This window comes from Natrix helvetica (genome assembly GCF_964273705.1).
Source record: "Natrix helvetica genome assembly, chromosome: 2".
Lineage (NCBI taxonomy): Eukaryota > Metazoa > Chordata > Lepidosauria > Squamata > Natricidae > Natrix > Natrix helvetica.
In genome coordinates, this window is record NC_138552.1 from 53,709,810 (window position 1) to 53,853,988 (window position 144,179).

General features: G+C 40.3%; 2 protein-coding genes across 6 annotated transcripts; both read right to left on the reverse strand.

Annotated features, from left to right (window-relative positions):
- Window positions 1-34,953: 34,953 nt before the first annotated feature.
- PGGT1B (protein geranylgeranyltransferase type I subunit beta) lies at window positions 34,954-68,480 on the reverse strand. 3 transcript variants are annotated; one of them, XM_081945876.1, is made up of 10 exons: window positions 68,257-68,480; window positions 64,025-64,143; window positions 59,317-59,384; window positions 51,581-51,732; window positions 49,474-49,606; window positions 45,457-45,502; window positions 44,770-44,954; window positions 41,081-41,189; window positions 36,698-36,779; window positions 35,448-35,588 (listed from the first exon to the last, which is right to left on the reverse strand). In XM_081945876.1, the coding sequence occupies exons 1-9, from the start codon at window positions 68,397-68,399 to the stop codon at window positions 36,730-36,732; spliced, it is 1,005 nt and encodes a 334-aa protein (XP_081802002.1). In that variant the 5' UTR covers window positions 68,400-68,480; the 3' UTR covers window positions 35,448-35,588; window positions 36,698-36,729. The 3 variants fall into 3 exon arrangements, with proteins under 3 accessions (XP_081802001.1, XP_081802003.1, XP_081802002.1); XM_081945875.1 differs by lacking the exon at window positions 36,698-36,779 and having other exon boundaries at window positions 34,954-35,588; window positions 68,257-68,475; XM_081945877.1 differs by lacking the exons at window positions 36,698-36,779; window positions 68,257-68,480 and adding an exon at window positions 67,460-67,621 and having other exon boundaries at window positions 34,954-35,588.
- A 1,512-nt stretch (window positions 68,481-69,992) lies between these two features.
- Window positions 69,993-88,475, reverse strand: CCDC112 (coiled-coil domain containing 112). Of its 3 annotated transcripts, none has more exons than XM_081942478.1 (10): window positions 88,404-88,475; window positions 85,368-85,480; window positions 84,057-84,178; window positions 83,237-83,326; window positions 81,879-81,954; window positions 79,673-80,054; window positions 73,220-73,633; window positions 71,376-71,471; window positions 70,458-70,576; window positions 69,993-70,318 (listed from the first exon to the last, which is right to left on the reverse strand). In XM_081942478.1, the coding sequence occupies exons 1-10, from the start codon at window positions 88,452-88,454 to the stop codon at window positions 70,288-70,290; spliced, it is 1,494 nt and encodes a 497-aa protein (XP_081798604.1). In that variant the 5' UTR covers window positions 88,455-88,475; the 3' UTR covers window positions 69,993-70,287. The 3 variants fall into 3 exon arrangements, with proteins under 3 accessions (XP_081798604.1, XP_081798603.1, XP_081798605.1); XM_081942477.1 differs by having other exon boundaries at window positions 70,458-70,579; XM_081942479.1 differs by having other exon boundaries at window positions 70,458-70,579; window positions 85,415-85,480; window positions 88,404-88,441.
- Between the last annotated feature and the right edge of the window lie 55,704 nt (window positions 88,476-144,179).

Here is a 144,179-nt window from a genome sequence, read left to right on the forward strand (position 1 = left end):
ACATATCGTACCATAATACATGGGAAAGTCCCATTCGGGAAAATTCCATTTAGGGTTAGAGTTAGCTCTGCATGAATTCGCAGAGTGAAACGAACATCCCCAATGAATAAGGAGCCTGTCATTGTGGTTAGAAGTGGGCACGTCTTTTGAGCAGGCCTCATGTACATTTCCTAGCAAAATACATGGGAAAGTCCCATGCAGGAAAATTTCACTTAGGGTTAGGGTTAGCTCTGCATGAATTCGCAAAGTGAAACGAACATCTCCATTGTATTCAGAGCCTGTCGGTATGGTTAGGAGTGGCCATGCGTTTTGAACTGGCCTCATGTATATTTCCTTGCAAAATACATGGGGAAGTCCCATTCGGGAAAATTCCACTTAGGGTTAGGGTTAGCTATGCATGAATTCACATAGTGAAACGAACATCGCCATTTGATTCAGAGCCTGTCGGTATAGTTAGGAGGGGCCATGCCTTTCGAACTGGACACATGTATATATCGTAGCATAATACATGGGAAAGTCCCATTCGGGAAAATTCCAGTTAGGGTTAGGGTTAGCTCTGCATGAATTTGCAGAGTGAAACGAACATCACCATTTTATTCGGAAACCATCATTGTGGTCAGAAGGGGGCCATGCCTTTTGAAATGGCCTCATGTACATTTCCTAGCAAAATACATGGGAAAGTCCCATTCGGGAAAATTCCACTTAGGGTTAAGGTTAGCTATGCATGAATTCACATAGTGAAACGAACATCGCCATTGGATTCAGAGTCTGTCGGTATGGTTAGGAGGGGCCATGCCTTTTGAACTGGACTCATGTACATTTCCTAGGAAAATACATGGGAAAGTCCCATTCGGGAAAATTCCACTTAGGGTTAGGGTTAGCTATGTATGAATTCACATAGTGAAACGAACATCGCCATTGGATTCAGAGCCTGTCGGTATGGTATGGAGGGGCCATGCCTTTCGAACTGGACACATGTATATATCGTAGCATAATACATGGAAAAGTCCCATTCGGCAAAATTCCAGTTAGGGTTAGGGTTAGCTCTGCATGAATTCGCAGAGTGAAACGAACATCGCCAATGGATTAGGAGCCTGTCATTGTGGTTAGAAGTGGGCACGTCTTTTGAGCAGGCCTCATGTACATTTTCTAGCAAATACATGGGAAAGTTCCATTCGGGGAAATTCCAGTTGGAGTTAGGGTTAGCTATGTATGAATTCACATAGTGAAACGAACATCGCCATTGGATTCGGAGCCTGTCGGTATGGTTAGGAGGGACCATGCCTTTTGAACTGGACTCATGGACATTTCGTAGCATAATACATGGGAAAGTCCCATTCGGGAAAATTCCACTTAGGGTTAGGGTTAGGTTTGCATGAATTCGCAAAGTGAAATGAACATCGCCATTGTATTCAGAGCCTGTCGGTATGGTTAGGGGGGACCATGCCTTTTGAGCAGGCCTCATGTACATTTCCTAGCAAATAAATGGGAAAGTTCCATTCGGGGAAATTCCACTGAGGGTTAGGGTTAGCTATGTATAAATTCACATAGTGAAATGAACATCGCCATTGGATTCAGAGCCTTTGGGTATGGGTAGGAGGGTCCATGCCTTTTGAACTGGACTCATGTACATTTCCTAGGAAAATAAATGGGAAAGTCCCATTCGGGAAAATTCCACTTAGGGTTAGGGTTAGCTCTGCATGAATTCCCAAAGTGAAACGAAAATCACCATTGTATTCGGAGCCTGTCGGTATGGTCAGAAGGGGGCCATGCCTCTTCAACCGGCTTCATGTATATTTCCTTGCAAAATACATGGGGAAGTCCCATGCAGGAAAATTTCACTTAGGGTTAGGGTTAGCTCTGCATGAATTCGCAAAGTGAAACGAACATCTCCATTGTATTCAGAGCCTGTCGGTATGGTTAGGAGTGGCCATGCGTTTTGAACTGGCCTCATGTATATTTCCTTGCAAAATACATGGGGAAGTCCCATTCGGGAAAATTCCACTTAGGGTTAGGTTTAGCTATGCATGAATTCACATAGTGAAACAAACATCGCCATTTGATTCAGACCCTGTCGGTATGGTTAGGAGGGGCCATGCTTTTCGAACTGGACACATGTATATATCGTAGCATAATACATGGGAAAGTCCCATTCGGGAAAATTCCACTTAGAGTTAGGGTTAGCTATGCATGAATTCACATAGTGAAACGAACATCGCCATTTGATTCAGAGCCTGTCGGTATAGTTAGGAGGGGCCATGCCTTTCGAACTGGACACATGTATATATCGTAGCATAATACATGGGAAAGTCCCATTCGGGAAAATTCCAGTTAGGGTTAGGGTTAGCTCTGCATGAATTTGCAGAGTGAAACGAACATCGCCATTTTATTCGGAAACCATCATTGTGGTCAGAAGGGGGCCATGCCTTTTGAAATGGCCTCATGTACATTTCCTAGCAAAATACATGGGAAAGTCCCATTCGGGAAAATTCCACTTAGGGTTAAGGTTAGCTATGCATGAATTCACATAGTGAAACGAACATCGCCATTGGATTCAGAGTCTGTCGGTATGGTTAGGAGGGGCCATGCCTTTTGAACTGGACTCATGTACATTTCCTAGGAAAATACATGGGAAAGTCCCATTCGGGAAAATTCCACTTAGGGTTAGGGTTAGCTCTGCATGAATTCGCAAAGTGAAATGAACATCACCATTGTATTCAGAGCGTGTCGGTATGGTTAGGAGGGACCATGCCTTTTGAACTGGACTCATGAACATTTCGTAGCATTATACATGGGAAAGTCCCATTCGGGGAAATTCCACTTAGGGTTAGGGTTAGCTATGTGTGAATTCACATAGTGAAACGAACATCGCCATTGGATTCAGAGCCTGTCGGTATGGTATGGAGGGGCCATGCCTTTCGAACTGGACACATGTATATATCGTAGCATAATACATGGAAAAGTCCCATTCGGCAAAATTCCAGTTAGGGTTAGGGTTAGCTCTGCATGAATTCGCAGAGTGAAACGAACATCGCCAATGGATTAGGAGCCTGTCATTGTGGTTAGAAGTGGGCACGTCTTTTGAGCAGGCCTCATGTACATTTTCTAGCAAATACATGGGAAAGTTCCATTCGGGGAAATTCCAGTTGGGGTTAGAGTTAGCTATGTATGAATTCACATAGTGAAACGAACATCGCCATTGGATTCGGAGCCTGTCGGTATGGTTAGGAGGGACCATGCCTTTTGAACTGGACTCATGGACATTTCGTAGCATAATACATGGGAAAGTCCCATTCGGGAAAATTCCAGTTAGGGTTAGGGTTAGCTCTTCATGAATTCGCAGAGTGAAACGAACATCACCATTGGATTCAGAACCTGTCGGTATGGTAAGGAGGGGCCATGCCTTTTGAACTGGACTCATGTATATATCGTAGAATAATACATGGGAAAGTCCCATTCGGGAAAATTCCATTTAGGGTTAGGGTTAGCTCTGCATGAATTCGCAGAGTGAAACGAACATCGCCAATGGATTAGAAGCCTGTCATTGTGGTTAGAAGTGGGCACGTCTTTTGAGCAGACTTAATGTACATTTCCTACCAAATACATGGGAAAGTCCCATTCGGGGAAATTCCAGTTAGGGTTAGGGTTAGCTATGCATGAATTCACATAGTGAAACGAACATTGCCATTGGATTCAGAGCCTGTCGGTATGGTCAGATGGGGGCCATGCCTTTTGAACCGGCCTCATGTACATTTCCTAGCAAAATACATGGCAAAGTCCCATTCGGGAAAATTCCACTTAGGGTTAGGGTTAACTCTGCATGAATTCACATAGTGAAATGAACATCGCCATTGGATTCTGTCGGTATGGTTAGGAGGGGCAATGCCTTTTGAACTGGACACATGTATATTTCGTAGTATAATACATGGGAAAGTCCCATTCGGGAAAATTCCAGTTAGGTTAGGGTTAGCTATGCTTGAATTCACATAGTGAAACGAACATCGCCATTGGATTCAGAGCCTGTCGGTATGGTTAGGAGGGGCCATGCCTTTCGAACAGGACACATGTACATATCGTAGCATAATACATGGGAAAGTCCCATTCGGGAAAATTCCATTTAGGGTTAGGGTTAGCTCTGCATGAATTCGCAGAGTGAAACGAACATCGCCAATGGATTAGGAGCCTGTCATTGTGGTTAGAAGTGGGCACGTCTTTTGAGCAGGCCTCCTGTATATTTCCTAGCAAATACAGGGGAACGTCCCATTCGGGGAAATTCCAGTTAGGGTTAGGGTTAGCTATGTATGAATTCACATAGTGAAACGAACATCGCCATTGGATTCAGAGCCTGTCGGTATGTGTAGGAGGGGCCATGCCTTTTGAACTGGCCTCATGTACATTTCCTAGGAAAATACATGGGAAAGTCACATTCGGGAAAATTCCACTTAGGGTTAGGGTTAGGTTTGCATGAATTCGCAAAGTGAAATGAACATCGCCATTGTATTCAGAGCCTGTCGGTATGGTTAGGGGGGACCATGCCTTTTGAGCAGGCCTCATGTACATTTCCTAGCAAATAAATGGGAAAGTCCCATTCGGGGAAATTCCACTGAGGGTTAGGGTTAGCTATGTATAAATTCACATAGTGAAATGAACATCACCATTGGATTCAGAGCCTTTGGGTATGGGTAGGAGGGTCCATGCCTTTTGAACTGGACTCATGTACATTTCCTAGGAAAATAAATGGGAAAGTCCCATTCGGGAAAATTCCACTTAGGGTTAGGGTTAGCTCTGCATGAATTCCCAAAGTGAAACGAAAATCACCATTGTATTCGGAGCCTGTCGGTATGGTCAGAAGGGGGCCATGCCTCTTCAACCGGCTTCATGTATATTTCCTTGCAAAATACATGGGGAAGTCCCATTCGGGAAAATTCCACTTAGGGTTAGGGTTAGCTATGCATGAATTTGCAGAGTGAAACGAACATCGCCATTTTATTCGGAAACCATCATTGTGGTCAGATGGGGGCCATTCCTTTTGAAACGGCCTCATGTACATTTCCTAGCAAAATACATGGCAAAGTCCCATTCGGGAAAATTCCACTTAGGGTTAGGGTTAGCTCTGCATGAATTCACATAGTGAAATGAACATCGCCATTGGATTCTGTCGGTATGGTTAGGAGGGGCAATGCCTTTTGAACTGGACACATGTATATTTCGTAGTATAATACATGGGAAAGTCCCATTCGGGAAAATTCCAGTTAGGTTAGGGTTAGCTATGCTTGAATTCACATAGTGAAACGAACATCGCCATTGGATTCAGAGCCTGTCGGTATGGTTAGGAGGGGCCATGCCTTTCGAACAGGACACATGTACATATCGTAGCATAATACATGGGAAAGTCCCATTCGGGAAAATTCCATTTAGGGTTAGGGTTAGCTCTGCATGAATTCGCAGAGTGAAACGAACATCCCCAATGAATAAGGAGCCTGTCATTGTGGTTAGAAGTGGGCACGTCTTTTGAGCAGGCCTCCTGTATATTTCCTAGCAAATACAGGGGAAAGTCCCATTCGGGGAAATTCCAGTTAGGGTTAGGGTTAGCTATGTATGAATTCACATAGTGAAACGAACATCGCCATTGGATTCAAAGCCTGTCGGTATGTGTAGGAGGGGCCATGCCTTTTGAACTGGCCTCATGTACATTTCCTAGGAAAATACATGGGAAAGTCACATTCGGGAAAATTCCACTTAGGGTTAGGGTTAGGTTTGCATGAATTCGCAAAGTGAAATGAACATCGCCATTGTATTCAGAGCCTGTCGGTATGGTTAGGGGGGACCATGCCTTTTGAGCAGGCCTCATGTACATTTCCTAGCAAATAAATGGGAAAGTCCCATTCGGGGAAATTCCACTGAGGGTTAGGGTTAGCTATGTATAAATTCACATAGTGAAATGAACATCGCCATTGGATTCAGAGCCTTTGGGTATGGGTAGGAGGGTCCATGCCTTTTGAACTGGACTCATGTACATTTCCTAGGAAAATAAATGGGAAAGTCCCATTCGGGAAAATTCCACTTAGGGTTAGGGTTAGCTCTGCATGAATTCCCAAAGTGAAACGAAAATCACCATTGTATTCGGAGCCTGTCGGTATGGTCAGAAGGGGGCCATGCCTCTTCAACCGGCTTCATGTATATTTCCTTGCAAAATACATGGGGAAGTCCCATTCGGGAAAATTCCACTTAGGGTTAGGGTTAGCTATGCATGAATTTGCAGAGTGAAACGAACATCGCCATTTTATTCGGAAACCATCATTGTGGTCAGATGGGGCCATGCCTTTTGAAACGGCCTCATGTACATTTCCTAGCAAAATACATGGCAAAGTCCCATTCGGGAAAATTCCACTTAGGGTTAGGGTTAGCTCTGCATGAATTCACATAGTGAAATGAACATCGCCATTGGATTCTGTCGGTATGGTTAGGAGGGGCAATGCCTTTTGAACTGGACACATGTATATTTCGTAGTATAATACATGGGAAAGTCCCATTCGGGAAAATTCCAGTTAGGTTAGGGTTAGCTATGCTTGAATTCACATAGTGAAACGAACATCCCCAATGAATAAGGAGCCTGTCATTGTGGTTAGAAGTGGGCACGTCTTTTGAGCAGGCCTCATGTACATTTCCTAGCAAAATACATGGGAAAGTCCCATGCAGGAAAATTTCACTTAGGGTTAGGGTTAGCTCTGCATGAATTCGCAAAGTGAAACGAACATCTCCATTGTATTCAGAGCCTGTCGGTATGGTTAGGAGTGGCCATGCGTTTTGAACTGGCCTCATGTATATTTCCTTGCAAAATACATGGGGAAGTCCCATTCGGGAAAATTCCACTTAGGGTTAGGTTTAGCTATGCATGAATTCACATAGTGAAACAAACATCGCCATTTGATTCAGACCCTGTCGGTATGGTTAGGAGGGGCCATGCTTTTCGATCTGGACACATGTATATATCGTAGCATAATACATGGGAAAGTCCCATTCGGGAAAATTCCACTTAGAGTTAGGGTTAGCTATGCATGAATTCACATAGTGAAACGAACATCGCCATTTGATTCAGAGCCTGTCGGTATAGTTAGGAGGGGCCATGCCTTTCGAACTGGACACATGTATATATCGTAGCATAATACATGGGAAAGTCCCATTCGGGAAAATTCCAGTTAGGGTTAGGGTTAGCTCTGCATGAATTTGCAGAGTGAAACGAACATCGCCATTTTATTCGGAAACCATCATTGTGGTCAGAAGGGGGCCATGCCTTTTGAAATGGCCTCATGTACATTTCCTAGCAAAATACATGGGAAAGTCCCATTCGGGAAAATTCCACTTAGGGTTAAGGTTAGCTCTGCATGAATTCGCAAAGTGAAATGAACATCACCATTGTATACAAAGCCTGTCGGTATGGTTAGGAGGGACCATGCCTTTTGAACTGGACTCATGAACATTTCGTAGCATTATACATGGGAAAGTCCCATTCGGGGAAATTCCACTTAGGGTTAGGGTTAGCTATGTATGTATTCACATAGTGAAACGAACATCGCCATTGGATTCAGAGCCTGTCGGTATGGTATGGAGGGGCCATGCCTTTCGAACTGGACACATGTATATATCGTAGCATAATACATGGAAAAGTCCCATTCGGCAAAATTCCAGTTAGGGTTAGGGTTAGCTCTGCATGAATTCGCAGAGTGAAACGAACATCGCCAATGGATTAGGAGCCTGTCATTGTGGTTAGAAGTGGGCACGTCTTTTGAGCAGGCCTCATGTACATTTTCTAGCAAATACATGGGAAAGTTCCATTCGGGGAAATTCCAGTTGGGGTTAGGGTTAGCTATGTATGAATTCACATAGTGAAACGAACATCGCCATTGGATTCGGAGCCTTTCGGTATGGTTAGGAGGGGCCATGCCTTTTGAACTGGACTCATGGACATTTCGTAGCATAATACATGGGAAAGTCCCATTCGGGAAAATTCCAGTTAGGGTTAGGGTTAGCTCTTCATGAATTCGCAGAGTGAAACGAACATCGCCATTGGATTCAGAACCTGTCGGTATGGTAAGGAGGGGCCATGCCTTTTGAACTGGACTCATGTATATATCGTAGCATAATACATGGGAAAGTCCCATTCGGGAAAATTCCATTTAGGGTTAGGGTTAGCTCTGCATGAATTCGCAGAGTGAAACGAACATCGCCAATGGATTAGGAGCCTGTCATTGTGGTTAGAAGTGGGCACGTCTTTTGAGCAGGCCTCATGTATATTTCCTAGCAAATACAGGGGAAAGTCCCATTCGGGGAAATTCCAGTTAGGGTTAGGGTTAGCTATGTATGAATTCACATAGTGAAACGAACATCGCCATTGGATTCAGAGCCTGTCGGTATGTGTAGGAGGGGCCATGCCTTTCGAACTGGACACATGTATATATCGTAGCATAATACATGGAAAAGTCCCATTCGGCAAAATTCCAGTTAGGGTTAGGGTTAGCTCTTCATGAATTCGCAGAGTGAAACGAACATCGCCATTGGATTCAGAACCTGTCGGTATGGTAAGGAGGGGCCATGCCTTTTGAACTGGACTCATGTATATATCGTAGCATAATACATGGGAAAGTCCCATTCGGGAAAATTCCATTTAGGGTTAGGGTTAGCTCTGCATGAATTCGCACAGTGAAACGAACATCGCCAATGGATTAGGAGCCTGTCATTGTGGTTAGAAGTGGGCACGTCTTTTGAGCAGGCCTCATGTATATTTCCCAGCAAATACAGGGGAAAGTCCCATTCGGGGAAATTCCAGTTAGGGTTAGGGTTAGCTATGTATGAATTCACATAGTGAAAAGAACATCGCCATTGGATTCAGAGCCTGTCGGTATGTGTAGGAGGGGCCATGCCTTTTGAACTGGCCTCATGTACATTTCCTAGGAAAATACATGGGAAAGTCACATTCGGGAAAATTCCACTTAGGGTTAGGGTTAGGTTTGCATGAATTCGCAGAGTGAAACGAACATCGCCAATGGATTTGGAGCCTGTCATTGTGGTTAGAAGTGGGCACGTCTTTTGAGCAGGCCTCATGTACATTTTCTAGCAAATACATGGGAAAGTTCCATTCGGGGAAATTCCAGTTGGGGTTAGGGTTAGCTATGTATGAATTCACATAGTGAAAGGAACATCGCCATTGGATTCGGAGCCTGTCGGTATGGTTAGGAGGGGCCATGCCTTTTGAACTGGACTCATGGACATTTCATAGCATAATACATGGGAAAGTCCCATTCGGGAAAATTCCATTTAGGGTTAGGGTTAGCTCTGCATGAATTCGCAGAGTGAAACGAACATCGCCAATGGATTAGGAGCCTGTCATTGTGGTTAGAAGTGGGCACGTCTTTTGAGCAGGCCTCATGTATATTTCCTAGCAAATACAGGGGAAAGTCCCATTCGGGGAAATTCCAGTTAGGGTTAGGGTTAGCTATGTATGAATTCACATAGTGAAACGAACATCGCCATTGGATTCAGAGCCTGTCGGTATGTGTAGGAGGGGCCATGCCTTTTGAACTGGCCTCATGTACATTTCCTAGGAAAATACATGGGAAAGTCACATTCGGGAAAATTCCACTTAGGGTTAGGGTTAGGTTTGCATGAATTCGCAAAGTGAAATGAACATCGCCATTGTATTCAGAGCCTGTCGGTATGGTTAGGAGGGACCATGCCTTTTGAACTGGACTCATGTACATTTCGTAGAATTATACATGGGAAAGTCCCATTCGGGGAAATTCCAGTTAGGGTGAGGGTTAGCTATGCTTGAATCCACATAGTGAAACGAAGATCGCCATTGGATTCAGAGCCTGTCGGTATCGTTAGGAGGGGCCATGCCTTTTGAACTGGACTCATGTACATTTCCTAGGAAAATACATGGGAAAGTCCCATTCAGGAAAATTCCACTTAGGGTTAGGGTTAGCTCTGCATGAATCCACATAGTGAAATGAACATCGCCATTGTATTCGGAGCCTGTCGGTATGGTTAGGATTGACCATGCCTTTAGAACTGGACTCAGGGACATTTCGTAGCATTATACATGGGAAAGTCACATTCGGGAAAATTCCACTTAGGGGTAGGGTAAGCTCTGCATGAAGTCGCAGAGTGAAACGAACATCGCCATTGTATTCGGAGCCTGTCGGTATGGTGAGAAGGGGGCCATGCCTCTTCAACCGGCTTCATGTATATTTCCTTGCAAAATACATGGGAAAGTCCCATTCAGGAAAATTCCACTTAGGGTTAGGGTTAGCTCCGCATGAATTCGTAGAGTGAAATGAAGATCGCCATTGGATTCAGAGCCTGTCGGTATGGTTAGGAGGGGCCATGCCTTTTGAACTGGACTCATGTACATATCGTAACATAATACATGGCAAAGTCCCACTCGGGAAAATTCCACTTAGAGTTAGGGTTAGCTCTGCATGAATTCGCAGAGTGAAACGAACATCGCCAATGGATGAGGAGCCCGTCATTGTGGTTAGATTGGGCACGTGTTTAGAGCCGGCCTCATTAACTTTTCCTAGCAAAATAAATGGGAAAGTCACATTCAGGAATATTCAACTTAGGGTTACTGTTAGCTCTGCATGAATTTGCAGAGTGAAACGAACATCGCCATTTTATTCGGAAACCATCATTGTGGTCAGAAGGGGGCCAGACAAACCCACTCTAATCACAATGATCTGCTCCTCATCCATTGGCGATGTTCGTTTCACTCTGCGAATTCATGCAGAGCTAACCCTAACTCTAAGTGGAATTTTCCCGAATGGTACTACGATATGTACATGAGTCGAGTTCAAAAGGCATGGCCCCTCCTAACCATACCGACAGGCTCTGAATCCAATGGCGATCTTCGTTTAACTCTGCGAATTTATGCAGAGCTAACCCTAACTCTAAGTGGAATTTTCCCGAATGGGAATTTCCCATGCATTTTGCTAGGAAATGTACATGAGGCCGTTTCAAAAGGCATGGCCCCCTTCTGACCACAATGACGGGCTCTTAATCCATTGGCGATGTTCATTTCACTCTACGAATTCATGCGGAGCTAACCCTAACCCTAAGTGAAATTTTCCCGAATGGGACTTTCCCATGTATTTTGCTAGGAAATGTACATAAAGCCGGTTGAAGAGGCATGGCCCCATTCTGACCATATCGACAGACTCCGAATACAATGGCGATGTTTGTTTCACTCTGCAAATTCATGCAGACCTAACCCTAACCCTAAGTGGAATTTTCCCGAATGGGACTTTCCCATGTGTTTTGCTAGGAAATGTACATGACGCCGTTCCAAACGGCCTGGTCCCCTTCTGACCACAATGACGGTTTCCGAATTAAATAGCGATGTTAGTTTCACTCTGGGAATTCATGCAGAGCTACCCTAAGTGGAATTTTCCCGAATTGGACTTTCCTATGTATTTTGCTTGGAAATGTACATGAGGCAATTTCAAATGGCATGGCCCCCTTGTGACCATACAGACAGGCTCCAAATACAATTTCCTAGCAAAATACATGGGAAAGTCCCATTCCGGAAAATTCCGCGTAGGGTTAGCTCTGCATGAATTCGCAGAGTGAAATGAAGATCGCCATTTTATTCAGAAACCGTCATTGTGGTCAGAAGGGGGCCATGCCTTTTGAAATGGCCACATGTACATTTACCAGCCAAATACATAGGAAAGTCCCAGTCGGGAAATTTCCACTTAGGGTTAGGGTTAGTTGTGCATGAATTCGCAGAGTGAAACGATGATCGCCATTGGATTCAGAGCCTGTCGGTATGGTTAGGAGGGGCTATAGCTTTTGAACTGGCCTCATGTACATTTCCTACCAAAATACATGGGAAAGTCCCATTCGGGAAAATTCCACTTAGGGTTAGTGTTAGCTGTACATGAATTCGCTGAGTGAAACGAAGATCGCTATTGAATTCAGAGCCTGTCGGTATGGTCAGAAGGGTGCCATGCCTTTTGAACTGGCCTCATGTACATTTCCTACCAAAGTACATGGGAAAGTCCCTTTCGGGAAAATTCCACTTAGGGTTAGGGTTAGCTATGCATGAATTCGCAGAGTGAAACGAACATCGTCGTTGTATTTGGAGCCTGTCGGTATGGTCAGAAGGGGGTCATGCCTTTTGAACCGGCCTCATGTACATTTCCTAGCAAAATACATGGGAAAGTCCCATTCGAGAAAATTCCACTGAGGGTTAGGGTTAGCTCTGCATTAATTCGCAGAGTGAAACGCAGATCACCATTGGATTCAGAGCTTGTCCGTATGGTTTGGAGGGGCCATGCCTTTTGAACCGGCCTCATGTACATTTCCTAGCAAAATACATGGGAAAGTCCCATTCGGGAAAATTCCACTTAGGGTTAGGGTTAGCTATGCATGAATTCGCAGAGTGAAACGAAGATCGCCATTGGATTCAGAGCTTGTTGGTATGTTTAGGAGGGGCCATGCTTTTTGAACCGGCCTCATGTACATATCGTAGCATAATACATGGGAAAGTCCCATTCGGGAAAATTCCACTTAGAGTTAGGGTTAGCTCTGCATGAATACGCAGAGTGAAACGAAGATCGCCATTGGATTCAGCGCCTGTCGGTAGGGTTAGGAGGGGCCATGCCTTTTGTACTGGACTCATGTACATATCGTAGCATAATACATGGGAAAGTCCCATTCGGGAAAATTCCACTTAGAGTTAGGGTTAGCTCCGCATGAATTCGCAGAGTGAAACGAACATCGCCATTGTATTCGGAGTCTGTCGATATGGTCAGAATGGGGCCATGCCTCTTCAACTGGCTTCATGTACATTTCCTAGCAAAATACATGGGAAAGTCCCATTCAGGAAAATTCCACTTAGGGTTAGGGTTAGCTCCGCCTGAATTCGTAGAGTGAAATGAAGATCGCCATTGGATTCAGAGCCTGTCGGTATGGTTAGGAGGGGCCATGCCTTTTGAACTGGACTCATGTACATATCGTAACATAATACATGGCAAAGTCCCACTCGGATAAATTCCACTTAGAGTTAGGGTTAGCTCTGCATGAATTCGCAGAGTGAAACGAACATCGCCAATGGATGAGGAGCCCGTCATTGTGGTTAGATTGGGCACGTGTTTAGAGCCGGCCTCATTAACTTTTCCTAGCAAAATAAATGGGAAAGTCACATTCAGGAATATTCAACTTAGGGTTACTGTTAGCTCTGCATGAATTTGCAGAGTGAAACGAACATCGCCATTTTATTCGGAAACCGTCATTGTGGTCAGAAGGGGGCCAGACAAACCCACTCTAACCACAATGATCTGCTCCTCATCCATTGGCGATGTTCGTTTCACTCTGTGAATTCATGCAGAGCTAACCCTAACTCTAAGAGGAATTTTCCCGAATGGGACTACGATATGTACATGAGTCGAGTTGAAAAGGCATGGCCCCTCCTAACCATACCGACAGGCTCTGAATCCAATGGCGATCTTCGTTTAACTCTGCGAATTCATGCAGAGCTAACCCTAACCCTAAGTGGAATTTACCCGAATGGGAATTTCCCATGTATTATGCTACGATCTGTACATGAGTCCAGTTCAAAAGGCATGGCCCCTCCTAACCATACCGACAGGCTCTGAATCAAGTGGCGATCTTCGTTTCACTATGTGAATTCATGCATAGCTAACCCTAACCCTAAGTTGAATTTTCCCGAATGGGACTTTCCCATGCATTTTGCTTGGAAATGTACATGAGGCCGTTTCAAAAGGCATGGCCCCCTTCTGACCACAATGACGGGCTCTTAATCCATTGGCGATGTTCATTTCACTCTCCGAATTCATGCGGAGCTAACCTTAACCCTAAGTGAAATTTTCCCGAATGGGACTTTCCCATGTATTTTGCTAGGAAATGTACATGAAGCCGGTTGAAGAGGCATGGCCCCATTCTGACCATATCGACAGACTCCGAATACAATGGCGATGTTTGTTTCACTCTGCAAATTTATGCAGACCTAACCCTAACCCTAAGTGGAATTTTCCCTAATGGGACTTTCCCATGTATTTTGCTAGGAAATGTACATGAGGCAATTTCAAAAGGCATGGACCCCTTGTGACCATACCGACAGGCTCCAAATACAATTTCCTAGCAAAATACATGGGAAAGTCCCATTCCGGAAAATTCCGCGTAGGGTTACCTCTGCATGAATTCGCAGAGTGAAATGAAGATCGCCATTTTATTCAGAAACCGTCATTGTGGTCAGAAGGGGGCCATGCCTTTTGAAATGGCCACATGTACATTTACCAGCCAAATACATAGGAAAGTCCCAGTCGGGAAATTTCCACTTAGGGTTAGGGTTAGTTGTGCATGAATTCGCAGAGTGAAATGATGATCGCCATTGGATTCAGAGCCTGTCGGTATGGTTAGGAGGGGCTATAGCTTTTGAACTGGCCTCATGTACATTTCCTACCAAAAGACATGGGAAAGTCCCATTCGGGAAAATTCCACTTAGGGTTAGTGTTAGCTCTACATGAATTCGCTGAGTGAAACGAAGATCGCTATTGGATTCAGAGCCTGTCGGTATGGTCAGAAGGGTGCCATGCCTTTTGAACTGGCCTCATGTACATTTCCTACCAAAGTACATGGGAAAGTCCCATTCGGGAAAATTCCACTTAGGGTGTCGGTTAGCTATGCATGAATTCGCAGAGTGAAACGAACATCGTCGTTGTATTCGGAGCCTGTCGATATGGTCAGAATGGGGCCATGCCTCTTCAACTGGCTTCATGTACATTTCCCAGCAAAATACATGGGAAAGTCCCATTCAGGAAAATTCCACTTAGGGTTAGGGTTAGCTATGCATGAATTCGCAGAGTGAAACGAACATCACCATTGTATTCGGAGCCTGTCGATATGGTCAGAAGGGGGTCATGCCTTTTGAACCGGCCTCATGTACATTTCCTAGCAAAATACATGGGAAAATCCCATTCGAGAAAATTCCACTGAGGGTTAGGGTTAGCTCTGCATTAATTTGCAGAGTGAAACGCAGATCACCATTGGATTCAGAGCTTGTCCGTATGGTTTGGAGGGGCCATGTCTTTTGAACCGGCCTCATGTACATTTCCAAGCAAAATACATGGGAAAGTCCCATTCGGGAAAATTCCACTTAGGGTTAGGGTTAGCTATGCATGAATTCGCAGAGTGAAACGAACATCATGGTTGTATTCGGAGGCTGTCGGTATGGTCAGAAGGGGGTCATGCCTTTTGAACCGGCCTCATGTACATTTCCTAGCGAAATACATGGGAAAGTCCCATTCGGGAAAATTCCACTGAGGGTTAGGGTTAGCTCTGCATTAATTCGCAGAGTGAAACGCAGATCACCATTGGATTCAGAGCTTGTCCGTATGGTTTGGAGGGGCCATGCCTTTTGAACCGGCCTCATGTACATTTCCTAGCAAAATACATGGGAAAGTCCCATTCGGGAAAATTCCACTTAGGATTAGGGTTAGCTCTGCATGAATTCTCAGAATGAAACGAAGATCGCTATTGGATTCAGAGCTTGTTGGTATGTTTAGGAGGCGCCATGCTTTTTGAACCGGCCTCATGTACATATCGTAGCATAATACATGGGAAAGTCCCATTCGTGAAATTTCCACTTAGAGTTAGGGTAAGCTCTGCATGAAGTCGCAGAGTGAAACGAACATCGCCATTGTATTCGGAGTCTGTCGATATGGTCAGAATGGGGCCATGCCTCTTCAACTGGCTTCATGTACATGTCCTAGCAAAATACATGGGAAAGTCCCATTCAGGAAAATTCCACTTAGGGTTAGGGTTAGCTCCGCATGAATTCGTAGAGTGAAATGAAGATCGCCATTGGATTCAGAGCCTGTCGGTATGGTTAGGAGGGGCCATGCCTTTTGAACTGGACTCATGTACATATCGTAACATAATACATGGCAAAGTCCCACTCGGGAAAATTCCACTTAGAGTTAGGGTTAGCTCTGCATGAATTCGCAAAGTGAAACGAACATCGCCAATGGATAAGGAGCCCGTCATTGTGGTTAGATTGGGCACGTGTTTAGAGCCGGCCTCATTAACTTTTCCTAGCAAAATAAATGGGAAAGTCACATTCAGGAATATTCAACTTAGGGTTACTGTTAGCTCTGCATGAATTTGCAGAGTGAAACGAACATCGCCATTTTATTCGGAAACCGTCATTGTGGTCAGAAGGAGGCCAGACAAACCCACTCTAATCACAATGATCTGCTCCTCATCCATTAGCGATGTTCGTTTCACTCTGCGAATTCATGGAGAGCTAACCCTAACTCTAAGTGGAATTTTCCCGAATGGTACTACGATATGTACATGAGTCGAGTTCAAAAGGCATGGCCCCTCCTAACCATACCGACAGGCTCTGAATCCAATGGCGATCTTCGTTTAACTCTGCGAATTCATGCAGAGCTAACCCTAACCCTAAGTGGAATTTTCCCGAATGGGAATTTCCCATGCATTTTGCTAGGAAATGTACATGAGGCCGTTTCAAAAGGCATGGCCCCCTTCTGACCACAATGACGGGCTCTTAATTCATTGGCGATGTTCATTTCACTCTACGAATTCATGCGGAGCTAACCCTAACCCTAAGTGAAATTTTCCCGAATGGGACTTTCCCATGTATTTTGCTAGGAAATGTACATAAAGCCGGTTGAAGAGGCATGGCCCCATTCTGACCATATCGACAGACTCCGAATACAATGGCGATGTTTGTTTCACTCTGCAAATTCATGCAGACCTAACCCTAACCCTAAGTGGAATTTTCCCGAATGGGACTTTCCCATGTATTTTGCTAGGAAATGTACATGACGCCGTTCCAAACGGCCTGGTCCCCTTCTGACCACAATGACGGTTTCCGAATTAAATAGCGATGTTAGTTTCACTCTGGGAATTCATGCAGAGCTACCCTAAGTGGAATTTTCCCGAATTGGACTTTCCTATGTATTTTGCTTGGAAATGTACATGAGGCAATTTCAAATGGCATGGCCCCCTTGTGACCATACAGACAGGCTCCAAATACAATTTCCTAGCAAAATACATGGGAAAGTCCCATTCCGGAAAATTCCGCGTAGGGTTAGCTCTGCATGAATTCGCAGAGTGAAATGAAGATCGCCATTTTATTCAGAAACCGTCATTGTGGTCAGAAGGGGGCCATGCCTTTTGAAATGGCCACATGTACATTTACCAGCCAAATACATAGGAAAGTCCCAGTCGGGAAATTTCCACTTAGGGTTAGGGTTAGTTGTGCATGAATTCGCAGAGTGAAACGATGATCGCCATTGGATTCAGAGCCTGTCGGTATGGTTAGGAGGGGCTATAGCTTTTGAACTGGCCTCATGTACATTTCCTACCAAAATACATGGGAAAGTCCCATTCGGGAAAATTCCACTTAGGGTTAGTGTTAGCTGTACATGAATTCGCTGAGTGAAACGAAGATCGCTATTGAATTCAGAGCCTGTCGGTATGGTCAGAAGGGTGCCATGCCTCTTCAACCGGCTTCATGTACATTTCCTAGCAAAATACATGGGAAAGTCCCATTCGGGAAAATTCCACTTAGGGTTAGGGTTAGCTCCGCCTGAATTCGTAGAGTGAAATGAAGATCGCCATTGGATTCAGAGCCTGTCGGTATGGTTAGGAGGGGCCATGCCTTTTGAACTGGACTCATGTACATATCGTAACATAATACATGGCAAAGTCCCACTCGGGAAAATTCCACTTAGAGTTAGGGTTAGCTCTGCATGAATTCGCAGAGTGAAACGAACATCGCCAATGGATGAGGAGCCCGTCATTGTGGTTAGATTGGGCACGTGTTTAGAGCCGGCCTCATTAACTTTTCCTAGCAAAATAAATGGGAAAGTCACATTCAGGAATATTCAACTTAGGGTTACTGTTAGCTCTGCATGAATTTGCAGAGTGAAACGAACATCGCCATTTTATTCGGAAACCGTCATTGTGGTCAGAAGGGGGCCAGACAAACCCACTCCAACCACAATGATCTGCTCCTCATCCATTGGCGATGTTCGTTTCACTCTGTGAATTCATGCAGAGCTAACCCTAACTCTAAGAGGAATTTTCCCGAATGGTACTACGATATGTACATGAGTCGAGTTCAAAAGGCATGGCCCCTCCTAACCATACCGACAGGCTCTGAATCCAATGGCGATCTTCGTTTCACTCTGCGAATTCATGCAGAGCTAACCCTAACCCTAAGTGGAATTTTCCCGAATGGGAATTTCCCATGTATTATGCTACGATCTGTACATGAGTCCAGTTCAAAAGGCATGGCCCCTCCTAACCATACCGACAGGCTCTGAATCAAGTGGCGATCTTCGTTTCGCTATGTGAATTCATGCATAGCTAACCCTAACCCTAAGTTCAATTTTCCCGAATGGGACTTTCCCATGCATTTTGCTAGGAAATGTACATGAGGCCGTTTCAAAAGGCATGGCTCCCTTCTGACCACAATGACGGGCTCTTAATCCATTGGCGATGTTCATTTCACTCTACGAATTCATGCGGAGCTAACCCTAACCCTAAGTGAAAATTTCCCGAATGGGACTTTCCCATGTATTTTGCTAGGAAATGTACATGAAGCCGGTTGAAGAGGCATGGCCCCATTCTGACCATATCGACAGACTCCGAATACAATGGCGATGTTCTTTTCACTCTGCAAATTCATGCAGACCTAACCCTAACCCTAAGTGGAATTTTCCCGAATGGGCTTTCCCATGTATTTTGCTAGGAAATGTACATGACGCCGTTCCAAACGGCCTGGTCCCCTTCTGACCACAATGACGGTTTCCGAATTAAATAGCGATGTTAGTTTCACTCTGGGAATTCATGCAGAGCTACCCTAAGTGGAATTTTCCCGAATTGGACTTTCCTATGTATTTTGCTTGGAAATGTACATGAGGCAATTTCAAAAGGCATGGCCCCCTTGTGACCATACCGACAGGCTCCAAATACAATTTCCTAGCAAAATACATGGGAAAGTCCCATTCCGGAAAATTCCGCGTAGGGTTAGCTCTGCATGAATTCGCAGAGTGAAATGAAGATCGCCATTTTATTCAGAAACCGTCATTGTGGTCAGAAGGGGGCCATGCCTTTTGAAATGGCCACATGTACATTTACCAGCCAAATACATAGGAAAGTCCCAGTCGGGAAATTTCCACTTAGGGTTAGGGTTAGTTGTGCATGAATTCGCAGAGTGAAACGACGATCGCCATTGGATTCAGAACCTGTCGGTATGGTTAGGAGGGGCTATAGCTTTTGAACTGGCCTCATGTACATTTCCTACCAAAATACATGGGAAAGTCCCATTCGGGAAAATTCCACTTAGGGTTAGTGTTAGCTCTACATGAATTCGCTGAGTGAAACGAAGATCGCTATTGGATTCAGAGCCTGTCGGTATGGTCAGAAGGGTGCCATGCTTTTGAACTGGCCTCATGTACATTTCCTACCAAAGTACATGGGAAAGTCCCATTTGGGAAAATTCCACTTAGGGTTAGGGTTAGCTATGCATGAATTCGCAGAGTGAAACAAACATCGTCGTTGTATTCGGAGCCTGTCGATATGGTCAGAATGGGGCCATGCCTCTTCAACTGGCTTCATGTACATTTCCCAGCAAAATACATGGGAAAGTCCCATTCAGGAAAATTCCACTTAGGGTTAGGGTTAGCTATGCATGAATTCGCAGAGTGAAACGAACATCGCCATTGTATTCGGAGCCTGTCGGTATGGTCAGAAGGGGGTCATGCCTTTTGAAACGGCCTCGTGTACATTTCCTAGCAAAATACATGGGAAAGTCCCATTCGAGAAAATTCCACTGAGGGTTAGGGTTAGCTCTGCATTAATTTGCAGAGTGAAACGCAGATCACCATTGGATTCAGAGCTTGTCCGTATGGTTTGGAGGGGCCATGCCTTTTGAACCGGCCTCATGTACATTTCCAAGCAAAATACATGGGAAAGTCCCATTCTGGAAAATTCCACTTAGGGTTAGGGTTAGCTCTGCCTAAATTCGCAGAGTGAAAGGAAGATCGCCATTGGATTCAGAGCTTGTTGGTATGTTTAGGAGGGGCCATGCCTTTTGAACCGGCCTCATGTACATTTCCTAGCATAATACATGGGAAAGTCCCATTCGGGAAAATTCAACTTAGAGTTAGGGTTAGCTCTGCATGAATTCGCAGAGTGAAACGAAGATCGCCATTGGATTCAGCTCCTGTCGGTATGGTTAGGAGGGGCCATGCCTTTTGAACTGGACTCATGTACATATCGTAGCATAATTCATGGCAAAGTCCCACTCGGGAAAATTCCACTTAGAGTTAGGGTTAGCTCTGCATGAATTCGCAGAGTGAAACGAACATTGCCAATGGATGAGGAGCCCCTCATTGTGGTTAGATTGGGCACGTGTTTTGAGCCGGCCTCATTTACTTTTCCTAGCAAAATTAGGGTTACTGTTAGCTCTGCATGAATTTGCAGAGTGAAACGAACATCTCCATTTTATTCGGAAACCGTCATTGTGGACAGAAGGGGGCCAGAAAAACCCACTCTAACCACAATGATCTGCTCCTCATCCATTGGCGATGTTCGTTTCACTGTGCAAATTCATGCAGAGCTAACCCCAACTCTAAGTGGAATTTTCCCGAATGTTACTACGATATGTACATGAGACCAGTTCAAAAGGCATAGTCCCTCCTAACCATACCAACAGGCTCTGATTCAAGTGGCGATCTTCGTTTCACTATGTGAATTCAAGCATAGCTAATCCTAACCCTAACTGGAATTTCCCCGAATGGGACTTTCCCATGTATAATGCTACGAAATGTACATGAGTCCAGTTCAAAAGGCATGGCCCCTCCTAACCATACCGACAGGCTCTGAATCCAATGGCGATCTTCGTTTCACTCTGCGACTTCATGCAGAGCTTACCCTAACTCTAAGTGGAATTTTCCCGAATGGGACTTTCCCATGTATTATGCTACGATCTGTACATGAGTCCAGTTCAAAAGGCATGGCCCCTCCTAACCATACCGACAGGCTCTGAATACTATGGCAATGTTTGTTTCACTCTGCGAATTCATGCAGAGCTAACCCTAACCCTAAGTGGAATTTTCCCGAATGGGACTTTCCCATGTATTTTGCTAGGAAATGTACATGAGGCCGTTTCAAAAGGCATGGCCCCCTTCTGACCACAATGACAGGCTCTTAATCCATTGGCGATGTTCATTTCAATCAACGAATTCATGCGGAGCTAACCCTAACCGTAAGTGGAATTTTCCCGAATGGGACTTTCCCATGTATTTTGCTAGGAAATGTACATGAAGCCGGTTGAAGAGGCATGGCCCCATTCTGACCATATCGACAGACTCCGAATACAATGGCGATGTTCGTTTCACTATGTGAATTCATGCATAGCTAACCCTAAGTGGAATTTTCCCGAATGGGACTTTCCCATATATTTTGCTAGGACATTGTACATAAGGCCAGCTCAAAAGCCGTGCACCCTTCTAACCAAAAAGACTACTCAGCTAACCCTGAGTGGAATTTTCCCGAATGGGACTTTCCCATTTATTTTGCTAGGAAATGTACATGAGGCCGTTTCAAAAGGCATGGCCCCCTTCTGACCACAATGACGGTTTCCGAATAAAATGGCGATGTTTGTTTCACTCTACAAATTCATGCAGAGCTAACCCTAACCCTATGTGGAATTTTCCCGAATGGGACTTTCCCATGTATTTTGCCACGAAATGTACATAAAGCTGGGTGAAAAGGCATGACCCCTGGTAACCATACCATAAGGCTCCGAATCCATTGGCAATCTTTGTTTCACTCTGCGAATTCATGCAGAGCTAACACTAACTCTAAGTGGAAATTTCCCGAATGGGACTTTCCCATGTATTATGCTACGAAATGTACATGAGTCCAGTTAAAAAGGCATGGCCCCTCCTAACCATACCGACAGGCTCTGAATCCAATGGCAATCTTCATTTCACTCTACGAATTCATGCGGAGCTAACCGTAACCCTAAGTGGAATTTTCCTGAATTGGACTTTCCCATGTATTTTGCTAGGAAATGTACATGAGTCCAGTTAAAAAGGCATGGCATCTCCTAACCATACCGACAGGCTCTGAATCCAATGGTGATCTTCATTTCACTATACGAATTCATGCAGAGCAAACCCTAACCCTAAGTGGAATTTTCCCGGATTGGACTTTTCCATGTATTTTTCTAGGAAATGTACATGAGGCCGTTTCAAAAGGCATGGCCCCATTCTGACCACAATGACGGTTTCTGAATAAAAAGGCGATGTTCGTTTCACTCTGCGAATTCATGCAGAGCTAACACTAACTCTAAGTGGAAATTTCCCGAATGGGACTTTCCCATGTATTATGCTACGAAATGTACATGAGTCCAGTTAAAAAGGCATGGCCCCTCCTAACCATACCGACAGGCTCTGAATCCAATGGCAATCTTCATTTCACTCTACGAATTCATGCGGAGCTAACCGTAACCCTAAGTGGAATTTTCCTGAATTGGACTTTCCCATGTATTTTGCTAGGAAATGTACATGAGTCCAGTTAAAAAGGCATGGCATCTCCTAACCATACCGACAGGCTCTGAATCCAATGGCGATCTTCATTTCACTCTACGAATTCATGAGGAGCTAACCCTAACCTTAAGTGGAATTTTCTCGAATGGGACTTTCCCATGTATTTTGCTAGGAAATGTACATGAAGCCGGTTGAAGAGGCATGTCCCCATTCTGACCATATTGACAGACTCCTAATACAATGGCGATGTTCGTTTCACTATGTGAATTCATGCATAGCTAACCCTAACTGGAATTTCCCCGAATGGGACTTTCCCATGTATAATGCTACGAAATGTACATGAGTCCAGTTCAAAAGGCATGGCCCCTCCTAACCATACCGACAGGCTCTGAATCCAATGGCGATCTTCGTTTCACTCTGCGACTTCATGCAGAGCTTACCCTAACTCTAAGTGGAATTTTCCCGAATGGGACTTTCCCATGTATTATGCTACGATCTGTACATGAGTCCAGTTCAAAAGGCATGGCCCCTCCTAACCATACCGACAGGATCTGAATACTATGGCGATGTTTGTTTCACTCTGCAAATTCATGCAGAGCTAACCCTAACCCTAAGTGGAATTTTCCCGAATGGGACTTTCCCATGTATTTTGCTAGGAAATGTACATGAGGCCGTTTCAAAAGGCATGGCCCCCTTCTGACCACAATGACAGGCTCTTAATCCATTGGCGATGTTCATTTCAATCAACGAATTCATGCGGAGCTAACCCTAACCCTAAGTGGAATTTTCCCGAATGGGACTTTCCCATGTATTTTGCTAGGAAATGTACATGAAGCCGGTTGAAGAGGCATGGCCCCATTCTGACCATATCGACAGACTCCGAATACAATGGCGATGTTCGTTTCACTATGTGAATTCATGCATAGCTAACCCTAAGTGGAATTTTCCCGAATGGGACTTTCCCATATATTTTGCTAGGACATTGTACATAAGGCCAGCTCAAAAGCCGTGCACCCTTCTAACCAAAAAGACTACTCAGCTAACCCTGAGTGGAATTTTCCCGAATGGGACTTTCCCATTTATTTTGCTAGGAAATGTACATGAGGCCGTTTCAAAAGGCATGGCCCCCTTCTGACCACAATGACGGTTTCCGAATAAAATGGCGATGTTTGTTTCACTCTACAAATTCATGCAGAGCTAACCCTAACCCTATGTGGAATTTTCCCGAATGGGACTTTCCCATGTATTTTGCCACGAAATGTACATAAAGCTGGGTGAAAAGGCATGACCCCTGGTAACCATACCATAAGGCTCCGAATCCATTGGCAATCTTTGTTTCACTCTGCGAATTCATGCAGAGCTAACACTAACTCTAAGTGGAAATTTCCCGAATGGGACTTTCCCATGTATTATGCTACGAAATGTACATGAGTCCAGTTAAAAAGGCATGGCCCCTCCTAACCATACCGACAGGCTCTGAATCCAATGGCAATCTTCATTTCACTCTACGAATTCATGCGGAGCTAACCGTAACCCTAAGTGGAATTTTCCCGAATTGGACTTTCCCATGTATTTTGCTAGGAAATGTACATGAGTCCAGTTAAAAAGGCATGGCATCTCCTAACCATACCGACAGGCTCTGAATCCAATGGTGATCTTCATTTCACTATACGAATTCATGCAGAGCAAACCCTAACCGTAAGTGGAATTTTCCCGGATTGGACTTTTCCATGTATTTTTCTAGGAAATGTACATGAGGCCGTTTCAAAAGGCATGGCCCCATTCTGACCACAATGACGGTTTCTGAATAAAAAGGCGATGTTCGTTTCACTCTGCGAATTCATGCAGAGCTAACCCTAACTCTAAGTGGAATTTTCCCGAATGGGACTTTCCCAGGTATTATGCTACGATATGTACATGAGTCCAGTTCAAAAGGCATGGCCCCTCCTAACCATACCAACAGGCTCTGAATCCAATGGCGATCTTCATTTCACTCTACGAATTCATGAGGAGCTAACCCTAACCTTAAGTGGAATTTTCTCGAATGGGACTTTCCCATGTATTTTGCTAGGAAATGTACATGAAGCCGGTTGAAGAGGCATGTCCCCATTCTGACCATATTGACAGACTCCTAATACAATGGCGATGTTCGTTTCACTATGTGAATTCATGCATAGCTAACCCTAAGTGGAATTTCCCCGAATGGGACTTTCCCATGTATAATGCTACGAAATGTACATGAGTCCAGTTCAAAAGGCATGGCCCCTCCTAACCATACCGACAGGCTCTGAATCCAATGGCGATCTTCGTTTCACTCTGCGACTTCATGCAGAGCTAACCCTAACTCTAAGTGGAATTTTCCCGAATGGGACTTTCCCAGGTATTATGCTACGATATGTACATGAGTCCAGTTCAAAAGGCATGGCCCCTCCTAACCATACCGATAGGCTCTGAATCCAATGGCGATCTTCATTTCACTCTACGAATTCATGCGGAGCTAACCATAACCCTAAGTGGAATTTTCCCGAATGGGACTTTCCCATGTATTTTGCTAGGACCTTGTAAATAAGGCTAGCTAAAAAGACGTGCCCCCTTCTAACCACAAAGACGGGGACCGAATACTATGGCAATGTTAATTTCTCTCTGCAAATTCATGCAGAGCTAACACTAAGTGGAAATTTCCCGAATGGGACTTTCCCATGAATTGTTCTACGAAATGTACATGAGGCCGGTTTAAAAGGCATGACCCCCTTCTGACCATAGCAACAGACTCCGAATACAATGGCGATGTTAGTTTCACTCTGCGAATTAATGCACAACTAACCCTAACCCTAAGTGGAAATTTCCCGACTGGGACTTTCCCATGTATTTGGCTAGGAAATGTACATGACGCCATTTCAAAAGGCATGGTCCCCTTCTTACCACAAGGATGGTTTCCGAATTAAATAGCGATGTTAGTTTCACTCTGGGAATTCATGCAGAGCTAACCCTAAGTGGAATTTTCCCGAATTGTACTTTCCCATGTATTTTGCTAGGAAATGTACATGAGGCCATTTCAAAAGGCATGGCCCCCTTTTGACCATTCCGATAGGCTCCAAATACAATTTCCTAGCAAAATACATGGGAAAGTCCCATTCCGGAAAATTCCTCGTAGGGTTAGGGTTAGCTCTGCATGAATTCGCAGAGTGAAATGAAGATCGCCATTTTATTCAGAAACCGTCATTGTTGTCAGAAGGGGGCCATGCCTTTTGAAACGGCCACATGTACATTTACCAGCCAAATACATATCAAAGTCCCAGTCGGGAAATTTCCACTTAGGGTTAGGGTTAGTTGTGCATGAATTCGCAGACTGAAACGACGATCACGATTGGATTCAGAGCATCTCGGTATGGTTATGAGGGGCTATACCTTTTGAACTGGCCTCATGTACATTTTCTAGCAAAATACATGGGAAAATCCCATTCGAGAAAATTCCACTGAGGGTTAGGGTTAGCTCTGCATGAGTTCGTAGAGTGAAACGCAGATCGCCATTGGATTCAGAGCTTGTCCGTATGGTTTGGAGGGGCCATGCCTTTTGAACCGGCCTCATGTACATTTCCTAGCCAAATACATGGGAAAGTCCTAGTCCGGAAATTTCCACTTAGGGTTAGGGTTAGTTGTGCATGAATGCGCAGAGTGAAACGAACATCGCCATTGGATTCAGAGCATCTCGGTATGGTTAGGAGGGGCTATACCTTTTGAACTGGCCTCATGTACATTTCCTACCAAAATACATGGGAAAGTCCCATTCGGGAAAATTCCACTTAGGGTTAGTGTTAGCTCTACATGAATTTGTTGAGTGAAACGAAGATCACCATTGGATTCAGAGCCTGTCGGTATGGTCAGAAGGGTGCCATGCCTTTTGAACTGGCCTCATGTACATTTCCTACCAAATACATGGGAAAGTCCCATTCGGGAAAATTCCACTTAGGGTTAGGGTTAGCTATGCATGAATTCGCAGAGTGAAACGAACATCGCCATTGTATTCGGAGCCTGTCGGTATGGTCAGAAGGGGGTCATGCCTTTTGAACCAGCCTCATGTACATTTCCTAGCAAAATATTTGGGAAAGTCCCATTCGGGAAAATTCCACTTAGGGTTAGGGTTAGCTATGCATGAATTCGCAGAGTGAAACGAACATCGCCATTGTATTCGGAGCCTGTCGGTATGGTTAGGAAGGGCCATGCCTTTTGAACTGGACTCATGTACATTTTCAAGCAAAATACATGGCTCTGAATCAAGTGGCGATCTTCGATCTTCATTTCACTCTGCGAATTCATGCAAAGCTAACCCAAACCCTAAGTGGAATTTTCCCAAATGGGACTTTCCCATGTATTTTGCTAGGAAATGTACATGAAGCAGGTTGAAGAGGCGTGGCCCCATTCTGACCATATCGACAGACTCCGAATACAATGGCGATGTTCGTTTCACTATGTGAATTCATGCATAGCTAACCCTATGTGGAATTTTCCAGAATGGGACTTTCCCATGTATTTTGCCACGAAATGTATATAAAGCCGGCTCAAAAGGCATGGCCACTCCTAACCATACCAACAGGCTCTGAATCCAATGACGATGTTCGTTTCACTATGGGAATTCATGCATAGCTAACCCTAACCCTAAGTGGAAGTTTCCCGAATGGGACTTTCCCATGTATTATGCTACGAAATGTACATGAGTCCAGTTAAAAAGGCATGGCCCCTCCTAACCATACCGACAGGCTCTGAATCCAATGGTGATCTTCATTTCACTCTAGAAATTCATGCGGAGCTAACCCTAACCCTAAGTGGAAGTTTCCCGAATGGGACTTTCCCATGTATTATGCTACGAAATGTACATGAGTCCAGTTAAAAAGGCATGGCCCCTCCTAACCATACCGACAGGCTCTGAATCCAATGGTGATCTTCATTTCACTCTAGAACTTCATGCGGAGCTAACCCTAACCCTAAGTGGAATTTTCCCGAATTGGACTTTCCCATGTATTTTGCTAGGAAATGTACATGAGTCCAGTTAAAAAGGCATGGCCTCTCCTAACCATACCGACAGGCTCTGAATCCAATGGCGATCTTCATTTCACTCTACGAATTCATGCGGAGCTAACCCTAACCCTAAGTGGAATTTTCCCGAATGGGACTTTCCCATGTATTTTGCTAGGAAATGTACATGAAGCCGGTTCAAAAGGCATGGCCCTTCCTAACCATACCGACAGGCTCTGAATCCAATGGCGACCTTCGTTTCACTCAGCGAATTCATGCAGAGCTAACCCTAACCCTACCTGGAATTTTCCCGAATGGGACTTTCCCATGTATTTTGCTAGGAAATGTACATGAAGCCGGTTCAAAAGGCATGGTCCCTCCTAACCATACCGACATGCTCTGATTCAAGTGGCGATCTTCGTTTCACTATGTGAATTCATGCATAGCTAACCCTAACCCTAAGTGGAATTTTCCTGAATCGGATTTTCCCATGTATTTTGCTAGGAAATGTACATAAGGCCGGCTCAAAAGACATGCCCCCTTCTAATCACAATGATGGGTACTGAATACATTGGCGATGTTCATTTCACTCTGCGAATTCATGCATAGCTAACCCGAACCCTAAGTAGAATTTTATTTCCCATGTATTTTGCTAGGAAATGTACATGAGGACGGTTCAATAAGGCATGGCCCCTCCTAACCATACCGACAGGCTCCGAATCCAATGGCTATCTTAGTTTCACTTTGCGAATTCATGCAGAGCTAACCCTAACCCTGAGTGGAATTTTCCCGAATGGGACTTTCCCTTTTATTTTGCTAGGAAATGTACATGTGGCCGGCTCAAAAGACATGCCCACTCTAACCACAATGACAGGATCCTAATCCATTGGCGATGTTCGTTTCACTGTGCGACTTCATGCAGAGCTTACCCTAACTCTAAGTGGAAATTTCCCGAATGGGACTTTCCCATGTATTATGCTACGAAATGTACATTAGTCCAGTTAAAAACGCATGGCCCCTCCTAACCATACCGACAGGCTCTGAATCCAATGGCGATCTTCATTTCACTCTACGAATTCATGCGGAGCTAACCCTAACCCTAAGTGGAATTTTCCCGAATTGGACTTTCCCATGTATTTTGCTAGGAAATGTACATGAGGCCGTTTCAAAAGGCATGGCCCCCTTCTGACCACAATGACAGTTTCCGAATAAAATGGCGATGTTCGTTTCACTCTGCAAATTCATGCAGAGCTAACCCTAACCCTATGTGGAATTTTCCAGAATGGGACTTTCCCATGTATTTTGCCACGATATGTACATAAAGCCGGCTCAAAAGGCATGGCCACTCCTAACCATACCAACAGGCTCTGAATCCATTGGCGATCTTCATTTCACTCTCCCAATTCATGCCGAGCTAACCCTAACCAGTGACTTGCGGTGAGGTTTATGACTGGTGAGGCACTGACACAGTGCTGGGTTTCAAATATTTTTAGATTTGTGGACCTCAACTCCCAGAATTCCACAGCCAGGCATGCTGAGTTCCAATTTAAAGCAACAGCATTTGTTTTTTTTCCTTTGCTCCCTTCTTTCTTTTTCTTTTTCTTCTCCTTCCCCTCCTTCCTCCCTCTCTCCCTTCCTCCCCCTCTCTCAAACACACACACACACACACACACACACACACAGAAGTTGGATTGGACTATCTCTCATACCCCTTCCCTCTCTCACTCACTCTCAAACAAACCCCCCCACACACAAAAGTTAGATTGGATATCTTTTCCAGTGGCTTGAAAGCAGCTCCTCTGCCACCCACCCCCCATTCCCCTGCTGCCTTTCCCAAACACCTCTACCATTGCAAATGCAGCCTGCTGTCTGGGTGGGAAATGCCTGGAACAAAATAAAGCCCACCCACCACCTCCTGCTGGCAGGCTGGGGTGAGAGGAGAGGCAGAGAAGCCAGAGGAGAGCCTAGCCTTCGAAAAGAAAGAGGCAGGGGGGAAGTGTGTGTACTACAGCATGGCTCTTTGCCTGGCTTCCTGCCTCCTCCTGTGGTCTCCTCAGTGCTCGCTTGTGCTCTCCCTCCCCAAGTGTAGTTTGATTGCAGGTGGAGCCACGTTGCCTTTTCAAACTTGTAATCAGTGAAGCTAGGCTAGATTTTTATATAGTTTTATCCAGCTGTGTGTGTGAGAGAGAAATGAATGGGGGCCTGGGGAGGAAGTCACTACACTTGGGGAGGGAGATCACCAGTAAGGTTAAGCAGAGTCATCCATGGTGAGGCAGCAACTAGCTCAGCTTTTTCCTTTTACTTTTTTTTTTCATGATGAGAGTGGTGAGGCTGTGCCTCACTTGCCTCACCTGACTGCACGTCACTGACCCTAACCCTAAGTGGAATTTTCCCGAATGGGACTTTCCCATGTATTTTGCTAGGAAATGTACATGAAGCCGGTTGAAGAGGCATGGCCCCATTCTGACCATATCGACAGACTCCGAATACAATGGCGATGTTCGTTTCACTATGTGAATTCATGCATAGCTAACCCTAAGTGGAATTTTCCCAAATGGGACTTTCCCATGTATTTTGCTAGGACATTGTACATAAGGCCAGCTAAAAAGACGTGCCCCCTTCTAACCACAAAGACGGGGACCGAATACTATGGCAATGTTAATTTCTCTCTGCAAATTCATGCAGAGCTAACCCTAATCCTGAGTGGAATTTTCCCGAATGGGACTTTCCCTTTTATTTTGCTAGGAAATGTACATGAGGCCGTTTCAAAAGGCATGGCCCCCTTCTGACCACAATGACGGTTTCCGAATAAAATGGCGATGTTTGTTTCACTCTACAAATTCATGCAGAGCTAACCCTAACCCTATGTGGAATTTTCCAGAATGGGACTTTCCCATGTATTTTGCCACGAAATGTATATAAAGCCAGCTAAAAAGGCATGGCCACTCCTAACCATACCGACAGGCTCTGAATCCAATGACGATGTTCGTTTCACTATGGGAATTCATGCATAGCTAACCCTAACCCTAAGTGGAAGTTTCCCGAATGGGACTTTCCCATGTATTATGCTACGAAATGTACATGAGTCCAGTTAAAAAGGCATGGCCCCTCCTAACCATACCGACAGGCTCTGAATCCAATGGTGATCTTCATTTCACTCTAGAAATTCATGCGGAGCTAACCCTAACCCTAAGTGGAATTTTCCCGAATTGGACTTTCCCATGTATTTTGCTAGGAAATGTACATGAGTCCAGTTAAAAAGGCATGGCCTCTCCTAACCATACCGACAGGCTCTGAATCCAATGGCGATCTTCATTTCACTCTACGAATTCATGCGGAGCTAACCCTAACCCTAAGTGGAATTTTCCCGAATGGGACTTTCCCATGTATTTTGCTAGGAAATGTACATGAAGCCGGTTCAAAAGGCATGGTCCCTCCTAACCATACCGACAGGCTCTGATTCAAGTGGCGATCTTCGTTTCACTATGTGAATTCATGCATAGCTAACCCTAACCTTAAGTGGAATTTTCCTGAATCGGATTTTCCCATGTATTTTGCTAGGAAATGTACATAAGGCCAGCTCAAAAGACATGCCCCCTTCTAATCACAATGATGGGTACTGAATACATTGGCGATGTTCATTTCACTCTGCAAATTCATGCATAGCTAACCCGAACCCTAAGTGGAATTTTATTTCCCATGTATTTTGCTAGGAAATGTACATGAGGACGGTTCAATAAGGCATGGCCCCTCCTAACCATACCGACAGGCTCCAAATCCAATGGCTATCTTAGTTTCACTTTGCGAATTCATGCAGAGCTAACCCTAACCCCAAGTGGAAAATTCCCAAATGGGACTTTCCCATGTATTTTGGCAGGAAATGTACATGAGGACTGTTCAATAAGGCATGGCCCCTCCTAACCATACCGACAGGCTCCGAATCCAATGGCTATCTTAGTTTCACTTTGCGAATTCATGCAGAGCTAACCCTAACCCTCAGTGGAATATTCCTGAATGTGACTTTCCCATTTATTTTGCTAGGAAATGTACATGAGGCCGGTTCAAAAGGCATGGCCCCTCCTAATCGCAATGCCAGGCTCTGAATCCAATGGCGATGTCCGTTTTTCACTGTGAATTCATGGAGAGCTAACCCTAACCCTAAGTGGAATTTTCCCGAATGGGATTTTCCCATGTATTTTGTCAGGAAATGTACAGAAGGCCAGCTCAAAAGGTGTGGCCCCTCCTAACAATACTGATGGGCTTCGAATCCAAAGGCGATGTCCGTTTTCCGCTGTGAATTCATGGAGAGCTTACCCTAACCCTAAGTGGAATTTTCCTGAATGAGATTTTCTCATGTATTTTGTCAGGAAATGTACATAAGGCTGGGTCAAAAGACGTGCCCCCTCCTAACCATTCCGTCCTCAGTGAACTGCAAAAAATAAGGAAAACAGAAACTTCATTTTAAAATGACTTAACTAGTTTAATCTAATTAAATATAATTCTTTTGAAAAACCAGTGAATTTTGATAAAGTTGAATGCACACTTCAGATAAAAGAAAATGGCTAAAGGACACAAGAATCTCCAATATGTCATTTATCGGCCCTGATAACAAAACAAAAAAGAATCATTTTTTCTCTTCTTCATGGTTGGAAGAAATTACATTTCTGATATTGAGGAGCACCTGATAGGAGCCAGAATTAGCTGATGTCCAGCTGCCACAGAACACTCTCTGGTTTTTCTTTTTCCCTTCTGTAGTGTGTAAAATGTACATTTTCACACAGATGTAACCTAACAAAAGTAGGACATTAATCACAACACTGAAAAAAAGCAAACAAACCTGTATCTACTATAAATGGTTGTGTGTTAAATTGACATGTTCTGATTATAATTTGCCAGATAAGATCAAAACTATAATGATATTGCTGTGATTGTTCAATTTTAGCTTAAGGGTCTTAAAGTTCAGAACTCGTGCAAAATAATTTGGTCTGCAAATATTCGCAATCTCAACCATTTACAATGGACTTGCAAATTTCACTAAGCCATATTTATTTACAGTACATCATTAAGTAGGCCATAGATCAGTAAACCTTATACTATGATTTATCAATCCTCCAATTTAGTTTTCATTTGTTACCACTGTAAACAAGGGATTTTTTAGAAGCAGCTTTTTGAGAAATACAATCCGAATTCCCCCCGTTCAGGCTTTCCACAGAGTATCAGTCAGTTTGACACTGTAGGGTATACTGTTTTATCAGTTTGGTCTAGTAATTAAGGGACCGGGATAGAAACCAGGAGACTTATGAATTCTAGTCCCATCTTAGTCACATAAAATGGCTGGGTGATCTTGGGTAAATCACTCTCTCAACTAACCCACCATCTGCTTTGTTATACAGAAAATATGAGAAGAAAGAAATATTAGGTGTTTGCTGCTTTGAGTTTATAAAATATAAATAAAAACTTAAAAGGTTTGCCAGGCAGTCCAAACAAATGGTGAATTGTATCTGTTGTTTAGATATTAACCAAGGTGCAAAAGGTAAAAAAGAATGACTTTTCACCCAGTTGCTTTTAGTTGTTAAGATAAGTTATCTATTTTATATACCTGATCTGTTCCTTCAGAGACAGAAAAATAATATGGCCTGCTGTCTTCACTGTTGTACAACTATGAAGTTTAAGTTTACAAAAGGAGGAAGTAGAATGCACTAAGTGAGAAACTGCTGAATAACGGCATTTTAATTTTTTTTTATCAGATTAGCAAAATATACCTTAACTATTAAACCTCAATTAAAACTGTAGAACTGTCATTTCAAATTCAACTTGTAAAAGCAAATTTATAAAGAGGACAAATATGAACTCTCGATGGGAGTTCAATGAGACTGTATAAGGGAATCTTTAATGAATTTACCTTTTAAGTCAAGGGATTGGTATAAAGTGAAAATAAACTGACAGGGCCTGTAAAGGACCTGCAACTGTTACTAATGTGAGTGGCGTGATTGCTTTCCTGCCTGAATATAGCCTAGAACCATGATGTTGAACCTATGGCATGGGTGCCACATGGAGCCCTTTCTGCAGGCATGGAAGCTGTCACCCAGCTCAGCTCCACTTTGCATGTGTGCGCGCTTCCCTCTGGCCAGCTGATTTTTGGGTCTCTGACGCACATGCGGGAGAGGTGCATGGATGCGTGAAGGTGCCAGGAGGGCACATGCATGCATGGGGGCAGTCCCAGGAGGCTTAAGAGAAGCCTGCTAGGCCCAAAACGGGCCACGGGAAATGCAGCATTCTCCCCCCCAGGCCCCATTTTTAGTCCCAGGAGGCTTCAGGGAGGCCTGCTAGGCCCAAAACGGGTCACAGGAGGGTCAGGCATGCATACGCAGGAGGGGAGGGCACGGGTGGTGGTGATCGTGCACGCATTGTATTATGTGCGTGGCCACGTATTCATGCATTTTTGCACGTGTACACGCTTCTGGCACGCAATGACAAAAAGGTTAGCCATCACTGGCCAAGAAAATTGTAGCAAAAACTTGAAGAAAAAAAAGGATAAGAGTAGTGAGTAGACTCATTCTAGTTCATAAGAGATAATGGTTTATGAAATCGAAGAAACAGCAGAAGGAGCTGCTAGAGGAAGCACTGTTCCAACAACGAGAATCAAGCAAAGAAGCAAGCTCAGCAGACAAGAGTGACAAGCAAAACCAAAATTCATAGTATACTTTGAACTGCTGAAATTAAACTAAGAGCTTCATAGAAGAAACTAGCACTGAACACCTTGAGAATTACAGGATTAGAGACCTGGGATGAAAATAATAAGTACAGGTAGTCCTCAATTTACAATCACAATGGAGCCCAAAATTTCTGTTGTTAAGTGAGATGTTAAGTGAGTTTTGCCGCATTGCTTTGCCACAGCTGTTAAGTAAATCACTGCTAATGTTACATTAGTAACACAATTGTTAAGTGAATCTGGTTTCCTCATTGCCTTTGCTTGTCAGGTCATAAAAGGTAATCACTGAAGCATCTGAATTTTGATCGCATGGTTATGGGGATGCTGCAGTGATTGTAACTGTGAAAAACAGTCATAATTCACATATTTCAGTGGTGTTAGAACTCTGGAGTCACTAAATGAATGGTTGCAAATTGAGGACTACCTGTAATTCAACAAAGACCAAGAGATACATTGGGAAACAAAAATCAAACACATCAATACCGTCTAAGGAGGAGATACCTGGATAGTTTAATTTAGGCTGCTGTACTTAATGGATGACTGGAATTGATGTCCCAAATAACCTCTTCAAACTGTATAATTCTAAATTAAGATGACCCCCCAAATAAATACAGTACATGATGAATAAAATAATTTTATTTTTTTACAAAGATTATACAATTGTTGTCTACCTTAAAGAACACCTTTTAGCAATTAAGATTTAATTTATAAGATACCATATGAAGTCCTTATTACATAAGTATCACTAATTTCAAGATATTTAGTATGAAAATATGTAAGGTCATTTTGAAGTTTCTTTATATCATAGTTTGCCATTGCACTGTTTAAAATAATAAAGTAGAATTCATTAACTCATCTCGCTTTGAAGATCTTTTTCTGAAACCAATCTTCTATCTTTGCATTTGTAAAGGCAAGCATTTAAAACAAAAAAAAGTCCAATTCCAGAAGCTGTCAAGTTGATGCCAGTATATGAATTTGATTCTATGATACCAGTACTTTAAAAGAGCACATCGGTTATACATGGCTTTGAACCTTGGGCTACAGTTATGCTACCAAGCTCAAATGGAGTCTCAGTCATGTGGCACTGTGCATTTCCTCTGAAGACTGAGAGTCCTGGGTTGCCCAGATCTGATGAAGGTTTTGAAGGCGTTCTGAAGTCCTTGTGCTTACATTCAGGGCAGGATGAACCTTTCGAATGCCAGACTCGCCCATTAAAGACAGGCCACAAATTCCAAAGTAGGCATGAAGAGCATCTAGAAAGGCAAACCAGAAATGAGTTTGTATGTGTGACAGATACATATATTATTCACACGTAGGCACACACAGTATAATACAATAACAATCTATTGTTTTCTAAACTAAGATCTTTTCACTGAAAGTAAATAACAAAGAAAGCCTAATTCTGACACACAACTATATATTTGCAGTGTATGTGGGTGGAGTGGGGGAATCATAGGCCAAGTTTAGAGAACACTGCATGAAGGTTTGTTTGTTTATATTCCACCTTTTGTTCAGCTCAAGATAGCTTATGTAGGATTCTCTCCTTCCATTTTTCTTATAAAAACCATAAACATACCAGTATGAGGTTGGTTGGACTGAATGACATGGCCCAAAATCACTCGGTGATTTTAGAAGAAAAAAGAACTCTAATAGGATGAGAAATTCAATGCCAAGTATTATGGCTGGATTTATCTCTCTCAAATAGCAACATATATATCCCATTATTAAAAGTTTGCAGAATGTCAGAGAAAAATAGTTTGTTTGACTACTGTTTTGGATTCACTACTGCAACATATGCTCTACAGCTTTTGAAGATATCATCTGGTCATGATACACCTGCACAGGTAGTCATAGACATGTCTCAATATGCCTGTGTAATATCTGCTTCATGAACTGCACTTGCTTCCAGCTGCAAGTCAAGGTGTTCGTCATTCCTAGAAAGCCCTACAAAGCATAGGGCCTAGTATTTGAGGGATAGCCTCTCTCTCATAACATCTATTGGACCTATTTAATCAGGCAGGATTGGCTTGCTTTGGATTCCTTTGATTAAACAATGCCATCTATCAGGACCCTGGCAGTTCACCTTTTAAGGACTAGCACCTGCCCTCCGGAATTAAGTTCCTCTGAGATCCTGATAGTAGCCATGCTGGTGGTGTTTGAAAGGGCCTTGAAGACCTGACTCTTCACCAAGGCCTTCAGCAAGGATGAAAAATCATGGTGGAGTCTAATAATTGCAAGTAGCAAAGTTTATATTGATAATAAAAGCTGAATTCAGCATTAGTGCCAGCATATGAATTCAATTAGAAATCTTCATGAAAGGAAAATCTGATCAGATGCCTAGATTGTATCCTGTACAACTTACATGATTATTCATGTGTTCTACCAATGGTATGGTTAAGTCACACAATCTTGCAGAAGAACTTGTAAATATACTTTCAAACTTTCTAAGAAATAAAAAAGCAGAGACACAATTGTCCAAGATAGTCAATGTTTAACATTCTGATGTTGATTCTCAACTATATGGACAAATATCAAACAATTTGATTTAAAGCCTCAAAACAATATTAAATCATCAAAATGTTTAGCAAATATTTTAGGGTGTATTCTCCCTGCCCCCCAGATTCTGCTCATAGTTCCATAGTTTTTCTTCAAAGCCAGGATGCAAAATGACATGATTCTAAGCAAATTCTATATCTGTACAAATACACCATGTCTTCCAAGCAAAGTTTGACTTCTAGTGACTTTATGAATATATCCCTTTAGTTTTCTTGGCAACAATATACAAGGGGTTTACCACTGGTTTCTCCTGGGATGTTAATTTTAACTTTCCAGTCTAGTCTAACCAGGTCCAACCCTGCTTAGCTTCCTAAGATTAGCCAATACATCACAGATCTTCACAGAACCTTGAGTTAGTACTAGAAAACTGCTGAATGCTGGCATAGAGATGTATGCATTGGAAGGGATCTTGTAGAGCTTTTCCTGTTTCCTGAGGAAAACTATTAAACCTTTCCAGACTATTGTCCATAGAACTGCCATTAGAAAATTTCTAGCAAGACCAGACTATTCTACTGCTTAACAGCCCTTACTGGAAATGTCTGTTAATATGTACCCTAAATTTCATTTCTTTTAATTTAGTGAATTGATCTATTATACTTTGAGTTTCAACACGGAATATCTCTGATGTTTCTTGCATGTGACACCCTTTAAGAGGAGGGTAGGCCTTAACATATGACCATTAGTTTAGTGCCCAAAGTTACAACAGCACTATAAAAAGTGACTTACAATTGGTTCTCGCAATTAAAACTGTCATAGCATCCTCACAGTCACGTAATCAAAATTTGTACATGTATTTATGACAGTTGCTGCATCCCAGGGTCATTTGATTGCCACTTGTGACCCTCCCAGCCAACTTTAGATAAGCAAAGTCAATGGGGGAAGCTGGATTCATGTAATGACCTGCATAATTCACTTAACAATCAGAGTGATTTGCTTCGCAAATGTGGCAAAAAGGTCTTAAAATCAGATGTGACTCAGTTACCAACTACCTTGCTTAGCAACAGAAACTCTGGTCCCAACTGTGGTCATAAGTCAAAAATTGTCTATACCCGTAGACTGCGATTGTATCTTCACTTCATTTTTTTTTCTGTTACAAGTTAAACATACCCAGGTCATTAAGATAGTCCTTAGAGGCATTGGTCTCTCCTCTGAACCTGTTCCAGCTGACCCATGTCCCTTTTGAAATGCATTGAACAACTGCAGCTTGATCAGTGCAGATTAATCCTACAATCTGGATGCAATGCCTCTGTTAATGAAGCCCAGAATTGCATGTGTGTGTGTGTGTGTGTGTGTTACACTGCTCCCTCATTTTTAACTTGTACCGTGTTTCCCCGAAAATATGACCTGTCCTCAAACTAACACCTTGCCACATTTTTTGTGTGGGAAAAAAATATAAGCCCACCCCCGAAAATAAGTTTCCTGGACACACACACACCCTGGCCAGCAGAGCACCGCTCACCGACCTAGTGGTATCCTGAAGGTGCCAAGCCGCGGGAGCCGGTGGCGAAAGGCGCTCACGTTGCTTGCCACCTTCAGGATACCGCTAGGTTGGGGAGTGGTGTTCTGCGTGACCGGAGGGGGGAGTTGCCGGGCGGCTGCTCCCTTGCGAGCGGCTCCCAAAGAGCTGGACACAGCCTCAGGGGCGAAGCAGCCATCAGGTGACTACGCTCACAAGCAGCCGCCCGGCAAACCCTCTCCAGCCGGGCAGAGCTCCATGCACTGACCTAGGGGGTATCCCTAAGGCGTCAAACCACGTGGTGCTCTGCCTGCCCCCCAGCTCCCGTGGCTTGGCACATTAGAGATATCCCCTAGGTCAGTGCATGGAGCTCTGCCCAGCTGGAGAAGGGGGTTGCACAAATGCCTGTTCCGCCCCCAGCAAGCATGCCTCCCACCCTCACCGTGCCCTGGCCCAGCTCTCCCTGAAGAGGCAGGGCGCCACTGCCGCCGCGCTCCGGGCATAACTTCTTCTCCGGCTTCCAAACTCCAAAACTCAGCTGCCAAGTCTTCCAATAGCGGCTGCTCTAGGAGTGCACTCTATGGTTGTGGGCTGGCTGCTGGAAGACTCTCTGTCTGGAAGACTCTGTGTCCAGCAGCCCACAACCATAGAGCACGGCTTGGCGCCTTAGGGATACTCCCTGGGTCAGTGAATGGCGCTCTGCCCGGCTGGAGAGGGGGTTTGCCAGACGGTTGCCCGTGAGCGTGGTCACCTCATGGCTGCTTCGCTCCTGAGGCTGTGCCCGGCTCTTTGGGAGCCAGTTCGCAAGGGAGCAGCTGTCCGGCAACCCCAAAACAATAAGCCCTCCCCCTATAATAAGCCCAAGGCCATATTTCGTGTGGCAAAAGAAAATAAGACCCTGTCTTATTTTCAGGAAAACACGGTAGGTATACTAGTACTTCTACATCCTTACATACACTGCCATCACATAAAGTGTCTGCATTTCTATACTTATGATCTGATTTTTTTCCCCTCAAAAGGAAAACCTTACGTTTGTCCCAACTGAACAGTTCCCCCACAAAATCTCCAAAGAGAACACAACAAAAGCTCCATTTGTTATTTGATTCCCAGGACTTGGAATTCAAAGTTTCAGTAACCTGAATTTCATAACATAAAAGCACTTTAAACTTCCATTTTGGAAAGGTAATCCAATCTCTTTTTCTTGCGTTTTGTTCCAGATCAATGTTACATTTGTTTGCACATTCATTTCTAATTCATCAGCCAGCACTGTACTGTAATCTCATCTGGGAAAAATCTTACTCACTCTAAAATCTATTGAGAATGAAATTATAATATTATAATAGTTCCCCCCCCTTCCCCTCCCCCCAGATGAGATTTCAGATATTCAGAAGTTGAGGACAGAAGAAGCCTAAGGACAGTGTGAAACTCAGAAATATGAGATAGTTATCAAACATTATTACCACAGGAGAAGGAGGAAATTATTGAATACATATGAGAATGTAATTCCCTGTGCTTAAATTTAATTAAATATAAATGGAATCATATCACATTTGTCTTTGTCCTGGCACTGCTTATTACAAGTAGTCCTTGACTTGCAACAATTCACTTTGCGACTGTTCTAAGTTACAATGGAACTGATAAAAAGTGACTTATACCATTCACACTTCTGACTGTTGCAGCATCCCTATGGTCAGGAGATTTACATTTGGATGCTTGACAACTGACCTTCATTTATGATGGTTGCAGTACCCCAGTGTGACCTTCTGACAAGCAAAGTCAATGGGGAAGCCAGATTAACAACCATGTTACTAATTTAACAACAGCAGCAATTCACTTAACAAATGTGTTAAGAAAAGTTGTAAAATGGGGCAAACTCAACAAATTTCTTGCTCAGCAACATAATTTTGGGGCTCAATTGTGGTTGTAAGTTGAGGACTGCCTCTAGTTTCAAAGTATGGTTCCTACTGTAGATAAATTCAAAGTCTGGTTAATACCAATATTGTAGAATGTTCTGATATTTTTGAGATGAAGTGATTACATCAGAAAATTGTAGGGTATTCTAAACGTTACCATACAATAACAGGTTTTAAAATTTTAATAGTTCTATCTTTATTCTACGATCCAAAACCCCAAACAAGAAACTTGTGTTTTTTGCTACACTAAAAAATGTCTTAAATTTTAGCACAAATGTGTATCTTTCCTAAATAATATCTACCAGTGCATACTTTTTTTCTGCCACTATATACATCATTTTGCATTTTCTAAATTAGCTCATTCGCTCTTTTATTCAATTTTCAAAGACTTTGAAAAATCAAAGTCTTTATAATCCATTTGAGTTTCCTTAGTCATCTGGAACTGCTTCTTAATTTGACTATATCACTGATGATCCAATTCCAGATTATCCTGTATTGTGCAAATACTTGAGACTTATTTCTTTCCATTGTGACAATTATTCATTTATTCTAACACTACTTTTTTCCCTTTTATAATTGACTATTAATCCATATGATAAGCACTTATTCTATGAATACTTGTGCAGAATTTTGCCTGAGGGATTCTACAAAATACTTCAATAGATCACGTTTATCTGTAGACCTGTTTTATCTTTTGAAAAATTAGAGGCAAAAATTTATTTCATTCCAGAAAACATTCCAATTTCCTTTCGGCTCTGTTTTAAGACAATCTTTGCTTTGTCATAAATAATCACACAAGTAAACAAAATACTGCAAATACCTGGATGACTATCTGGCCACTTAGCAAATCCACCAACAAGGCGATCTTGGGTTGATAAAATGTAATTTCTATTTTTTTCATAGTTTGTGTATTGAAATATTTTTAGAAGCTGAAAGAAAAATGTATCATGTTTATCATATTCAAAACACACAGAAATATCACAATAAAGCAATTTCTCATGAAGAGCATTCAAAGCTAGATGATGATGCAATGTTTATATTAAACACTAAACTGACAGCCTCAAAGTATATATATATATATATATTTTGTTGTATTCGGGTCTTTTCCCGTGTCTCAATCTCAACCTTACACGGGAAAAGACCCGAATACAACAAAACCAGCATACCTACACCCGTGAAAATCTACGAAAACAAATATATATATATATATATATATATATATATATATATGTATGTATGTATGTATGTATGTATGTATGTATGTATGTATGTATGTATATATATATATACATATACATATATATATATATATATATATATACATACATACATACACATATACATACACACATACATACATACATACACATACATACACTGTATGTATGTATGTGTGTGTGTGTATATATATAAATATATATATGTATTTGTGTTACAACCCCTGGTATGACTAAATATGGGAGGAAGGTCACTACTCCCTCTTTCTGTCCTTCGGCTTATCACAAAGACCATGCAGGCAGAAAACCATATTTTTTATTTTTACTGTTGCCTTTTTATATTTGTGTTGTAATTGTACTGATCTATCCCAGTCTCCCTTTATTTATTTATCAGTACAATTACAACACAAATATATATGTGTGTGTGTGTGTGTGTGTGTGTGTGTGTGTGTGTTTGGCTAGCTGATGAGAGCTAAACAGCTTGAAATGGATCCATACTAGTCTCCCTTTATTTATTTATCAGCACAAAACACAACACATATATATATACATACACATACACATACACTGTATGTATGTGTGTGTGTGTGTGTGTGTGTGTGTATATATATATAATGTATTTGTGTTACAACCCCTGGTATGACTAAATATGGGAGGAAGGTCACTACTCCCTTTATTTATTTATCAGTACAATTATAACACACACACACACACACACACACACACACACACATATATATATATATATATACACACAAACACACACATACAGTGTATCTATATATATATACAGTGTATCTATATATATATAGTGTGTGTGTGTGTGTGTGTGTGTGTGTGTGTGTGTATGTTGTATTTGTACTGATAAATAAATAAAGGGAGACTAGTATAGATCTATTTCGAGCTAATTAGCTCTCATCAGCTAGCCATACCCTTACTGGGATTTGAACCTGTGCTGTTATATATCTCAGGCAGGAGCCTTAGCCACTAAGCCACAGGATCGCCTCCTTATCAGTTGAGCCAGGGAAATAAGTATATATTTGTGTTACAACCCCTGGTATGCCTAAATATGGGAGGAAGGTCACTACTCCCTCTTTCTGTCCTTCGGCTTCATCACAGAAGACCATGCAGGCAGAAAACCATATTCTTATTTTTAATGTTGCCTTTTATATTTGTGTTGTATTTGTACTGATAAATAAAGGGAGACTAGTATAGATCTATTTCGAGCTAATTAGCTGTAATGGCCTGGGTGGTGGGTGGGGTTTGTTTGTTGACTAGGGCTGGTTTCCAGATATTTGGTAGGCGGGAGGCATCATTACGTTTATTCATGTTGTGGGGGTGTTTCTCTATTTCGATGGCTTCCATAATTATTCTCTTGTTGAAGTGTTTTGTTTTGGAGATTCCTTCAAAATTGATTTCATGTCCTGTAGCTTTAAGGTGCTGGAAAAGGGAGGAAGTTTTTTCTTTTTTTCATACTGCGTTCTTGTGTTCTGTGATGTGTGCATTTATTGTCCTGTTTGTTTGTCCTATATATGTTGCAGGGCAGATTTTGCAAGGTATTTCGTAGACTCCTTGGTTTTCTAGCTGGATCTTGTCTTTGGGGTTTCTTAAGATGTTGGCTATTTTTTGGTCAGTTGTGAAGGCTGTCTTGATATTGTGCTTGTGGAGAATTTAGCTGATTTTATCTGTGGTGCCTTTGATATAAGGGAGGAGGGCGATGCCGTTGTCCTGTTCTGTGTCTTGGTTTTTGGGGGGAGTCTCCCTTTGGATTAAGTTGGTAATTGTTTTTCTTTGGAATCCGTTGGAGATTAATATGTTTGTGAGAGTGTGTAACTCAGTTTTCAGGTGATCTTTGTCGGCTAGGTGTTTGGTTCTGGAGATGAGGGTCTTGGCTACAGAGTTGATTGGTGGTGATGGGATTGTGCATTTAAGTAGCGGTTGGTGTGTGTTTTTTTCTGGTAGATGGTGTGTCCTAGGGAGCTATTGGGTTTTTTGTAAATTAGGACATCCAGAAAGGGAAGTTGGTTGTTTGCTTCTATTTCCATGGTGAATTGTATTTTGGGGTGTAGGCTGTTGAAATGTGTGAGGAAGTTGTCCAGTTTTTATTTCCCGTGTGGCCAAATCACGAAAGTGTCATCAACACTTTCGGGGAGAGGGGGCAGTCTATAAATTCAATAAAATCAAAATCAAACATATCTAAGAGTTTGGGTTTGTGTTCAGATTTATCTAAGGCATTGGTTTCAAAATGTTCCATGTATAAGTTTGCAATGATGGGTGAGAGGGGTGATCCCATGGGTGCTCCTTCTATCTGTTTGTATCTTTGTCCATTATGGATGAAGTATGTGTTGGTTGGGCAGTGGTTGGTCTGTGTTTATATATATATGAACAGTGTTTATATATATAAACATCAACTACAAGTTTTCTCCTTTCTTCCTGCTCATTCATACATTTGAATCAGAAATTTGATGAAAAACTGAGAAGCTTTTATGCTGTTGGCACAATAAAACTACTAGTATAGAACAGCAATGGTGAACCTTTTTTGGCTCGCGTGCCATAAGTGGGGCGAGCGTAGGGGGGTCATGCATGGGCGTGCTGCACCCATAATGCAATGTGTGACCCACCCAGCGTGCATGCGCACGACAGGCGCTCCTCATTGTTTGCATATAAAGCCTCTAGAGCCTGCGGAGGGCAAAAACAGCCTCCCCGCACCCCCCTAGAGGCCCTCAGGAGGCTTCAGAAGCAGGGCAAAAAATGACCATATGAGCAAACTGGAAGTCACTTCCGGGTTGCTTGTAAGGCTGATTTTAGCCCTCCGGAGCCTTCAGGAGCCCTCACGAAGCTTCCCTGAAGACTCCAGAGGACTAAAAACGGCCATACGGTTTGCTCGTAGGGTCGTTTTTTGCCCTCTGAGGGCTCCTGAACACTCCAAAGGGCTTAAACCGGCCCTACGAGCAAACCAGAAGTCCATTCCTGAAGTTCCTGTTTGCCCGTAGGGCCAATTTTTTGCGCTCCAGAGGCTTCAGGGAAGCTCCTGAAGCCTCTGGAGGGCCTCGGTGCGGAGCGGCTGTTTTCGCCCTCCCCAGGCTCCTATAAAGCCTGTGGAGCTTGGGGAGGGCGAACAATGGCTTGCCAGCACGCGCATACGCGCAAGCCAACTGACAGGGCAACGCCTCGCGTGCCCTGACAAATGGCTCCGCGTGCCACCTGTGGCACATGTGCCATAGGTTCGCCATCCCGGATATAGAATAAGCAGACTATAGATTCTAAAGTCTTATTTATACTTTCAAATTACCTTAAGAGTTGCTCCTACCCAAAATGAATAACAGGTATCTACAGGCTTGTTGGGTCTTCCTTGATAACCATTCTGTTGCCTCATAATACACCATCTCCTTATTCTCTTCAGTTCCTTTTCAGAGAAGACTTCCTCAAGTTTACCCATGAGGCACAATGATGCAATACCACAAAATGTAGAGCCACCTATAACATAGGGAACAGTCTCTTCAATATGTTTACAACCTTTATGGAATTATTAATAAGATTTAATTGACATGAACTATCATCTACTATTAATGTACTCAAGCAACTACCGACACCCAGAGCTTTTTCCTCCATGAATTCATTTAATCTTTTAAAGTAACTGCCTACATAGTGTACCTGTTAATAGCCCTCAGCTGAGTTTAATTGGTTCTAATTCATCCAACTTTGAAAACATACAATAGCTGTTATTTCACAATGCACATGGAAACAAAAACTGCACATAGTTATAGCAAGCATGACACTTGAAGACACAGCAATTCCAATATGGGAGCAGCTAGCTTTTGTCAATGAAAAATTAGTGGTTTTTTTCCTCCTTTCTCACAAGAATTCTCAAACTAGAATTCACAGCGTTCACATTTTGCCAGCACTGGGGTAGAAGTGAAGTTCAATCAGATTCCCACAACCACTTTTTTTTAATGGTTAGACCAAAAAATTATCTTACCATGTGATTCAAGTTCTGCTCCTTGGGCAAGACCATTATCGTAGGACTGAAAAACAAATAAATGAACAATGTAATTTTATTAAGAGGCAGTTCTTTTTTTAATGTTGCATAAGATAAATTGAACTTGATCAGGATCAAGATCAATGTGTTAGAAAGTAGAACAAAAAGTAGAACAAAAAACCAGAATCACCTCCCTCAACTGCTTTCTTCTAACTGGAGATTGGAGCTCCAATAAATGGTAGCACTTTTAATTCTAAATGAAAAACAAAGATCCAATTTTTCAATCACTACAGGAGACATAGAAATATTAACTTTGTGAAAGATTGGATTTTGTTTTAAAGTCTAGGAATTAAAGTAACTCTTATGCTTGGATTTAAAATCTGTAAGCATAACTCTATTCATAGAAAAATGCTTTCTCACCCCATCTTCCCAATGTATTCACCTGCCTCATATAGTTATCTGAGGGTTCAGGATTCCTCCAATGGAATCCTCCACCCTGCACAGGTACAGGAGCAGCAGTAGTAGTATACCAGTATGTGAGTGTATCAGGAGTGGGTTCCAGCAGACACCACTGCCGGTTCGCTTGTGGGCACGCTATGCACGCATGCATAATACAATAAATATTGTTTTGCACATGTGCAGAAGCAAAAAACTAGGTGGTGATGCCTATGGTGCTGCCCGGAGAACCAGTTCAGGGACGTGGCAGACCTGGGTTGCTGCTGGTTCCAGCGACCCAGGCCGCCAAACCACTACCGGTTCGGTCAAACCAGTCCAAACTGGTTGGAATCCACCACTGGAGTGTATACTTGAATGCACTGAATAAATGCAGAAACCTGAGGGAGAGAGATTCCACACAAGCAGAATCACACAATATATGACTTTCTTTTATAAGTCTATAAAAATATTACCTTAAAATAACATTTGTCTGGTCAAAATAACAACTGATTACCGAGCTCTATGAATTTCAGCAGCATGCCAATTTGTATTGCCTACACAAGTTGATATTAAATACTAATGGCCTTATTCTTTTACACAGTAACATAAGATATGGTGAAACAAACAAACATCTTTGTGTAGTGGTTCTCTAACAATGACATCTATTTTCCCTTGTATAAAGAGCCATTATTCAAATAAATAAAGAGTCAGTGTGGTGGTTAAAGTGCCAGACTAGAAACCAGGAGATCATGAATACTAGTCCTTCCTTAGACAGCCTGCTCACTCTCAGCCAATAGAAATCTCAGGGTTATTTTTGTGGGGAATAAGAGGGGATATTATGTACACCAAATAAAGATGCAATATAAGTTTGATAAATACATTATCCATAAACTAGAAATCAACATCAGTGATAGCAATTTGCATCAATGATATATTTGGTTTACAATACAATAAAAAAACACATAGAAACTATATGTTATACCTTATATCTTTTTATACTGTATAAATCTTACATTCCAAATTGAGATTCAAACAGATCTTGTATGGAAAGACAAATATTTTAGATGAATTAAAATTAAGATCAATATCTTCATTTAATAACTTTGTTAAATTGAAGTAAATAATTCCAAGCATTTATTTCTGCCTATCAGTTAAAATGCTGACTCCTTTATCCTATGTCTTAATTTTAATTAAGAAAAAACAGAGAAATCCCATCAGATTTGTTGTTCAACATCATTATTTTGAAGCATACTTCATTTTCCGAGTACTAAATCAAATGTACAATTTTCTCATTTTCTGGGCTCAGTCTAGTAATATTTTAGTCATTCCAAGTTCTCCCCTCATCAGATCAGAATTAAAAATAAGCAAGTAAGCACTCTGTGAAGAATGCATTATCTCTTTTCTGAAAGGAATTCATGAAAAAACTAGAGTTGGCAACTTGAGAAGTAAGGAGCCTGGGACCGAATCATTAGATAAACATAGTACCAATGCTATCAATAGCCCAATCTGAGAAAAAAGACTGCATACAATCTATTACAACAAAAGGACTGAAAATAGAAGAAAAACTTAAAGGGACACATATACAGTGAGATTTTTGTAAACTCTGCATCTTCATTATTATAGCTATTTTGTATCTGCAATAAATCTTACTTATGTATCAGAGTCCTGTCCTTCCATGAAAGCTCCTGAGTGCAGACTGAAACATCTAGAGAGATTAATTACAATGATGTGGATATAATGTAAGACTGAACATTTGTGGCATTATTACAATCCAAGGGCTATTGAGCTTCTCTAAAAGCAGCCAGTCTGATGCAGTGATTAAGGTATCAGGTAGAAATTGGGAGACATGAGTTCCAGCCCAATTTTAGACAAAAAACCCAGTTGGGTGACTTTGGGTCAGTCACTGTCTCTCAGTCCTAGGAAGGGGGCAATGGCAAATCACTTCTGAAAAACCTTGCAAGAAAACTGCGGGGAACTGTCTAAACAGTCTCTGAGAATCAGACATAACTGAATGGAAATAAAAAGGGGAAAAAAACAGCTTAGAGAATGCCTAAAAGATGGCAAGTTGACATGCTTGGGATCATGCAATTTCAACTCTTGAAGGTTCCAGACTTTCATAGAAATTGAACATTTGCAGTAATCAGATAAAGAGGACAAAGAAATGTATGTAATTCAGAATTTTGCTCATTTACCATCACCTCACTTTAGAAGCTTATAACAGGAAATTGTGTATTTTGTTCATTTGGAATTCTTTGTTTTTTAACAATGATTTAAGACAATGATATTAAGTGTAGACTAGACAACTATAACTTATGACAACATTCTGATTTTTTAAATTAAAAATTAACATCTAATGCAGTTATACTGAAGTAAAGAAAACATTCCTATTTTCACTATATTAGGGAATAGAATTTATCACTGTAATTACACTTAAATTGTATGCATTAGCTTAAATTTGAGCTGATAGTCCTGGTATTCCTTATTTTGTAAACCAGACATTTAAAAATATTACAACCTCAATTTCCAATAAAGCTAAACATCACCATTTTTACCACAATAATACACTTTATATCTATGGCATGAATATAGAATACACTTCCTAAAACAGAATTTAAATTTTTGAATTTAAAAACCACTTCAGTTAATCAGGCTTCAAATACCAGATGCTATTTTTTAACATCTTCATTGTTTGTAAAAACATTTTTCATCTCAAACAAGAAAAAAATTAAAAATACAACTAAAAAGGAAAACTATCAGTAGTCACTAAAAATCAGATGCTAGTTTGTCCAACAGAAGTTACTAAGGTTTGAGATAAAAAGGATAGGAAGTATATATATGTATGTATGTATGTATGTATATATGTATGTATGTATATATATGTATGTACTGTTAGACTACACATGTTAACATCCCTATGAATCCTATAACACCATATATAGTTGTTGGTTGGTATATATATTATCATTACGGTGGTCACAAAATCAGCCAGATATTTAGTCTTGGATTTGGCATTTTTGTGCACCTATTGAGTCCTTCTCAAAGATCTGGGGTAGGCACATGTTGTTTAACAATATTAAAAGTATTGTCAAAGATTGTAAGCTGCCTTTTGCAATTGACTGATGGTGATTTTGTCAATGCCAATGGTATTAAAGTGGTGCTCCAGGTGTTTTGGAATTGTACCCAAGACACTTTTTACTATTGGTAGTATCTTTGCTGTCTTTTGCTACAATCATTCCATGTTTTATATTTTGTGATTTTTCTCCTTTTCTTTCTTCTATTTTGCTACTTCAGGTATTTTAATGCCCACATCCAGATTTTTTTGTCTTTCTCATCAATAATTATTAAGTATGGGAAGTTGTGTGGCAGTTGCTAGCTTTATTATTTATGGTTAAATTAAAGACTACTCATTCAACTCAAGAAATAGCTAAATATTACCTCTATGATATAATTTGTCAGCGAAGTTGAAAAAAAAAAGACATTATTCCAATAAAGCAGGGATGCTCATGAGAAGCAATATAATGGCTTTCCAATACAGGATACAAAAAAACATTTTAAAATCAAGTGACACTTGGCAAAACTTACCATACTTCTTCTAATATAGTCAATAGCTTTCTTTGTATCCATCCCTGACCAACTATTGAGCATGTAGCATATGCAAGCAGCACAGTATATAAATCTCATGTCATTTTCACTTCCTTCAAGGACTGCACAAAAACTAGAAAAAACATTTCAGTTATGCAACAGTTATTACATTATTTAACTATGTATTTTTGTTTTCAAAGTAAAACACAATGATATGGTCTTCCTTCAATGACCAGGTTTGTTAATAATATCAAGTATCAATATCCATCCATCCATCATGCAATTTTCCTTGAGTCAAGTTCAATTATAAATCCAATTTAAGCAGATTAAGTCTTCAGAAAATAGACAATATTTCCTGTTACGGAAATACAATAATTCAAGCATCCATTTAGAGATCCAAAACTACACTTTTATTTTTTAGTACGCATGCCTACGTGACTACTTTTTGCTTTTACTTTCACATCCTTATTTTTACAGTGTTCATGTGCAAGTTAATACAGGAATACTGTATAAAGGAAGACATATGACCAATGTTCTCTCTAAGCTGCGCAGCCGTGCACGTGACAAGAAAATGCTGCACAGCTGTTTCCATCCTGGGCTTTTGGTGCGGAATTGAAGCAAGTTCCGAGAGATTGCAAAACCCGAACAACAAAAGGAGTTGAGGAGGAAAAGTAGGGAGAAGTTGAGGGAGGTAGAAGAAAAGAGGGCAATTTGGGAGGAGGGGAATGGGGAGAGAGAGAGGGACAAAGGGATGAAAAAGTGGCGAGAAGGAAGAAGCGACGCATAAGAGAAGAAAGGGAGAAGGAAAAAAAAAGACTGAGTGATAGGCTGGAAATGTTCCAGGTGTTCTGAGGTTGAGTAAACATCTGGGCATGGAGCTTTTCTCAATGTAATTCTTAAGTTTTTATCTCCTCAATTCTTAAGCTCTCCCACACAGAACAAACGTTTATCTCCCCAATTCTCACAGGGATATCTCTTGAGCTTGGCCACCAGATGGGAATAAGTAAATTTTGGTCCTGGTTTAAGAAGGTGCCAATATTTCAGGGTGTGAGTGGGGAGATCCCACCTGTACATCCTACTAATGACAAATCCATACACTATTTTTATAGTTGCCAGCCTCAGCAACTTTAAAATGTGTGGACTTCAATTCCCAGAATTCAACGGTGGGTAACATCTGTGAAAAAAATTCAGGGGCCCAGGCATGAAAATGTGCCGCTCAAATACTATACTTTTCCGCACACACTGAAAAAAAAATAGAGGGAACATTGCATATGACTCTAAAGAGCTCAATTGCCAATTACAACAGCAAGAGAAATAATTGATATTAGAGATACACAATGCAGAGTTTCCAACTCTTCTCTGCATGAAATATTGTGAAGCATCCTTTTCAAGTGAGAACCAGGCATTTTAAAGATATGCTGGGCTACTTTGTATAGTTTCAAAGTGTTCCAAAAGTATCAAAGGGTTCAAATCATAGAGCACAGCACTTCCTCTTCTTGTGTTTCAAGGTTAAAGCGTTTTTAAAACATTCGATGCAGCCACACAGCAGTTACAGACCTAAAATAAGACATTTTTTCCACATTAATATTTGATCATGGTATTGCAAAGCTGTAGAGTGGAATTGTTTCTGGAAGATACAGCTGCAATTAACGCTGTGGATCATAAAAGAAGATATAAAATATCACTCCCCCTATATACATCTACAAATATTCAGTTTCTTGACTCAACATTTTATACTCTATTTCTGTAAATGCAATTTTTATTAGCTCAGATTGAGCATTTCCAATTTGTGATTCATCAGCTACTTGATTATCATCAAGTAAGGGAGGAAAGCCTTGAAATACCCTGCCAATTTTATCATTTAAAGGCAAGAGCATAGGTTTCCCCTATTCCTGAACTGTGCTGTATAAAATGAGGAAGGGACTAATAAAAACTATTCTAACTGGAGGCCATGGTCTCCAGCTGCCTTCTCTAAAAAGATAACAATAAAGACATGGAACAGGAAGATACCTTTTCTTTATATGCTTAGCTGCCCAATCCAGATTCATCTTGACCAATGTGCATGATTTTGACTCCCCCCCCCTTTTCTAAATATATTTTACTGTACCTCCCATCTTCCAGCTGTAGAGCTCTGAGTCCTGCCAAACAGGCTTCTTTATTTACTCGACTTAAATCATCACCAAGAATAATTAAGCAGCAAAGGCCAGTGTAAGTCATTGCTATGTGCCCACTATCATATGGATGAGAAAAACCAGGCCCCTGGAACAAGATAAAATGCAAGTTTGTTTACCAAACAAAATTATGATTACATAAATATAAGCATTTATTTTACAGAGAATTGCCCTGAGCTTTTTATTGTAATTCAGGAGGGATCTAGTCAGGAATACTGCTTGAAAAGCTATATATAAATGTTCACCTCTACATGACCCACACATATCAGCAACTGTGCAAGCATAGAAAGAAGCTATTTTAAGGTTACACAGATTTATGATACCAAAGAGTTTTTGCAGAGACTTTTTGTCAATTGGTGACTGTTTTTAATCTCAACTTACCTCTGTAGTACAGATCTCCAACAATATAGCATTTGATAAAAAAAGAACATATTGACACTAGAAAAATACTATATTTATCATTTCAGGAAATCTTCCTAGCAAGAAGTTAAATAAGCAGAAATTAGCTTTTCAAATAGGTGGTTATAAACATGGTACCAACAGCATCTGTTCTACGATCTTTGTTTATTAAATTATTCATAAATGAATTATTATTAGGATGAACCATGGCATGGCAAATCTATTCAAACTGTGAGGAGAGCAATTGAACAGCAAATGTAACAAAGAGTTATAGCGAAAATGGAGAATTCTACTTCAAGAGGTGAAAAGGTTATTGCACAGTTGGCAAGTCTGTTAAGTCATATGATAAATTAGGACAACCGAAGCCTAGGAAGGTTAACCATCAACGAACCCATCAAGAGGAGTGGTTTCCTCTCCTGTATTGGTTTTCAGAAGGGTGTATCCAGGCTACCTTCATTTAAGCTCACAGAGCAGAGAGATGCAGGAATTATATTGTGTGATATATCATGTATTTTATATGACTTCCAACTCTCTTGGTGGGATAGGAGAGGGAGAATTTTTCTATTTGGAAATGTCATCAGTTTCTATTTGAGAAATTTTATCAGATCAGCATCTGATGGTTCCCAGTAAAGATTAAAATACTGTGTTTCCCAAAAATACATGTCCTAAAACTTTCGCGGTGGGCAAAACTATAAACCCTCAAATATTTTATTATTTGAAGCAATTTAATAATGATGTTGTTTGCCTTCAAGAGACTCATATTAGGCTGCAAGACCAGAAGTATTTAGTGAATTCAAAATTGGGAACATCTTATGCTGCCTCTGATTTGGTAAAGAAAAATGGTGTGGTGATATATATAAATAAAAGATTTTCAACTAAATTGAAGTTATAGAGGCGGATGACGCTGGTAGATATATAGCAATTCAATTTGATACAGACTTTGGTCCCATTTTGGTGCTAGGAATATATGCTCCAAATCAACGCCAAGAAAGCTTTTATAAGATGCTCCATTTAAAAATTTTAGACTGGAACTTTAAGAGTATTCTAATAATGGGAGACTGGAATGGAGTGATTTCTCCAAAGATAGATAAGAGTACAAAGACTAAATTCACTACCAAACTACCAAAGGCTTTTTTTGATTTACAAGACGACTTGAAATTAAAAGATGTTTGGAGGACACAACACCTAAATGAGATGGATTTTTCTTTCTACTCAGATAGACATAAATCCTTTTCAAGGATTGATTTCTTTTTGTTAACACCGGATCTACTTCCTAAAGCTAAGAAATCCAAGATTTTCGCCAGGACACTTACCGATCATAGTCCGGTGTGGTTACAAATTGAATTAGGGAAGAGGCCAAGAAGGTCTTGGAGAGTAAATGAAAATTTATTTAGATACGAAAAAAATGTTGATGAACTTAAAAAACACATGAAGGAATTTTTCAGTTTTAACATGAATAAGGGTACTCCCATTGAAACAGTTTGGGATGCAAGTAAAGCTTATATGCGTGGGGTCCTGATACATATGAACTTTAAACATAAACAAACTAGACAGAAAAGGAGAATGGAATTGGAAGATGAAATAAAAAGCAAGGAACAGCTGCTTATAACAAACCCGAATGACCAGGCGCTCCAGATGGCGCTAAAGCTGTTGAAAGATCAATTTCAGATGCTTATAGCAGAACAAACAGCAACTAACTTACAATTTGCTAAACATAACATCTTTGCTAACGCTAATAAACCTGGTAGGTGGTTAGCTTATACTTTGAGAAGGAATATGAATGACAGAATTATTGATAAAATTGAGTATCGAGGGGAGACGGTATATCAACAAGAATTGATTAAAAAATCATTTGTGGACTATTATACTAAGCTATATGTACAGGATAATATACAGAACAAGTCAATAGATGACTTTTTGGAAGGAAAAAGGGTTGCTAAAATTTCTGTGCTTCAAAAGGCAAATCTGGAACGTTTGATAACTGCCGATGAGATCACTTTAGTTATAAACCAACTTAAATTAGCTAAGGCTCCAGGGACTGATGGTTTGACTGCAATGTATTATAAAACTTTACAACTGGAAATGATTGAATACCTTACACATCTATTTTGTAACATACAACAAGGAGGCAAAATACCCTCCTCATGGAAAGCGGCTTTTATCTCATTGATACCTAAAGATAAAGAGGGCCCTAAGAAACCAGAGGATTACAGGCCGATATCTCTTCTGAACACAGATTATAAAAAATTTGCTAACGTACTAGCCAACAGATTGATGCCGGTTATTCAAGAGATTATTCATCATGATCAAGCAGGATTTATTGAAGGCAGACATATGAAGGAGAATGTAAGGCAACTCATAGATTTAATTGACTATCTTGATAAGAATAAGCAGATCTCTGCAGTGCTGGTTTTCTTGGATGCAGAGAAGGCCTTCGATCGAGTGAATTGGAACTTTCTAACCAAGACTTTGGAAAAGATGGATATGGGACCACGATTGCGGCAGGCGATTGGAGCAATTTATCAGCAACAAAATGCACAACTTATTATTAATGGAAATTTGTCAACAACTTTCGAGATACAAAAAGGAACAAGACAAGGTTGCCCATTATCCCCATTGTTATTTATTTTAACTTTGGAAGTCTTGTTGAACGCAATTCGGGACTCAAAATCCTTAGATGGCATAGCTATCAGGCAAAAGGAATACAGAACTAGAGCATTCGCCGATGATCTGGTTGTTACCCTTTCACATCCTTTGAAATCAAAAATCCAGATGAAAAATATCATAGCAGAATTTGGCATGGTGTCTGGGTTTAGACTAAATCAAAACAAAACGAAAATGATGGTTAAAAACATGACAGAGACTCAAAGAAAGAGACTTGTAAGTTTAGCAGGTTTTGAAATAGTTTCTAAAGTCAAATATTTAGGAATACAAATTTCAGAATCAAATTCAAAACTTTTCTTAAATAACTATGAAGTGTTGTGGCAAAAGATACAGAAAGATCTTGAAGCGTGGAAAAAGTTACAATTGTCTTTGCTTGGAAGGATCTCAGCAATTAAAATGAACATTCTACCTAGATTTATCTTTCTATTCCAGATGATTCCGGTGCTTAAATCAGATAAAACCTTGTTAAATTGGCAATTTGTTTGGAAGGAGAAAAAACCGAGAGTAAAGATGAAGTTTATGCAAGATACACGTGAAAGAGGTGGCCTCAGACTCCCAAACCTTCGATTGTATTATGAAGCTGCGGTACTAACGCATGTAGCAGATTGGTTTGGGAAAACAAAAATGGAATTGCTGAATATAGAAGGCCATGATCTTGTTCTGGGATGGCATGCATATCTTTTTTATGAAGACAGGGTGGATAAAGTGTTTAACAACCATGTTCTCCGAAGTGCCTTGATGAGAATATGGAAGAAGCACCGGCCTAATTGGGATTATAAAACACCGCTTTGGTTGGATCTTGCAGACACCATGGGGATTATGAATATTAAGTCACTCGGGGGTTGTTTATATAAAGATGTGCTTATCGTTGATGGGGACGAATGGAAGTTAAAAACTTTGGAACAGCTGTTGGAAGAAGGAATTACTTTAAATTGGTTACATTACATACAGCTACAGAAGAGATGGGAAGAAGATCGCAGGGTCGGTTTCATGGATAAAGAAGTGGAACTGATTAAGCAGATAAAAGAGACTGGCCCAAAACAAGTTAAAAGAATATATAATGTACTGTTAGAAAGAGACTCAGAAAGTGAATTGGTTAAGGATTGTATGATTAAATGGGCTCAGAATTTTGGTGAAGTGGTTATGTTGGAAACGTGGGAAAAAATATGGGTTCAGAATGTTAAATTTACACAGTCACAGAATTTAAGGGAGAACTTTTATAAAATGTTTTATAGATGGTATTTAGATCCTAAAAAATTATCATGCATGTACCCAAATGTTCAACCAAAATGTTGGAGATGCGGGTGTCTAGATGCTACATTTTTTCATGTATGGTGGACTTGTAACAAGGTTAAAGCTTTTTGGATAAAAATATGGTGGGTTATGCAGAATGTATTTAAGAAAAGAATACAATTCACTCCGCAAATGTTTTTATTGGGTATAGCTAAGGATTTCACTAAAAGGGAAACAAAATTGGCCTTGTATATGGTCACAGCAGCTAGGTTGTTGATTGCGCAACATTGGAAAAAAGATTTTTTACCGACAATTGATCAATGGATTCAGAAGGTGGCGGGGTTCGCCGAAATGGCAAAAATCTCAGCTTTCTTAAAAGCTCAGAAACAGGAGGATTATACACAGGAATGGGCAAAATGGATTGATTATATACAGAATAAATACCAGACTAGGAGTTATTATGTAGCCTTTAGGTAAGAATGTTTAGATTGATAGATGATCAGAGTAAATAATATATGGGATGTTTGGAATTGTTAGAGTGGTATACAGCGGAAGTCAGGGGGGTGGGTTTGTGTGGGAGGTGGGGGAGGGTTAGGGTGGAGGGCGGGGCAATATATATGTATGAATAAATTAGAAGACGGGATTAACGAAACATTGTTATTCTAGGAGAAATTTATATTAAGAGTTATAGATGTTAAATTAGCTTAGAAAATGGGATCAATGTGTTATTATTAATCTAAGAGAAATTTATATTGTGTTTGTTGGGAGGAGAGGGGTTACAATATGAGTAATTTACTTTAAGACGGGGGGAGGGGAGGGGGCAAAGTATTTGGTATAATATTTGAATGTGAATTTTTGCGGGGGGGTTGGGGGGTATAGCATTTGTATGAGATTTACATTGTATGGCGGGGGGGGGGTGAAAAGGGGGAAAATCTGTTTGTACAAAACTCTTTTAATAATAATAAAAAAAAACTATAAACCCTCCCCCGAAAATAAGCCCTAGTGAAGGGGTGGGTTTAGCCAGAACAGGGAGCAGCCCTTCCCTTTCCCGGTCACCTCAGGGCTTCTTGACCCCTTAATCAGATCAGCTGGGCTGCTCCATTCACAAAACAGCTGATTCGTGGCTGTCGCTCAGGCCTCTGCCTCCAGCAAACACTGATCGCTTTTGCAGCCAATTGTGGCTGCAAAAGAAGCCGGAGGCCAAGCGACACAACCCAAATGCCTCATGCTCTCCTTGCCGTCCACGGAACAGGAAAAGAAGGCATGGAAATCAATACACCTGGGACATCGGAAGAAGCCCTGCGAGGAGCTGCTGCTGCCGAAGTGCCCGAAATCTCCCCCCCCCACCTGCAGATCGTCCTTTCAAAGAGAAGTTTCACCAGGATGAAGACGACACAAACGCCGCCTTCAGCCACCTCTTCGTCCTGGTGAAACTCCTCTTTGAAAGGACGATCTGCAGGTTGGGGGGGGGAGAGATTTCCTGCACTTCGGCAGCAGCGTCTCCTCGCAGGGCTTCTTCCGATGTCCCAAGTGTATGGATTTTAATGCTTACAGGAGGTCGCTTCTCACCTGCATATTCACATTGAAGGCTCGAAATGGGGCGTTTTTGCAAATGGCTTGAAAATGTGGAGGGAGATATTCCTGCTTCTCCCCCTGTTCTGAAGGTCAGCACAGACTGAGAACAAGATAAGAGACGAAATCCCCCCTCCCCATTTTCAAGAGGTTTGAAAAACACCACATTCCAAGCCTTCACATTATCCAGGATTGCAAGATTGAAGGCATGCGGGAGGGAGGATTTTCTCTCTTATCCTGTTTTCAGTCTGTGACCTTCAGAATGGGGAAAGGCAGGAATATCCCCCTCCATATTTTCAAATGGTTTGTAAAAACATTCCATTTCGAGCCTTCAGCATATTCCAGGATTGCAGGATTGAAGGCTCGGAATGAGGCATTTTTGCGAACGGCTTGAAAATGAGGAGGGGAGATTTTCCTTCCTCTTACCCTGTTCTGAAGCTCAGCACAGACTCAGAACAGGATAAGAGGCAAAATCCCCCCCCCTTTTTTTTCCTGGCAATTGTTCTTTCCTTAGGATCTCAGTGCAGATGTACATCCCCCAAATGCTCTATCCAAAGCCTTCTCTGTGTCTGTGCAGAGCTCCCAAGGAAAGTATGGTGTGTATGTGTGTGTGAGAAAGAGATCCCTAACCCCCCCCCCCCCCAAGGCAGCCACATCCCTCCACTAACCTGCTTTCTTGATCCATTCTCCACTGCCACGTGCAGGGCAAGAAAAGTAGTTGGTGGGACTACTTCCAACTTCGCGAGATTGTTTTTTTTTTTTTTTTTTGAGAAGTTGGAAGGTATTTTCTGGTATTTTTTTTACCATAGGCACACAGTCTACTTTTCTTGTCCTGCACGTGGATCGGAGGATGGAGCTGGAAAGCAAGTTAGTGAAGGGATGTGGCTGCCTTGGAGGCGGAGTGTGTGTGTGTGTTCGTTTGTTCTGCCAGGAAAAGCCCCCCCCCCCCGCGAGGCCAGAGCAGCACAGTCAGGTGTTCCGCGGCCAGCAAGCAGGGCAGGCGAAGGCCAGGGTGCAAGGAGAATTTGGGTCATTGTGGCCGCAGGCAAGCAAATGGTGGGATAGAGAGGGTGGGACTGGTGGGCTTGCTGCTTCCTGCACCTGAAAAATAATAAGCCCTCCCCCTTTAATAAGCCCAAGGCCATATTTCGTGGGTCAAAAAAATGTAAGACCCTGTCTTATTTTTGGGGAAACACGGTAGTAATGTGGTGATTCTTAATAATTAATGTAACTGAAAAGTCCACCCAAATTGTATCCTGGACTTTCTTGTTTTTTCTTTTAAAGATGTTTCGCTTTTCATCCAAGAAGCTTCTTGGATGTGAAGCGAAATACTGAAGAAACTTTTTGGATAAGAAGCGAAATGTCTTCAAAAGAAAAAATAAGGAAGTCCAGTTGCCTCCTAAAAAAGCACCTTTGGGATAAGATAACCATGACCTGTATGTCTTAGACTCTCCATAGACTTTTAGAGAAGTACATTCATTTTTCTGTACAGCCAAGGTATGATCTGAATCATTCTATGGTAGACTGGTTAAGTATTGCTCATTATTTAAGATGTAAAAAAATTTCTGCATTAGCTTTAAGGTTTTATAAGAATATCATATCTGTATATTATTTATATATATACCAATTTGCTCTATTTAATTATGTATGTAAATAAAAATATTTTCCCTACATTTTCAGAAAACATTACAGCAGTTTTACTTTAATCTTTCTAATTTCTACCCATAAAGCACTACGTTTATATTTTACACCTGATTTCTATTTTAACTTCTAAAGTGTCAGTTAAAATACATTATTCACTAACCTTAGATGGATTGAAAGGTATTCCTAGATATGAAGAACCACGGAAGCCACAGTGATGCATGTTTGTTCCTTGGGAGAAAACAAAAACTTGTTATTTTGCATACACGTTAGAAAATAGAAGTGGTATCTTAAAAACTGCTAGCACCTGATAGTAAAAAAAAAAAAACCTGCTGAAATTTAAAGTCGTATGTAGCATACCACTATAGATACTTTTCAACTAATGGTCACAATTGGAACCAGAATCTGTTGCTGAGTAAGACAGTTGTTAAGTGAGTTGTGCCCAATTACATGAACCTTTTTTGCATGATTGTTAAATAAACTTCAAATGGTCAATAAATGAATGACTATGTTGAGAACTATCTCTAATATACTCTAGTTATATACTTATTCATTCATACATACATATACTTAGAAATTCCAGTAAATTCAAAATGTTTACTTTTGAGTAGATATGCAGAAAGCCTTGCCAGCCTTACAAATTCTAGACAACATGTAAACAAAAAAATTCCCCCAGAACTAAGCATCACTACAAAGTATTAAAAAATACAAATGGTAGATAGTTGATAGTCCAAAATAGGAGGCTGAGCTAGCCTACCAAAATCCAAGAAAGATTAGATGTTGTCAATGTTTAAATGGGAGATCATTTTTTTAAAAAATCCAGGTTTGACTAGGAAACAAACAAACCATTCTAGATAAAGTCAGGGGCAAACCACTACTACGTTGTTGGTAAAAAAGAAGAAGAATGTCTCTAGGAAGTCATGGGACTAAATGCTAAGAGAAAAACCTTCCCCTTTTTAATACAGTTAAGGTGAGCACACAATCATCTGCTCATCTACATATTTTCACATGATACAATGTATGAAACTAGACAATAAACATTTAGTGAAAAATCACCCAAAGCTTTAAACCAATTATTTATATCAAAACACCAAAATATCCATTTCCATGAAGTTTATCAGAAACAAATGGGGGGGGAAATCCCACTGAAAAAAATCCAAAGTTTAATTTTTCTTTCGTATTCCATTCAGCTCTTCACAATTACTATCCTTTCAAAAAAATTGGCATAGATATGTCCACATTTGCACCCTTCCTAACAGAGGAACTGTTTTATGTTATAATACCAGCCAGCAATATTTTCAAGCACTATAGTTCTTTCAGTGCAGTGTATTTATGCAGCAAATTTTAAACCAATATTCAAAGGTAAAAGCCTATAAGAACACCAATCAGAAGCAAGTTTTCTATTTGTTTTAAATTCCAGGACTGTGGAAATACTTACAAAGAGATGTTTTGATACATGCAGACACTTCTTTTTCCAAGCTCATGCAGAAACACTGAAAGTGTTTCTGACTACCTGGGCAGACACAGCCAGAATCACATTCCAAAGCAGCAGCACAAGCCGGGAGAAAGATGCATCTGCTTTAGCATTTCAAGGAGATGGGTCTCATATTGTGTGTCCCAAAGTATTGTTTTCTGAAGCACTTGTGCAATCCTACAAAACACTCTCACTGAACCTGTTGCTTTTAAATTATCTGTACACAATCCATCTCCCTGTAAAACTTGGTTTCAACCTTCTTTAACCTGGTACCTCTAGACTGGGTTGGAGTTCCATAACCACAATTGCAGCCAATGATTATGAAAAATGATTCAACACATTTCGAGGACACTAATTTGGGAAAAGCTGGTATAATTTTTAATTTAAGTACTCTTGAAATTAATTACCAAAGGGGATACCACAATAAATGTATAAGAAATCACAATAAGAGTCATCCAGCAATTTGAAAATGAAACAAACAGTAGCCAAATGTGAGCTTTTATAATAAAGATTCCAGAAGGCTGCCAGAAGTCTAATGCTAAAGTTGATTGTTCGGCATGTTTTGAAATTATAAATGGAATATTTAAGTTTCACATTGCAGTATCAATGAGTGATAGAATGTATAATTTTAGTTGCATAATTTAATATTACAGTAATAACTAGATATTATTTGGTCAACTATATAAAGGAAGTAGTCTGAAAAGATCAGACCAAAGTAAGTGACAGTCAACAAAATTAAATTGAGGTGCCTTAAAGACTACAACACATTATACTTAAATCTCTAATAGATTTGTTTCTCTAAGGCACTGCCATTAATATTTCCTTTTATTTGGAACCAAATATAAAATCTCCCTTTTGAAATTATAATCTGAAAGTTTTCAATTAAATTAAATTATGGGAGTGTTCCTCACCAGTAGTATACAGATGTGGCCTAGATGGAAAAGTAACTCCCTTTCTCAAATTTAAAATCTTATGCTCATAATTTACCATAATTGATACAAACATACAGTATGATAACAGAACAGCTCTGTGTATATATGTGTGTTTATGTTTGTATATAGCAAGTTGTTGGTAGTCTTAAATATTTGAAATGTCAAAAACTCCTGGATTATAGTATGGTGCCATCTAGTGTTTATAGAAATTGTATTATTACTTCTTGAAAAAAACAAAATAGCTTTTTAAAAATATGCTGCTTCAAGATATGCTAGATTTTAAGTATCGTAATTTCCCAGTCTTTGGCTTTATTCATTACAGCATTATGCATTGTGGGAAGGGTAAATCCCCAAATAAATTAGGATAGATTAAAGCATTCACAAAAGTATATAAAATATTCTATTTATTTAACTACACAACTATTCTAGGAAATTCACACTAAAATCTGATGACATCACACTAAAGTGTAATATAGCTTGTTTAGTTTGATGGTTTTGCTTTAGCAATTTGGTAAACCCAGAAAAGTATGGTTTAGAGAGCTGTTGTGGTAAGAATGCATTATTCGCATTGTGACTCTGCTCACTGCCAAAAGTTTGATTCTGACCAGCTCAAGATTGATTCAGCCTTCTACTCTTCTGTAAAATGAGGACCCAGATTGTTGGAGGTAATATGATGATTCTATAAACCGTTTAGAGAGTGCTTTAAAGCAGAGGTCCCCAACCCCCAGTCTGTGGCATGCCAGAAACCGGGCCGCGCAAACAAGCTCCATCCACAGGATGCAGGCAGCATGTGAAACCATGTCCAGTCCGTGGAAATACACTATATTGCCAAAAATATTCGCATACACCCCTCCACATAATCAGAAGCAGTTGTGAGCGAATACGTTTGGCAATACAGTGTATCTCTCTCCAAAGAACCGGTCCCTGGTGCATAAAGGTTGGGGAGCGCTGCTGTAAAGCACTATGAAGCAATAATATAAGTCTAAGTGCTACTGCTGCTATTGCTCTTAAACATTTAAAATAAGGTTAAAAATCATAGCAGTGACAACCCAACTTTATAAAATTATTGTACCTGTCTTAAAAGTGCAATAAAATTGAGTTCTCCTTTTGCTCTTTGAGCCAATATTTCTCTGGCATGAATGTAAGGAACTTGGGTTTTTTGTTTTGTTTTTTGGTGGGAAAGGCTGTTCTTAAAAAGATATTACCAGTCCTAATAAAAACGATGCCTGAAATACCTTCTACTGTAAATCACTCTGAGCTTCATATTTCAAGAACTCCTGCGTACAGTTCATAATGAAGTTGATTACTGGTACATTTTACTCTGTGTTCGGTATTTGAAATGAATCCAATGTTTTCCTCTCTTATTTTAGACTTCTAGTATAGAGATTAAAAGTGCCTTTGCAAACTTGCTAATACTTTTTATGTAATCTTGCTATGGTTCCACAGAAGATGCCGATGCTGAGATTGTATGTTTGAGCCAATTTTCACTTCTATCTATAGCATTTTTACTTTAAACATACTTTAACATCTATCACCAGAACATGAGGTAGATACAGTATCTGAAGGAAAACGTCTTCCAACATCCCTCTACTTAAATCACGATGAACTCCAAGGGCCCAGATTAAAGTGCCCGCTCATACTAAAGTATGGCAAAAAACTACAAGAGAACAGGTCTTTTCAGAGATAATCCACCAACTCTAGAATGCATTGTGAGTTTGCCTGACAACCAGCGTTAGTGTCTTGTTTAACAAACACATTTTATTACTGGGAAAGACTAGTTTTGAAGGACAGTATTTAATTAAAATGAAAACCAACCATCATTTATCTACATTCACTGCATCAGAAAATCTATCTCAGACTTGGTGGAGCAGACAGCATATGGAATGTAGGCCACTAATATCCAACAAGCAAATTGTATTCCAAGCATCCTGTTGGTTAACTTTCTAACGAGTAATGTGATTTCTTTCACTCTATTTTCTTACAGCAGTGTAAAATTCGCCTTACATTTATTAAAATAACTGCAGATTGGGAGAGTTACCAATATGTGCACTGGTTACAGTACATACTAATCTAATAATTCTTTAAAAAATTCTAGCAAAATAAGAGAAAAAAATCTGATAGTTTGTCAGAAAATGTTTTTTTTTAATATCAGGGCATGCAAAAACAAACTTTTTAAAGTTATCAGCAGGTACTCATAGGAATCTCATTTGACTTTCATTCCTTACTTTGGCAAAAGTTATTATCAGCAATGTACAGGCTTTTGCCAAGCTTCACTGCACTGCTCATTGACTGAGGTAAGAACAAAGATATTTTAGGACTGACAAGCTTTTTGTGAGGTTCAAATAAAATAGTTTCCACAATTGATTAATATGCATATGAAAAGAGAATGGTCTCTGTTTTTAAAAGATAGACACTATTCATAGGTAATGAAATGTTAATAAAATAAAAGCTAAAAACTCACTCACTGTCTTCTGTGGGAAGGACTTGCAGAGAATAAATCCATTCTATTATATCTTCTTTGTTCACAACATCTAAGGAATCCAACATATCCAAGCCAGAAAGTGCAAAAAAAGCAACTGTCAACCTGAAAAAAAGGGGGAAGGGTTTTAACAAAAATAGAAATTTACTATTTACCCTTAATATTACATTTCAACCCAGATGATAGTTATTTGCAAGGAGGACAACTGCAGAATTAACTGAAACAACATGGGTGTTATAACAAGAAAATAAACTGAATGAAACATACAGTACCCTAAGAAAATAGTTATTGACCTACAAATACATTCATTGTACTTTGATGAATGAGTAGATGCATTACCCTTATTTCTCACCCTAACTCCAGCATTACACGGTCAATTTTTCCCTACATTTCTGGTATTTTCATTTTCATTTCAAAATTCATTTCCCTGAGTTTTCCCTTTCCCTTAACATTAAATCAAATTTAGCTGATCCTCTTACTCAGGTCTGCATAACATACCCCATCAAGCAGCCTTGTGCAGACTGCTGACATTTTTAAGTTTTACCCATATTAATTCACCTTTGCCCCAAAAAGCACTGTTGAGCACCTACAAGTATCACTGCTCCTGCAAACTGCACTGCTACTACCACCTCACTAGCTGATTAACACCTGATGGTACACCAACTATTTCTTTGTGGAGAGCAATTATTTTTATTTATAAATATGGCCCTATCTTCTCTACAAGCTGTGCAGGCTTGTTCTTATTCTTTTCTTACTCTTATGCAGATCACACACTTCCATGGTATAACTGAGTTAATACCAGAAACATGATACTGTTTCCAATGACTTTTCACTAAAACATGTTATTTACTTTATAAGCTATCAAGTAAGAGGGGGGGAGGAGGGAGAGATACATGGATCTCTACATTGAGAAGTTCTGGAGACTTCTAATTCCCACAGGCTAGGGTTGGTTAAATAAATGGGCAGTTGATTGTTACAATCCATCTTTTTTATTGAAGAGCACATGACTATGTTAAATAATATCAGTAACTATTCAAAGGTCTACTAAATTTACATATATAATAAATACTTCAGGAAAAATGGGTGAACATTTCAGAGAATGAGCACAAAGAGCAATGACCAAAACATGTTCTAGAAAATGTTTATATATATCTGGATCGTGATGGAATAAATTATTGAGCAGTATTTCTCCAAGTGAGGGTTTTATATATTGAAACTTAAAGTTATATGCACTTAGGACATAAAAATAAATAGCAAAATTGATTGTGTTACTGATTGTATAAAATCATAAGGCACACTATAAATACTTTAGCATTTACATAATGGAACAAAAGACAATTTCCACATTGATATAGAAGCCAAAAGAGCTTTATATAGTGCTGGAAATCAGTCAGTCTGCACACAAAAACTTCTGTTTGAGCAAATGTTAAGACTATTGACACAATTAGAATTTCGCTTAAATAAAAACTGAAAATAATTTAAAGAAATAAATGCATATTTATATTATTTGCAAAATAAACTCATGCATTTCATTGCTTATTTGGTTGTCCAAATTTGGGGTGAAATAGAGCTTCAGATTCAAAGGAAGCACTGTTGTATATACAAGAGTATACATAGCACCTGTTAGTACACATTGCACCTGTCAGAAACTCCTTAAATCAAATACTGGTAGTTCTCGCTTACATCTGCCATTTCAAATTCTAGGAAGAATTGTAGAATGCTACTAAATTCTTACACCACAATTTTTCTGTAAATGCACATTGCAACAACATGCTTCTTATTCACTTTGGAGCATGCTATATTTAATCTTAGAATCTCTCAGTGAATGCTTTTGACAGAAGGATACATCTTAACATCTACCAGGGTTATACAATGCAGTAAACAAAACACCACCAAGCACATTCATACCTGCTACACCCATTTTTAATTGCAATGTGTGTTCAAAGTTTAACATTTAGACTAATAACTGCTTTCGCAATCTCCTGCTGGCTTCTCCATTGACTGCTTGTTGGAATCTGGCAATGAAGGTTGCAAATGGAAATCATGTGACTACAAGACACTGCAATGTTGTAATTGAGAGCTGGGAGCCAAGCTTCCTAAACACAATTACATGGGTATGCTGTGACAGCCACAATCACAGGGAAGTGTACTTTAAAAGAACAGGCTTAGCAAGCTTGGAATATTCAGTTTCAAGATTTAGGGGAGTCTTACTAGCTATGTTCAAGTTTATGCAGGAAAGCTATAGGAAGTTAATCATAAGCTATTTTCATGACCACAAAAAACAAGCCCAGAAATAAACTGCAGCTACCTACATTTCCTTTAAATATTGGGTACCTTTCCAGGGAAAACACAGCATCAACTTTAGCTACAAAATGATAACTAAGTACTAGCTCTAGGAAGAACTGTAGAATACTACTGAATTCTTACACCATAATTTTTTCTGAAAAATCTGAGATGCAATAAATGCACATGGCAACAACATGTTTCTTATTCACTTTGGAGCATGCAACATTTAATCTTCGAATCTCTCAATGAATGTTTTTGACAGAAAGATGTAGCTTAACATCCACCAAGGTTTTACAATGCAATAAACAAAACACCACCAAGCACATTCATACCTGCTACGCCCACTTTTAATTGCAATGTGTGTTCAAATTTTATCATTTAGCTTCACTAATTGTATTCCTTGCATACTCACCTTTAATAGAATAAGTTTTAAATAAGTACCCTAGATCAATCAGAGAGAACATTCAGAGTAAACAATGCAGTACAAGTCCCAAGGACAGAATTAAGATTCCTGTCCAATGTGGGAAGCACAGAAAATAAAAACTCTTTTACCTTTGATGTGTTTACCGAAACTGCAACACTTTGCTTAATAGGATAATGTACAAAGGCCTAGAGTTAAATCCCTTGCATCTAATGGACAAACTTTTAAATTAGTGAAGTCCCTTAGCTCTTTCTCCCCAAATGTAGACATGTTATCTACAGTTTAAATAAATTCACTTTATTTCAAGATAGTGAATTGAGAAAATTAGTTTCAAAAGGAGGAAACTATTGATAAAAGAAAATGTCATGAAAAAGGACATATTCTCTAGTTGCTTTTTTAGAAGCCCCACATCTTCTCTTTCTAAGGTACTTGGACATTAAGTCAACATAGTACCCAAGTATCTTGATCTCAACTCCAAGCCTAGAAATACGAATTTGCCATTCATTTTGAGGGCAATCTTACAGGTGTCCACTCAGAACTAAGTTTGACTGAATTCAACGGGTCACACTGTAAGTTTTTTTTTTTAAATAAACTCTCTGCAACCTTTGTACTACTCACCAGCAGTTTACTCAACACAGATTTCTCCAAGGACAGAATAAATCCACAAAGAACATTTTCTATATTTTCCATTTCAAATTCTATAGAGTTATTTACCTTTTACATTTTCTCTTTTTAATTCACACTTTCAGTCCCGAATGTCAAATTCTTTTGAGAATCTTACAGGAAGTAAGGCCTTTTTTAATGCAAAGCAGGTAACCTACTAACTAAACTAGGTAAGCATTACTCTCAAACCTGCATCCATCTCAATGAGGGGAGTTCAAAAGTTTTGAAAACGGTACGAAACATCTGGATTCTGATCAAGGGTAAGCTGCAAAAATAAATGAAATGAAACCGAAAGTATCTTAACTGTGTTGAGTCTGTAATTGAAAACAGGATCATATGCTTGATCTGTTCTCCTAAATTTGATCTAAAAGGCACCGGAGAAACAGGATCTCATTTTGTTTTAGTACCAATGAGATTGTCATTGTTAGATCAGAACACCCCAACATTAAAGCTAACATTTGAAGTGTGTGAAGAAACTTGGGATATCTCTCAGCAGACATTTGCTTTCAATTTCAAGCCGCCACAGACAATCGTCAAGGATTAGGATACAGGACTTTTGGCGCCCGGTCAAGTTTAAATAGGAATTAAGACTAAGGCCATTTTACAAACATTGACTCCAAGGAAGCCTCCAGCGCGCCACTTCGCCCCCCCCCCCCCCGTCTCGACACCCCTGAGTGGCCCAAAGAGAACAAATCCTGGCGGGTTATTCCCGCTTCGGAGAGGAACCCGCCCACCGCCCAGCTATCCCGAGTACTTAGCGCGCAGGGGCTGCTTGTTGGGGTGTCAACTCCTCGTTTACTTCCCCACCCGAAGCACCCCCAACGTCTCTGCCGCTTCCCCGAGGGTACCTGCTGGTCTCCAGGGACGAATAGCGTTCGGGCAAAATCTGAAGGCTGCGTTGGAAGAAGCGCACGTGGCGTTCCTTGAGGAAATCCAACCTTTCCCCGTCGCCGAAGCCTCCCTCGTCTTCCACCAGCACCGTGCTCGCCATGTTCGTCTTCCGCTTCCTACTCTCGCACGCAGCTCCGTCACCGGCGGCACGGTCATGTGACGCAGCCCCAACGCCGGGCCTTTTTTTTCTTTTAGCGGCCGCGACGGCAACAACCAGCAGCTGACAGGGCTTCGTTCCGCCTTAAGAGGTGGGCTTAAGCGGCTTTGGCGGCAAGCGAAAGCAGCTTTAAAAATGCTCCCGTCGTTCGTGCCTGACAGTCACCGCGGCATTGGGTAGCAATGGACAACTTTTTCCTGATTGTATATATGTAATGTATGTATGTAGGGGTGTATGTGTATACACGCACACACACATTTCTTGCAGACATTTCATTACCCTAACTAGGTAACACTATCACTGCTAGTAAGGAGTGTTGTTTGCTGTCAGTTTACCGTCATAACAGCACTCCTTACTAGCACTGATGTCGTTACCTAGTTACGGTAATGAAACATCTGCAAGAAAACAAGCAAGCTCAGAGAGGACCAAGGATCCCACACACACTGTTGCAAAATTACAGATTATTTCTGTTTACATGGCTTGTTCCAGAAAAATTAGATTGACAACTTTGGTAGCTTCAATGTGCAGAAATATAACAAATGTGGTTTCTGTCCCAAAGCCTTCTGAAATTATGTATTTCTCATTGATAAAACACTGATAAATATTAAAATAATTCAAAGACCATATGCTGCAACGACTGACAATGTGTTATTAAAATTGAGGTATTGCGTGGCAAAACATGGATCTGTACTATATTTTATGCAGGTCCTCTGGATTTTCACAAGGGAACTTCCAAGATATATTTGAGCTTGTACGATTAAAATCAACATTTTGTTCAGTAGCATTGCAGCGAAATGAGGAATTGTATCACAAAATTTTGAGTGCTGCAGAATTTTTTACAGGGAGTTTCTATGCCACAATACTCATACAGCATCAGCACTGCATTTAATAGGGATGTGCAAGATCCCAAATACAACCTTTTTTTTGGAGCTCAGGGATAAACAAACAAAAAGTTATGGAACTTTGTTTTCATGTATGATAACTGGGGCAAGATTACAATGTGCTCCAAAGTGAAAAAGTTTGATAATACCTACAATCAACAAATGGCTGGTGAAGGTGATGAAACTTCCATAGATGGCTAAGTTAACTTCTTTGCTTAGAGAAAACAGAAGTTTCTATTTCTTTCCATTTTGGCATGATTGACTTTTTTCCTTTTCTCTCTCTTTTCTGCTTTTTTTATTAATCTGCCTTAGTTTTTATATTTTTTGTAACATCTTAAAGTAAAGTTTAAATCACACAACTTAATCATAGACAAGCTTACTTTGAAACATTTTCAATTGTTTGGAAGACTGCAGGGAAAAAATTATACTCTGCCTCCCTCTAAGGTTTTTTTAAATGTTATTTTGTTTGTAAAAAATATTAGTTTTGAAGGATGGCGATTAAGAAACAACTCATTTCTCTATAACAAGAGCTTATTATTTTCTGTCCCATTTAAAAAAGATATTATCTACACCCTCTTAAATTAATCAGATACATTATGTAATCAATCTACTAAATAAAGCAAAGATAAAACACTTGTGTTAATTTTCTCTGTTTATTTCTGGGCTGAAAATAACCATGAAAGTATGTAGAAAGCAATACATTCACTTTTTTCTGAGCTTTACAGAAAGAGGTCACTTGCTAAATCCAGGTTCTAGAGAAAAAAATGCAAACCAAAAAAAAAAAAAAAAGCTTTTGCAAGTACTTTACACAATGAAACAATATATACTTGATTTCTATTTAACAACATTTATATGCATATGTACAACATTGCTCATATATAATACAAACTAATATAACAATACATTATGTTGTTATATTATCTTCAAATAAATTATTTGCAGATGTCCAATTATAATCCCTGTCGCCAGCTTGGGACAGCCCTATCAATATAAAAATAAATTAGTACCTTGCAAATATATTAATCATATAAAAGTACATTAATTATATAAATATTTAAACATAAGGTAATTTAATTTAAGATGTACAGTATAATCATATAAAATATTTCAATTTTCTCACCTATGAGGAATATACAACACTGGCACTGTACCTACAGGTCCAATCTCTTTTGTTCGTTCTTCCCAAACTTTTGTAGGTCTGAATAACCTGCATGGATCCCGACTTACATTAATATGAACCTGTTAATAGTGAAAATACAGAAGTCAAATGGGACTAGATAGTACTTGCAGAGTGGTACCAAACCAGATGGAACCAAGACCACTAGAAATACAAAAATTAAATTTCAGTCCACCAAGATTATTACTCCAACCCTCACTAAAGTCTGGGTCAACAATCCTAAACCACTTAGAAGGAACACCAAATAAACCTTTAGGAAGTATTGTTGAATCATCATCTCTACAGTTTTAATTTAAATTTAATTTCTAGAGGAGAGAAGATCCCATTTTATTTTTAAAATGACTATGCAGGTTGCACACCTAATTGAGTTACTCTCAACCCAATTTCTTTTCCATTTTCTTTCTTTACTTTACTTTATTTCAAACTTTTATACCGCCCCCTCTCCCAGAAGGGACTCGGGGCGGTGTACAGTCAGATTAAAACACATAAATACAAGAAAATAAATACAAACATAGTTAAATACTAAATACTTAAAAGAGGAGGCTGTAAAAAACTGTACCTAAAGTAAAGCAATTAAAACAATGTTTAAAAATAACCCCTAAAAATACCCAATTAAAAATATCTGCCAGGAGGTAAGATAAGACTATGAATGGGCCAAGCCGGCTTTCATTCTAACCTACTTACAACTTTCCCCCTTGCTTCCATACGGGCAACTAAATTCCAGTTTCAGAATGTTATATAATGACATTTCAATAAGAAACTAATATCATATGTGATAATTTTTAAATGCCAGACTTCTTTGAAGTCAGAGGTACACTTCTGAGAAATGGGACTGAGATATATACCATATTAAATTCTTACCTTCTTTCTCAGCTTAGACAATCTTTTTTCTTTTTCAATCTTTTCATCTTCCTTTGCCTGCTTTTCTAGAAACTTCAGCTCAAGTTTATGCAGATCCTGAGTAAAATAAATGAAATGTTGCACGCTCTTTCTCTCTCCCTCCCTTCCCAGGAAATCTTGTTTGAGATAGGCCACCATATAAATTGAATAAATAAAATAAACAAATAAAACATATATAAAAATAGTTTTGTCGTTTTAACAGCTAAACTGTCAGTTCCAACTGACTACCTATAACTGCCATTCATTCTCATAGAACACAGGGATGCCCGAAGATTGCAAAAACCTGCTTTGGAGACCTTTATGCAGGCAGGGAGATATAAAGATCAAATATTGGTTAATGGATGTTTAAATTGGATTTTTTTCCAAGTCCAAATAACATGAACAATGACCTCATTATAGTCTTTGCTAATGCTAATACTGAGATGTGATATTAGTGAACAGACTATAGCTAATCTCTGTCTAAAAATACAAATCAAACATGGTCAATGAATAAGAAATTTGAAGTGCAGGCAAGCAAGGGGAATTTTATTAAATATACAAGGGGGGATCTAAATATGAAATTCAATTAGGAAGTGAAGTAAATAAAGGATCACATTTTTGTTATATAAAGACTTGAGAAAATGCTTCTAATCCTCTTGAAGATAATAAACAAAGGTAATTGGTAAAGGTAATATTTCCTTTGATATAGCTTGTTCCCTGAAGGGAGGCTGGTTGCTCTCCTTTTGGCCTTTTGAAGAAGAGTGAAGAATTGTTCTTTCAGAACACCTTTAGAGGTTGCTTGTATATTGTTCTCAGTAGTGAGATGATTAGTTTGTATTGCTGTTGTTATAGCATCATATTAAAGTATATATCCGTGATGGTGAACCTATGGCACATATGCCACAGGTAGCACGTGGAGCCATTTGTCGGGGCACGCGACGCATTGCCGTCAGCTGTTTCTTTTGAAGCAGTTTTTCACCCTCCAGAGACTTCCTTGAAGTCTCCAGAGTGCAAAAAACTGGCTCTACGGGCAAATCTTCAGGAACGGATTTCCGGTTCCTCGTAAGACCGTTTTTCACCCTCCGGAGCCTTCAGGGAAGCTCCTGAGGCCTCCAGAGGGCATCCAGGGGGCGGGGGGCTGTTTTCGCCCTCCCCAGATTCCTAGAAAGCCTCTGGAGCCTAGGGAGGGTGAGAAAACCGCGGCAAAAGAGAGGGGGCTAGGGGGGGTCGCTGGTCGTGCGCGTACTAGGGGGTTGCACACATAGCATTATATGTGTGACACGCTGACACACGACCCCCCCCCTGTGCTCCCCCTGCTTTTGGCATAGCAGCCAAAAAATTTTCGCCGTCACTGGTATATATGCTATTTTGTTGTTCTGTAATATTCTGAATTTTACCCAGAGTTCTTCAGAATTGGCAAAGACCACTCTTATGGATAAATAAACTGCAGTCTATTCTGACATTTTCAAACTTAATATAGTATATTCTTTGATAACAGCTTATAGAAGATCCTTCTTTTGCTTTAAGGAAATACCGGGGCGTCATCTGCTAGATGCATTTGTTTTTCATAATTACTGTCTCATTAGTTCAATTCTTGATTACACCAATCAAATAATTATTTTAAGTCTTTATGAATAATTATTGTAGAAATAATTCTTAAGATTTGCCATTTTTAATGGAAATAATTGTATCCAGATGAGACAAATCAATTGAATTTCAATGTTCATCACCAAGAAGCTTCATATATTGACAGAGAATTGCCCCTCTTATATGAAAACACAGAGAAACCTGAAATAAATATGTAAGAGATAAACAAAACTACTCACTCGTTCTTGGAATTTAACAATTTCTTCTGCTGCAGTTCTTTTCTTCTCTTCTCTTTCAGCTTCCTCTCTTTTTTCTTTTTCAAGTCTCAGCAGCTCTTCTTGTTCCTTTTTCTCTCTACTATAATCTTCCAACAGTAACTTCGTTTGAAGTTGCCGCTGACGTTCTCTCTGCTTTTTTTTCTCCTTCTCTTCTTCCTCTTTTAACTGAGCTTCCTGTTTTGCTGCAGTTGCAAGTGCTTTGTCTTTCTTCCATGCTTCAAGCTCTGCTAATCGTTTTTTCCTTTCCTCTTCAGTTTTCTGCTTCTGAGCTTCTTCACGCTCACGTTGAATATCAGCGGGCACTTCCTCAGGATTTTCTTTCTGGACTAAGATTTTACCCTTTTCTTGTTTCTTCATCTTCCATTTTTTAATGGCCTACAATACAATATTTACAATAAAGTGAATAAAATAATTCATAAATAAATAAATTTATCATGCCATTTCTAATCCTCTGAAGGAAAACAGGAGCTAAGATGTGCAATTAGGTCCATAGGTGTCTTCATGCTTCTGAAGAGTAAAGTAAAGTAAGTAAAGTAAGAGATGTTAGGGGAGGAGGAGCTTCCGAGGCAGATGGCGGCTGCCGTGTGAGCTCCGCAAAATTGCGGAGGGGTTTTCCATCTGGGAGAGGTGCTGCCGACCCCTAATGCTACTCTGAGGGTCGTGCTTTGTCGACGACCACCCCCCGATTCTGCCCTGGCCAGGAGGGGCCGGGCAGGGCGTTTGGGGCGGTCAGCTGGCTAGCGAGAAGCTGAAACACCGAAGGACGCCGAGGACGCCGAACGCGCCAGCGCTTAGGCGGAGAATGGAATGGAGAATGGAATGGAGTGGAGAAGGAGAACGGAATGGAGTGGAGAAGGAGTTATGTAATGGTTTGCTGGCTGTGGCTGTGGCTTCCCATCTGGCTAGTGAGAGCACCAGATGGGGAGCGTGGAGCGCGGAGCTGAGCGTGGAGCGTGGAGCGCGGAGCTGAGTGTGGAGTGTGGAGTGTGGAGCTGAGCTGAGTGTCAGGTGGCTAGAGAGGAACGGAGGAACGGAGAAGAACGGAGATACGAAGTGGGTCTCGTTTGGCTGTGGTTGCCCGTCTGGCTGGTGAGAGCGCCAGACGTGGAGCATGGAACGGATCATCTGGCACCAAACAGAGAACGGAGTGTGGGAGGCGTGAGGGAGAAGCGCGGAGAGGCTGGAGAGACAGGAAGATGATGAGAAAGATTGCAAGTATGTCGGTCTGTTGGCGTGCTGGCGTGTTGGCGTGTGGGCGTGCTAGCCGGGGCGTTGGCCAGAAACCTGGAGGACTGCCTCGTTGTGTGAGAGGCGAGAAGGGAGACGGAGGAAGATCTGAACGAAGCAGCTATAGGAGGGGTGAGCCGGTTAAAGTTTCTCAGAGCAGAGCAGACACAATTAAATGGCAAACCTAGAACCTAGGTTTGAATCCTTGATACTATTCTGATTGTGACCTTGGCGTTTGCTTTTAACATCTTTTTAAACATCTTTTAAATATCTGCTTTTTAACATCGTTTTAACATCTGCTTTGCCGGTTCCTACACCATCTTGAAACTCTCCTGAATGAAACCCGGGGAGGCGACTAGCCCATTAACTCACCCTTTTCATCTTGGGTCAGGAAAACCTTCTCGACAAACAAATGATTTTACATCTATTTCTTCAGCACCAGTTACCAACTAACTGTACCCCATGATTCCATTTCTATGTACACGAAGCCGGAATTACTGCGGCTGCGGGAATCCCCTTTCTCGCAGGTCTGGCCTTCAGCCCTTTCGAGGGCCCACCTTGAGGATGGGTTTATTAACCCTGAGAGGTGGAGGAAGCGCAAATTAAGGGGTTTTTTAGTAAAATATTTTTTAAGAATTTGTAGGGATCCTGGGGTTGGGGGGTGGGAGGAGGGGGGGGAACAGGTCAGGAGGGATGGTAGAGCCAGGCATCTAGGTGTGGTCGAAGGAGGAGGGAGCGGAGTGGGGGAGGAGAAGGAAGATAGCATTCCTGTGCAGGGCACTTTAATACCAACGGTCGTAGGGAGGGGCAGGTGCGAGGACAGTTTAAGAGCACGTAGTCGGTTGGGAGACCGGGGTTTTTGGTCATTCCCGGTCGTTTGTACCAACCCCTGCATACTAGGTGGTCAGGATCTACAGACCCAAGGCCTGAGACTGCTGTTATGCAATGCGAGGTCCGTTGTCAATAAGGCCCCCCTCATCCACGATCTAATTTTGGAGGGGGACCCGGACCTCGCCGGAATAACCGAGACCTGGTTGGGCCACGAGGGAGGTCTACCCCTTGTGGAAATGTGCCCTCCAGGTTATCGAGCATTTCACCAGCCTCGGGCCCAGGGAAGGGGCGGTGGGGTAGCAGTGATTATCCGGGAAGACTTAGAGCCGAGAGAGTTCACTGTGCCGCAGACATCCGGGTGTGAGTCCCTCGTCGTGAGATGGGGCCCAGGGAGGCAGTTGGGCCTGCTGATAGTATACCTGGCTCCTCGCTATACTTCAGCGGCCCTGCCCGAACTCCTTGAGCTGATCTCATCGGTGGCGGTTGAGACCCCCAAACTTTTAGTGATGGGGGATTTTAATCTGCCGTCGATGGGAGAAGCGTCTGAGGGGGTTCGGGAGTTCATGGCTTCCATGACAGCCATGGACCTGACCCAGTTAATTCAGGGCCCTACTCATGAGGGAGGCCACACCCTGGACCTTGTTTTTGTCTCTGGCCAGTGGACGAGTGATCTGGGAATAGGGGATCTAGACACTATTCCCCTGTCATGGTCGGATCACTCACTTCTCCGGCTGGACTTCCCTGGTGCTACCCCCCGCCGCGAGGAGGCGGAACTGGAAGGTATTAGATGGTTCCGCCCCAAGCGCCTGATGGAACCGGATAGGTTCCAGACGGAACTTGGGCCACCTCCTGTGGACCTGACCCGCCCCCGAGTAGAGGACCTGGTAGTCGCATGGAATAGTGCGGCTACCGGGGCCCTAGACCGGGTGGCGCCTTTGCGGCCTCTCCTGCGGCGAAGAACCACCCTGGCACCTTGGTTTACCGAGGAGCTAAGGGTGATGAAACGCCACAAGAGACGCCTAGAGAGTCGTTGGAGATCCTCCCGTTCCGAATTTGACCGAGCACAGGCACGAGCTTATTTGAAGACGTACCTTGTGGCACTAAGAGCGGCCAAACGTCAACATTGCGCCGCTCTTATTGCGTCTGCAGATAACCGCCCTGCCGCCCTGTTTCGGGTGACCCGTTCCCTCTTGTTTGAGAGACCACGGGAAGCCCCTCTACAGGGCAGAGCAGAGGAGTTTGGGAATTATCTACAGGACAAAGTCGCTCAAATCCGGATGGGATGGACCCCTTTCAGTGGTTCAGTAGAGACGCCCGCTGCGAGTCTTGAGGGACCGCTTTGGGAGGAGTTTGACTCGGTTGCCATCGAGGATTTGGACAGGTTGCGTGGACGTCTGCGACCCACCACATGTTTATTGGACCCGTGTCCCTCCTGGCTTGTACTGGCATCCTGGGAGGTTACGCGCGACTGGCTCCTGGGCCTGGTGAACGCCTCGTTGGGTGAGGGGTCTCTACCGGCCGCCTTGAAAGAGGCGGTGGTGAGGCCCCTGCTCAAGAAGCCTTCCCTGGACCCAACGGACCTAGTCAATTATCGTCCAGTCTCCAACCTTCCTTTTTTAGCGAAGGTTGTAGAGAGTGTGGTAGCACAGCAGTTCCCACGTCACCTGGAGGAAAATGATTATCTAGACCCGCGCCAGTCCGGCTTCCGACCCGGGCACAGCACGGAGACGGCCTTGGTCGCATTGGTCGATGATCTCTGGAGGGCCAGAGATAGGGGTTGTTCCTCTATCCTGGTCCTATTAGATCTCTCGGCGGCGTTCGATACCATCGACCATGGTATCCTGTTGCACCGGCTAGAGGGGCTGGGAGTCAGAGGCACCGTTTTACGGTGGTTTGGCTCCTACCTCTCTGGTCGGACGCAACGTGTGTTGACAGGGGAGCAGAGTTCGACCCGGAGGTCACTCACATGTGGAGTGCCACAGGGATCGGTACTCTCGCCTCTCCTGTTCAACACATACATGAAACCGCTGGGCGAGATCATCCGTGGTTTTGGAGTGGGATATCATCTGTATGCTGATGATACTCAGCTATACATTTCCACTCCGAACCACCCCAATGAGGCCGTCGAAATGATGTCCCGGTGCCTGGAGGCCGTACGGGTCTGGATGGATGGCAACCGACTAAAACTCAACCCTTCCAAGACGGAGTGGCTGTGGCTTCCGGCCTCCCGGTTCAACCAGGTGCTTCCATCTCTGGCCATCGGGGGCGTCCAACTAGCCCCCATGGAACAGGTGCGCAATTTGGGCGTCCTCCTGGATACCCGGCTGTCCATGGATAACCATGTAACAGCCGTGGCAAGGGGGGCGTTCCATCAGGTTCGCCTGATGCGCCAATTGCGCCCCTTATTGGACCGGGATGCCCTACGCACAGTCACCCATGCGCTAGTGACGTCTCGCCTGGATTACTGCAATGCTCTCTACATGGGGCTTCCCTTGAGATGCACTCGGAGACTACAGTTGGTCCAGAACGCGGCCGCGCGGGTGATTATGGGGAGGACCAGATACTCCCCTGTAACACCTCTCCTGCGCGAGCTGCACTGGCTGCCTGTGGTCTACCGAGTGCGTTTCAAGGTTTTGATTATGATCTTTAAAGCGCTCCATGGCACAGGGCCTAGTTATATGCAGGATCGCATCCTGCCCCACACATCCCTACGACCAATTCGCTCACACAGAGAGGGACTTCTCCGGGTGCCGTCCGCCAAACAGTGTCGGGGGGCGACACCCAGGAGCAGAGCCTTCTCTGTGATGGGCCCAGCCCTATGGAATGACCTCCCCCGTGACATCAGGATTACTTCCGATCTCCGCTCCTTCCGTGTACAGCTGAAGACCCACCTCTTTCAATTATCCGGCCTGGCTCAATCGCAATCGTAATTTTCCCATTCCTCCAAACTGTTTTTTAAATTGTTCTTAAATATTAATTTTATTGGGTTTTTACAATTGGGGTATTTTAAAGTAGATTTTTAACTGTCTATTGATGTAATTTGTTTCCTCCTCCGTGTATATGTATATGTGTTGTGTATGTATGTACGTTTGGTGTTGTTATGTATTTTATGTTATATGCTCCATTGTACGCCACCCCGAGTCCTACTTGGAAAGGGAGCGGCTAATAAATCCAAATTTATTATTATTATTATTATTATGTTAAAAATCTGTTTGACAACTGTGAGAAATAAATTACTATACTAGGATGGGTTTTGGGATGATCTACCAGGGCTTTTCTGGTCTTGTAACTATTAGTCATAAGTTGAGGACTACCTTATTATGATTAGGAAATAACAACTAAACTACTGTAATACTTTGTTAGACTATTGAATGCTTTCACATTTCAATGGAACGAATTTCCAAAGCCTTGTTAAATGTGAGTCTTAAATGCAGAATTATACATTCTGATCAAAGTTGAATAAATTTCAGTCTGTATGATGACCAAACCCGGAGAATAGAGAAACAATGAACAACTAGGTGAATGTTTGTTGGTGGGAGAATTATAGGCTGTAAGAATTTTTTTTTAAAAAAGGGATATAAAATAAAGAGAGACAGAAAGAGAATAAAGGGGTAAAGTCTAACATACAACCCAAAGAAGAACAATCTATTTTCCCCAACTACAGGTAGTCCTCGAGTTACAACCACAATTGTGCCCAAACTTTCCGTTGCTAAGTGAAACAATTGTTAACTGAGTTTTGCCCTATTTTATCATCATTCTTGCCGAAGTTGTTAAGTGAATAACTGCAGTTGTTAAATTAGTAACATGGTTATTAAGTGAATCTGGCTTCCCCATTGATTTTGCTTGTCAGAATGTCACAAAAAGTTATCACATAACCCCAGAATACTGCAATTATCATAAATATGAACCAGCTGCCAAGCAGTCAAATTTTGATACGACCATGAGGGTGCTGCAATGGTTATAAGTGTGAAGAACAATCATGTTACCTTTTTCAGTGCTGTTGTAAATTTGAACAGTCACTAAACAAATTGCTGTAAATTGAGGACTACCTGTACAATATTCTTGGTTATTGCAACAGTACTTCAACCTGTTCTGATGTTCCAAAGCATTGGACATTATCACCTATATTTACTACATCATGTAAACATTCTTCCTAAATCCAATTTCTAGCATAACAATTGGAAGTATGGAATTTATAATTCTACACATCTAGAGGGTACCAGGTAAGGGAGTATTGATGAAAATGGAAGACATTTTCTACAACTAGCGGTTAAGGAAAAAAAATGCATAGATCAGTTCTAATATACACTGGCACTATTAATTTTATAGACAAATGAATTGGCAAAATTCTCTCACCTCCTTTTTCTGTGATTCCAAAATTAGAAATTCTTTATGCCATTTCTCATGTGATTGAATGTCTTCCTTTGTTCTATCAGGGAGGTATTCAAGGGTTTCAGTGATGTAGGAGGGTTTCCCTTTATGTTTTCTCCAAATTTTTCGAAAGATTTGATGATCACATTCATCCCAACCTCCTTGCCTTCCTCCAGTTTGCTGAAGAAATCTTTCAAGTTCAAGGACTTCTTCAGGAAATTGATTTTGGACTTCCTTATGTACTGGAAATACACATTGCTTGAAAATTCTTGCAGCTGAAGTTCCTACAGCCCACATCTCAATTTTTCTTTCTGAGGCACTGATCTCATTTGTAACAGCATTCTCCTCTCTTAGAAGTTCATCATAACTAAAATTTAAAATAAAATAAAATAAATAATCTTAACATTAGAATAAAAAATGTGACTAACTAAATCTGTGCCCAGGTTTCATGAACATACACCTTACAAAAAGTTATATAAACTGAACAAATATACAAAAGCATGTGATCTGATATGATGGCACTCAGAAAATCCAAATGGGGTTTGGATGTATATATTTAGAACAAATCTTTAAATCCTAACACGGGTAGCAAACCTCAGAAATTTTTTTCAGAGAGTTTTAAATCATAAAGATATAATAAAATTTAAATATTATTCTTACCAAGGCCAAATACTGTATTGTCTTAGATAATTAAACACAAAGTGAAATACATATCTAACATTCAGACATTTTGATTTACTTTTAAATTCACTATCTTTTATACAGTAAAAATATAAATCAGATAAAAATAAGATAGCACAATTCATAAGATATCACACATAAAAGGCTTTTCTTTTACATTCCTACACACACATACATACACACATTTTTATAGCAATAGCACAAATTGGTCAAAATTATTATCCCTTTTTTATGATATCAGTAGATTGAAAGAAAAATAGTTTGATGATGGCCGCCAGACAAGCTCATAAACAAAATAATTAATGTTAACCAAACATTTTTGGATGAACTGCTCAATCAGCTAAAAAGGAGTTTATAATGCCATTTGAATGGTTTGAGTGGTAGAGGGGAGTTTGCCAACAGGGGGATCCTATCTTTCCCAGGTGCTCAGCAATGACAGTGTAAGGAAGGATCCATGTGTGAATTGCAACTATAACTATGTGGCAAAGAGATTGTCTTCTACAGGCATTGTTAGCCTTGGCTTCCCTCTTTCTACTTGACCCAAGAACAGAATTTTCTTTCCTGAAATAAAATAAAATAAAACGGAAGAGGAAGAAAAGAGAATATCATCTTCCAGTGCTCCCTATGTTTGATGGGGACTTCTGGAAATAGCCAAGAAGATGCTGCTTTATTCTGCAATCCAACCATACATTTTAATTTTATTATTTAATTTATGTGCTGAATTTCAATTAAATGGAACACTCATGAAAATTTACAATTTGAAACATTAAAAAAAAACACCTAGTGGCCAACAGGGAATTTAATCCTTAATTTTCATAAAGATGGTAAAAGAAGAGAATGTTTCATGTCTTTAAAATACACTTTACTGTTTTACGGGTTATAATATATACAATATTACTAAATACATCTTTATTACATAAACAAATTTAGCTTTTGAGAATAAACTGAATATTTAAAATATTTATATCAAATACTAACAACGAGGGTAGACTAAAAATTACTACAAGACATGATATCTGCAAATTTAGAATTTACTTTCTACACACCATTTGTAGTTCTAACTTCAATGGCTTTCCATAACACTATTAAAAGGGCCTTTGGGTTATTTATACAGAAATGCTAATTTACTGGGAAACTGTTTTAATAAAGTTGTACCTTTTTGTATTCTTTCATTTTATTAACTTTTAAAATATTATATGAATGTTTCCTGGTTAACATTTTAAATTTTCCTATTAATTAACTTATGGTAACAAAACCCAATATATATATATTTATTTATCAGTACAAATACAACATATATATATGTATGTATGTATGTATGTATGTATGTATGTATGTATGTATGTATGTATGTATTAGTGTTACAACCCCTGGTATGCCTAAATATGGGAGGAAGGTCATTACTCCCTCTTTCTGACCTTCGGCTTCATCACAGAAGACCATGCAGGCAGAAAACCATATTTTTATTTTTAATGTTGCCTTTATATATTTTAATTAAAAAAATAAATACATTTGTCGCTGCTCTTCTTTAAAAGAACTTATTGCTGTTTCAGCTTCTTCCATCATTTCTCTAAGCTTGTCAACAACTACAAAAGAGAGAGATAATATTTGCAAATCAAAACCGAGAAGTTCAAATGTATCACAAACTATAGAAGGTAGTGTATCTTAAATAATCCAATTTAAAATTAAAAATATAATAAAAAAGGAGATTTTATATACGCAAGTGTGCTATTCAGTTCCCTAAATGTCTGTGTCATGAACAGAAGCATAATCAAAAAATAAATTAACAAAATTAAGTTACAATTAAATGATCTTGATCTAGAATAACAAGATTTTAAAAACTGATAAACTTCTGGTATCTTCAACAGTGAGATAGAAAAGAGAACTTTAGCAGTAGAGGTATCTCATAAAACCTTCCTCTGCCTAGAATTCTCTCTTTTATGCAACAATTCAAGATGAAGGAGTCTTGTTCCACTTTGTATATAGTCACTTTGATTTGATCACAGGTAAAGGGATAATTGCAGCTATTCTGATATTAATATAAAGTCACAATACTCACTGCAGAAATGTCTAAGGTGACAGCAACATCCTTTAGAATTTTTTTCTAAGAGGTTCTTCGCATTTTATAAATTTAAGAAAGCAAGTTTGGTGTTGCGGTTAAGTTGCCGGCTTAGAAACCAGAAAACTAACTTCTAAGTCTCCCTTGGACATGAAAACTGGCTGAGTGACTTGGGAGCAGTTCCCCTCTCTCAGCCCAGTTCACCCCCATTTGGTTGTTGAGAAAATAGGAGACAAGAGGTATGTACACTGCCTTGAATTGAGCAATATTTTTTTACAAAAGTGAGATAAAATAATAATAGTTATGCATCCTGTATGAAAGCCAATACCAATTAAAAAAACTGGCACATATGATTTTACACTATTGTGTATACAAAAGGTGGATAAAAATGCCAAATCCAGTCTGAACATCTGGCTGACTATGCGATGAACCATAATAATAAAAATTAAAAGTTAGAAGATTATGGCATAAACTAGCCATTATGGCCCCAGTAGTTATCGCACAAAGGTGCCACACACACCCCAAAATTGGGCAATGTTTATAAAAACTGCACATTGGCAAAATTTTGTGAACAAATAATAATTTCAACATGTTCCTTAGCAAGTGAAAACTGTACAGAAAACTCTACAATCTGAAAGTTATCTTGCAACTGTTCAATTTAGCCGAATTGTGAAATTAAAACACTTTTCAACTTTATAATTAGGAAATTGCAAAATATTATTGCTAAAATGCAAATAATTTAGAGCACAATTATTCAAACTACTTTTAGCGATTTTGCTTGTATAACTAAAACATTATTAGCTGCTTACATTCAGGAGTTGGTTTCACATCTTTTAACTGTCGCTGAAGTCCCTTAACAGCACTATGGATTCTAGTCAGTTTTTGCTGTATTTTTGCTTCTATGAAAAACAAAAAAAATATAGCATGTTAGTATTTTTCCACTAGAAAATTATGTTGCTTTAATATCTTGCCCTTATACCTTTAAATTCCTTCACGTTCAAGTATCATAAAAATGCAGAAATGCCTAAAAAACTGTTCTCTACAATTCTTAAAATAAACGTTAAAAAATTAAGCAAACATTTTTGAGATATTAAGAATTTGCTAAACAATTTTTGTAAGTCAGAACAAGAATGCATTATCTAACATACAGTCAGTCAACTTTTCTTTATTCAAATGTCACTCCAACACAGACACACACACACACACACACACACACACAGAGTATCTTTCTACATGAAGACCCTTGATCTGGCAATAAATGAAAAAAGTAAGATATCTTCCAAAACTATTTTCTCTGCAGAGGCAATGGATAATCTGGCCATGGCAAAGTAAAACTCTTATTCCACTATTAGATAATTACTTTGAGATATTCTGGCTCTGTTCGCTAATATTATATAACTCCCAACAGGAAATCCATTGTTTCAATCAATGAAGGTTTCCTAATCCGAAATAATGAGATAGTATTCTGAAGGTCCACTAATCATCATACAAACTGCAGAGCAGCACACTATGAAAACCTCAAAGCTGATCTGTTGTTTACATAACATAATGAATCAAGAAGATGTTTTCAGTATTTTTCAAAATAGTTAATGAATGAACAAATATATAAAATATAAAATAACATTTTACTTTCTGTTTTCCTATTTTTACTCAATTTGTGTTCGAGTTCTTCCAGTATGCAATATTCCATCCTAAAATCACTCTTCTTATTGAAAAGAAGAACATGCTTATCCTTTTCAAGGGTCACAAGTCTAGGAAAAGAGACAAGATTTGTTGAAGTACATATATGACAAGGGACAGGATACATACAAACACCTCTTTGTTTACAGGCAAATTAGATGTGAATAGGATTGGCCTCACAAAAACAGTAGTTGAAAGAAAACCTTTCATCCCCAAAGTATAGCACATAAAGAAGATGTCTATGACATATAAGCATCATAAATCCAATAATCCACAGAATCATCCTAATATAAATATTTGAGAATGTAATTTCAAAATAAATAAAATGTAAGTTAAAACAGCCATGTAAACAAGCAATAGCCATAAGGAGACCATTTCCAGAAAGGAGAGAATTATTCAAAATTAAATTTAGAATGAAAAATATTGTTCCTTAAAAGTAAAATGAATTATTAATGTATTTATTGGATTTATCTCTGCCACAATCAAAAGCAGTTTAAAATACATCTTTGAAAATAATAAATTGTCTAAGGCTTCATATATCAAACCAAAAATAAAACGTAATAAATTAAATCAACTCATGCCCCTCCCCAAAACATACAGACTGAAGACTTCCATACCCCAACAATTTGTTGCTATTAGATGGGTGGCCAGATACATTATTTAAAGAAATAAGCAAAGTACATGTATTTTCCCAAAAATAAGGTCTTATTTTCTTTTGACAGCCCCCTCCCCCGAAATAAGCACCTGACCTTATTTTCAGGGAGGTCTTATTATTTTTGAGGTGCAGGAGGTGGCGAGCGTGGTCATCTCATGGCTGCTGCCATGTTGCAATATTTTCGGGGAGAGCTTATTTTAGCACATGCGCTCAAAAGCCTAACTGGGCTTATTATACAGAGGTCTTATTTTGAGGGAAACAGGGTAACAGTTTTTAATAGCATATAAAAGTGATCATATTTCCAAGGGAAGACTATTCCAGTCCATAGGTACATCAATGGAAAACAATCTCTGCAGGTATATACTTCACTCTCTTTGCAGATGTATGGATACCGTTTGAACCACAAGGAGAACAAATTATGAAAATAAATGTTTGTGAAACTATTCAAGCTAACTTAAAGATTGCTACAGCTACTTACATTGAATAAAAATATCCACAAATTTTTTCCTTCTTGCAATGTGTGACCATTTAAAAAATATTTTATTTTTACTTTATTCCTATGTCTTGTTTTAGAAAAGTTATACCTTTACAGAATTTAAACTTACTGATTTTTAAGTTTATTGCCTGTTCTTATAAATTCAGTTTTCTTAACTTGATCAGTTTTGGTCTTCCAGCTCTGAAAATGTTGAAGAGCATCTGAAGCACTAAAACAGCCATTCTATGCAAAACACAATTTTAAAAAGCATTATAATCAAATATAGCAGTACATTTTCATTAGAGTGCTTAAAACATAAAGACGGGAAAACTCAATTTAGACCTAAACTACTTCAAGCCTCATTTTAATGTTATTCATTTTAATAACATGGTAAAGTGGTAAATGCAATTCTGCAGTGACCCTCCAAAGCTAAATTCTTTTGATATTTTATTACCTTAACAAGGTTCAAAATTCTATGGCAAAGGATATTGAATAGTTGAATGTTGAATTTGACAATAAAGCAGCAGAGGAAAAAAATTCTGCTTTTTTCTGCTGCTTTTTTCTGGGGGGGAAAAGAAAAAAAATCCCCCCAGAAACAGGGAATATGCTAGGAGGGCATTGCATTCAGCCCAGTTGCACAACAGGAAGATAGTAATAATATTTTCTCTGCAGCTAAACAGTACAAAGAGTTCTGTGATTTATCTAAAAAACAGATACACCATGCATCCAATTACTCTTCCCATGTGTCTAAGTTTCCTTGGATATGAATTTTGCCTAGCTGGAGAGCAATATTTCACCAAATGTCTGGAATTGGAGCAACAGCAAATGACAGAGGGCCTGGCAGTTGAGAGCAGGAGGCAAATGCAGCCTTCAGAAGAAAATCTGTTTTTTTAATCCAAGAAATATTGGATAAGGATAAGAAAGTGGCTAGAGGAAATAACACAAAAAAAGTTAAAACTGGAGCTATTTTTATCAGGTATTGATAAGAAATTATAATTTAAAAACCCAATATACAATGCCACATATAATAACAGCGGCCAGAATTGTTTACCTGCAAAATTGGAAAAATGAAAGTATACCCCCTGATGGAATGGTAATAAAGAAAGTGCTAGAATGTGTCGAGATGGATAGGCTGACAATGGAAATAAAAGATAGAGGAGAAACTGAATATTATTTGATTTGGAATATATGGTACAACTGGTTAGAGAATAGAAGCAAAGATTAAGGATGTTAAAGTATAATAAGATGTGATAAAAATGTAATATATATATTTATATAACTATAACCACATCAGCGTGTAGATTAGTATATGTTGCTAATTTCTAGTTAGTAGTTATAAGAGAATATGTCTGTATATAAAAAGAAGAAGAAAAAAAACAACTTGTAGGTACATATGAGATATACTGATACCAAAGTGCTGTAAAAATGAAAATTGTGATATAAAACAAAGAAAATTGCTCAATAAAAATCATTAAAAAAGAAAAAAAAATCTGACACAGCATCCCAGCTTTACTGTCTAGACAAAAAAAGTAGCTTCTGCCACCGACCGTTGCAGAGAAGGAAAAAAGAAACCATCTATCACGCACATAAAAATGAAATATAGACAAACACAAGATACCCAAAGCATTTGATAATTTATTTTATTTACTTATTTTTATTTATTTATTTAATCAAGGATGTATTAGACAATATATATATATATATATATATATATATATATATATATATATATATATATATATATATATATATATATATATATATATATACATATATATATATGTATTAGACAACATATATATATATATCGCATTCTGCCCCATACATCCCTGCGACCAATTCGCTCGCACAGAGAGGGCCTCCTCCAGGTGCCGTCCACTAGACAGTGTCGGGGGGCGGCGCCTAGGAGTAGAGCCTTCTCTGTGGCGGGCCCAGCCCTGTGGAATGACCTCCCTCCGGATATTAGGAATACCTCTGACCTCCGCTCCTTTCGTATTAAGCTTAAGACCCACCTATTCCAAGCAGCTGGCCTGGCTCAACTTTGAACTTTGATCTAACCATATCGCTCCTGACGGGTTTTTAACTGGGTATTTTAATTATATTTAATTATCTAGGGGTTTTTAAATACTAAGTATTTTAATTGTTTTTATTTATCAGCCGACCTCCTCCTTGTGTGTGTGTCTCGGTATATGTCTCTGTCATATGTTTGTTTTGTCCACATATTTATTTCATATGTTTCATTGTACGCCGCCCCGAGTCCTGCGGGAGAGGGTGCGGCTAAGAAATAAATATTTTATTATTATTATTATTATTATTATTATTATTATTATTATTATTATTATTATTATTATTATTATTATTATTATTATTATTATTATTATTATTATTATTATTATTATTATTATTATTATTATTATTATTATTATTATTATTATTATATGTATAAACATGATTTTGGATACATGAAACGGATATGAATAAAAGGAAACATTAGGACAGGGACGGTAGGCACGTTGGTGCACTTATGCACGCCCCTTACAGACCTCCTAGGAATAGGGTGAGGTCAACAGTAGACAGTCTAAGGTTGAAGTTATAATGCTGGACAGATCTTTAAATTTAATATTTAGAGACAAAACTTCAGATCATTGGTTGAACGGATATCAACTTTTCATAATAAACCATGTTTCATAACTGCAGAGATTTTGTACAAAGATTTTTGATTCTGCAAGCTCGAATGTATGGAGCTTCTTCCGCTCGCTTTTACAGGACTTCAACCACTGATCCGATTTAGTTAGGAAGAGGCTCTCCTCCGCTCCCTTTAAAAGGACCAGGTTTCTTTGTCCATGCCATGCCTCGGAAGAAATCGGCCATAGCCTGTGACGCCGGACATTTCTGCTAACATGCCTAACTGCCCAGGTAAATTAAACTATAGATCTTCTAGCATAAGACTTCTCCTACTTGGAGCCTTCCAGAGGCGGCAAAAGATAACTGCCAGCATTCCAGGAATTGTAGCTCAGCCAACGTCCAATTCGGGTAACTTACGGGGGGACGGGCTGGGGTAGTTTGATTTCAGCTCGATCTATCCAGCCAAGTCACGATCCCCCGCTTCCCGTTGTTCAACCGAGAAGGAAGACTATAGTAGCGAAGCATAGGTGGGCGAAATTACCTGTTGGTACCTGGTCCATCCCTCAAGCGTCGGCGTTGCTAGGTCGGCCATGTTCCAAGCCGAGAAATGAGGCGGGGAAGCGCCGCGTCGGAGGGAGGTCCTTACATTTCTATGGTTGACGTCAGGCCGGTACGACTAAGGGCGGGGCGGGTGGGCAACGGTTCGAGGAGTAACCGTTTTTATTTTCCTTATACGCTTTTTATAAAGGCTGCTCCTGGGAATCAGCAGAGAAATTCAGATCATTAATCTAGCTGTAAAATAAACAGCATTCTAAATTTCTTATACTTCATTAAAAGAAAAAGTTTGTCCTGCTCCGTTTGTACTCCATGTGGGGCGGCGGGGGGGAGCATGTTTTTAAGCAAATTGAAGGCAATAAAAAGCAATTAAATAAGATTATTGTAATAAAAATGGGTGGATCAAAAATGCCAAATATGAACTGTGGATTTCTTGGTATTCTCTGAACGTGTTTAGAGATGCTCCATTACAAGTTGACTTTGAAGATGATGTGGCTTCAAAGACAATTGGTGATTTAAAAAAAAAATTGCATAAACTCCAGCTGCAGAACTACAAGCAGAACAATACAAAATGCTCAGAGGTACAAACAGTAACCTTTGCTGAAAACTCCTTATTGTTAAATTTAGTTTTTTTTTAAAACATGTTGGATATATCCTTGATTTCTTTCTTTTTCATTTTGCACAGCTTCAATTGTGTTAGTGATTTTCCATGGTTTTTATTTTGAATTTAATTAATTATTGGGAAGCAATTGAGAGATTGGAAATAGTCATCCAGGCACATTAAAGAAATGTGTTCCTGTTGATTCCTTTATGGGTTGGAATGAGACTCTCCTGTTTTATTCACATACAACATAGCTCTTTAATCCTTGATTTCAATTTGGAGTGTTACAATAACATTTTCAAATGCAGCTAGTCCTCGACTTACAACCACATTTGAGCCCAAACTTTCTGTTGCTGTGAGACATTTGTTAAGTGAATTTTGCCCCATCTTATGAACTCTCTTGCAAAGTTGTTAAGTGAATCACTGAAGTTACTAAGTTATTAATACAGTTATTAAGTCAGGGGTGTCCAAACTTGGGAACTTTAAGACTTGTGGACTTCAGCTCCCAGAATTCCCCAGCCAGCATGGGAATTCTGGGAGTTGAAGTCCACAAGTCTTAAAGTTCCCAAGTTTGGACACCCTTGTATTAAGTGAATCTGCCTTCCCCATTGACTGCTTGTCGAAAGGTCAAGATCACACGACCCAAACAATTGCATTGAATATGAATAAGATAAATAAAGACATTGATAGACTCTTTGGAATAAGATACACATTTTTAAATGTATATACCGGATACTTTTTATTTTTTTTATCTATCTCCAGGAAATATTTTCAAAAACACAATACAATAGTTAGAAATGCTGATGAAGTTCTTCAGTTACCCCAAAAATATTTTTGGAAAAGATGTACTTGTCAGTTAAGGTGTGTGTGTGTGTGTGTGTGTGTGTGAGGGGGGGAATCTTGAATTGAAGATTAGTATAATTATGGGGGAGGAGATTAAAAAAAAAGGCTAGGATCAGAAACATTGCAACTTAGGTCCACACATCCATCTTTTCTATATGCTTGGTTCTCCAGTCTTTTTTCCTGTCTTCTTTTCCCTGTTTCTGGTAATCTATTTTTACCTTTTGCTCTATCTTTATTTTTACGTACTCCCACAAGTGCAGAAAATAGTGTTTTTTTAAAAAAAGTTCAGACTGATGCTGATGTGGTCTGCTGGCAGCCTGTGGAGCTGGCAGCAGAGTCGGACAGCAAGGAGGTTGGGGAGGAACATGGGCCAGTCCTGGAGTCTGGGGAAGGCTCGGGCAAGGGCTCTGCATCGGAGGCAGAAAGGGGGCCAGGGCCCTCTGGGAGTTATGTGCTGCCTCTGGAGCCTCCAGACTCAGACATCAGCGAGGCAGAGGAACAGGCTTCCCCGGTTCCCAGTGCACGCATGCGCAGAGCTGCCAGAAGGCAAGAACAGTTAAGACAGAAGGGACGACTCGGGAGTTAGACTTGCAGGTGATTGGCCCCTCCCATAGGACATAAAGGAGGAACAAAGGCACGTGAGCCTTTGCCGGAAGCAATTTGGTTCATGCTAGTCAGTTTACCTTCCGAAGCTCTGTTTTGACTCTCTGCTCCCTGTGGCCTTGCCAAGCTAATGGCCAATTAAGTCTTTGGCAGTGTTTCAAGGAAGATAAAGGTGAGTGCTTATCAGCCTTATCCCGAAAGATTTTAGGAGCCTACTGTAGGACTCTTTACAACTATTTGGGACTCATTACAGGCTGTGAATGAACATAATTCACAGCCTTTTGAAATAAAAATAGAGTTTTTGGGACTAAGCTTTTTACAGTATCAGGAAGCCTAGGTCAGAAAAGGTAGATGTCAAGAATGAGAACTAGCTGTAGGATTAAAAAAAACAGGCCTATATCTTCAAACTTGAAGCTAAAGTTCACAACCCTTTAGGGCCAGTGAGCATGACTGAATTTATTTTAGTATTGTAAGATTGCTCACAGATGATGACTGCCATTTTGTACATAGCAGTCACAAAGCACTCACTCACTGGAAGGCAGACAGATGGGGATGCTGCTTACTACACACCAGTTTACTTTTGGGGAGCACTTCTGGTTCTCACTAAGTAAGTACGGTAGTCTGCAGTTCCGCATTTTGGATTTCTTAGAATACCTATGGGGCAGAGATGGATCCCAGATCATTATAAGTAATGTGGACATTGTTCCTCTGCTCTGTAATTTGCTTCCGATTTAATGTATTAAACAGGAATTTTTAAAATTCTAAATTGGACAGGAACATTAGCAATTCCATTGGAGGTTTGTAAATGCATATTGATACCTCAGGGCAGGGGTGGGATTCTACCAGTTCGAACCAGTTCAGGCGAACTGGTAGCTCCGAAGGTCAGCTGGCAAGTGGGCCCACCTGTCTGCCCCTGTGCTTTACCTACCTTTATCTTCTCAGCTGAGTCGCGCGGCAGAGTGGATTGCCGCCCCTCAGAAGTCATCCGGAAGGTAAGTCTTCTCCAAACTGCGCATGTGCATACGGCGAACCGGTTGTTAAACCAGTAGGATCCCACCCCTGCCTCAGAGCCCGCCCCCCCCGAACCTTTTTGGCACAAGGGGCTGGTTGTGTGAACAGAGGTTTCTCCACTGTATCATAGAGAGTGTGTGGTTTCACGTGCTACCTGCATCCTGTGAATGGGGCTTCACTTGTTTGCACAGACCAGCTTGTGGCATGCCACAGACTGGGATCAGTTCATGAACTGGGGATTGGGGACCCCTGCCTCAGAGCATCATGTCAGAAACACCAGTCCAAGTCTTAATGTAATGCTTTCTATAAACATTTGAAAGCTAAACTCACATACATAATTATGTAAAATTGCTAAAATTATCTTACATCTCTATAATTATACTAGTTTGGTATCTGTCCCCACCAGCATGAGCCAGGAAAGAGCCATATATACTTGCTTGGATACTATCTACTGTTTCTACTCTTTCTAAAACTAGTGTAATTACACATATGCAGTGTAATTTTAGCAATGTCACCATTCACCAGCTGGGTGACTTTGAGCCAGTCACTTTCTTTCTCTCTCTCAGTCCAATCTGTCTCACAGTGCTCTGGGAAAAATAGGAGGGGGTGCTGTGCATATTCTCTGACTTTACTTGCAAGGTAATATTGTAATCTTTAAATATTTGATTTTCGACAAGGCCAAGAAAAAGAGCTATGAGTTTGCTCTAATAATTTGGATTTAGGCCTATCTCTGTCACAAGTTGAAAGGAAAGCTCCAGAAGATTTATATGTAAATGTCCCATTGTCAGATTGCCCAAATGTGGCAGTAGCAAGTGGCTCCTCTGTCATTTTTAATTCTGATTTGGGAACAGACCTTGTTCATATAATACCCAATTCCCATAGCTTTCTTTAAAATTCAAGAGAGAAAATAAGTTTCCTTTTATTTTAAGTTAGGAAACACCCATAATATACTTGATGCATCTATTTCAGTGATGGCGAACCTATGGCACTTCCGGTTTGCTCGGAGGGTCGTTTTGAGCACTCCAAAGGCATCAGGGAAGCGTCCGGACATCCCTGAAGCCTTCGGAGCACTCAAAACTACCCTCCGAGCGCTCCAAAGGCTTCAGGGACTGTCCGGAGGCTTCTCTGATGCCTCCAGAGGGCATCCAGGGGGGCAGGGAGGCTGTTTTCACCCTCCCCAGGCTCCTATAAAGCCTCTGGAGCCTGGGGAGGGCGAAGAAAGCATGTAAAAATGGGGGGGCGCTTGTAGTGCGTGCATGCACACTGAGGGTCGTGCATTGCATTATGGGTGCGGCAAGCCCGCACACAACCCCCCTGCCCCCACTTATGGTACGCGAGCCAAAAAAGGTTCGCCATCGCTGATCTATATGGAAGTAAGGACTTCAAACCCACTTTCTTAGATTAAAATTCCTGTGACCTGTTCATTGAGCTGAAGTTGACAAGAAGGCTGCCTGGCCAGGGTTCAAAACACAAAGCAGCAAAATAAACTTGGATAACTCCTAATCATAGATGATGAGCAAAAATGACAAAACTTCATTTAGGATTATCATTATCAACTTTATTTTACACTAATCAGTGCACGAAGCATAACTATCATAATAGAACAAACCATAAAGGAGAACAGCAGTGAAATTTAGAAATAACAACTCGATTTTAGAGGAATGGTAAGAAAAAAAAATGTATTACAAAATTGCCTTCTCTGGCCAGCAGATGTCATTAAAAAAAAAAAACATAGCAGATTCTACATGAAGATAATATTGACTCTTAAGTTGAATTGCTAGAGATAAAGCCATTACAATGATACAGAGGAAAAGGGGGACAGTATTGCTCCTTTTGGACTAAGGTACCAATAAAAACCTCATCAGCTGCTATTTATCCAAAAGAGAAACTTCTTTTGTTGCCAGCATCTCATCAAAACATTTTGCAAACACTCAGCTCCTCAGTTTGTAACATCAATGAGAGATGTAGGACAGCTTCTCCTCGTAGTGTTAGTGCACATTCCTTCTGTTGCTGAGTTGGCAGAAAAGTGTGATGATATAAACTGCACAATCCTCACAGTGGTGCTGTACATACAAATTTAACTCAGGGTATTTTCAGGGCAGCAATTGGGAGTTTTCCGGTGTGACCCAACATTGTCTGTGTAGCAGGACATGACAAGGGTTCCTCTTCATTCTTCCTCTTCATCTTATGTCCCGTCTGTCACAAGGTTGCTTAGTTTGGGGGATATTATTTTCTGCAATACATACCGATCAGCTCCTGAATCTTTCTTAATATTAAAAATTGTTTCTGATTTCTTCTTTGTGTAGGAAAATGACAGATTTAGGAAATTTTATCAGTCTCTGAAAGGCTACAAAGCAGATGAGTATATAATCTCCACAGCACTTGCACCCTTGATCTGTACTTCCAATGTACAATTACGCTGATCCTAGGCATATTTACTCTGAAGAAAGTCTTGTCATTGATACAAGGCAACTAGTCATGAGCAGGGGTGGGGTTCAGCCGATGTTACTGTCGGTTTGCTTGTGCACACGCTTTGCGCTCATGCTGCGCGCGCATGCGCAGTTCAGTGGAAATTGTTCTGCGAATGCGCAGAACTAAAAAAAAGATGGTGATGGCAGCGACCAGGGAACCAGTTTGGGGGCGTGGCCAGCCTGGGTCGGTGCCGGTTCTGTGACTCTGGTCGGCATTCCACTACCGAACTGGGCCGAACTGGTAGGAACCCACTTCTGGTCATGAGTAAGAGTGTATCGGAGTTTGGGACTTTTTACAAATTAAATAAGCATTAATTTAAAAATAATTAAATATCATGTCTATACATTTTGGTGTCCCATTCTAAATTGTAATAAAACTTGAGGAGATAACTTCAAAACCTCACAAGATTTCCAGTTAGAATGCTAATACATTGTGTTTTTATTTTGTATAGGTAGGCCCTCTATAATATCCTTAGAAACTACTGATTGGAAGCTTACAGAGCATAGAGTTTTATGAATGTTGGCACAACACATACACACTTCTTGAGAAACATCCCTTGCTGCAGATATAGTTATCTTGTAGAGGGATAAAATTATTTTCTTTTGGGACAAACAGACATAGAAGCACCTACTGCAGGGTGGGAGGAGATGCCTAGATTGGATGACATATAGGTAGCTTAATGGGACTATTATTAGACTAAGACTAACCAGAAAGGTGTTAGAATAATTGTATGGATGCCTTCACCTGGAAGATATATCCTAAATATAGCATACTAAATTTAACACATGTCCCTAGGAAAATTGTTTCTTAATCACATAGCAGGTCTTACAAAATATGCAGTTAATTCCATCTAGTCATTTCCTAAAATGTTCAAATAATACTATCTTACCATCTGGAGTCTAATATAATTGTATCCCTGCAATCCATTGATTCCTCCAGTGTAGTCCTTTTACTAGGAATCTAAATAGAATTCGAATGTTCAAAAATAAAAGAGAGCATTTTGAAAAACTTTCATTAGGTATAATGAACACTCTTTTAAAAAATGTGTACATTTTAAACCATCTGTTTTTAGCTTCTGAGAACAGAATACTTCAGAAAACATAAAACAAAGGCTGAAAAGAATCGTTCAAAGTTGTTACTCACTAAAGCAGTTTTTATTATACTGTGTGCAGTGGAACTGCATCCAGATGTTGAAATTGGCAGAAGAGCCATTTAGTCCTAGCTTGAAATTGGCAGAAGAGCCATTTAGTCCTAGCACTGTTTCAATTGAATGTGGTCCATACAATTTGGAACTTGCATTTCCTGCTTATTAGTGATGTGACCATATCTCTGATCCAGTGACGTGCAGTCAGGGGAGGCAGGGGAGGCAGAGCCTCACCGCTCTCATCATGAAAAGAAAAAAAATGTAAAAAGGAAAAGGTAAGTGCTGAGGTGAGGCTTGCTTAAAAAGCCTCTAAAAAGCGCCCCCTACTAGGAGGCAGGAGAACTGCATGCCTCTCCTACCTTGGGATTTTTAAGGCTTGTTAAGCGAGGGTTAAAAGCCTAAAAAATCCGGAAGTAGGGGAGGCATGCAGTTCTCCTGCCTCCTCGTAGAGGGCGCTCGTTCTTCCTGTGACTCAACTCTTCCCTTTTTCTTCCCTTCTCACTTGCCCTACAGTGACAATAAAGGAAGAGCGCAGAGATATTCCTTCATCTCTTCATTGATTTCCCTTTTTACAGGATGAGCCAGCTTCTTTTATTTTATGGAGGTCTCACTTCTTCTTTTATTTTATGGAGGTCTCACTTCTTTCTCCATTTCTGCCATTTTTTATTTTATTTTATTTTTTTGTTTGGTGTGCGTGTGTGTGTTTGTGGCGCGCACGCCACAAGGAGCTTCAAGGAGGAGGAGCTTCCGGAGGGAATGGCGGTCAGCTTGTGAGCTCCGCATGTTTGCGGGGGGGCCTCCCTAATGGGAGGGGTGCTGCCGGCCCTCTGTTCCATCTTGAGGGTCGGAATTTCGTTGACGACCACCCTGGCTTCGCCCTGGCTTTGGGCTGGTTCACCAGGGTGGTTGGAGAGCCAGACGGTGAGACAGAAACACGCTAGCTAGTTGGTGCTGGTGCTGGGGCTGGCGTTTGCCGGCTCGTGTGCGGAACGAAAGAACGGAGCGGAATGGAGCGGAATGGAGCGGTGCAGAGGCAGCCGGAGGAGGAAAGGAATCCCGGACAACCCATGCAGCCCAGGTGGCGGAGGTTTGGACAACGGCGGTGGTGGAGGTGGTTAAAGACGCCGAACACCAGACCTTTTGGCCACCATAAATCCCGGACCAGCGGGGGGCTGCGAGAGGTGAGAACGAGGCGCTTTCTGGGCGCCAAAGAACACTAGCAGACCAGCAGAGACTGCAGGGAAGCTCAGGAAAGCCGAGACGGCCCTGCGGGCTCATAAACAACAACCCTGGGCAGCCAGGCTGCCGAGGAGACAAATGGCCACTTATGTCTGAGACTGGATAGAGACGCTTGGAAGACTGGTGGCCATTTGTTGAAGGTCTGACTTTTTGCCCTCTCACCCTTGCTGACAACTTTCCTTCCTCTATTCAAATTACTATCTGACTAAGGCTTACCTTAACGCCCTGCTACAAACTGCTCCTTAGTGCCACCTTGTAACAAACTGCTCCCCAGTTTCCCCCTTGAGGCGCCACCTGTAGACCATTCTGGCTAGCCTGCTAGCTCACCAGCCTACCCTTTCCATCCAGGGTAAGGATAACCACCATCTACATACCCCTTTTGTGGGGGAACCCTGGCTCACGAACAAATTTATGATTTTAACAACAGCACCGAAAATGAGCTCGCCCTTATGACAACCTATGTACTCTATATATTCCAGGTCAGACCTACTACTACTGCGAGAGTCCCCCCTCTCGCAGGTATGGCCCTCAGACCTTTCAAGGTCCCACCTTGATGACGGGTTTGTTAACCCAGAGAGGTGGAAGAAGTGGAAATTAAGGGGTTTTTTAATTAATCATTTTTTAACAGTTTTAAGGGGTTCCAGGGTAGGGGGGAAGGGGATTCAGGCCAGGAGGGAAAGTAGAGCCAGGCAAACAGGTGTGGTCGGGAGGGGAGGGAGCGGAGTGGGGGAGGAGAGTGATAATAGCATTCCAGTACAGGGCTCTGTTATACCAACAGTCGTGGGGAGGGGTGGGTGCGAGGACAGACTAAGAACCTGCAGTCGGTTGGGAGACTGTGGTTGTTGGTTACACCCAGTCGCTTGTACCAACCCCCGCACGCTAGGTGGCCAGGATCTACAGAGCCAGGGCCTTAGACTGATGTTATGCAATGCGAGGTCCGCTGTTAACAAGGCCCCCCTCATTAATGACCTGATTTTGGAGGGGGAGCCGGACCTCACAGGAATAACAGAGACCTGGTTGGGCCACGAGGGAGGTGTACCCCTCGTGGACATGTGCCCACCAGGTTATCGAGCATTCCACCAACCACGGGCCCAGGGTAGGGGCGGTGGGGTAGCGGTAATTATAAGGGAAGACCTGGAGCCGAGAGAGTTCACTGTGCCACAGACATCCGGGTGTGAATCCCTTGTCGTGAGATGGGGCCCAGGGAGACAGTTGGGCCTGCTGATTGTATACCTGGCTCCTCGCTATACATCAGCGGCCCTGCCTGAACTCCTCGAGCTGATCGCAACGATGGCAGTTGAGACCCCCAAACTTTTGGTCATGGGGGACTTCAACTTGCCATCGGTGGGAGAAGCATCTGAGGTGGTTCAGGAGTTCATGGCTTCCATGACAGACATGGATCTGACTCAGTTAATTCAGGGTCCCACGCACGAGGGAGGCCACACACTGGATCTTGTTTTTGTCTCTGACCAGTGGACGAGTGATCTGGGAATAAGGGACATAGCTATTACTCCCCTGTCATGGACAGATCACTCACTTCTCCGACTTGACTTCCCTGGTGCTACCCCCTGCCGCGGGGAGGCGGAACTGGAATGTCCTAGATGGTTCCGCCCCAGGCGCCTGATGGAACCGGAAAGGTTCCAGACGGAGCTTGGGCCACCTCCTGTAGACCTGACCTGCCCCCGGATAGAGGACCTAGTAGCCACCTGGAATAATGCGGCTGCCGGGGCCTTAGACCGGGTGGTGCCTTTGCGGCCTCTCCTGCGGCAACGAACCACCCTGGCCCCTTGGTTCACCGAGGAGCTAAGGGTGATGAAACGCCACAAGAGACGCCTAGAGAGCCGATGGAGATCCTCCCGTTCCGAACTTGACCGAACACAGGTATGAACCTACTTAAGGACATACCTTGTGGCAATAAGAGCGGCCAAACGTCGACATTGTGCCACCCTTATTGCGTCCGCAGATAACCGCCCAACCACCCTGCCGCCCTGTTTCGGGTGACCCACTCTCTTCTTTCGCAGAGACCGCGGGAAGCCCCTTTACAGGGCAGGGCAGGGCAGAGGAATTTGGGAAATATCTGCAGGATAAAATCGCTCAAATCCGGAGGGAATGGGTCCCACTCAGTGGCCTAGGAGGGATGCCCCAGGCGAGTCTTGAGAGAACCATTCTGGGAGGAGTTTGACTCGGTTGCCATTGAGGATTTGGACAGGTTACGCGGGCGACTACGAGCCACCACATGTTCATTGGACCCGTGTCCCTCCTGGCTTGTACTGGCATCCTGGGAGGTTACACGAGACTGGCTCTTGGTGCTAGTGAACGCTTCATTGGGCGAGGGGTTCTTACCGGCCGCCTTGAAAGAGGCGGTTATGAGACCCTTACTCAAGAGGCCTTCCCTGAACCCAACGGAGCTAGCCAATTACTGTCCTGTCTCCAACCTTCCTTTTTTAGCGAAGGTTGTAGAGAGTGTGGTGGCCCAACAGTTCCCACGTCACCTGGAGGAGAATGATTATCTAGACCCGCGCCAGTCCGGCTTCCGACCCGGGCACAGCACAGAGACGGCCTTGGTCGCGTTGGTTGATGATCTCTGGAGAGCCAGGGATAGGGGCTGTTCCTCTATCCTGGTTCTATTAGACCTCTTAGCGGCTTTCGATACCATCGACCATGGTATCCTCCTGCACCGGCTGGAGGGGCTGGGGGTAAGGGGCACCGTTCTACGGTGGTTCTGCTCCTACCTCTCCGACCGGACGCAGCGTGTGTTGGCAGGGGAGCAGAGGTCGTCCCTGAGGCCTCTCACTTGTGGGGTGCTGCAGGGGTCGGTCCTCTCGCCTCTCCTGTTCAACACATATATAAAACCGCTGGGTGAGATCATCCGTGGTTTTGGGGTGGGATACCATCTGTACGCTGATGATACACAGCTGTACATCTCCACCCCGAACCACCCCAACGAGGCCGTTGAAATGATGTCCCGGTGTTTGGAAGCCGTATGGGTCTGGATGGGTGACAACCGACTCAAACTCAACCCCTCCAAGATGGAGTGGCTGTGGCTTCCGGCCCCCCGGTTCAACCAGCTAATTCCAACACTGGCCATTGGGGGCGAGCAACTGGCCCCCATGGAACAGGCGCGCAATTTGGGCATCCTCCTGGATGCCCGGCTGTCCATGGATGACCATGTGGCAGCCGTGGCGAGGGGGGCGTTCCACCAGGTTCGCCTGGTGTGCCAATTGCGCCCCCTATTGGACCGGGATGCCCTTCGCACAGTCACTCACGCGCTGGTGACGTCCCGCCTAGACTACTGTAATGCTCTCTACATGGGGCTTCCCTTGAGATGCACTCGGAGACTGCAGCTGGTCCAGAACGCGCGGGTGATTATGGGGAGTACGAGATACTCCCATATAACACCTCTCCTGCGCGAGCTGCACTGGCTTCCTGTGGTCTATCGGGTGCGTTTCAAGGTATTGATTACCATCTTCAAAGCGCTCCATGGCACAGGACCTAGCTACATGCGGGATCGCATCCTGCCCCATACATCCCTACGACCAATTCGCTCTCACAGAGAGGGACTTCTCCGGGTGCCGTCCACTAAGCAGTGCCAGAGGGCGGCGCCCAGGAGTAGGGCCTTCTCTGTGATGGGCCCAGCCCTCTGGAATGACCTCCCCCCGGATATTAGGATTACCACCGACCTCCGCTCCTTCCGTTCAAAACTCAAGACCCACCTTTTTCAACTAGCAGGCCTGGCTCAACCATAGCTCCATTTTATTCCTCCTGGCAATTTTTAAATTTGTAATTTCTATTGGGGTTTTAATTTAATTTATTTTAATATTGCTATGTTATTATAATATTGTATTGTGTTTTATACCTCCTCCGTACAATATGTAATTTTATAATATGTGTTTTATTTATTGTACGCCGCCCCGAGTCCCTTTGTGGAGAGGGAGCGGCTAACAAATTTAATAAAATAAATAAATAAATAATAAATGTATCTACTTTGGTGGAGATGAAATAGCTGCTGGTATTATTTGGGAAAAAGCTTTCAGGTGGAAGGTTGTGATGGAGAGGAAGGGAGGGAGGACCGGGGTGGCTGATTTGTTTCCCTATCTTTTCCCTCTCTCCCATTCTCTCCTTCCGGCTCTCTTTCATTTCTCTCTCTCTCTCTCTCTCTCTCTCTCTTTCTCCCCTTTTCTCTTTCATCTCTTTCTTGCGCGTGCAAGCAAAATACCCCAGGATCATGGTGGCAGGGACAGCAGCTCCTTCCACTGTGCTGTGGAGAAGAGCCACGCTGCGCAGGAGACTCCTCAGTGCTAGCCTCAGGTTAGCACGAGTCGCGGTCCCATTTCCCTCTTTCCTGAGCCAACATGAAGGGCACCGCAGCTCACGCTGACCTGAGGCTAGCACTGAGGAGTCTCCTGCACATGCTGTCCCGTTCCCCTCCTTCCTGAGCCAACATGAAGGGGACCGCGGCTCGTGCTGACCTGAGGCTAGGGCTGAGGAGTCTCCTGCACAATGTGGCTCTTCTCCGCAGCGCAGCGGAAGGAGTTGCTGTCCCCGCCACCATGATCCTGGGGTATTTTGTTTGCACGCTTGCAAAGATCAAAGTTGTCACAGTCCTTCCTTCATGATGATCATTTGATGATGTCAGTGCCTCACCAGCCATAAACCTCACCACACGTCACTGCTCTGATCATGGACCATATATAGCAGTGGTGTCAAATTCGTGGCATCACATTTTCATCATGTAACGTATCACAACCTTTTCCCCTTTGCTAAACCAGGGGGTGGGCATGGCCAGCACATGACACACCCAGTCTGCGGGCCACAAGTTTGACAGCCCTGAGATATAGCAAATGTGTCTCTGTTGGGCTGCATTTGTTTGCATTGATTTTATAAGACACTTGCATGTTTATTTGCACAATTTCAAATAGATTGTAGCCAGGCTGGTAAGTTTGCTTTCTCCCCTCTGAATTCTGGTAAGATTTGAGGAGAGAACATTAAAATCTCACAAGATTTTCAGTTGGAATGCCAATACATCATGTTTTTATTTTGCACAGTTAGGCTACCTATAATACCATTAGAAAGCAAAAAGTGGCTCACAAAGTCACTCTAATAGTAGTCACAAATTGTAGTCTTCATTCTCTTATATAATTTTAGCACGTTCAAAAGAAGCCAAAAGAAGTTATCGTATAACATGTTTTTTATAGAAAAAGAAAGAAAGAAGGAACGAAGGAAAGATGGAAGGAAAGAAAAAGAAAGAAAGAAAAAAGAAGGGAAAGAAGAAAGAAGAGAGAGACAGGAAAAAGAAAGGAAGGAAAGAAAGAAGGAAAGAGAGAGAGAGAGAGAGAGAGAGAGAGAGAGAGAGAGAGAGAGAGAAAGAAAGAAAGAAAGAAAGAAAGAAAGAAAGAAAGAAAGAAAGAAAGAAAGAAGAAAGAATGAATCAGTTTGGTTTTTAGAGAAGAAAAAGGTACTTAGATATTAGGGAAACAATTCTGTTTTGAAAAAAAGGAGGCAAGTAGAGATTGGCGTTGGCACCTAATAGCTATGCCAGAAATAGTTTTAGCTCTCTTTTCAAGATTGTTCATGCTGGTCCTTTGTGTCTGAATTTCAATTCACTTCTTTTTTCCTGTTTATAAAAAGTCCTACATTTTAACAAAATGCTATTGCTAAGGTTTTTTTCCCCCTATAACCATGTGCAACACCTACTGAATACAGCCTATAGGACAGGCACAAGCAACTTAGCCTTAGTGGTCAAACTTCTTGAAAACTGTTTCTATACCAGGTAAGGCAAGTAAATTCTCTCCTCATTTGCCTTCCAACTACAAAGAGGTAGATGAGTAGATTTACTGCAGAGAATTTGGAAGCCAGACATACAAAAACATTTTCCCTCTAACAACTATTGGAATTCTATCTAAGTACATGTTACTTCCTAGGTTTAAATTGTGTTCCTCTTCCTCCCATGTTTTTAAATGAATGGTCATATGACTATTCATTTCTAGCCTTGAATACTTATGCCATCTGTCTCTTATTGACCAGACAGCTTTCTCTGGCATTTTCCTGCCTCATCAGCTTCTATCCTGACAGTTTCTAGATGTAGCTAGCTATAATATTACATTCTTGGAGACTCCCCCCCCCTCCCAGACCTCTGACTCACCTGGGCCTTAGTGATCAATAAATCTTATTGCTTTAGAAGAATAGCTTCTAAACTACAGGTTCTCCAGAGCTGGTCAGAACCTGCTGAATACCACCTCTGATTATATTTCTCTCCTCTCTGCTAATTGTATATTATAACTCATCCTTTTCCCTACTCATTCTCTGTTATTTCTTAATGGGTCACCAAGAACTCAGTGATATAGAGAAACCAGACTAAAAATAAGAACCACAAGGGGTGAACAACCCCAATTCTGGAACATACTGTGTTTCTCCGAAAATAAGAGAGGGTCTTATTTTCTTTTGTCCCCCAAAATAAGTGTTTGGCTTTATTTTCAGGGCGGTCTTATTATTTTTGGGGTCAAGAGGCGGCAAGTATAGTCACCTCATGGCTGCTGCTGTGTTGCAATATTTCCGGAGAGGGCTTATTTTCAGGGGAGGGCTTTTTTTAGCGCATGCGCTCAAAAGCCCAATTGGGCTTATTATCTGGAGAAGTCTTATTTTCAGGGAAACATGGTATATTTGTTCAATTTCATTATAACATAAGAGCCCAGCTTAGGCGAGTTAGCACTGGGGGAAAAAACTCAATGCTTGTTTATAGCTGTAACCTAAGAACACTGATAGATGACACAATATTTTTAGAGTTCAAGTGATTGATTACGGCAACTCAAAAAGAAAGCTGACCTATACATTTTTTTTGTAATTTTATATAACATTTAGATGCTCTTGGACATTGCAATGAAGATTGAAAACCCAAACATATAGAAGTATGATTCCTTATTCAATAAGGATTATTGGAGGGAGATGTTAATTTTTAGATATACTTTACATTTTCCTTCCAAACAAGGCTTGCTATGGTTTGGTTATTTTCCAAGTCAGACGTGGGAATAATTCCAGATCTGAATTAATATGACAATTTCTCCTTTTCACTGTCTTCTTTTCACACCACTCCTAGAAATACATAACAAAGTATATTAATGATTACACTTTTTATCATTATACAAGGCTACCTCCTCATAAATGTAATTGTAAAAGAATTGTACAGATGTAATTTTGTAGAAATTGGAAGCAAAACAATATTGTGGGTCACCTATTATGTTAACTGTAATCCATAGCAGCTTCAGAAGATGCATTCTGGGGTTTGGAGTAAACTGAAATTCCCCAACCTATGTGGATGATACCAGGCTGTAGAAAACTACTAGATATTTCTCTGGCAAGGCACAGGAAGTAGCAAGCAGTTAGAAAGCAGTATCAGAAAAATAATTAGTTGATGGCTTTGAAATAAAGGCAGAGAGAGGGTCTTTCTTTGCATAATTGCATAAATGTACTGTGAAAGCATTTTTCCTGCCCTTTCCTCATGGTATTGTCTTCATTTCAACCAGTGGTAGGTTTCAAAAAAATTTAGAACCTATTTTGTAGGTGCGGCCTGTTTTGTGGGCATGGCTTTGCGGTCATGTGATTGGGTGGACGTGGCCAACTTGGAAAATGTGGTGAAACTCACTTAACAACACTGTTGCTTAGCAACCAAAATTTTGGGCTCAATTGTGGTCATAAGTTCTCTCCCTTTTTCTTTCTTTCGTCTTTTTCTCCCTCTTTCTCTTTCTTTCTTCCTTCTTTCCTTTCTCTTTCCTTATTTTCTTTCTCTTTCTTTCTCTCTCTTTCTCTTTCTATCTTTGTCACTCTCTCTTTTTTCTCTCCCTCTCCCTCCATTCCTTCCTTCCTTCCTTTCCTGTGTGTATCTCTCCCACTTCCTTCCTTCCCTCCTTTCTTTCTCTCTTACTTTCTCTCTTTCTCTCTCTCTCTCTCTCCCCTCTCTCTCACACACACATCCCTTCCAATTATTTTTGTAGATATATTCTATGAACTAAAACCTGTGACCAATAAATCCTATGATCATGGCATTCTGTGTCCTACAAGCCAATTCACAGAGCTCCCAATTCAACCTTTTACCGCTCTGGGGGTTAACCGAATATGGTTAGTTGTCCTGTTATCTCTTGTCCTTGGTTCCTGCTTTTTTAGCAGAGCAGCAGAGAGGGCTAATTTCAAACAGGGGGGGAGTGAGCAAGTGGCGACTGGGTGGGCGGGGGGAGTGAGCAGGGGGCAGGCCAGGGGAGGGAGCGTTCTGGTACGGGGCCTCTGGAAGCTCAGGTACGGGAAGGCACATTAAATTTCACAAAGCAGTATGCACGTACCAGTGCGTACCAGCTGAAATCCACCCCTGAAATTCTCGACCCCAACCCATGAGTAAGGGATCCTTAACTCATGTACTGACATTAAAGTACTGTCTCTGCCCTACTGCATTCCAACATTGTCCAATGATCAAGACTTATAAAATCCTTCAGTCTTTGTCACCTGTTACCTTGGAAGGAAACTAAACAGTGCCTTGCAAATTAATATTATTCTATTATAAATAAAGTAAAATCCTACTTATAGAAATTTGAAACTCAGCTATGGGAGATGATTGAAAATAGTCCTTAATTAATTGATATTGAATTATATTACAGCAGACTGGTACACTTCGAAGGTATTAGAATTTAGTCCCCATAGTGCTCAGGCAACCTCACCAGTGTAAAGGAATTTAGTAGCAGGAACAATGTAGTTAGCATACAAATTCATGCAGTCATGTTCAAAACATTGGGAGAATTCTGTTGATGGAAGATAGATGTGTTATAGGTGACTAGATAGAAGATACAAAAAATAGATTAAAAAGAGTAACTTAAGGTCTTGAGATGAAAATGCAGGATGTGCCGACCTTAACTGAAAAATTCCATAATAAAAGATTAACAACACTCTGATAGGTTACTTTATTATTATTATTATCACAATTTGGATCAAGTCTAGAGTCCCTGTGAATGAAGCTATCTTTCCAGTCCATTTTTCAGGCATCACTGCTAGAAGGAAGTTTTGTTGTATTATTTACTATTATAAGTGCAAACTATCTAGTTCATTCTACTCAACAAAGGAAGTTCTTGTATCTTCAACAATAAAGAATAAAATCAATATGACTTACTTAGCCTGAGCACTGAGAGATTCTAAGTCACTAATAGCCTGTGAAGGAAAAAGCAGATTCCTAGCGTGCACAGGCATTTTTGATTGATTTTGCAAAAGAGTTCTTCAAATGCATTGCACAAACACATTTTTAGCGAGCATGGTCTCAGACTCTTAGATTGCAATTACATAGAAACTTCAGACTGTAATTTTAAAAAAGGTCAAGGTAAGAGACACTATTTTCTTGAACTTATCATTAATTTGTCAGTATATTCTCATTTTTACCTCTATACAGGGACCGAACACCATACACCAGAATATTCACATCAATAGTACATCAGATATCCATTCTCCATGCCAATTAATTTTTTTCCTTGAAATGATCCTCTAGTAAGAATTCCATTTCCATGTGGTGATGCTGAAGCAACAGTTATTTCTTAATTTTCCTTCTCCCCATCCTCTTTGCATTTCTTTGGGTTGGAGCTCTAGAAGAGGTACAACACTACTACTGTTTTAACAGTAGTTGCTGTTAGTTGAGTTGAGTTGATGTTGCTAAAGATCTAGGGAATATTTCTGTATTGAGAATTCATAAGGAATATTAGTCAAGAACAGCAGTGGTCCAACAGCAGCCTCACATGAAAAGATAATTCACCATCTTGTTATAAGGGTAGAATTGGTTATTGAGTTGAGTTCAACACTGGTCACAGGTAATGTCTTCCATTGTGCCAGAAGGAGGTTAACTAGTTTAGCCATGCAGCAGCCTACACAACTGCCTTTCAGTACTTTGCCACCAGATGACTGTGGCTTTGTCAAACACTACCTGGATCTACAAAGTTCAGAAAAATATGAAAAATGATTTTACAGGAAAATATGAGTCACAAGTAATCCTCCCACTCCTTTGCTCAATTTAATGGAAGTTATCAAATTCTTTACAGAGAATTTTTGCTGGATGTTTAATAATAATTTGATCTTCAATAAAGTGTGGGATTTAAAATGTCTTCATAAATTCCATAAAGTAGGGCACACTCAATTACCCATACTCAACAGTAAAAACAATGTACTAGTACCATGCAAGTATTAATAACAGAAGTATAAAAATTAATTAGGATATAAAGATTCAGTGTTATTGGAGGATTTTAGAAATAATAAATGAAATGACAGTATGTGGTTATGTATTAAATCTTGGTATATTCTATGATGAAGGACGTTTAAACAATTACAGTCAAGTGAAAATGGAGGTATGATGATGGTAACGTATAAATATCTGAGTTTAAAATACTTGAGTTAATATGAAGTATGTTTGTTGACTGTGGAAGAGATGCACGTAAGCTTTTTTGTAACCAACTGATACACTTTCTACAGTATATAAAGGAGGATATGTTGTGTTTGTCTTGAAAACTAAAAATAAAACTTTAAAAAATTAATTATGATGCTATCTTTTTACAGATATGACAGAATTTCATTAAAATCATTTTCTTCTCTTTCTTTTTTACCTATGCTAATCTTCTTTCAGTCATGTATAAAGTCCAGACTGTACTATGCCAAGTTAAAGTAAGATTTTGTGAAGAAAATTAAATTTGGAAGACCACAACTGATTCTGTGGTCAATAGAAAAACCTGCCTGTTTTCTACTAATGATATTATATATTGAGAACTCTGCAATACTAACATAGATTCTCTAGGGATAATTCAGTACAAGTTAAACTAAAATTATTACAAATCAAATGTTTAAAGTTTGCTAGGCTCATTCAGAGCCTTTTTAAGACTTAAGAGACAAGGAGCAGAATATTCATTTGACATACAGCATATGTGCTTCTCACTGCATTGTATGGCGATATATAGTGTGATATTTTTCCCCATTACATTTTTGTCTTGTCAATAAATAGGGGATTGTGGAAAAATGGACTCATTCATGCTGCTATGGCATGGCTGTATCTACAACACTGAGAATGATGTTGCTCAAGCCAATTGTGTGTTGCTTAACCCTTTGCTTACTTTAGACAATTGTGATAGCACTGACATGTCCCTTAAGAGGACAAATATCAGTTACATAAAAGAAACAAGATAAATTAGATCTGATGCATCAAGCAGTTGTCTTAAATTTAATTGTTTAAACCTTCTCAGAGATGTCCAGCCAATTTTTTTTATCATTCATCTTTTATAAGGCTAATATTTTAAGACCTACTACCTTGTTTATCTGAAAATAAGACCTCCCAAGATAATAAGCCCAATCGGGCTTTTGAGTGCATGCGCTAAAATTATCCCTCACCTGAAAATAAGCCCTCCCCAAAAATATTGCAACACAGCAGCAGCCATGAGGTAACCATGCTCGCTGCCTCCTGTACCTCAAAAATAATAAGACCTCCCCAAAAATAAGGCCAAGCACTTATTTCGGGGATCAAAAGAAAATAAGACTCTGCCTTATTTTCGCGGAAACACGGTATGTACCTGAAAACTTTTCTATATCTTTAAAGATGGAATAAGCCCATAATTTTCCCTGATGTAATTATGCTGAGAAAAAAAATCAACTGGAACTTTCCTATCTGTGAAATGCTAGGGATAAAATTGTTTTGCTGAGATCGGACACACTCAATATTCCATTTTTAAAATATTCTAGTTCTAGTTAGGTTGCCATTCTTCTACTGAAGGAATTGTATTTACTTTCCAGTGAGAAGAACAGAGTATCCTAGCAGCTGTTAATATTATAAAGCTAGCTGAGTATTCTTTGTAGGAATTTGAGGCTTATTAGAGAGATGGCAGTTTGGAAAGATGCCTTCTATTCAAAATGATCTCTTATTTATTTTCTACCTCTTACTAGATTCCAAATTCATATCTTAAATACATTTCCATCTCAGAAGAACACAGGGATCCCTTCTTTTTCAATATGGCTTACTAGGTTTTCTCTACTTTTGAAGATGTTCCTGCATGTCATGCCCCAAAATAAAACAGCCTTCATGTAGCTATTTGTGAGACAGTCTAAAACTGGAAATGTCCCTAGAGCACGCTCTGGCATTTTGGATACAAATACAGCCAGAGTCATACAAAAGGTTTTAAGCAAAATCATGGGCTGTTGTATAAAAAACTCCTTTGTGTGACCCATCCTCATATTGAGCCCAACAAAAATATGAAATCGTAATTTGATTCAGACCTTGGTGCTCTGTTGCAAGCTTCTTGGACTTTTATCTATGTCTGTTTTCTGCACAGATCCAAATTCCGATACAGTTCAACTATGGTAATGCAGTTTGATTTATTTTTTTATTTATTGTATTTATTTCATCAAGCATGAATTAAATAATAGATATATGTATAAACATGATTATGAATACATGAAATGGATATAAATACAAGGGAATATTAGGACAGGGATGGTAGGTACTCTGGTGCGCTTATGCACGCTCCTTAAAGACCTCTTAGGAATGGGGTGAGGTCAATAATAGACAGTCTAAGGTTAAAGTTTTGGGGGTTTGGGGAAGAAACCACATTGTCAGTTAGTGCATTCCAGGGATTGACAATTCTGTTACTAAAGTCGTATTTTCTGAAATCAAGTTTGCAGTGATTTACCATAAGTTTGTATCTATTGTGAGCTTGTGTGTTGTTGTGGTTGAAGCTGAAATATTCATGGACAGGTAAGACATTGTAGCATATAATTTTATGTACTACGCTTAGGTCAGATCAGAGATGGTGAAGTTCTAAGTTGTCTAAGCCCAAAATTTCAGGTCTGGTGGCATAAGGTATTCTGTTGCGAGCAGACAAGTGGAGGACTTTTCTCGTGAAATATCTCTGGACTCGTTCGATTATATTTATGTCTGATATGCAGTGCGGGCTCCAGATAGATGAGCTGTATTCAAGAATTGGTCTAGCAAAAGTTTTGTATGCCCTAGTTTGCAGTTCAATATTACCGGAGAAGAAGCTACACAGGATTAGGTTTACAACTCTTAGTGCCTTTTTCGCAATGCTGTTACAGTGAGCTTTGGCATTAGATTATTTGAGATGAGTAGTCCGAGATCCTTGACAGAGTCGGGGTCGTCTATGAGGTCATATCCATCCAGCTTGTATTTTGTGTCTTGATTTTTTTTTTTGCCAATGTGTAAGACAGAGCATTTGTTGGTTGAGATTTGAAGTTGCTAATTGTTTGACCATTCTGACACATAGTCAAGGTCTTTTTGTAGGGTAGCAGCATTGTCGGTGGTATTGATTAGTGTAAGAGAGGTGAAGGAAGTCTTTTTCTAGTTTCTTTCCATACAGGTTCTCTCAGTCTTTTTTTTTTTTTTATTTATCAAGCTCCATTTGAGTGAGAAGTGAGAAAAATAGTTAAGAGAGTAGCTATAGAAAATATGTGACATAATCACATAGAAAGTTCAATTTTCTGCACATAAACAGAATGTCTTTTTTCCTCTGCAAAACTTCTCTTTCAATGGAAATGTGATCAATGAGACACTGAATAAAAAACAGACCATTTTAGCATAGCTCTTATGGTAAATACATGGTTTTTATATGATATAGATTCAGGAAATTAGGTGAATTCCATAAATAATAATCATTTAACCACAGGTAAACATGTTATATTTTACCTTCCCTGTGTAGGGCACAGACTCAGATTTAAACAGATTTCTGCTGTCACGTTAGTTTGACAGCATCTTTTTTCAGATTTGAAATGTTGGTTGCTGCTTAAAGGTGGCAAAAATCATCAACATACAGGTAGTCCTTGAATTACAACCATTGATTTAGGGACCATTTGAAATTACAACACCACAACAGGATACAACAGGATAACATATGACTTGAAAATAGCCCTGGATTGCTACAACTTATTGAAAAGGAGTAGACTTATTAAAAAGGAGGGTGTTCCAGTGTACATAAAAGAAACACATGCCTACACAAAAATTCATGAGTCACAGCATGGAAAACCTGATGAAAGGATTTGGATAAAAAGAAAATGGCATTGGAACAAAAATGATATTGTCAGAAACATTTATTATAAAGTGGACAGGCAAAAAATTTGGATGAGACTTTCTATATCAAATGATCATACTTTCAAGGAGCATGTGATATTATCAATGGGAAATTTCAGCTGTCTACTATCTGCTGAAAGTCTACTCCTGTGATGGCGAATCTATGGCACGCGGGCCAGAGGTGGCATGCAGAGACCTCTCTGCTGGCACAAGCACCGTCGCCCCAGATCAGATCTCCATGGCGTTTCTTTCGTGTGCGTCTGTTTCCCTGCAAATGACGAAACAGAACCTCACAAAATAAAAAGATCTTACCTCTTGCTGTGCTGCTGGTGTTGGGATACCTTGCCCCCCGCTAGCCAGCTGGTCTTCGGATCTCTGCTGCGCATGTCTGCATGTCCACATGCAAATGTCAGCGTGGGCCCATGTTTATGCGCATGCACACAACTTTTAGTTTGGGCATGCATGTGCGCACAGTTTGGGGAGTCAGTGTCTAAAAGATTCTCCATCACTGGTCTACTCTGTCAAGAATGAGAGGTCCAAAAATGCTTGTCCGATGAGGGAAGAAGCAACAAGGGACTTTGTTATTCTGGACTTTAATCTTTACAACTGGTATTTGTTAAATACATTAGTTGAAGAAGTGAAGGTTACAGGAATATTTGGAAAAGGTGATCAAGGTTTCCTTATGATGTCAGTGGAAGGAGGATAATATTTATACTTTATTTCTACTAGGTTTCAGAAGAGCAAATTTTAATGAACTTAGAGAGAAAAGTAAATCAGATCCTGTAGCTTGAAATCCTGAAAGAGAAGAGTGTCTGCTCACAATCATAGCAATTTCTGACAGAACGAGAAATGGGATAATCTTTAAAGAGACCAAAGCGGATACCACAGTCTTTTAAATTGTGGCAAAGTAAAATGGACAGGGACAGCAAAGGGAAAGAAGGTATATAAACAAGGCAGTTGCCAGAAATTGCAAGAATTGTGCCATAAAGGCTAACATTCAAAACAACCAGGAAAACATTGGGAAAGTTGCCAGAAACAAAAGGCAAGGCAAAGAGGCTGTAGGTTAGTTGATTGGAGAGGGAGGTTCAAGTGAGAAGGCGAGTGCCTTAACTTGAATTTTAATCTGTCTTCTCTCATGAGGAAATGGAGGTCTAGCCAGTCATCATTGTTCCACTAGAGGCAATTGCTGAACTGCCAGATGTAATTGCAGAGAACTCCTAGAGAACTGGCATGATTGCCCAAGAGACTGGAAGAAAGAAAATCTTGTTATTATCTTCAAAAAAAGGAAAGGCGGAGGCCTCCGAAAATTAGCCCTGTCAGATTAATGTCCATGCAGGACAAAGTATTAAACAGCATGTGTGTGAGCATTTAAATAAGAATGCAACAATGAACAAGAACCTGCAGGAGTAGAATACTGTTGTGCAAATGCTGTTTGTTGATTTTAGTTCAGCACAATCGTTCTTCGGCATTTAGTGAACAAACTGAACCTATTAGGTTTTAATATTCCTTTATGTTATTGGATACTGGATTTCCTTACTGAGAGGCCCCAGTTTGTGCAAGTTGGAAGAAAATTTTCCAACTCCATCTTCTTGAGTACAGTTTATCCATAGGGCTATGTCTTGATGTTCACCTTGATGACCCATGACTGCTGTTCCAAATCTGCTGTGAATCATATTGCGAAGTATGCGAATGGCATAGCAGTGGTGGGCCTTATCTGGGATGACAGTGATGATGCTTATAGGGACGATGTGAAGGCTCTGGTGCACTGGTGCAATAAAAGTGACCTCATTCTAAATGTTAATAAAACAAAGGAGATCATTGTAGATTTTAGAAAGGGTTGGCATAGTCATATTCCACTCAGTATCAAGGATGCAGCTATAGAGGTGGCCAATAGTATTAAGTGACTAAGGGTGCAGATAACTAACAATCTGAACTGGTCTCTCCACATGTCATCCTTAGTGAAGCGTGCAAACCAGCATCTGCATTTCCTGAGTTCGATGAGGAGAGCACAGCTTTCTCCTTCTGTCCTGGCCACTTTTGACAGAGGCATGATTGAGAGTGTTTTAACAAACTGCATCACTGTTTGATTTGGTGGCAGCAGTGCCTCAGATAGAAAGTCCACACAGAGAGTGGTAAGGACAGCCGAAAAGATTATAGGAAGCCTGCTTTGAAAGCCAATGTCTTTTGGCCTTCGGCCCACCAGTAGAAAAAACATGCACACACTCAGGATGCATTTACTGACTATCATTTTAAACCAGATGCTGAGAAATTCACAAGCATCATCACTGATAAAATATTTCTGATTCAGGACTCTGCCTAGTTAGCGCATTCATTATTTAGAGATTTCTTTGGTATGAGCAGATGGGGAGACTTCACTCCCTATAACAAAAATAGATTTAGTCCCAATCATCAATGTTTTATTTGGATCTATCCCTTTAGAAATTGATAGACAGAATAGAGAGAGGAAAGAGAGAATGAATTAATGAACAAGGTCTCTTATGCTTCAGTATGCACAATGCCTTAAGCAAATCACATCCATGTTTCTGTATGGGAGGAAGATATTCATCTGTTCCTGCCCTCAAGAAGCAGTAAGTGGTCCATCCTGGCAATGGGCCAAGTAGAAAGTGCAGATCTACCCCAGAAAGAACTGATATATACAGGAATTCATCTACTGCTATATGTTGCCTTGGATAGGCCCACTGATTTCTTGTCTTCAAAGATATTTGTTTCAACTCTCATATCTACTTAATTGGTCTTGTCAGTCAAAGGCCCTGTATTATTAATCTCATTGTCGATGTCAAACTTTTGAGTGATTTCTTAGTGTGTGGTGCTCCTGCATTGAATTTGGCTTTAAAGACCCATTTGCATCCCACTGTTTTCCTTTATGTGGGCATCTTGACAAATTTCCATGTGTCATTCTTGTGAAAAGATTCCATTTCATTTTCTGCAGTTTCTGTTTTTCTGACTCAATGGCTGAAATTCTCCCAGTTTTCCTTCCACCCACTTCTTCTTGTTGATGCAGGAAAACTCTAAAGTGCAAAATCTCTTGCTGCCTATCTCTGAACCTATCAGTTGTGGTGCCCCATCTTCCCCACACTAGCTTCTACTTCAGGTATAAACACATGGTGAAAATCCCCATTGAGGCCTGTGGCGTTGACTTATTGTTTATTTGAATATGGAGAACGTGATCTGATCTTACACTACATGTCATAATAGTAGGTGTGATGTGATCTAAAATTTTGTATCCCTTGCAATATTGCAAATACTTCAACCTGACATACTTCTTCCTAAGATCTGCAATTCACTCTGACTCTTGAGTTGTTTTGGCATCTTGCATAACACTGCATTTGTGGCCTTGGTTGAGAGACTGTTGTGAAAGTAGGTGGCAATATTAATGCTTCCCCAACCTTTATTTGCTAGTTCTGCATCTTGCAGCATGCATCCAGTAGAAAATAATTTTCTACATGCTATTCTTTCTAGTAGTAAGGGGACTGTGGTCTGCATACAATCCTTTGTTCTTTTGGGTACTTTACCATGTCTTCTCTCATATGTTCACCTGCAATGCCTCTTTGCTTCCCCCCCAAATCAAGGATGGGCTGCTGAGGGTTCGCAGGGGTTTGGGAGAACCTCTAGCTAAGATTCTGTACCATTTGGAGAACCCTCAAATCCCACTCCTGGCTGGTCCAGCCTGCCACACTCTCCCAGGAGTCCCCACACAGCCAGTTTTGGATGCAGGTAAGCGCAGGGCGCGCATGGAGGCTCAGGAAGGATAAAAAATGGGCCTACCAGAAGTTTGGGAAGGCCGGAAATGAACCTGTTTCCGGCCTCCAGAGGGCCTCTGGAGCCTGGGGAGGCTGTTTTTGCCCTCCCGGAGGCTCAGGGAAAGCTTCCAGAGCACAGGGAGGGCAAAAATGGCCCCCCACCGCTGTGGTGCAGGAAGCTGACTAGGCCACACCCACCCTGGCCACGCCCACCCAGCAACCAGGCAGAGAACCCCTTGCTAAAATTTTTGAAGCCCCCCCGCCCCAAATTATTGCTTACTAAAGCCGCTTATTTTTTTTAACTTTGTGTAATATTGCCTTTCTTTTTGTTCAAGTAACAAAAAGTAAATCTTGAGTAATCAGCTATAGAACACAATATTAATCTGCTTCTTCCTTAAATAATTGCAGATGTTGCTGTGAACCAACTCCAATGACTTCTTTTTCTTTGAAAAGAAAGGTCTGAAAAGGGAGGACTTATGCCTTTGGCCTTTAAAGAGCAGGGGCATTTTGATTTACAGATGGACAGATTTTCAGATCTTTTGCCAACTTGTCTAATTTGTGAACAGCACCTAGATTTCTGGGCCTCATTCTTCTCTGCCACCCATTACAGATATATTATGTCTGCAATTTATTGTTGCTCTAGCTTTATTATCTTCACAATTCACCTCAAAAAGTCCATTTTCTTGGAGTGTGCCTTTTATAAATAATTTTCTATTTTGAAACAAATCAATTGTCTATAAAATTTACTTCATACTCTTTTTGTGTCATAAGTTGTACTGACAATGCACTAAAATCTAAATGTAGAAGATATATTTTATTGTTAATTTAGTGCCCCTGTTTTTTACTTAACATGTCCGAATTTTTTACTGAACCTCCAACTAATGAGAAGAAGGGAACTTTTTTATCTATCAGATAAAAGCACTTGATTTGTATTCAATGGCTAGATTCATAAGTATCTCCTTTTCCTTAAAAAGGTTGCTGGTTACCTTAGAATCAAAGCATAACTTACTTCGTGATGGACAAAGACAATCTTAGATGATTTTGCTGACTTCTTCCATGCATTTCATTTGAGAACATTCTATTTTCTGTCTTTTTTTCCCTCCCTGTTATGACTCAAAGTCTTTGGAACTTTCCCAGACTGGTTTTTCTTGTTTCCTATGTCTAGGTCAATGGATTTGCAATTGTAGCACCACTTTTGCCTCTGCTTGGCTTTGCAAGCTGCTTCTTGAATGAAATTTTGTTTTCTTTTTCAGAGTTATATAAATAAAAAGGTTTATAGATAGTTAAGGTTAAGATCCACTGTTTCTTTATAGTGCTTACACTACAGTTTCAATGCTTTCTAGAAACAATTTTAGGAACAGGACAATCAGAATTTCTGGTTGTATTTTCCTCTGTCAAATTGACTTGCTGTCCTACATTTCATTCATATACAGATTCAGACAGCCTCCCTGTTGCAGCTGCCTGTTGTATAGGTTTATGAAATGATACACTTTAAAAACTATGCATTTTTTACCATAAAAATCATGGAGAGTTTTCCAAATAGCTTTCACTTAATCTAACTCTACAGATGTACAAGAACAGAATAAAAGTATTCATATTTTGTGATTTGCTATATCCCATGATCTTTATCTTGATTTGCATCCATGGAATTATATTTTTCACAATCCTTTGGAACTTCAGAAGCATTTTAATCTTGTAGAACCAATGAGAAAATTTTGGTCGTTACCATTTCTCCATTACCTAATGTTCACACTCCAACTCCATGTCTCTGTATGCACTATGAGTCTCTCTGCCTGGAGGATAGAAATTTAACTTGAGCAGGATTAGTGAAATAGGTTTTTAATTTAACGGAAGGGTGGGCTACAGTGTTTAAAATAAATTCATGAGATAGGCAGAAGTAAGTAAGTAAGTAAGTTTTCTACTTAGCTAGCTGTATCCTATCAAGAGAAGCCTAAGGGAAAATACCCAGGTAAATGTCTGTCTAAGGAATGTAGGCAGAAAGGTAGACCTTCAGGGAAGCAATCTTAGAAACAAAGAGCAGGCAGAGTAAGAAATTAAAAGGAACACAAAAATACACATAAGGAACGCTTATGGTGAGAAGATTGGGAAGTGCTGAGAAACAATATATGCAAAGTAATATCTTCAACCTTGCACACCTGTCTAAAACTCATACACTCCTTCACATTCAGGTTGTTCTGCAATGCGTCTCTGACTCCATGCCTGTTACTATATTTGCCTTTATTTTTTCCCAGTCTCATCTAGCTTTCTGTGGATGTGAAGAAAACTAAATTTTCATGACCGAGGTCAGAAGGGATTCCATTCTTTTGTATGTGAGCATTTCCTAGAATATTCCAATCACTGAATTCTAACTTTAAGACATGTGGGCTTCAGCTCCAGAATTCCCCAGCCACCATACATGAAATCCACTGCACGAAAGAATAACCACAAATTAGGACTTTTTTTTATCTCTAGCCATCTAATGGTGATACAGAATTTTGCATCCCAGATTTAGTAACCCGAACAATATTCATAAGATGAAGTCTTTTGTTTCAAAGTTTGTTTGACTTCTTTACCAAATATTTATTTGCTTAAGTATAGTTATCACTTAAGATGACAGTGACATCTCCTTCCTGGCGCCATTAAGCATAAATAGGGAAGATCCCTCGCCAATTCATTCACAGCATTACAGAAAAAGGAAAATTAAAATGTTAATGTGTGTTGGTGTATGCTCATTGAGAAATTACATATTAATGAAATTTGTTTAGTTATCTACAATCTATCCATGTGAGGAAGAGCCAAAATAATGTGTGTTGCCTTATTACTCCCTGCCATTCATTCATTTATTTCTTGACTGAATCTTTCTCTTTGTTTTGATTCTATGGACTTATATTTTGCTTTAATACCCCAGAGGGTTTTTTGGGGTGGGGTTGTTTTTAATTAGTGTATTCTGTAAACCCATCCATTAAGCATAGCAAACTATTATTTATATCTTATTGCATGTGTCAAAATATTAGTTATTCAATACATTATGATCAAGCAAAGCAGTGATGCATGAACCAGAGCTTAAAGTATGAGAAGCTCTGCCATATGTATTTCAATCCAAGACTTCTCTGAAATTGCTTCTGGATTTTGTGCCTGCAATGAAAAAATAAACTGATTTTTTTAAAAACTAGATTGGCTTATTGTTATAGCAATGGCTTATACATACTGTTGTGTAAAAGCAAAAAGTTGTGATGTTGTTATCTTGTTCTGAGCGAAACAGAGTCAAAGGCAATGCCTTTTTCTTTCCTTTTCTTCCTTTTCACTATATCTTTTTTCTTTTCCATCCCCATTTTCTTAGTTTTCCTTAACTTTTTTTATACTTTGATAAACTAATAAGAAATCTTCTCTGGCATACTTCAGAAATTATTTTATATATGGGGAAACTGTAGTTGTCTAATTTGCTTCTCATTTCTTACTCAGTAGAATATGTTTTGCCCTTATCAGATGAATCATCAAATATGCTAGCTTCACCATACATTTAGAAACAGAGCAAATTGCAAATCTCAATTAAGAGTTCTATCAAAAGTTATTAACAATGCTATCTGGTAATGAATCCATATGTAATTTAACCTGTATCTTCTAAATTGTTAGTTTGGTCTGCTATACTGATGTTTTCCCTTTTGGGAAAAAAAAGTCAGCATCGTTCGTGATTCATATAAGCCTACGGTCATAATTATATGCTAATTGATTTTAACACCCACACATACAACAATTTGCTTTCTACTTTTTATTATATGTGTGATTTCACATCTCACCAAAGTCCTGGCATATTCCTGAGGTTTTTTCTGAGGAGCAGTAATAGAATTTGCTTTGCTGAATATCTGGAGTTGTAAATATATTTATTTTGTCTTTTACGTTTGTCACTTTTCCAAGCTAAGCAATATGGAGTCAACTAAATCTGATAAGATGTCACAATGTTAAAGCCATATCTTTGCTTCTGCCATCCTCAAAGCACCTAAGGATAAAGGGCAAAAGATATAATTTAATCACTGCCCTAACTTATCTATTTGTTCTCTTTTTCACACATTAAAGCTTTTCAGGCAAATCTCTAAGTGTGATTTCCATGAAAATATTGAAAGTAGGCTTAAGTGACACTGTATAATAAGCAGGAAGGGAAGACAATATTTTTGAAAACTTCTGGTTGAACATGGTTTTGTGGAAGAATTGGGGGGTATATTTGAAGAAGTAGCTAGTGGGTAACTTAACAGGTCTTGTATTTTTTCTCTCTAGCACTTGAATATATAAAAAATATATCTTTAGTATCTTATTCAAAACTCAACCTTTGTCACCAATTTTCATCAAAGAAAGGGGTGTTCCTCCATTTGAGCCATTCAGTGACACTCTCTTCAAGAATATTCCATTTCATTTTTTCTTATGAGCTGGGAAAATCAGAAATGAAATCCAGCCTATTGGGAGAACACCAAGCTGCTAAATAGCTGTATTCTAGTTATTATCCCCTGTAACAATACAATAAAGTTCCAATGGTCCTGTGGTCTCTTTTTCCTGACCTGGCCTACCTCAAAGGCTGATATCATGATACTTAAGTCTAAAATAAAATTTAAAAAGTCTATTTGGACTCAGGTTTGATTTAAATTGCAGTCTACAACCTCGACCTATTAAGCCATTCCCCTGCTGTTTGTCCCCTTACAACTTTCTAGTGTAAGAAAGCAATGGCAAGTCTTATTACTTATCTATTTACTTTATTAGCTACTTACTTACACACAGACACATAGACATACAAAGTTAAAGTATCAGCATCCCAATGCCAATTTTAAAATAAATCTTGCTTGCGTTTTTGAAGCAATTCTTCAGGGTCTTTTGCTCCCTTTATTACAACATTGTTTTAAAAGTACAGCAATTAAAAACTTTGCTTCAGATGGAGAAAGCCATTTTTTTTTCCTTCTAAATTTCTCGTCTTTTATCTGAAATGACTAGACTGAAACTATGAAAGGGTGCTCTCTAGAAGTGGTGGGTTCCTACCAGTTTGGATCGGTTCAGGGGAACCGGTAGTGGTTTGGTGGCCTGAGTTGCTGGAACCAGCAGCGACCCAGGCCTGCCATGCCCCCAAACTGGTTCTCCCGGTGGTGCCCTAGGCGCCACCATCTTGGTTTTTTACTTTTGCACATGCGTAGAGCAATTTTTATTGCACTGTGCGTGCATGCCCAGCACACATCAAGCATGAGCACGCAAAGCACAAGAGCATGCATGGCACAGCCATGAGCAAACCAACAGTAGTGACTGCCAGAACCCACCCCTGCTCTCTAGACATTACCAACTATATCAGAGAAAGTAAAGAGGTTGCAAAAAAAAAAAAAGCAACCCCAAAATACTAATTTTAAAGAAAATGCTACCTTTCAAATCAGGGATGTTCCTCATGGGAAAGGAACATGCTAACTGCTGAGCCAGTGAGATAACATTATAACCAGATTTTCTTGAAAAAAACTGAAAACCAGGTGAGGGGTTATTCCTTCCTCTGAGAAATAGCTAATGAACTTCTGGATTTAGCCTGAAGGAAAACACACCAGCCCCTTAGTTTAAGAAGGGGAAAGTAGTTCTTTAAAACCGTAGAAGGAAAATGAGCCTTGAGGTCACATTTGGAATAGGAGGGGGGTGAGTGGAGAAGGATGTCGTTCATTCCTACCGTCAACAAAATGGTGGTTGGCCCACTATGGCCAGGAAATCACAGTATATTTCTTTCTTAAATTCCTTAGTTTTTGTCTGGTGAAAATCTCCCAACACTGAGTTTCATTTTCTTTCTCTGCCTCCTTTTCATTGTGGGACTCTAGATCGTAGTATTATTTAAAGCAAGAAACAGAAAAGCTTCTTTAATAATCTCATGAAGAGGAATATATGAAGAACTATTGCCTATGTCCTTGGCATACGCTACAAAATTTTACTGGACTTCCTACCATTTTTAAAGGGGTTTTGTATGAGGGAATTCTCTTGTAATAATGTGTTAGGTGCAAAAGACCAGAACCACATGTGATGTTCTAATTAAACTGATTTATTACTACTCATGTCTACACATACCATATTTCCCCGAAAATACAACAGGGCCTTATTTTCTTTTTACCTACAAAATATAGCTTGGTCTTTATTATGGGGGGAGAGTTTATTGTTTTGGGGTTGCCGGGCGGCTGCTCTCTTGCAAGCGGGCTCCCAGTCTCATGCACAGTCTCATGGGCGAATGGCTGTGTTGTGCTGTTGCAGCAGCACAACACAACAGTCATGAAGCGACCACGCTCACAAGCAGCCACCCGGCAAACCCCCTTTGCAGCCGGGCACAGCCCCATTCACTGACCTAGGGGTATCGCCAAGCCACGTGAGCGCCTGTTTGCCGCCGCCCAGCTCCTGCGGCTTGGTGCCTTCCAAATACCAGCGAATGGCGCTCTGCACGGCTGGAGAGGGGGGTTGCGCAAGCAACTGTTCTACTCTCACTCACCCACCCTGGAGAGGGGCGGCGGCGAACAGGCGCTCACGTGGCTTGGTGATACCCCTAGGTCAGTAAATGGTGCTGTGCCTGGCTTCAAACGGGGTTTGCCAGGTGGCTGCTCGTGAGTGTGGTCACTTCATGGCTATTGTGTTGCGCTGCTGTGACAGCACAACACAGCCATTCGCCCATGAGGCTGTACCCGGCTCTTTGGTTGCCGGCTCTCAAGAGAGCAGCCGCCCGGCAACCCCCCACTTTAGCTGGGCACAGCGCTGCTCACCAACCTAGCGGTATCCCAAAGGCGCCAAGCAACGCGATCATGTTTGCTGCCCCCCAGGTTTACGTGGCTTGGCACCTTTGGGATACTGCTAGGTTGGTGAGCGGCACTCTGGGGGGTTGTCCAGGGGGCTTATATGCGGGGGGGCTTATATGCGGGAGGGGCTTATATTTTTGCCCACCAGAAAAATGTGGCATGACTGTATTATGAGGACATGTCGTATTTTCGGGAAAACACGGTAGGAATCTACTCAAGTAACAGCACTATTTTGGAGCTAGATAAGGATCAATGGAATTCAAGAAGAATTGGACTTAATCTGTTTGTGGCTACATTGGGACTCTAGGCTGATTCGTCTTTTGACTCTGCCTGCAAGTTCTGCTGCTCCTTCTCCTACACAATCTTTTTACGAAGTATTTTTTATATTTAAAAAGTATTTTTTTTTAAAAAGCCTGGTAGGATTTCCTGATTTTCAGAGGAACCTACAGCCCACGGAACTGTATTGCTACAATTATCAGTTGCAGAAAAAAAGACAGCACATATTTAATATGTTCACAAATTAAATATGTTTTTCCATCTAATATAACTGAGCCTTCCTCAAAATCTGTTAAAGTACAGTTTGTCCAAATGAAACCCATAATCACACCACACAAAATCTGTAGGAACTCAAAATTAAAAGTCATTCACTGATTCCTGGCAGAGTGAAAGGAAGCCCAAACTACAAACTTTAAAACAGAGAATGTTATTTGCCTTCCTCCCAAACATTCTGCCAAAGAATTAGAAATGCCAGTATTTTTTAAATTTTTGATACAGTGTGTTACAATTATCTTTGAGAACATGTTAGAAATTAAACACAATGCAAAAGAAAATAAGATATTACTAACATCAAAGTGGCATATGTGCTCAATCAATTTTTCAACCTAATTAGTTGCATGTTAATATTATTTGGAAATCCCCCTCTTGATATGCTATCCTATCCCACGGTAATCAATCCAAATAATATGGTTCATCTACAGTTGTTTTAATTCTATGGCAGGGCTACCCCTACCATTAGCCATGATAGAATCAGTGCTTCAGACCCATTGATTTCACGTTTCTTAAAAAGCCAGCAAATTTTCTATTGTCATCACCATTAGTATCAATAACCTAAATCAAGGGTGTCAAACTGGCAGCCCATGGGCCGGATGTTTCACTTGTAGACCATTCCCACCCCAACTGTGGAAAGGGAAAAAACATTGTGATACGTCACGTTTCAGTAACATGACGTCGCAAGTTTGACACACATGACCTAAATGAAACAAAAAATAAAAGGGGAAGGAAAGATAAAGTATTGGTGTTGGCAGAGAAATGTGCATTAGCACAGCAGTTATCTTCCACAAAAAGGTGACATTTTGTGACTGTTTCTGCCACTTAACTCTTTGTTAAGAGACTAGAAGGAACAGCTAACCATTGATTGGTCCTCTACCAGGTTAGCAAAATATATGATTTATCTGCTAGTGCTGAATGAAAAATCTTGGGAGGGATGCTAAATCAATGTTAGTTTAATAAATATAGATCATCATGCCTAAGATATATAAAGTAAATATTAAGCCATGGCTTCTCCCAATACATCAGCACCTGCTTCTGAAGGTGAGGAATTTCTGTTTTAATGTAATTGGTCTTTCTGAAGTGTATAAGTCATAAAAACAAACAAATAAGTAGTCTTGTTTTGCACATCAACTTAGCCCTTGCTGAAATGAAAGTGGACTTTTTCATTCTAGTCTGTTCAGAAGTAAGGAGTTTCAGCTACTCTATTGTTAATTCATCCCTGATCATTTCTTCCCTGCTTACTTCTCTTGAACTGTTGTGTGCTCAAGAAGAGTTCCCAGGAAGGGAGGACAGAACAGATCTGCAAACAATCAAAACTGCCCGGAACGGCCTCAAGTACACTTTATTTTGGGATCAGAATGTTTGGGAGATAGAGAGAGTGGTCCTGTATGCCCTAACTTAAAACTAGTACTAGGCCAACATTGGATAGCATTGTTTTCATCATCTTTACTCAAGTTAATGAAAGAGAAATAAACATTTTTCCCCAAAACCAAAATATTTCAGTGACAATATGATGGTGGGATGGGATATTTTAAGGGAACAGCTTACTCAAATAAAAGATAAACAACATTATGGTAATCATGGTGACTTATTGTTTGTAGGCTTTCAACTGTTTTCCAAATTCAAGAACTGTTGCTATAGTCTTAAATATGTGTACCCTGCCACAAAACCTTTTGTGTGATTGAATTTTTATTGACCATTTTTCCTCCTCCTCATTTTTATCATACCATCCCAATACCAGACTGGCAATTGGCTCAAGTGCAAAAGACATATGTCCTATAGAAAAGTATTTCCCTCTTTATTAACTAGTAGACTCTGTTTTTCAGGCATTAAAGACTGATGCATGATTTGCTTTTCAAACCTCAGTAGCTGGAAGATCTGCAGTTGATGTTAAGTATCAGTACTTGGCACTATCTATGAGTACTTTCCAAATGAATTGTTAGAAGCATAGTTGGTGGCTAAACTGTTCAGTTCCCCATTCTGATTTGAATTAAATGTTTGGATCACTTGACTTATGAAAAGCAGATTACTGTCATAGGACATGTTTTAAGTTAAACCAATACCCCACATTAATTATATATAAACGAATAGTCCAAAAAAATCACTCCTCAGTTTTAGAAGCTGCATCCTGCCACAGTCCTGCCCCCGTTTTATCAGACTTATAACTAAAAAAAAAAAGCCCAAGTGTATGTCACACATATTTTTCCTTCTGCTATTTTGTCAATATCTTAAGCCACATTTATTTGCTGTTGCCTTGGCAACAGATCTTCCATCTCTCTGTCAAGGCCATCTTCTCTACTCTCTAACACCACTTCTTAGAATGAACAGAAGACAGAAGATATATGAAATTGCTTACGTATTGGATTACCATTGATGCTGAGAAAGGTTAGCATTCCTAATAGATTGGGTGTGGAACTTTTTATGGCGGATGCTGTGGTTTATACATGCTAAAATTAATCAAATTGACTTTTCTTCAATTGAACAGTGGGTTAGTAGAGTGGAGGTCTCAGAATCCCTCCTCAGAGAAGTAGGAAGAGGCATTGCAAAGAGCAGATCTTATGCTACCATGTCAACAACAGTGTCAGATCAGCAACAAGTTTGCTACCAGTTTGACACCCCTGCCCTAGGATTAGTTAGAATCAGTTCCAGCAGAGTTCTTCTTATCTCCTTTTTGAAATCTATATATATAATAGAAACTGATTCTTCTATTACACAGCTCAACAGATCAGACCATTCTTTTATGGACACCAAAGACTGGATATAAGACCATTCATTCATAACTTGGCATCTGCTGGATGTCCTGGGACTATGATTTTCAGGTGTTTGAAGGCTACTTCATTGGAATTGAATGATATACAAAATATCATTATCCACATTGACTCATCCTAGCTAATTAAGATTTTTGTTTGTATTGAAAGAATCTACTTATTCTTTTATTTCCCGGAGAGAAAACATTAGTTATAACAGTGGCAGATATGCTTTTTAAGCGAGTGTAACTCATTTCCATTGTTCCCATTATATTTTTTACCTTCCTTTTGCACCCCAATCTTCCTACATCACACTCACCAAAAAAATAGTGTTTAACTGCAGGCAGCTGAGTGAAAAACACTGTAAAGATTATGAGAAAATATCAGTGTAATAAGCATTGCTGAAGTAAACCTTCTCCAATCCAGCATGCAATTTTTTAATCCTCCAGAGAGATTAACAATGATTTTGAACAAATAACTTTTTACGAAACCAAAGTTTAGTCATGCTGATGTCTTTTTCTAGAACTAAGTCTTGTAGTTCACCCAATCCAGGGGTGGGTTCCTGCCAGTTCTAACCTCTTCTATAGATACAAATCTACAGTGCCGTTTAGAACCGGTTCCAGCTCCCTCCACCCGCCCGTCTGCACATCATCAAGCTGAAGATCGAGAGGAGGAATTCTGGGAGTTGAAGTCCACAAGTCTTAAAGCTGTCAAGTTTGAACACCCCTAGGTTTTTTTTTCTAAAGGGTTATGGGTGCAAGGCTCTTGTAACTTGACAGCTTTAAGACTTGTGTGCTTCAAATGCCAGAGTTTCTGAGCCAACATTTTGGTTGCTAAGCAAGAGCATTGTTAAGTGAGTTTTACCATATTTTACAAGTTGACCATGCCCACCCAGTCACATGACTGCCAAGCCACTCCCACTCGGTCACATGGCTGGCAAGCCACTCCCACCCAGTCACATGGCCGGCAAGCCACTCCCACAAAGCAGGCCACACCTACAGAAGAGGTTCTAAAAAAATTTGAAACCCACCACTGACCCATTCCTTTTATTCTTGCCAAAGCAGCCCACAATAGAAGATACAGTATAGAATTTGAATACAGGTTGAGAATGGCACAGTGCTGCCAGCAAACCTTTAGGAATGACAAATCATGCTTACATGTTGCACAGCAGTTGTTGAAAATCGTGCAGAATTTCACAAGGCATGGCAAATTTATCTTGGGGGCATATTTTAATGTTTCAAGTTGTCTTCTTTATAGAGACTTTTGCAATATGAGAAAATTCAAGTCACATTTGCTAACTGCTCTTCTGGCTGGAGAAGTCTGTGAGCTAAGGTCCACACATCTTATAGTTGGCACGTTTGAAAAAACACTGATGTACACCATCACACTTGAACAGCCCTGATTTTCTTTTTCCTTAGAAAAGCATGGAAGTTCTCATTCAGGGGCAAGAATAAAATCTTGAATGTTTCTCACATATCTTTTTAAATCCCATTTTATGTCTTTCTAATTTTGTTTTTCATTTTCTGCTTGGGACGACAGTTATCATAGCTGGGTGGTGAAGAAATACATTTAGTGGGTATCCAGATATTTGCAGCCCAGTAATCATACCCATGATAATCAACCATTCAAGGAACTGGAATGTATGCTTAAAATGTACGTCACTTCTTCGGTAAGACTCCTTCATGAATGATCTTACTGACTGAAGCTTCTAATTCCGATATGTATTTATATTTATGGTTGTAAAGATTCTCCCTCTTTTCCATGGAGAGGAGAGGATTTTCACTCTTCTCCAGGCCTACTTGCCATATTTTGAAATGTCATTTGTGTTCACCATATGTTTGACTAATGAAAAGAGGTCTATCCGCATATTCATGTAGGCATAAAGAATTGTTTCTGATCATCAGGAACACTGATTGACCCAGGGAGCCTGATTCCATGGAGAAATAAACACTTTCATGTAAAAAGTATTTTCTTATTCATACAAAATATGTAAGATACCACCAGTATGCATCTTGTAGACATTGGTATCATGCACTTGTTCTACTAAGTTTTCAGTATTAAGTAAGCATGTTGCAGAGATCTCCTTCCTGATAATATGTGAAGACCCAGCTTTCTAGAAAATCTGTAATACTGGAAAAGATAGAAAGAAAAAGAAGACAGTCAACTCCACTTGATAGCACTCAATCAATATAGGAAGAAAAATTAAAAACCCTACTTTAAAATGAGGTCTGAACATGACCTACTCTCAGTTTTGCCTTTGGGATTCTCCAGATGACCTTCCTTGACATCTCCCAGTCCTTCAGAAGCCAATATTGATTCTATGAGTTTCAGCACCTAGGTATATTTGTGAGTCTAGCACTTGCAGAAAACCATTTATCGTCTACCCTTTCTATTTAGCAGCTGATCACAAAGAGCAATAAGGCAACCAAGACTCCCTTGCCAATCAATCTGAATGCTTTTGCAGCTTCTTCAAATCTATGCTTAAACACACATCAGTCCTCCTTCACAAAAGCGAATAAATTGTTGGCTTTTTCTGAAAGTTACGTGTGCTCACCTCAAATTGAGTTACTTTTCAAGGTGACTATTGTGACTTTTTCTTCAATGTGAATTCTTCATCTAATCATCCTGGTTCACTGCTATGATGGGACCCCAGGAGTTGGCAGATGAAGGACCAAGAATCCTTTCCACTGAGAACACAGAATATCTGTTCACATTGAAGTCAGTGATTCATTTCCATTTCCAAACTGACATTTGTTACCTTGAGTGAATATTTTCAGTTCCTCGGATAGAATGCTGCTAAGTCAAAGATATAATGAAATTGCTTGAACTGCAGGCCCTTAGTTATAATGTTATGTGATCAGCAGGGGTTCACATTTGCCCACTATCAGAAATGTGCCTTCATCTAGATGACCTCTTGGTTATATAACTGTATTTTTTCCCTTTAATTACAATTGCTCAGCTCTTGAAAAGGGTGAGTGTATCTTGCCCTGATATCTGCTACATTCTAATTCTCATTGAAGAATGACTATATGTAATTTAAAAAATTATTCTAGATAACATTGCCAGAGCCTTGTTCAATAGTACAAAGGATGCCTCAGTAAGCAAACAATTGAACGTTAACTGAGATCTGAATGGGAACATTGTTTAATAAGGAAACCATTCTGCCCTAAATCTTCTCTTGTTGTAACAGGGAACTGTTTATTCTTAAAAACAGCATAAATTAAAAATTCAGTCATTCTTAGCATCATGCACTAAACCACTTTAACCATTTTGCATCTAAGTTCATTTCCACACTAATGACTTAAGCAAGGATTTATTGGGTGCTGTTATTTTGGCACAATAATGATTCCATGACTATAGAAGATGCCAGAGTTTGCCAATTGGTAAATGTACTTTACTTACTTTACTTTATTTTAAATTTCTAGACTGCCCCCTCTCCCGAAAGGGATTGCATTGGAGATTTGGGGAGTTAGTCTGAATAATGTTTCAAGGACTCCTTAGAGCAAAATGTTGTATGCCTATGTAGTGTTCTGAAGTTTATACTCATTTAAATATACCATTTTCTACAAGAAAAAAAGAGTAGAATGTTAAGAGATATAATGATTTGGGGCACAGCTTAGGGATATTTATATTACATCTCAGATGGCAACACTCATTTGTTATATTAATTTCATAATTTAACATGGGAATTCTGTTTTACTTTTGGTAATTGAGGTGAAAATTGAGGAAATTAGAACGTTTTGCCTATGTTGATTTATTGACCTGAATATAAATCAGAATTATTTAATGGGCTTTTCTTGGTTACCAAGTAATCCCATTTGTTTCTTTCCAACAATTCATAAATAGAACATTTATTATTTATTGATATGTTATGCAGCTTAGTTCAGTTTATTATATATTTAACAATAAACAATATTGGGGAAAAACCAAGCAACTGATATCTGTTCTTAGTTTGCTTTACCAGCTGGATCTAAATGGGCTTGGCTTTTTCCCCGTTTTTCTTTTCTTTTCATCTTCTCCCCCCACCCCCACCCTTTTTTGGGGACAAACAAATGAACATCAAAGTCAGCATTGTCTATTATTTCAAAATGTACATAAAGTACATTTTAGTACATATACTAGAAATAGGACATTTCTAGTATAGGCTGATTCTGGGTTGCCAAGACAATCCTTTTATTTAATCTACCATTAACACATCAAACATATGTTGCTATGGTAGAAAATAAACCATGAACTCCGCGGAACTTGAACAGGAAGTGATAGCCTGTGTAAAGAAAATAAAACTCTTACTGGTTAATTTAATGACAGGGATCTGAAGTAAGAGTTTAATCAAGGAGCAACTGAAAAGGAAAACAATGACAATATTTATGATTGTATCGTGAATATAGCATAGGAAAGAGAGAAATTATTCAGGAAATAAGATAACTGAAAGAAGAAGGTGGAGCAAAAGCAGTAACTAGAAAAATAGGAACCCTAATGAATAATGGAATAGTTATTACATAAGTTGAGATGTCATGAAGAAAACAGAACTAAAAGATAACCAATTGGCCACCAGTGGTGCATTGAAACCATTTTTACATTTGTAAGGACCAGTCTAACTCTTGTGGGCAAAATAAACAGGGACTCTATGGGCTGGGGCTAAATTTGGGGAAGAATTTGAAGGGCTTTCTTGAGACATGTCACATGTAACTTGTTTGATTTGCAAACAATTCCCGATGCATATTGTACCCATTATGCCTCTACCTTTTCCTTTACAGCTTGTTTACCCAGTATGTTTTCAAAATGTGTTGATTATGGCATCAGAGTCTTTGCCCTGACAATTACTTCTTGTTGTCAGGAGAAAAGTTGCAAACTTTGGGATTAGATTCTTTCTGAGGCCAAAAGGTCATAATTTCTATCAAATTTTGCTCCATAAGGAGAAGAATGGGAACTGGGAGGAAAGGAATATAACAGGCAAATCTACTTTAGATATAGGCATAGGTAAAGAGCTCGAGCTGTTTTCTTTTACATTGCATTCCTGCTAGATTGCAGCTGGCAATGTAACTGACAAATGTATCATGGAAGTTCTTTATCATATGAGCAAGGTTTATATTAAACCAATATGGGGTCTATAACTGTGAATCTACGCTACCAATTTTCAAGAATTTTATTTTAAAAAGGGCTCAAGGAGTTGCAGTAGAAAAGCTCCAAAGGTTATATGAATCCCTAGGTCCTGAGGTTGAACTCGAGTGATTTTGGCACAACATTTATAAGCTCTAAAGATAGGAATGGCATGATTATTAAAACAGAAAACATATGAACAGGCAAGCAAGTTCCAAGGGCTGAAAATTCCAAGCAGGAAACTCAAGACTGTGCTTCCAACAATTACAGCTTCTATTACTAAAATAGTATGGTGTGAAATACCTGCAGCTTGAAGTCCAAAAGCAAAATCAGCTATTATTAAAATTTTAAGTTAATTTAAACCAATTCTTTGGCAGCAGTCGTCTAATTGTTCAGATGCTGGAGCTGCTTAATTCCATGGTCCAGATAAAATAATGAAGTATTGATTACAACTATAACATGATGTGGAGCAAACTTAATTGAATCCAGAGGAAACTTACAATAGTGCTGTTGAAGAAATTCCAACTTTACCTCATATTAGCAAGGTGATAATTTAAAGATCTTGTCAAGTTAATGTGTGGTTGACTCCCCCCCCCCTAAAATTCCTTGTTTGCTTCTCAATTTCCAAAATCAGAAACATGGCATTGGCATTGTAGGAGGTCTCCATATCTGGTAGGACTGAATAACAAGAAGAATTATAGCATCAAAAAAATCATTTTGACTCATTTTGTTACAAATGTTCCAAGATATTTTCTTTTAAACATTTAAGGAATTCAGTTTCTTAGCAACCCTCCTACAGAAAGAAAGAAAGGATAATATCAATTCGTTTTGCATGCTTAGCAAAGAGCCAAGTTTAAAAGAAGCATGTTGTTTATTAGAAATTAGAAAACATATATAAACTAAAAAGATGCCAACCTTCTTCTTTAAAAATCCCTTTTAGACAGTCATATTAGTTCTTACTATTTTATTGTGAAAAAAGTTACTTGACATATTTGGTGCACTTAGGCACGCCCCCTTACAGACTTCTTAGGAATGGGGTGAGACGGTAGACAGTTTAAGGCAGGCATGTCCAAAGTCCGGCCCGGGGGCCAATTGCGGCCCGTTTTCAAATTTCAAGTGGCCCGCAGCCTCTTCTCCCTCCTGGAGCTATTTGTTTAGTCTTTCATAAAATAGTTCATTTGCATTTAATGCTAATAGTTCAAAGAATGTCAGGCTGAATGGTCGGCCCCACATATTTTCACCTCACCAAATCTGGTCCTCTTTGCAAAATGTTTGGACACCCTTGGTTTAAGGTTAAAGTTATGAGGTTTTGAGGATGTAACAACAGAGTCAGGTAGTGCATTCCAGGCATTGACCATTCTGTTGATGAAGTCATATTTTCTGCAATTGAGTTTGGAGCGGTTTACCTTGAATTTGCATCTATTGTTTGCAAATGTGTATTATTGCGGTTGAAGCTGAAGTAGTCATTGTAGCAAACAATTTTGTGTACTACGCTTACGTCAGACCATAGACAGTGTAGTTCTAGGATGTCCAAGCCCAAAATTGCAAGCCTAGTGGCATAAGGTATTTTATTGTGAACAGAGTTACAGTTACAGTTACAGGTTTCCCCCCCCCCCCTCCTAAACCACACCACTGAGCAACTGACTGAAATATAAGTCCATTATCAATGGTCTATTCATAGGCCTTTCCATTATTGTGGAGTTCTTTGCAGCAACCTGTTTTAATGATTTTATGATTCAGGCAGTATGGAAATTTTTAATAATTGTTTTTGCTTTTTGCTCAATATCTGCCACTTGTACTGCTGCAGTGGCTGTTTCCTGAGGTAATATACATCACAGCCTTTGGAGAGGCATGGGAGATGTAATTGCACTGAAGACAGAATAAAGCGATTGATAAATATGTGAATGATTATTGTTCAAAACCTTGTATATGGATACAATTGGAATTGGTTAATAAATATGAATGATTTAGATGGTGCCCTGCTCCAAAATGATTATGAGCAGCTTTCATTTAAGAATAGAAAACAATAAAACAAAAACTCCAGGCATCTAGACATTGCCTCAGACAAAATATATAACCAATACTCAACTTCAAGGCCTGGCCTTAAAGACTTCAAGAACACCTTGAAAGTGGGAATTACAATACAATACAATAATACAATACAATACAATAGTAGAGTTGGAAGGGACCTTGGAGGTCTTCTAGTCCAACCCCCTGCCTAGGCAGGAAACCCTATACCATTTCAGACAGATGGCTATCCAACATCTTCTTAAAGACTTCCAGTGTTGGGGAATTCACAACTTCTGGAGGCAAGCTGTTCCACTGATTAATTGTTCTAACTGTCAGGAAGTTTCTCCTCAGTTCTAAGTGGCTTCTCTCCTTGATTAGTTTCCACCCATTGCTTCTTGTTCTACCCTCAGGTGCCTTGGAGAATAGTTTGACTCCCTCTTCTTTGTGGCAACCCCTGAGATATTGGAACACTGCTATCATGTCTCCCCTAGTCCTTCTTTCTCTTAAGCTAGACATACCCAGTTCCTGCAACCGTTCTTCATATGTTTTAGTCTCCAGTCCCCTAATCATCTTTGTTGCTCTTCTCTGCACTCTTTCTAGAGTCTCCACATCTTTTTTACATCGTTGCGACCAGAACTGAATGCAGTATTCCAAGTGTGGCCTTACCAAGGCATTATAAAGTGGTATTAACACTTCACGTGATCTTGATTCTATCCCTCTGTTGATGCAGCCTAGAACTGTGTTGGCTTTTTTGGCAGCTGCTGCACACTGCTGGCTCATATTTAAATGGTTGTCCACTAGAACTCCAAGATCCCTCTCACAGTTACTACTATTGAGCACGGTACCACCTATACTGTACCTGTGCATTCCGTTTTTGTTGCCTAAATGTAGAACCTTACTCTTTTCACCATTGAATTTCATTTTATTAGATAGTGCCCAATGTTCACGTTTGTCAAGATCCTTCTGTATCTTAAGCCTATCTTCTGGAGTATTGGCTATTCCTGCCAGCTTGGTGTCATCTGCAAATTTGATGAGTTCCCCATTTATTCCCTCATCCAAATCATTGATGAAGATGTTGAAGAGTACTGGGCCTAAAACAGAGCCTTGGGGTACTCCACTGCATACTTCCCTCCATGTAGATGCAGTTCCATTGAGGACTACACGTTGAGTGCTGTTACATGGGTATGGGGGATATTGTTCCAGAAGGATAGTGCCATGACAGAAATGTGTTTCTAGATTCCGAAAAAATGGCATTGTTTGATTAAAGGGACCCAAAGTGCAATTTCTCTGCTCATCCTACCAGATGGGCAGAACCAGGGGAGATGGCAGTCTCATAGGAAATTGTAACCTGGCTCAGGAATTGGTGCAGATATATTCTGTGTCAGCTTTCACAACCATCTGCCTCCCAAATCATGTTCCTTATACAGTTCAGGCTCTTGACAAGTTTGGAAAATCACTATACATGGAATATTTTGAAATGTAATGTCTATTTCGTTCCTTGTTTCCCTGAGGCACAAATATAAGATTAAAACAATAGAAAAATAAAAAGCAATCTGGATTAAACTAAGATACTGGAGAAGTCCAAATACTAACACCCCACCCTCCACCCCTGAAACCATACATTTTTAAAAAAAATACTCAGAAATACAATATTGCTTTATTTATTTATCTATCTATCCATTTATTCATTTATTTGTAACATTTATAGCTGCCCAAATTACCTCAAGGTAACTTTTCCCTTTTTATTTTATTTATTTGTTTGTTTTTTGTACTTCACTTTTACATATGGTTTTATTGTGTCATGTTTTATGCTTTGTTCTGAATGTTTTATTTTGTATATTGATGTGGTCCATGGTGGCTCGGTGGCTAAGACGCCACTCCCCAGGCTCCTATAAAGTCTCTGGAGCCTAGGGAGGGCAAAAAAAGCACACCAAAAAAGGTGGGGGAGCATTGGTTTTGCACGCATGAGCACTGAGATTGTGTGCATAGCATTATTAGCCCGTGCATGCCACACCCATAATGCGCTCCCCCCGCTTTTGGCAAGCGAGCCAAAAAAGGTTCGCCATCGCTGGTCTATGGGCTAATCAGTAATAATTCCAATAAAGACACTACTGTATTCATTTCAGTTTACTTCAGTTTACTCTAACATCTACTTTCTATTGTTGATTTGTATAAACATAAGCATACAGTTGCCACTGTTAGATTATTGTCCAAAAAGAGACAGCAGAAATCTAAGTTCATATAATTGGTTCTAAATAAATATTTCTTTGTTAATGTTGTTCTCATCAGGGTGGCAATTCTTCAAACTTTCTATCTACCCATTTCCTTGTCTGTCTGTCTGCCTAATCCATGCAATTGTGACATATTTCATAGTGCGCTTGTTCTGGATTACTATAGTTTAACTCTCTGAGGTCAAGTTCAACCCACTCCCATTATCTTTTCAGAAGAATGATTTTTCAAACAGCCTTCAGGCCAAGGGCGCCACTTTACTGTAAGCAGCTGCATAGTAAGGGATGGCTTTGGGTTTGAAATGATGTTACATTATTGTGCTTTACTTTGTATTTTGTTTTATTGACTGCATATCACCTAGAATCCAGAATGTATTGAATGACACATAGATTTGGGGCTGTTTACTATTCAGGGTACCCAGGCACCACACAGGGACACCAGGAACTGTGCAGTAAGATATATCATGTTGACAAAAAGGACTCCACACAATGCAAGGAGTAAAAGGCTTTGCAATGATTTTCACTTTGAAAATGTAGAAAAGATGTGAAGACTCTAGAAAGAGTGCAGAGAAGAGCAACAAAGATGATTAGGGGACTGGAGACTAAAACATATGAAGAACGGTTGCAGGAACTGGGTATGTTTAGCTTAAGAGAAAGAAGGACTAGGGGAGACGTGATAGCAGTGTTCCAATATCTCAGGGGTTGCCACAAAGAAGAGGGAGTCAAACTATTTTCCAAGGCACCTGAGGGTAGAACAAGAAGCAATGGGTGGAAACTAATCAAGGAGAGAAGCCACTTAGAACTGAGGAGAAATTTCCTGACAGTTAGAACAATTAATCAGTGGAACAGCTTGCCTCCAGAAGTTGTGAATGCCCCAACACTGGAAGTCTTTAAGAAGATGTTGGATAGCTATTTGTCTGAAACGGTATAGGGTTTCCTTCCTAGGCAGGGGGTTGGACTAGAAGACTTCTAAGGTCCCTTCCAACTCTACTATTGTATTGTATTAAAATCTTTTGAGAGATGTAAGCTATTTGAGGAAGCTATATATTTTAGCCACAATAAAACATAATTACAATATATCTGGAGTGGAGTGTTGTTTTTAGAGACCAATTTACTCCCTGTTCAGGTCCTCACTAGCGGCTTGCATGTCATGAAAAAGCTGATCTAGTTTCCTGCCAAATCAAGGATAACATCAACTTTGTCCTTGCATACTAGAGATGGTGGCCCAAAGAATTCCCTGAGATGTTGGGAGTTGTAGTGCAATGCATTTGAAATTACCTAAGCTAAGAGGGAATATACAGATCCACAGACTCCATTATTAAATCTAGCGAGTGGCATGACTCTCCATGGTTTCAGACAAAAGTCTTTCCAATCTCTGTAGGGGCACCCCAGAAATGGAGCCTAGAATTTTCTGCATGCAGAATTCGGCACAGTGCAATGACCTTTTAATGCTAACCAACACAGTAGGAAAATCTTCAGAAATAAATACTTGCCATGTGATATGCTTACATCGGAAGACATGAAATAATGGTGCCAAAGTTTTTATAGAGCAGCCTACGTCAAACAGGAGAGCCAAAACAGTTAGTTGGTGGATCTTTTGACTCTGTTACATAATGTATTCCCTGTTAATATGCTTGTAGGCATGCATTTAAATGTAAGGAACATAGATATATCTTTATATCTGAGGGGATGATACATATGAATAAAAAAAAATAAGGTAGAATATATTTCCATTTGACAAAGAAAGGCAGCTACACATAAGCTGTGGCTGAGATTATACATTCAAGTACCAGAGCTACAATGATGGTAACTAGGCAACCGATAATCAAAACAAATGTGGTCACTTGATTATTTAGAGTGTATTTTTGCTCAAAGGATCTAGGTTTTTCAAGCACCTGTCCTGAAGACGTCTGACATATTAGCCTCACTATGATACAAATATTATCCTCTAGTTATTGTTTTGGCATCACAGTAAATATATAAACTATGTGAGCCCTGTCTGTCTCATACTAACATTCAAATTGTGTCCTAATGGGTATTCACTGTAAACAAATTGCTCAATTTTGGATTTTTAATATTTCAGATGTGAAAATAGCCAGTTGCTTTCTTTTTGCCAGGAATGTAGGTTTGTTAAGGCTTTTCCAACTTTGTACATGCTAGACTAGAACTAAGTCTTATGCAGACTAAAAGAAACTTCACACATCAACTGACTGTTAATAAGGTGGACAAGAACTGAGAAAACAGCAAAAAGAGTGACTTAGTTTTGAGGAGGAAACAAATATAAAAAATTATGGGACACACAAGTGTTTGCTATACATATTAAACTGTAATATATTTTGCTATATATATTGGACAGTCATATATTTTGCTATGTATATTAAACAGATCTTTTTTGAAGAGTAGTCATCCTTGGGATTTACAGTTACATTCCACAAGCAAACCACTACAGAAAGCTTTACGTTTTTTAAAAAATGAGAATTTAGAACTTGAGATCTAGGGGATAAAATGAGTAGTAAAGAAACAATGTTAGGTTCTATTGGCAATTAGATCAATAACCACAGACTATGGGAAACAGAGAAAGCATTACATTAATATCCAGAAGAAATAGAAAGAACAGGACAGTACTTTGGAGAGTGATTGGAATGGCTTGAATATCCACAGAATTCCCTGAGATATCCTTAAATGGACTGGAAACAAGTCCCAATCAAATGTCTGTTTTATGATAATACATTAAGCATCAAGGACAACAGTGTTCTGAGCCAGGGGGCATATACTACAAGTACATCCATCCACAGAGATGGCAGTATAAGAACCGATTCTGAATTTTCACTCATTGTAAGATGATGCATATTCTGTAAATTGCTCATTAGGTCATTACCACCTCCAAGCAGGAAATCTGGACTAGTCAGAAGCAGAAGGAACAAGATTTAGAGACATGAAGTAATAATGCCATAGCAATAGTATCACAGAGGGGAAAACTCAACATCCATATGTTGGCAATACACTTCGCAAGATCAACTAAAATTACAGAAAAGTGTCTGCAAGTTTTTGAACTGACAAATTTCATCTTACAGCTGAATCTGAACAACAAACAAAGAAGCCATATTTATTTTTTGCTTTTTTCTCATTCCCTGATTTTTTATTAACATCATGCCAGGTGAAGAATACTGTAGAATTCAGTTTCTACAGTTACGTCTAATTGATTTTAATTCAATTAAATCAATCCAGGTATAAAGTTGTGACATCAGAGCTAATTTGTATGATTCTGGCTTACCTTCTTTTGCCCCACATGAGGAAGATTACATCATTTTGGAGCAAAGATCTACCGTGAAATTCCATTCTATTATGGGATTGCTCTTATTTGACAAAAATTGGCTAGCAACCATGACAATATGGAAATAGTACCATGTTTCTCTTTAGCCCAATTTTATCTCTTGAGAAAAATATCTCTTTCATTCTTATCTATCCAATTTAAAGTTTGGAAATCAAGCATTTGTCTACTTTGTGTCTCCCATTCTCAGTTTCCAGGAGTTAGGACTTAAGTTCTAAAATCCTGCATCCCCCATAATCCTTCATTATTTCTACCAGTTTTCAACAGAAGCCAAATACAGCTGTAGCATTCCAAACTATTGTTGCCCCACAATATCTCCACAAACAAGATCCTGCTCCAACAGGATAACATAATCTGGACTGCATCAAATATTAGAGAATCAGCTTGTTTTGGGATGGGGGAGGGGCTTGAAAATTGCCAGTATTTGTTGGTCCCACCACTGAAGATCCTGATGACACCTTTTCCATGAAGATTCCAGAACTTCTTGTTGCTTTTCAGATTTGTTGTTGGATTGAGGGTTCAATGGCTGCACCCACCAGGCAGCATGGCCACCTCCTCAGCCTTAATGAGAGGGCACATCCCAGGGAGTGAACATAGGGCCGCTATAGGTTCCTCCATCTGAGAGACAAGAGGGCCTTTTGTCAGCAAATTGAATCAATGCAAGGTGCTGTGGAGAGGTTGCTACTGTAGAAATAATCAGGAACCATGGTTATATTGGTTAGTGTTCTGACCCCCCTCTCCACGCATGTGAACAAGCCAAAACACAGGCTTGGCTGGTTGCCACTGTTTACTTGCAAATAATAAACCTTTTGGCCGAAGGCCCAGATAACTCAGAATACCAGAAACAAACCAGATATTCAGACACAGCTCTAAGACATCGACTGTCTTCACTGCTAATTTTGAATGGTTGTTTCCTGCAAATGTCCCCTCCCAACGCCTCACCTATAAGCTCTCTTGGGAGGGGCCAATCTACAACCACCTGTGCTAATTATTGTCTGTGAGTCTGCCTACGAAGCTGCTGCTTTCGTTTCTTAGCTGTCGTACTCTCGCATCAGGGATTGATTGTCTTTGATCTTCTACATCATCCAGGGCAGACTCAAATGACCCCTCACTATCTGAGTCCAGCATCAGCTGAACCAGATCCTGCTGGGCTACAACAGGTTAGGGTCTGGGTTTTTTTGGGACTTCTCTTTGTCCAAATAGGCCACATCACCAGCACTCTCATGGAGCTGACTTCCTGTCTCAAACCCCCATTGATGTTGTCGTTTTTGGTTCTCAGTCTGAGTGAGAGAACATTTGTTCCTGCCACATCCTGCAGCTAGATGACAATTCTCACCTCTATCATATGATTAAGAATAGAGTAATTGTTTTGAATTGACTTGAACATAACAGTTGCATACTTACAATATATATCTCCATAATTACATAAGAAGTTGTGTCTGATGGATGACTAAAGGGCCACTTAATCCAGGATTTTGTATCCCTCAGATACTTTAAGGAAGCTCGCAAATATGATCAACCCACTCCTTTCATATGAATAGCTAATATGGAATCACGTGCTACCATCTCACTTTCACAAAATCTTAGATAAATCACGGACAAATAAATCATTACTAGAGAACACATTTTTAAAAATCTCCCACTCCTCAGCAATGGGGCTTTCAAAAGAGGCAGTAAAGGTACCATGGAGACTGAGGTGGAATTTTTGCCAGTCTGATTTTTCCATTTTGGAGAGTTGGGGATATGGTTTAGTAAAGTAGATACATTAAATGTAACTATGTTACTTTATAACAAAAAAATAATACCACTTAAATTTGTCATTGTGGGAATTTTCAGGGAATAATAAAGGGATTTAGAGACTGATTAAGACTACTCATCACTATTTAAACCATTTCTTAATATTCTGTCCGCATAGCAACAGTCCATAATTCAATATACTCTGAATCAGAAAGCGCTGGTCAGAAGACTAATCGTTTAAAATTTCATATTGGAATAAATGGCAAAATTGTATTATTTCAGTCATCATGCAAGGTTTGACTACAGCCGATGTTGAAAAAAGTGTTGCCCAAATACAAATGAGGCTCTGAAGGAAAATTGAATTTCAAAGCAACAGATACGATAAAAGTTAGTCTAGAAAATGTTAATGGGCATAACTCAAGTAGTCAGAGTTTGTTCAGTTCCTTAATAAAATGCTTTTTAAGACTCAACATCTGAAGGAAAAAGAAAATGAACACATGGCTTTTTAAAAGAAAGAAAGAAAGAAGGAGCCCTGTACATTTTTACTATCTTTCAGTATATTCAAATTAATAAGTAGCATGCCTCCATGAAAATCCACACATTAAGATCAACTATTATTGCATTAGAACAATGATGGCGAACCTTTTAGGCACAGAGTGCCCAAACTGAAAGGCATGTGTACATGCATGCACGCGTACATGAGCATCAGAGTGCCGGGAGCCCAACGACCAGCTGGCCAGTGCACATGCGTGCCTTGGAAACCCAACAACCAGCTGGCCAGCTTGCATGCGTGCCTTGGAAACCCAACAATCAGCTGGCCAGCTTGCATGCGTGCCTTGGAAACCCAACAATCAGCTGGCCAGCATGCATGCGTGCCTTGGAAAGCCAACAACCAGCTGGCCAGCTTGCATGCATGCCTTGGAAACCCAACAATCAGCTGGCCAGCGTGCATGCACATGTCGGAAACCGACAACTAGCTGGCTGAGCTGGGACAATGGTGTGCATGCCCACAGAGAGGGCTCTGTGTGCCATAGGTTCATCATGGCATTAGTAGAAATTAGTTGAAAATTTGGAGAGGAAGCAAATGGAAGTTTAAAGAAACTTTAGAAAATGTGACAACTGCCAATGCCCTCATTAATTCAGAAATATAAAGATGACAAATTGTAGTTTGATGACTCATTCATTAAATCTTCAGATTAATTTGAGCAATGCTGTAGTCGTGTTGCCACTTTAATGTTGCACATAATTGAAGAATGATAAGATGTTCGAAGCTCAGTTATAAGTAGATAATGTAAATACATTACAAACACTTTCCTACAAAGTAAATAATGAAAATCAACCTAGAAAAGGCAATCATTGGTTCTTCTTTGCCACTGGCTCCCAGGGTTATCTATATGATTTAAACTGAATATGTTTTTAAAAAGTATCTTTGTTTTAAATGTGTGCTTTTGAAACATTTAGTTTTGGCCCTTCCACCATCAGAACTAATTTCTGAATAAGAACACTAGTTGTTAAAGTTATTTTTAGATGGCATTTTCTTGAATCACATTTCATATTCTGTGTTCCACTAACAGCTTCATAAGCCAGACGATCCCATTTCTATTTAGTTTGAAATTATGTTGATTATTTGGAATAGAATATTTAAAAAGACAAAAATTATAAATATCTGCTTATCCTTTAAAAATACATATATTTGATGCAACATGACAGATTTATCAAGGACAAGCCCTGTGTCAACAGTGAAATCTTCCTTAGCAAACCAATGTTTGTGGTGTTGCAATATTTTCAGCCTACCTTAATCCTAAAAGCTTAAGTAATCTTAAGCATTTCGCAATGATTTTAGTACATTATACAGGATTTTCTTCAATGTGCCACTTTTAAGCCTTATTGTAAACAATCCAAGTGAGAGAAAAAAATATACAGATAAAAGGCATTCCTAGAACATGCCACTGCATGGCATCAGAAAAACTTGAATGAATTTTCAATCAGCTGTGAAATTTAGTTTCATTCTCTCAATTCCTTTTATTTGGGACATTTCTATTTCCTTAAAAAAAAAAAAAACAATCCTACCCCCCCTCTATCCAAAAGTTTAAGCTGAAAGCAGTTTACAAAAGCTAATTTCTTATATTGTACTGCTGTGTTAACCAAAACAAGAAAAATTTCTAAAACAACTGTTATTAGATTATTCAATTTAAGAATAACAAAGACACTCAAAGGTTAAAAAAAAGTAGTAACTAACTATGAATTTTGCTGGGGCAGACAAGACGTAAGCTAATACATTATTAATGTGAGAAATTGATACGTCCTAGCAAGTATATTTTCTTCACTTATGGTATCAATTTCAGTTATTTCTTTTGGGTTGCTCTAATCCAGGGGTCAGCAAACTTAAACACTCAAAAGAGCCACAAAGGTCTAATCAGAAGCCCCCCATTCAATTCTGGAGCCCACCGGAACTCTGGTTCCCCCAGTCTTCTCCTAGCACAGCATCCTCTACCTGTCCTAATTGAAAGTCCTATCAATTGTGGAGCCGACCAGCAAAAGGGAGCCACAGCAGATGGATGAAAGAGCCGCATGCGGCTGTAGAGCTACAGATTGCTGATCCTTGCTCTAACCCATGAGTGTCAAATTCAAGACCCACAAGCCAGATCTGGCCAGCGGGGTGCTTAGATCTGGCCTGCAGGGCTGCCCTGGAAACAGCAAAGGTCCAGCCCGTGGTGCCTCTGCCAGTGAAAACAGAGCCCAGGATTGCTGCACGAGAGCTGCAGGAGGCAGTCACAGCTAAAAACAGAGCCTGGGTGGGCTGTGCATGGCCCTCATGAGATCTGTTTTCACTGGCAGAGTGCTAGCAAAACAAATTACTAGCAAAAGTGGCATTTGATCACATGAGTGATATCATGGTGGCCACGCCCACCCCAGCCCTCCAAGGTGAAGCACAACCCTGATGCGGCCCTGAATTAGTTTGACACCCCTGCTCTAGTCCAAAGTGGGAGCCCCTTTATATAGAGGTTAAGACAACAGGTTGTAAAACTCTGAACTCCAGCCCTGCCTTGGATACAAAGCCACCCAAGTGAGATTGGGCCAGGTGCTTCTTTGGGCATAGGAAGAAGGCAAGGACTAACCACTGCTGAAAAACTTGCCAAGGAAGATGCAGGAATTTGTCCAGGCAGTCACCAGAAGTCAACACTGACTTGAAGGCATGCACTACTTGCATGTGTATACATACAGGGACACAGTGAGATCCTGCTTTATTACTACTGCTTTCAGCTTAGTAAGAGAATATTTAGAATTTCTCAGGTGACTCACCAACACTTACAGTAGAATCATTTGTAAGATGTTGGAATGCCCCTCATTAGCGGATGATAAGACATGTAAAATATAGGGTATTTTATATAATTATTTTATATAATTGTTTTAATACAATAGCCTGGAAAATCTCTAATACACACATGGAGTCTCTCATTCACTACTGACATCAAACCATTATGAATTTTCAGAAGAAGTAATATAATACTGGAAACACAATGCTATATATTGAGTCATTGAATTCAGTAGGCTTTACCTCCAAAAATAGGTAGAAGTTGAAGCTTAAGAAAACAGCAAATTATCAAATATTTTCACTGAACATGAGAAAAGCATAACTAATGTTGCTTATGGCAATAGCTTATGGCTATTGCTGTTTTACCATCAATTTCCAAGAAGTCTTACATTAGAAATCTATAGAGTGCCCTAAACATAACGAAATGGTTAACATTTTCTATAGGAGCTCTTGTAGAATTTCTTACACCAGACACTGGCACTTATTCTTATTTTTTAAAAAAAATATTAAAAACTTGAAAGTCAAAAATGCTCTGATGATGATGAAATGTTGGCTGCTGTGGTCAGTAAAAAAGTGATTTGTCATGGCTGATAGATCAAACTGCTGAGATGATATAGGTATTTAGTAAATTTATAGGTAGCTTATTTCATATACCCGTGATGACGAACCTATGGCATGCAGAGGCCCTTTCTGCCTGCACTTGAGCCCCAGATGAGTTCCGCCAAGCATGCACTGCTGGCCAGCTGATTTTCGAGTCTCTGCAAAACACTATACAAGCCATCGATATACATCCAACAGGAACAGGAAGTGCCTCACAGGAGCAGATAGAGGTAAATCCTAAAGAGGCAGGAAATGCATCACTGAACAATAGAGATGAATGCTAGAGAGAAATAAAGCTGCATACAAGGCCGACATAACTCCTGTAACAGCGTAGGCATGCACAGGGGTGGGGAACGCAGGACGTGCCCCCCTGAACACCATTTTTGGTCCCAGGAGGCTTCAGGGTGGCCTGCTAGGCCCAAAATGGAGTGCGGGAGGGGCATGCACATATGCGCTTAAGGCTTGTGGGGGGGGCACACACATTGTATTATGGGTGTGGACACACACGCTGCCGTGCACACGCACACATTTTTGGTACACAAGGACAAAAAGGTTAGCCATCATGTCATATACAGTATGAGTCTATTTCTATTAAGATGAGTCTATCTCTAGAAAATTAAGTGTAACAAAAACTAGTTAAAAACAACTAAAATAAATAATAATATAAAAATAGCAGCTGAGAAGACTCTTAACAAACAAGTCGTGACATGGGCTCACCCAAGCTATCAAGGCCCCAGATTAAGTGGCAAGGCCAGGTTTTCGTCCCCTTGCAGAAGACCAGTAGGGTCGGGGCAAGTCTAATTTTTTTGTGTGTGTGGGGGGGGCTATTGTTCTAGAACAGGGGTCTCCAAACTTGAGAACCTTTAAGACTCCCAGAGTTAACCAGCCAGCTGTGCTGAATTTGGATACCCTGTTCTAGAAGGCAGGGGTCATGGCAAAACAAGCTTTCCTCTTGAGACCCACCACATTACACTCTTTTGCACTCAGCACCTGGAACATTCCTCTCGATAGGTCTAATGGGAATTGATGTAAACTTTGATAGTAAAACATCAGGTTTTCTACGTAACCATGGTTAGAAGGATTGAAGCAGCATAAAACCGTAAGGGTCCAATTTGGCTTGATTTACAGAGAGCCTACTTTATGAACAAAGTCATAAAGATTCATAAAGTATTATTTAGTTTACTGTGTGAATTTAGTCAATGTTTTATTGAATAAACAGTACTTGAGCAAACCAACTTTAGTATGATGCATAAATCCAATGATTCTACTTTCCCATTACTCAGATCTCCTGTTGCCTAGCACGACTTGGCAACTGACAATGCTAATTAATGGCAATTCTGTTTAAGGGAATGGAATTAACAGGAATAGCTCTAGAAGCAATCCCAGGTGTGATACACGAAAATCAAATTAGAGTAAAATTCCATGAAGCATATTGACTGAGAATTCTGAAAATCCTTACTCAAATTAGACTGAGGATACCAGAATGAGAAAGTTTTAGAAGATGAAGGATATGTAAAACTTCAACACAGAAATCGTACCAAAAACATCTAAAAGAAAACAGCCTCCAATACCTAGATAGCTAGGATGATTGAATGCTGGTCAGCAACA

Coding starts and splice junctions, on each gene's coding strand:
- PGGT1B (XM_081945875.1), bottom strand. CDS start 68,399: ATGGCGAGCACGGTGCTGGTGGAAGACGAGGGAGGCTTCGGCGACGGG. Junction 59,385..64,024: donor AGTCCTTCCCACAGAAGACA/GTGAGTGAGTTT, acceptor TTTTCTCCCAAG/GAACAAACATGCATCACTGT. Junction 44,955..45,456: donor AGCAGAACTTGAATCACATG/GTAAGATAATTT, acceptor CCTATGTTATAG/GTGGCTCTACATTTTGTGGT.
- CCDC112 (XM_081942477.1), bottom strand. CDS start 88,454: ATGGCCGACCTAGCAACGCCGACGCTTGAGGGATGGACCAGGTACCAA. Junction 85,481..88,403: donor GATGGACCAGGTACCAACAG/GTAATTTCGCCC, acceptor TGTTTTGCATAG/AATGGCTGTTTTAGTGCTTC. Junction 81,955..83,236: donor TGTGAAACCAACTCCTGAAT/GTAAGCAGCTAA, acceptor TCTCTTTTGTAG/TTGTTGACAAGCTTAGAGAA.